The sequence below is a fragment of the Dryobates pubescens genome, chromosome 19, assembly GCF_014839835.1.
Source record: "Dryobates pubescens isolate bDryPub1 chromosome 19, bDryPub1.pri, whole genome shotgun sequence".
Classification (NCBI taxonomy): Eukaryota; Metazoa; Chordata; class Aves; order Piciformes; family Picidae; genus Dryobates; species Dryobates pubescens.
The window spans coordinates 17870296-18014474 of record NC_071630.1 but is presented as its reverse complement, the minus strand read 5'-3'; the positions used below and the strand labels follow the sequence as shown (position 1 = coordinate 18014474).

General features: G+C 39.1%; 3 protein-coding genes across 6 annotated transcripts; 2 read left to right on the top strand and 1 right to left on the bottom strand.

The window, feature by feature from the left end:
- Positions 1 to 14286: 14286 nt before the first annotated feature.
- On the top strand, positions 14287 to 28985 carry N4BP1 (NEDD4 binding protein 1). Its single transcript, XM_054170153.1, has 7 exons — positions 14287 to 14609; positions 17588 to 19311; positions 23028 to 23158; positions 23597 to 23693; positions 25061 to 25168; positions 26649 to 26756; positions 28455 to 28985. The coding sequence occupies exons 1-7, from the start codon at positions 14376 to 14378 to the stop codon at positions 28789 to 28791; spliced, it is 2739 nt and encodes a 912-aa protein (XP_054026128.1). The 5' UTR covers positions 14287 to 14375; the 3' UTR covers positions 28792 to 28985.
- A 51145-nt stretch (positions 28986 to 80130) lies between these two features.
- SIAH1 (siah E3 ubiquitin protein ligase 1) lies at positions 80131 to 99840 on the top strand. Of its 4 annotated transcripts, none has more exons than XM_054170171.1 (2): positions 80131 to 80244; positions 98026 to 99840. In XM_054170171.1, the coding sequence occupies exon 2, from the start codon at positions 98028 to 98030 to the stop codon at positions 98874 to 98876; it is 849 nt and encodes a 282-aa protein (XP_054026146.1). In that variant the 5' UTR covers positions 80131 to 80244; positions 98026 to 98027; the 3' UTR covers positions 98877 to 99840. The 4 variants fall into 4 exon arrangements, with proteins under 4 accessions (XP_054026146.1, XP_054026144.1, XP_009904984.1 ...); XM_054170169.1 differs by lacking the exon at positions 80131 to 80244 and adding an exon at positions 80444 to 80674; XM_009906682.2 differs by lacking the exon at positions 80131 to 80244 and adding an exon at positions 94806 to 94975.
- A 4009-nt stretch (positions 99841 to 103849) lies between these two features.
- LONP2 (lon peptidase 2, peroxisomal) lies at positions 103850 to 142053 on the bottom strand. Its single transcript, XM_009906683.2, has 15 exons — positions 141770 to 142053; positions 140519 to 140753; positions 139563 to 139694; positions 138162 to 138284; positions 137328 to 137491; positions 136861 to 136955; positions 136476 to 136734; positions 130201 to 130342; positions 124317 to 124467; positions 123714 to 123840; positions 122455 to 122588; positions 114355 to 114497; positions 107413 to 107620; positions 105981 to 106171; positions 103850 to 104293 (listed from the first exon to the last, which is right to left on the bottom strand). Exons 1-15 carry the CDS (start codon positions 142000 to 142002, stop codon positions 104072 to 104074), a joined length of 2559 nt encoding a protein of 852 aa, XP_009904985.1. The 5' UTR covers positions 142003 to 142053; the 3' UTR covers positions 103850 to 104071.
- Between the last annotated feature and the right edge of the window lie 2126 nt (positions 142054 to 144179).

Here is a 144179-nt window from a genome sequence, read left to right as displayed (position 1 = left end):
TAACAACCTATCAGAAAATATCACCTGAAGTGATCTCAGCATTTCTAAAAATGTTCAACTGTCATTTTGAAGCGATACTTCAAGTATTTAAACTCAGAAAAAAAAAATCTTGACAGAAAATACAAGGGGAAAAGCATGTTACTGGAAGAGAAGCTGCCTTAATTGGGTCATTAAGAGTATTTGATAGGATTATAAAAAGGCAGAACTGTCAGAGTGCAATTCTTCCCCTGGCCACTGGCCAAAGTAGTGCAGATTTTAGAGGACAGAATAAACCACCACAAGTCCTACAGCATCTTCCATAGAAGATAATTTCAAAACAATTCTTGGCATTTCACTTTCATTTGCATGAGAGGTAACTTTTACTTATTTTATAATTTCCCACTGAATTCCTTCATCATTTAAGTCTTTGCCTATAAAAGGGAACATGCCCCAGTGAAAAGCCACTTATAGCCAGCAGCACTAACACATTTCTAGTATGGACAAACAAATAACCTAATTTCATCTGAAAATTGCATTCTTATTTTAATCATTCAACACATGCAAAGTATCTGTACCAGAAGCGGCATCAGTTTAGGGTACAATGACTCAGCTGCAGTTGGAGCAAATGTCCACCACAAAAACCCTTTGGAATGATTAGAGGTAACAAGGCAGCAGCAGCTCCCCGCTGTGAAACTTTTATTCATCTTCAGCTACCAAAGTGCTTCTCTTCTCCACATGAGCCACAACTTTCTTTTTCCTCCAAATTTTAACCCACAATTTTTAAAGGCTAACCATTCTTCTGACCTAAAAAAACCTGCTATACGTGAGAAGAAACTCTCCAGGAAAGGGAGGTAGAATAAAGATCCTAATAGCTGTTCAACACTCCTGAGACTGGGTTTATTTTCAAGGAAAGAAAAAAAAACCCCAGCAAAACAAACAAAAACTCCACACACACATTACTTGATCTAAACCCTGCAAAGCTGTCAGAAATGCTCTCTACCCAGTGGAAAGAGGACATTTCCACTTAATAAAACAAAAAGTCTCATGAAAGACCTGCATGTCTCCTGTCTCTGAGAAGTAAGGAAGCTGATTTTTTTTACCCCGTGTAGATGGCAAACTTATTTCTAAGTGTTTTGTGATAACAATTTTTTTATCAAAAGGGCACAAAGAGAAGACGCAGGAAAAACAAGGTTGTATATTCATACATCAAGGCTGAGAGAGAGATTTCACTCGACCTTAGCCTTTACATTGGCACCAACAGTTTGTTAATTTGTTGGTTTATATTTATATAACTAAACTTCATGTTCTGCATGTCTTACACATGTATAAGTGTTATCCACAGTCTTTTATGCAGACAGATTTCTTATTTTTCTCTCTTTTTTTTTCCTCTTGATCAAAGGAAAAAATTACTTTAAGAAACAGGCTTCAGAAATACATATTTTTATGGCATCTGCCATTCATTACAATCCAAGACATTCTGACAAAGGACACGAAGGGTGAAAGTCCAGCATTGAACATGTAGAACTAACATCTTCAGATCAGTATTCCTTTTGCCATTCCCTTTCCTCCCACTACCAGTATCTATCTATTGCCTTTCTCAATCAGCATGGGCATGATACTTATCACAGCCAAAAAACAAAAACCAAGCAACTGTTAGCAGCAGTTCTGCTGGGTCCACAGGGACACACAGAGGAAATAGTGGGCATTCCCATATTTTGCTTGATCTTTGTCAACAAGGCAGCACACCTTTAGTAAAAGGAGGCATCCAAGACAGACATCTCAGAAGAAATATTATCTGTCTTGTGAAAAGTCCTAGGATTTTGTCCTACCTTGTTTTATCATAACTGCACATTAAATATTTATACCTGCAAATGTGACAGACGAAAAAAAAAGCCTCGACTTATCCTGAGGATGGTTGCAAAGCAGGAACCATGGCATTTTGCAGAGTACACCTCTCATCTGTACCTCGTCTGTAAACTGATGTAGCATCTCTGCACTTTTTGTCCCTTATTGGAGACTTCCCATTTCCCGATTGGAATTTCCAAATGCAACAGTTCTGGTAACATTATCAGATATCAGGAATTCTGGGAAAAGTAGCTGCTGCACCAAAGAAAAAAAAAATAAATATATATATATATGTGGATAATCTTTGTACTGAATGTTCATGAATCAAAAACACATGCTCACAGCATGCAAAAGTATTCCTGTCTTTTCAAATTCCAAATTGTCACAGGAATTCTAACAACTGATTGATGAACTGGTCAGTTTATTATCATTAGCTGCAGAATTTTCCTTTGGCTCAAGTGGAAGCTAACATCCCTTGACACTCCAGCATTGTGAGAGGATTACAGTTCTTAGGATTTGGTAGCTATTGCAAACATTTAATTTGATATGGCATGTTAACAGTATGAATAACAGCTTAATACAATACAATCTTTTTGGTTTACAAACAACCCACACACACTCCCATTTTTCACACAGCTCTTCCATTCTCAAATGTAGCAGCACAGCCTATTAAAAACAGATTAATCCTTTTTAATGTCACAGGTGTGACATTTTTAAAAATCAGTACTTTCTTTCTTCTTTCCCAAAGTATCGCTGGAATAATTTCTTCCCCCTTAACTCCTATTTATGCACATTCGTCTCAACATAGCTGTAGTGTAGGAAGCTAGCACAAACAATGGTATTTTCAATTCTTACTACTACATCTTCATTATCTAAAATAATTCAGACTTAGGGGAAATTACAAAGTGTATCTATGAAACAGCGCAGGAAGATCTTCAAAATTATCCTTCTAAGATTGTAAGGAATCCAATTACTCTGACAATCAATCATTGTCTATTGTGAGTCATGAGAGACAGCTGGTACTTCTGGATTCATAATATTCTACCCATCTCCTACCTGTTACTAGCCAGCAAGGGCTAAGGTAATCCACTAACAGCTTTTTTATTCTGAGCAAGCTCAGCCAAAAGACAACTTGAAGTAAATGAACTAGTGAAGATTCAAATATCAGCACATATTACAGACACTGGCAGCCTCTGCAGTTCTTAAACAATTACTCTAAAATTAGAAGCAGGGCAGAAGCTATCATCAAGTAGCCCTTAGTGCTACGACAAGCAAATGCAGCGATCATGCGTAGTCCTGTCACGCAAATTACGTAATTACAAATGCATTTTCTATGCAAGCTGTAAATGGATTGAGTTCCTACAGCTGCATTTTTTTCCTTCCAAAACATAAAATCCAGGCTGAACCTATATTCTAGAATTTTACCAAACATTAGTACACTTTCAAAGCCTACTTTATTTCTATTCAAAATTTTCCACCTTTTAACATACTTCAAAAAAGCTAACAAATAGTTTGACATCACCACGGCTATGATAAAAGCAATGCCACATATGAAAAAATAATAAAGCCTGGGATGAGGGAAAGAGAGATTCAGCGTTCTGAGGGTCATGAGCCTGAATTATTCTACCTGAATACACCCACCCAAACATATTTGATACACCAGCACTTCCTCACCATGGAGAAAAACGTGAAGTACTCACGGTACACACAATTAAACTATATATTCTTTGCTTGAAGAGCATGGGGAGTAACAAACTTGCTATAAATCTGTTATTTAATTACAAACCAGAAGGCAACATAATAATTTAATATAAATTAGAAACCACTGCTTTAAAATAATGTTTTAAAAAGTTAAAAGTGTTTCATATACAATTAAAAAATAATGAGGTTTACAAAATAGCAGAGATACATATAGTTATATATAAGTGAATTGCAATGGCAACAAAAGCAATTTATTTACGTGCTGCTAGTTGTTTAACTACCTTTAAACTGTCATTGAATTTTAATTTTTAAATTATTCCCTGATCACAGTTAATTAGCAAGAAAATATTATGAATATCCACATTTCATAAAGTTTCTATGCATTCAGACATTCCAGGATTTACATTTTGTGGCTTGAAGAATTGAACATTCTATGAATTACAAAAATGGGCTAACACATCAAACAAACAAAGAAACTAGAAGTTTGTATTGTTTAAAAGGTGTGATCAGAGGTTAAAGAACTAAGCTCAGACAAGTAAATTAGATTTATGTTTTGCATGTAAAGATCATTGATATCAAGTACTCACTTGTCTCACTTTATCTTAAGCAGAAGTGAGGGTAATGGTGCTTACTATAGAGTCCAGAAATGATAAAGTACATCTTATTGTAGGAAGTCAAAGGTTAAACTTATTATTGCTCACCATAGGCCAATCTTAACCCGAGGATTAATGCCATAAACAAAACAAGAGAATTCCGATCGTACATATAATGCACTGGGATAATGTCTCTGAAGAATTACAAAAGTGAAATAATGCCCCCTACTGCTTTCAGAAAATGTTTCTGCATAAATAAGGTCTTTTGGTTCAAAGGGAAATTATCATGTAAAACCAATGAACATGTATTTTCAAACTAACCAGTGCTCATTAGCATGACATATGCCAAGGACAATTTATTTCTTCTCTGGCTTTTAATTAAAATATATGAAGAACCTTGTCTTGCAGAAGAAATTTTCAGGAACATAAACAGCTAGAGCCAATATATAATCTAAGTTTTATCAGAAGTTATCTATTTGGGTAAATAAAGTATGAAGATTTAATTCAATATTTTTCTTTGTATTTTCCTGAATACATAAAATGTCAAATAATAGATTTTATCTAGTAATGATATTTTTCAAATAGTAAAGTTGATCGGATTGATTTTGCTGTCAGCCAGCAAGTTGGCTCAATTCATTAACAGCTAACAGAGCCCACACAGTGACTTTGAGTTGTGGAAGACCACAATTCAATTCCCAACTCTCTTGTTTAGTTCTGGTATCACAGCTAATGCTGTAATGAATCTCTTGATAGGCAGGTAAAAACAACAGGGTTACTGTTTGAAATAGTTACCAGGGAAAAGGGAGGGCTCAAATACTGAAGTGTAATTAACAAAGTCTCTTTTACTTGTTCTGCTTTTAAGGCACAATAGACAAAATATTATTAACCCCTAATTTCCACCACTGTCAGTGGAAAACAACTCCCAAATTCTTAAAGGTATCTGAACAGATTGACCTTCTCTACTTCAAAGTAAACTAGTTACAAATATATGTATTTGCTACATGATTGCCTTTGATGATCTAATCTTCAGCACTCTTGAGACAATTGTTGAAAATATCAAATCTGAAAATAGCTTCTAAGTCTTTGTTCAAGGCCAGTGGAGTGAAATGGCTGGAATTCACAAGTGTTTATAGCACAAAAATATAACAGATGAGTTTTTTTAGACAACACTACCATGAACTATGCTGGTCATTTCCAACTCAACAAACACTTGTAAAAGAGCACTGGATGTTATCTGATTATTACTTGGATGTTCCTGCAGTAGCATGTGAGAAACAAAAATATTTTCTTATTCAGAGCAAAAGAAACTGAAATTGCACGACCTGTATTTTAGAAAACATTTGGACAGAACCATTTTTGCTGATTTATGGGAACTTTACAAACCATCAGCAACAGGGGGAAAAAATAATTCACAATGGTGTACCCTTTAAACATTAACCAGACTCACGACTGGCTCAGTGATTAATTCAATTCAAAACATGAAATCTACTCAGACTTGAAAGATTGTATAAATATTATGTTTCTTCAAGAGTGTATTTACTAAATTTTGTCCCAGCTCAATGTTTCTTTTTCTGTTGACAGTTTCCAGCAAAAAGTTTGGTCCTCAGTGCTAGCTGAATAACACTCCCTCAAGACATTGCAATGTAACTATCTTCTTCCAATCCTCACCTAATATATACAACTAGGTGTATCAATATCTGAGATTTAAATAAATATAAAATGTTTCAAGTCATAGGAGATGATGTTGAACCCCACTTGGAGTACTGCATCCAGTTCTGGAGCCCCTATTACAAGAGGGATATGGATGTGCTGGAACATGTCCAGAGAAGGGCCATGAGTATGATCAGAGGGCTGGAGCACCTCTCCTGTGAGGACAGACTGAAGGAGCTGGGGCTGCTCAGTCTGGAGAAGAGAAGGCTCCGAGGGGACCTCATTGTGGCCTTCCAGTATCTGAAGGGGGGCTACAAGAAGGCTGGGGAGGGACTGCTCAGGATATCAGGTAGTGATAGGACTAGGGGGAATGGAATGAAGCTGGAGGTGGGAAGATTCAGGCTGGATGTGAGGAGGAAGTTCTTCACGAGAGTGGTGAAGTCCTGGAATGGGTTGTCCAGGGAGGTGGTTGGGGCCCCGTCCCTGAAGGTGTTTAAGAGCAGGCTGGATGACACTCTGGCCAGCCTGATCTAGTGTGGGGTGTCCCTGCTCATGGCAGGGGGGTTGGAACTAGATGATCCTTGTGCTCCCTTCCAACCCTGACTGAGACTATGATACTATGAAACTCATGAGTTGATATTAACCAGGCAGGGAATTATAACAATTACATTTTATTTCCATGGCAAAATTGCATTTAACCATGCTTAAATATAGATCAAATGCACCTGTATATAGTCCTGACTTACATGTATTTCTACATGTACGATAGAAGCGTGTTGGTTTAGGATTCAGCAGTCTGAACTGGACTGACAGGACATCTGTATGAAAAAGTGGATAACATTTCATCTGTTGTATACAGCAAATTACTTCCAAGTTATTTTTCCCATATTTTGATATAGGAGTATTTATCACAGAATAAAACTGAAAGCCGATTGCTATTATTTCTAGTGGAATAAGATGAAATGGGATGGTACCTTTCTGAAACTGTTTTACTATTTTCCTACCACTGTGAAAGCAAGCACATAAAAGGCGGCATCTCATTTCTCCAGATACAATCTTTCTAAATGTTAAAGGGTTAAGACAATTTCCAGAGGTCTCTGTCTAGAAAAAGCCCACCACTGATATTTGATTGAACTGCCCTTGCTCTCAGGTATGTAGTAAGATACACCGGAATCAACTGTCCTATAGTTAAGGAAAGTCAGCTTTATTTGCCTTTTTCACCACTATTACAGAAGCCAAGCATGCCCAACTGGTGTAAGTAAAATTCAGTTGAAATGGATGTAAATCTTCTGATTTATTAAGGCTGATGATTAATCCCACTGATTTTGCATCACTCTCATGAGACCATGTTCTCACAGAAAGTTTGTGAGCCTGATCCATGTCTGCAGTACTTTCATACAGAGAGGATCAGTTACAATGTAAATATTTTAGAAGCATTTTCATAGACTTGTAGAATCAATAAGGTTGGAAAAGACCTCAAAGATCGAGTCCAACCTATTACCCAACACCTAACTAAACCATGGCTCCAAGTGCCACATCCAATCCATTTTCAAATACCTCCAGAGACTGTGACTCCACCACGTCCCTGGGCAGCAGATTCCAATGGCCAGTGACTCTTTCTGTGAAGAACTTTCTCCTCACCTCAAGCCTAAACTTCCCCTGGCACAGTTTGAGACTGTGTCCTCTTCTTCTGGTGCTGGTTGCCTGGGAGAAGACATCAACCCCGACCTGGCTACATCCTCCCTTCAGGTAGTTATACACAGCAATAAGGTCTCCCCTGAGCCTCCTCTTCTCCAGGCTAAACAATCCCAGCTCCCTCAGCCTCTCCTCACAGGGCTTGTGCTCAAGAACTCTCACCAGCCTCATTGCCCTTCTCTGGGCATGCTCAAGAGTCTCAATATCCTTCTTAAATTGAGGGGCCCAGAACTGGACACAGGACTCAAGGTGTGGCCTGACCAGTGCTGCGTACAAGGGCAGAATGACTTCCTTGCTCCTGCTGGCCACACTATTTCTGATGCAGGCCAGGATGCCATTGGCCTTCTTGGCCACCTGGGCACACTGCTGGCTCATGTTCAGTACCCTTTCCATCTGGCTACTCTCCAGCCACTCTGACCCCAGCCTGTAGCACTGCATGGGGTTGGTTGTGACCAAAGTGCAGCAGGCGGCACTTGGACTTGTTGAATGCCACCATGTTGGACTCTGCTCATCTGTCCAGCCTGTCAAGGTCCCTCTGGAGAGCCCTTCTACCCTCTAACAGATCAACACCTGCTCCCAACTTGATGTCATCTGCAAATTTACTGATGACTGACTCAATCCCCTCCTCCAGATCATCAATAAAGATATTGAACAGGATGGGGCCCAGCACTGATCCCTGAGGGACACCACTAGTGACTGGCTGCCAGCTGGATGTGGCACCATTCACCACCACTCTCTGGGCTCAGCCCTCCAGCCAGTTCCTAACCCAGCACAGAGTGCTGCTGTCCAAGCCACGGGCTGACAGCTTGGCCAGGAGTTTGCTGTGGGGGACGGTGTCAAAGGCCTTGCTGAAGTCCAGATAGAATATATCCACAGCCTTCCCCACGTCCACCAGGTGGTCACCTGATCATAGAAGGAGATCAGGTTGGTCAGGCAGGACCTGCCCTTCCTAAATCCATGTTGGCTAGGCCTGATCCCTTGGCCATCCTTCAGGTGCGCAGTGATTGCCCCCAAGATTATCTGCTCCATAATTTTTCCTGACACTGAGGTCAGGCTGACAGGCCTGTAGTTTACAGATTCATCCATCTGCCCCTTCTTGTGGATGGGCATCACATTGGCCAGGGCATCACATTCCATTCATCTGGGACCTCTCCAGTGAGCCAGGACTGGTGGAAAATGATGGAGTGGCTTGGCCAGCTCATCTGCCAGCTCTCTCAGCACCCTAGGACGGATCCCATCCGGTCCCATGGACTTGTGAGTACCCAAGTGGCTCAGCAAGTCCCTAACTACTTCCTCATGGATTTCAGGGGAATTATACTGCTCCTTGACCCTATGTACCAGTTTAGGAGGCCAGTTATCCTGAAGTCCTCCTGCCTTACTGTTGAAAATGGAGGGAAGGAAGGTATTCAGTACCTCAGCCTTTTCCTCATCTTTAGCTACAATGATCCCCCCCAGGTCCAATAAAGAGTGGAGGTTCTTCTTGCTCCTCTTTTTATTATTAATATATTTATAAAAATGCTTTTTATTATGCTTTACAGAAGTGGCCAGCTTGAGTTCTAACTGGGCTTTTGCCTCTCTAATTTTTCTCCTACATGATCTAACAACACACTTTGGCCAAGTAGAAGTCACAGTATAAAGTGAATTGTACTGAATGTCTGGCCCAGCCCACTGTCCATATGTAAAAGTTTAAAAAAATGTTGTGTTTTCAGTGAGGGAAACAAACTGCCTTCAATTGAAGAAAAAAGCAGTTCTGTACAAGCCAATTTAGGTCAAACATTACCATTCTTTTTTGGACATTAAAATAAAACTAAAATTTAGGACCAGATTCTGAAAAATCTTACCAAAGTAATTACGATCCATGCAAAAATCCAGCCAGTAAGAATTTTGCTCCCTTGAAGACTATATTGCATAGCCAGACTGGTATTTCTTTTCACATCTCTGACTTATGATACAATACTCTTCAATGACAATTTATTTTTCTCTGTTTTTCGTTTTTACCAGTCCACTTTTGCTATTCAATTTAAGTAGGAGTATTACGATTTTATGTGCTCCTATACATCTGATATGTCCCCAAAATACTATCTGATTTCACTGCTCTTCATTCATTCAGATGAAAAACATTTAGTCACTGTATCAGTCTTCACTTTGTACAGTTAGGCTTTGTGTAAGCTATCTGCAAATTTATATGCTTCAGGCATGAAAGTTTTTACACCTATTCTCTGCTTTGCAAATGTAAGTAGCAAAACAAAAACTGAATCACCTATAGTTATGTTTGCTCCATGCTGGATCTCTTAAAAGCATTAAAAAGCCACTGTAAGCACATTTTTCAAGCTTAATGCACTCTTTGTAAATTTCATCTATTGGTACCATTTTCCACCAACTCTTTTATACTTCACTGAACCTTCCAGATCAAGAAGAAAGCAATTATTTTACTCTATCAGCAAGCAGCTACGGTACATACTAGAAGGTTGCTCAGTTACTACAGCTAGTGCTTTACAAAAGGGACTGAAATTCCTGTAGTCAGATGAGGGGTAAAATGATTGTTTATGAAAATTGGGGGGGGAAGGCTGCAAAAGTCAGAAAAATTTAATGATACTCAAGAGTTGAAGCCTACCTTTGCATAAACTATTACAAAATTACTTGAAAGAGCTTTATAGAATCCCTAGTTACCAGATTAGCAAGATACTGCTTTAAAATTTGCAGTTGCAACTTCAAGCTGACTTACAGAGTGGCAGTTGAGCATGGCACACTTTTTGCACCATTTCAGCTGAAGGTGGGCTATCTATTATCAGAGACAGATGCATGAGAGTGACACCTCTTCAAATACCTCTTATTTCTGTAAGTAATGCAGTGGTATTCAGTCCTGTCTCACAATAGAGACTATACTCTCACGTTATCATTTGTTTTGTCAGCCGTTCAAGTGAAGTCGCAATGTTTACATCCACAGCAGGCACACAGTGTTTAGAACTTTTTAAGTGACTAGTATTTACATTAAAAAAGCCCCAGAAAACTGTCTTCTGGAACATTTCCCAGACTAAATAACAGCCTTTGCCAATACACCTGCAGCTTTTTGTGACTAATTAAGAAACTTCTGCAAACACCCTAAAAGCTTCAATATCCACGTGCAAACTCCATTAAATACAAATATTACCTACTCTCAACAAATGATGCATGTATAACTTCAGTGATTTTTGTCTTCTGTTCCTTATTCACAACAAATTCCTTTGAAATTAGTTTGGAATAAAGGAAAGTAATTAATCTAAAATTAAGGGGCAGAATAAGCTTCATTAATATTATACTATATATTGTGCTACTATTCATATGAATGAATTATTATATGACATACAGACTTGAAAGCTTTAGCTCTCAAGTTTTCTTTTCCTTTCTGAAATATATAAAATCTATTTGAGGCATCACTTTTGGAAAAAACATGCTACTATTTGTGTTATGACTACAAATTAAAGTCTCTGATATTCAAATTCATGCAGGATACTTTCTATACCTTAGCATTTTAGGTCCCCATCCTGCAAACAATTGAAGATGTATTTAAATTTATGCACATGAATACCTTCACTCACGACCATAATGAGGATCAGAGAACCATCTGCAAAGTGCATCATCATAGACTGCACAGCTCATTTAACTAACATGAAAGACAATTTAAAAATTCAGTTTCCAAGTTGTTTCAACTAGCACAGCTCCTTTTTCAAGCATGCAACTCAAGCCTCAGTGTTTTAGGAAGGTGCAGTTTCATAAAATCATTTATGTAGCCAATTTTCAATTGCAACAATTTTAGTAAGTAAGAATCTGCACAACGCAGCTGAAGCAAGGTATTTTAAACTATGAAAGGAAAAACCTACTTACACATTACAGTATTTTTCCAGCAGTAACAAAAATAAGGAACCTGGCAACAACTCACTCATTTTCAGGACACTGTAAAATGTCTTAGTGGTGTTCCAAATAGAAATGCAAGAGCAGCCTTTGGATGAAACCAGTTCCTTTGGCTGCTACCAGTTAACCACCCCACTTTCTCTTCCCTAAAATAAGATTAATAAGATGCAAGCAAAGACTTAGGAAAGTGAATTTTTCCCTCCAACTAAACAGGGCTAACCACTTTGGATAATGCACTGCAAAACCCCCGTAGGCTGAAAAAGTCTTTCTTTACAAATCCCCTCTGTAAGCAGCCTATTATAAAATGCAGGACACTTTATCATGTTTCCAACCTACCTCACAATTTGGTTTTCATACAGATTGTGTACTTGTGACAGGAAGCTTGCAATTTCTCCTAGGTATGGGGAAGATTGAGTCCAGGACAGTTTCAAATGACCACTGGAAAAAAAAATAATATTTTTTTTTAAATATGGCAGCGAGAAAATTGCAACTTGTTGACCCATCTTTGTAAACATAAGCAAATCTTTCTAACAGCATTGGTCTTTTCCACTTCAAAGGGGCTTTAGTTTGTCTTGAATGTTATGCAGTCATGTAATACCTAACCATGGCACACAGGGTCACGCTCTTACAGAACCATTTAAGCTCACAACCACCTCCCTGAGAGCAGTTTCAGACCATTATAATGCTGTAAATAACCTCCTAAGACACATATATAGAGAACACACATAGAATTATACAGATCACAATACATTCAGCACTGACACCAAGTTTTATAACATGCAGCATAGCAAAACAGACCACAAAAAAAGATACACAGCACCACGCATTATGCACTTTACTTAGAAACTAGAAAGCTTTGGGTTATCCTGACATATTCCAAAAGGCTGTGCTGACAAGGTAGACAGAAATAAGTGTCTTTCATCTTTTGCATACTTTAAGCCCTAAAACACTGGTTATTTAGTTTTTATTATAAAGCTCCTTGCAAATTCATTTGTAACTAATAGGACTACAACAAAACAATGGCTGTAGTGACTGCATTTTAACAGTTGATGGCACCAATTACCTCAAGAAATTGCCTAGTGAAATGTTAGCTTACTTCATACATGTGAATGTTGTGAACAAAATTTGACAGGAAAAGCAAAATGCAACTATCCAAGTAACAAAACCAGAACTATCTTATCTTTAGGGAAGTACAGCAGTTTTCCCAAATGTGACACTCATTGTTAGAACCCTATCCTGTTCAGTGTGTCTATGTGTGTGTACACAGATGCCATTTTTTTCCATTCTACCACACCACAGACAAAAATTATATTAGACTTCAGAGGTTTAACACTTTGAATCCAGATAGCAAAATGTATATGGCTGTACCTCGACATAAGCATTCAGTGTGATTTTCCAGTGTGCTAGTAACTGCAAACTGTCATTTGATTAGTTTCTACACAGGGATACACGTACCTTTGTAAAAATGATTTTATATTGGGTTTGTATATTATATCATGGTATAAGTAGATTAAAACAAAATATGCACATTCAGATATACAACAATAAAATACTCATTTTCCCTTAGGCAGCCTTATTTGATGAACAGCTACTAAAAATTAACTTCACAGTGATGCTTAAGGGATGGACAAAACAAGTGGGCTGAGAGAATTGCAGTTGTTTAGTCTGGAGGAGGGTGAAGGGAAACCTTATCGCTCTCTACAACTCCCTGAAAGGAGGTTGTATTGAGGTGGGTGTTGGTCTCTGTAAACAAATGATAGAATTAAAGGAAATGGCTTTTCAGTTGCACCGAGAGGTTATTAGAAGAAACTTCTTCACTGAAAGGGTTCACAACCACTGGAACAGGTTCCTCAAGGAGGTGACTGAATCCCCAGCCCAGGAGGTGTTTAAAAGAAGCAGAGATGTAGTGCCAAGGAGCACGGTTTAAGACCAGACTTGGCAGAATTAGATGATGATTGGACTCAATGCTCCTAAATGTGGTTTTTTTTTCAACCAAAGGCATTCTATGATTTTATGAGCCCAATAGTCTAGGGCGAACTTCAAAGATATTTTCCCGAGTCTAGGATGTGAGAAGACAGAACAAAGATGCTTATTCCTTCGAACAACAGTTGCTCAGTATTGCTAACTCCAGGCATTTAAAAGCTAAGTGTAGTCCCAGAGCTACTTTTTAGGAATTCATCTTATACTTCACATTTCAAAATACTGGGGTTAAAAAAAATAATAATAATTAAAAAAAAAACAAAAACAAACAAACAAACAAACAAACCACCACCAAAAAACACCACTTTAAAAGTGTCTTCGTTTGCCAAGCTATCAGACCTGGCAGTGGGTCTACACTTCAGTCCCCTGTGACCGCGAGGAATTAAACTAAAAAAAAAAAGAAAAAAAAAGTCCAAGACGACGGTACCAAAACATGGCTTGCCTTGTACCTTAAAACAAAACTTCCAGGCCGTGAAATCGCGAGAGGATGGTTTCCCTCCCATGCAGCGGGCTCCTCCTGGCTGCCAGGCAGGGGAGACTGTACTATGCCAACTGTGCCCGGCGCTAACGCTCGGAGGTGGCACGCGGTGGGCAGCCGCCTCAGAGCAGGGCACCTGAAATACGCCAACAAGCGCCCGCCGATGAGACTGGAGCCAGAGGGAAGAGGAAAGGGACGAGGGGGAAGGAAAACCAGAGAGGCAGCCCCAAGCACCTCGCCAACGTCTGCCTTAAGCTGCCCCTCCCTCAAAAAAGCCTGGCCCTGGCAGGAGAACTTCGACTGCCCTCGCTAAAGATGGCGCCACAGCGGCCGAGACCGCACCCCGCCTTCTGGCGTAAGGTGGTGACGCCGTCGTCGCGGGCCGCTGACGGCACGGCTGTGGAGAGCACTCCCCGCCTCCTGCGCGAGGTCGCGGCGCCGTTGTCGTCGCGAGCTGATGACGTTGGCGGGTGGTGTGGAGGGAGTTTGGGGATTCCCCGTGTTGTTGTCCTGGGGCCCCGCGGGATGGGAGCCCGCAGCGCGGGGCGGCGCGGCCGGTGCTGATGGCGGCTTGCTGGGCAGCCCGCGGCTCCGAGCCGGCGGTGGATGAGTTCACCGTTCCTGCGGAAAAGAGTCGTCTCCTGGAGGGGAGTCGGGACCGCATCGAGGGCTTGTTCGAGGTGCGGCTGGCCGTTCTGGAGGCTCAGGGGGACTGGCGGCCAGTAATTGCGCCTCCCGCCCCCTCCAGGATCTGGGTGCAGCTGAAGGGCTGTGGGAAGGCTGTGCGCAGTGCCAAGGTATGGGGGACCAGGGGTGTTGTGGGGGGTTTGGTCACCCAGGCAGAGACTACATCTGTGCTTGTGTAAGGAACGGCTCCTCTAGCCCAGGGCGCGGCTCGGGGCTGCTACGAGGGGGTAAAAGGAAGAAGGAGTAGGAAAATGCTTCACGAGGAAACAAAAACGGCCCTGCCCTGGCAAATAGTTGTGTTCCAGGTAACAGGGTGTCTCCGGTTGTATTGACAAAAGCCTAGAGAAGAAAACGAAACTATTCGGTTGAGAAGTGCAAAGTTCATCGGTTTTGCAGGGCACGTTAGGGTCACCACGTTGTTAAACCTTCCTGCTGTCTGTAGCTGCGTCAGGGGTTTTAACAACGATGAGAATAGCTAAGTTGTACTTCGAATCGCGATTAAAATATATTGTTCTCCTCTTTTTTACTCGAAGTCAAGAAGTTTGTCGGAGTGGGTTGGATATTTTCAGGTTTCACCTTTGCTTTACAGACTTAACTTATTCTGGAGCATTTGGAAGCTTATTAGCAAAGCTCTCACTAGTAACTTAACAACTAATACTCCGTTTGAGTAAAAGTCGGCAGGCCCAAACTGCTTCACCAATGGTTTTGCTCGTGCAAATCGCTGCCTTTTTTTTTTTACCCTAACACGTTGAAGGAAAGAGCTGCCCCGGCTGTTCATTTTGCTGAGTGTGATGCTAGTTGCTCTGAAGTAACTTCACAAAATTGTTTTGTTAAATCTGTACAGCCAGCCTGGGAGGGTTGGCAGTACTGGTGAAGCTGGTGTTACTCACAGTGGGCCTGGCAGCTATAGCTGTTAGAATCACGTGATGGGAATGGTAGTGTGAGCGCTAGCTAGGCTGAAGGTAGCTTTCAAACCCAAACTCTCGGTTTGTGGCATTTGCATCTGTTTAAATACACATCTACTTTAGTGGGGACCCGTAGCAAGTACTTTGTGACTAATTCACAGTCGTGGTGCCACGCCCCGATTGCCAAGCTGCCTTGGGCACCGCTGAGGCTTTGTGCCAGATTTCAGAATTCCCAGGGAGTAAATTGAGGTGAACAAACATCAACATGCTGATTGGTTAAATTTGTTTGACTCAAGGAGGATCATGTGAAAGCTTTTGGTCTCTTGTCCCCTAAGGATAAAATTGTAGAAAGGAGAGGGAAAAGAGAGGTATCACCACCCTTTGTTTCTGATTGGTGTCTCGACACCAAGGCAGATCTTGAGGTAGTTCTTCGGTGATGGATGTGGATCCAGCAAGGTCTTCCGTGATGGATTCACACCAATCAATATACTATTACCCTTTTTATACACTTGGAATGTGGAGTGCACATGGTAAGAAATTAACTCAGGAAGAGACACCCTCCTTCACAGAACTTACCTTTTCCTATAGTTAACTTCCTTAATAAGCAGGCCTGGCCTGCAGGGTCGTTGCTGTGTTCCACACCTCGGGTTACAATGTAATCATCATACAGTTTGAGGCATGTAGTCCTTTTAGCAGGAGTCAGGCTCCTGAACATGGCAGTCCACTTTGAAAAACTCGATTCCTTAACTATGCAAAACATAAGACTAATAAAATATTTATGAGTGTTGAGCTGGAGTTTTTTATTTATTATTTGGTTCTGAAATTTGCTCCAATTTGCTTGTATAATTTGCCACAGAGACTCCAGAAGGCTTTACAGGTAGCATAAACAGAGATTCTTCTGCAAGCAGCTGCAGTGCACCTTCATTTCCCCCAGAAGATTAAAGCCTGAATCAAACAGCACACATTTTCTGTTTTCTGATTCCTGCATACAGAATCTTTTCTACTGCAAATACTTTAAAGGTTATGGGAGACTTAACTTCTCTTATGTGTAGAGCTGCTTCCAGACTATCTGGAAGGATAACTGACTAGGTAATACAAACAATTGTTCATCTTTAGTTGCTCCCTTTAAAAGATTGGTGACAACAGTTTGTGCTTTAATTCATTAGTCATACATGATGTGTTTGTTTTTCAGTATTTATTAGAAACAAAGTTCTCAGATTTTGCATATCTTTTCTTCTAATTATATTATTGTCTTGCTGCACTACAAAAGCAGTCCTGTGATGACTGAAGCATGAAAAGTAATCCTGTGGATTTTGTTTCAGAAGCAGTTTGTGCTGATACGGTCTTGAAGCAGCCTACCTTGATACCTGTGATGATGCAACTCAAGAGATGATAGGAAGTGGTGTTATCTCATTCATTACCAGTTCCATTTAGAAGTTTAATTTCCAAGAGTAAACACACACCAAATTTTATTATCTACTTGGTAATCTGCAAATGCAAGGACTACAGTTAAAAAACTGGTGTCACAACATGACAGAATTTGAAGCACAGAGGGAAACAGTTGGGGGAAAAGTAGTGTTATCTGAAAGAAGAAATGGTGTACTGTGTTGACAAACTTCAGAACTCTGATCTTTTTTACAAATTGATGTCCTTGATTCATGACTCTTTTACAAGTGTAGAAGAAAAATGCATAATAACAGTTTTAGAATATAGGGTATCTGCTGCTGTGTTGGGCATCTGGAAATTTTCTATAGAAATAATGTTTAGAAATTCAATTTTGTGGACTAGGTAAAATTCCCTAGGGCAAGGCATTTGTTCATGAAGTGGATTTTCTCTTTGACCAAAGAACAGGAATGGGAAAATAAATCTCTTTTGACTTGACTTCTAAAGTGTTTGAAGACACACCTTAAATATTCCTCTACTATCAGTTTCAAGTAAATTTATTCAGAACCAATAGGATATAAAAGAAAGTTAGCCTTCTGTGAAATCTGTTTAAGAATAATTTCTGATACCTGCATTGCTAATTATTACCCAGTCTACTAACAGTGTGTACTTTCTATATATTTCTGTCCTATGCTGCTTTGTTTTTTCATGTACTTGTCCCTTACTGACCTTACCAAAGCTAGCCTTAATATATTTAGTTTTTCATCAATATTCACTCTGGTGTCTTTTATTTCTTCTAGGAGTACGTTAAGGGACTCTGTGAACCTGAACTAGAAGAAAAGGAATACTACCCAAAGGACATGCACTGCATCTTTGTTGGGGCACAGAGCCTGTTTCTCAACAGTCTTATTCAGGATACCTGTGCTGATATAACAGTGATGGAAATAGGGTTGCTTAGTATTAAGGGGGGTGCAGAAGCTGTTGTTATGGCTCAAAGTCACATTCAGCAGTTTGTGAAGCTTTTTGAGAACAACGAAAGCTTGTTAAATGACAACGAATCAGAGATTAAAAGGCATTTCAGACAATTTGTGGAAGCACATGCAGATAAATATACAATGGATTTACTGATTTTGCCTAGCTCGCTAAAAAGAGAGCTGCTAGCTCTCACACAAACTGAATGTTGTGAAGCGGAGAGCAATACCATAGATCTTACAGGCTCTGAAAGCCCAACTGAGTTTTCAAAAAATAAAGCCTCCAAAGCAATCACTACAAAGAGAGATGGAAAAGCAGCTGGTGAAGCAAGAAGCAATGCTGGGACACCTGTAACTGAGCTTACAAAGCAAATGGACACTGTGTTTTCTGATGCTTCTGAAACAAGGTTTGTTCCCATAAGTTTGCCTGCGATAGAGGCAGTGGTGTCTAAAGAAAGGCAATCTTGTAAAAGAAGGTCTTCTGATGAGGAGGAAAGGCTCTCTAAAAAGCAGTTTTCTTTGGAAAATAATCAGGAAGCGAAATCTGCTTCATGCTGTAATCCTTCAAACAGTGATGCAGTTATTGATTTGGTTTCGGATAGCTGCAGTGATTCAGGTGATGATATCAGTGAAGAAATGGAATATAAGATTCTTGTTAACTTTTTCAGAACAATGGGATATTCCCAAAGTATTGTAGAAAAAGTTATTGGTATCCTAGGACAATCTGTGGAACCATTAATATTGCTAGAAGAAATTGAAAAGGAACATTTAAAAATTCAAAAAGAACATGAGCAGTCGTCTCAAAAACCTGGAACTGTCAATCCTGATTTAGGCAGTAGTGCAAATAATTCACAAATGCTAGGAGACAAAGGTATTTCTCTACAAAAAAGTCCACTTCAATCTAGTTGTGCTTCAAAAGAGGTAAAAAATGAGTGTAATAGAGCTTCATCAAGCATGCAAGCTGATACAGAAGATAAAATGTTGGTATGCAAATCTGCTTCTCCTTCTGGAAAAAAATCAGCTGTATGCTATAAACAAAAAGACACTAACTGCCCTTGTAAGAATCACAGTGCAAGGTCAGGTGATACAGAAACTGATGGTGACATAACCATTGTTTCTATGCAAGCTGGAGCTCCAAAAGATACTGATTTTGTGGCCAGAGGGAGCTCTGATGTGTGTATCTCAACTAATACTAAAACTGCAGTTCAGCACAAATCCACAAGGCCCTCAACTGTACAAAATAGTTGTCCTGGTTTTGAGGACCAGCTGGGACACTGCAGCTCTTCTCAAGTGAGATCTCTCAACCAACATCTTTCCCAAACGTCAAATACTGAAAATCCTGTTGCAGACCAGGTATTCTCTTCAAAGATAAGTCCTTCAAATCCTGATAGCAAGAATGTGGGGCCACACAAAAGTCATCGTGATCCTTCAGTTACTGGAGTTCAAAGATTTTTGGATTCTCTGAAAAAGCCATACAAACTGGAGTTGAAAAATGAACCTGGGAATCCATATTTAAAACACATCATTATCGATGGAAGCAATGTTGCAATTTCGTAAGTACTGTTCTTTTTGGCTATCTCCATGTTAAAAGTTCAGTGAACTTTGAAATAATGACTGTGGCACGCGTTTGCTAGCTAGCTTTTCGGTAACCAATAGTCTGTGTACACGGCATGTTTTTTCAGCCACTGGTAATGGCTATATTCCTAAGTTATGGTAAAGCTTGATAACGAAGAATTGGGTGAGGTTGACAGAAGTCATTTTTATTTCCAACACATAGCAATTCTGATAGTTGTTATTTTCCATTTAGTCACGGTGAGTGCCTTTTTTGAAGTTATTCTTTCTTGAGGTACTGTGTGTAAGTTTTTAGCAGGTGTCACTATGTGACGCTTACTTCAGTACACAAATCCAGTTACAACAGCGTGGTTTCTGGGATATTCTATCAAGAAACAATGCTCGTGGAATTTACTTCTGGCTTGAAAAAAATCACATTGTCTGAAATTGAACAAATGGAATAACTGGTTAAAATAGAATAAGGAAAATCCTTGGGTTTGACTTAAAATTGCTTGGTAATTGCAATACTCTGGAAAATGTTTTCTGTAAAGCTTTTTAAGACTCTTTCTTTTTTTTCCTCAAGAAGTGCAGTCCTAATCCTAGGTTTGCTGAAGCAGAATACCAGCGGGATCAACTTGAGCTGGGTGCCTCCTGAGAGTTGTTTCCCTGCACTTTTTAAAGCCTCACAATCTATTACATAGGCTGTTCCTGTGGCAAGTGTGTGTCTTTTGTCCCATCAAGCATTACTTGTCCTCTTCCATTAGTGAAGTTTTGATGTGGGTGACTTTACCTGACTACATGGTTTCATAATCTTTTTGTTCCACCTGCACCTGGAACTCATGTGTCTGCTGCTGCCTGCATCTAGAATAGAATGGTCTCCTTCTTCATTTCCTTGAATTATAGTTCCTTTTCCTTTGATCATAACAGCCACTCTAATTCATATCGCTAAGCACACAATCTTCTTTACCATTAGTGATAGTGTTGGCTCAGCTACATTGTATCAGAGTTGTGTGGAAGTTACATGGACATTCTTTTTGTGTCTCTTTTAGAAAGAGTTCTGCCTTAGTTCATTAAGCTTTAGGTTACAGCTTGTGCCATTTCAAAGCAATCCTCTTTGAACTATCAGTGCTCCAGCTCAATGTAACACTTCAGTCAGAAGTAATTTCAGAGATCTCTGCTCTGCAAACAATTTCATGCGTGAAACTTGTTTTTCTTGTTTTGCTTTTCACACCTCTAACAAAGAAGTTGAGTTACCATCAATTTAAGAATCAAGTCTTTCACTTCTTTATTAGTAATTTTCAAGTGGAAGTTCTTACACAGTAGTGACCTATTTGTTCTTTAACAGTATGAATCACAGCACTTGTGTCCTGTTGGTTTTCGTGAATCTAGGCAAGCAACAAAAATACTCCCCTCCATAAAACTCGGAAGACAGGGCACCATGCGTATGCACACCTCATTTTCTTTTATTCCTTCTGATACTTGAAAGAAACTATGCAAACAGTAGTAGACAATAACAGGGCTGTTGGATAATTCTAATAGCTTGGCTGACAAGGCACTATGCAAACAAGCCCAATGAAATGGGCACAGTTAGTACTGAGAAGGTAAGAAATCCCTTTCAGTGACTATGATGTAAGAGTTTTCTGTTACTGTAAACATATTTGGATTCCTTACTAATTTATAGTATTATTTTCTGGCAATTTAAGTTTCTTTATCTAGAGCAGCAAAAAGCAGAACCCATATATTTAAATTTTTTTTTTTTTTTATTCACTTGGTTCATTTCAATATTTGTCTCATCAAAACTATCCTTTCATTGATTGCTCTTCTGTAGCAACTTGGGAAGCAACCTGGATTTTTTCTTTGTATACTAAGTCATTTTGGCTGGCACACATGCCAAAAGGTTTTGTCAGTGTTCGCTGTGGGGCTTTTTTGTAGTTTTGGAGTATGGAAGAGAGCAATGACAAATGCTTTCTTGACAAGCACTAATAGTAATGTTAGTATTAGTTTAGCAAATTGGGGAATCAATTTTAACTTCTTCCTGTTATGTACAGCCCTAGCCTTATGCTTGCTTTCTGATATTGTGGTGTTTGGTCATAACTTACATAAACTACCAGATGTTATCATGAAATTTCTAGGTGCATAGTTCATGGAGAACTGTTTCTACTGATGCTTTTGCCACATGTATTTGCACTTGTTCCGGCTAGATCAGTATTTTTCCCCTTTCAGAACAAAACATGTTTTTAAAGATGAGCTTCAAATGCAATGTAATGTAGTAATTCAGAAATGTTTGCATTTAGTCTCTATAGCTAGCATAAAAGAGGCATCAAAAGTAAATCATCACTGAATCATCTTAGAATGGGTTGGATGGGAAGGGACCTTAAAGATGGCAGCACCTGTACCAAGGGTAGGAATACCTCAAAGTAGACCAGGTTGCTCAAGGCTCTATCCAACCTAGTTTTGAATACTTCAAAGTTGAGGCCTCCACAATTTGTCTAGGCAACCTGTTCTGGTGCCTCACCACCCTCATGGTTAAGAATTTCTTCCTAATGTCAAATCTAAATTTAGCTTCTTCCAGTTTGAAGCCCTTATTGCTACATGTCTTCATAAGAAGTCCCCCTCCAGCTATCTTGTAGGTCCCCTTCAAATATTGGAAGGCTGCTAAATCTAAGGAACTTCTAACATACCTTCTCATAAAGAGAAGTTAATGTGTAACTTAATGTGTAACCTTTCCTCTCAAGTGATCATTATTTGAAGATGGCAATCGTCCTTATAAATTGATTTCCCCAGTACACCTTGTCCCTTATGACTTACTGTTGTGAGAAGCACACCCAGAAGACATAACATCTAACTCAAAATACAGAATATGTACTGCTTTGTACAAAATGCTTTGCCTGTTCTTGCTATCTGGATCAGCGTGTCTTTTCTGACTCTATTTTGTCTCTATTTCTGATCTCTATTTTGTCTAAGTGTAGCCTCTACTCTGTAGTACTGTGAAGAATAAAGCTTCAGAATGAAAACTGGATTTAGTGTTAACAGTACCCAGAATCTAGTTACTTAATTGCTGAAGGAAGACTTCTGACATGACTTAAAGGGGCGTATGGGATCATTGGGGCAATTCAGATAGGGAAAGAGCTCACTAGGTCATCAACTCTGTGTAATTAGTCAATTAGTGAATTTTCTGAAAAGTCACTGAACTGCACAAGCACGTAATGAACAGCAGTTCTATTTTAGTGGGAAAAAATTGCCATTAAAATACAAGGGGTTTAAAATCTTTCTTTAAAGAAGTTTCATTATTTTGCTTGGACATGGTAGCTCAGATAGTTGAAGTGAGGGGGAACCAGATGAGCCAAAGGTGATGTAATTTTGAGTGAGACTGTATTTGGAGCTACCACAATAGTCAATTATGTTCCTTTCCAACTATGCTCACTAGATTTCAGAAGCCATCACCATTGGCTTGAACCCCAGTTCATATACTCATTATTGCTGTGCCCACAAGACTGAAAGGAGACTGAGCTATAGAGTTGCAGTGTGATACTTCTTTTTCGTTTGCTATCGATTTGTTTCTATTTATGATATTCCTCATCTGTAACATCCATTTACCTTTTAATTTGGTGAAGCTGTATGTGTAACTTCAAGCTTCACTGCAATGTTTTGTTTAGTTTCTTTCTCTTCACAGTAGTAAAATGTGATGTTAATCTCCCTTGTCTGTCTTTCACCCTAGTCATGGTCTTCGGAAGTTCTTCTCCTGTCGAGGAATTGCAATAGCTGTTGACTACTTTTGGAAACGTGGCCACAGGAATATTACTGTATTTGTTCCACAGTGGAGAACAAGACGTGATCCTTACATTACAGGTGAGGGAAAGAGTAACATCACGGGGTTTTTATTAAACTGCAATGTAACTATTTCTGTGGCTACTTTGTGAGGAGTGTGTGAAGAAGGAATACTTCATAAAACCTTGAGCATGAGCAGTTTGACTGCTCAGCATCTGTAAATGGGTTTCCACATAGAGTGTGAGACACTCTGAAATGCTGTTTAGGTTAACCAGAGTGCCTGAAGTGAAGGCATTTTGTTTGGGTTTTGCTTGCATTTTAATTTGCAGTTTCAACTTCTTCCTCCCCATCTTTACAGTATTTATCAATCCTTTAGCTATCAACATGTCATTTCTGTAATTAATAGGTACAAAAATACCCCATCTTCTCTGCTAATTATGTCTCAGAATAATTATCAAATCTATAAATAGCCCAGAAAAAAAATTTGCTTTTAAGAACACTTGTTTTATGTTTTAACAGAGCAGGATTTCCTAACACAGCTCCAAGATGTTGGAATACTGTCTTTAACTCCTGCAAGGATGGTTTTAGGAGCAAGAATTGCTGCTCATGATGACAGGTGTGGAATACACATAGTTTTAAAGCCTTTTTAAACATTGCATTTATGGTTGCAAAAGCTTGGTACTTCATGAGCAGTTGTTTGCTGATTCTTCAGTCTGTCTAGACAGAGAGCTATGCATCCAACCCCCCACTCCGGGGGTTCCTAGTGTTTACGTTGCTATTGTTAATTTTTACCATTTGTGAGACAGTTAAAAGTGCATGTTTAATTTTTTTTTTTCTATAGCTTGCTGTCCTAGTTCTGCATGGATGAGTAGTATGTAGCTTTAAAATAGTTTTGCAGCTAGCTGCAATTAGCTGGATTTCAGTTTTTTCCTTCCGGCTAATAAATATTGATACTTTATTTTTCTGACTGCAACATTAACTAGCCTTTGCATCATGGGCATGCCTATTTTTGTGCATGTTGCAAAACTAATATGCAAAAGATATATTAAGTAGAGTGCAGTTAGCTTCCTTGTTAAAATGTTGCAACTCTGATCTCTTAATGCAGCCAAAAAAAAAAAAGTACAAGGAAGCCAAGTTGGAGTTGTTTACACATTAGGTACACCCAGCGTTTCATCTCAAATGCTATGTATGTGTAGTACTTACTGTTGAGATTACCACAATACTCATTTCCACAGTAACTTATTTGTAATTTCATCAGAAGTGTGTGCTTTTCTTTAAGAGAGCATCATCCATTATCTCATTGCTAACATAGTTTTCAATGGCAGAGCTTGTTTTCAGTCGGGTAGGAGAAAAAAAACAACACACCCAAAACCACCAGCAAACCAAAAAATCCCAAAGCCAAACACAATTGAAAAATAACCAGCAGCTAATAACAAACATAAGAAAAACAAACAAACATGGGATTTTCTTAATAAATCAATATTTTTGTCATAATTTAGCAACAAAATGGTAGTATCCTTCTTAGCAAATGTTGACAGCAAACAACTAACTTGCATAAGGCTTACCTTGCAGAATATGGACAGTAAGGCTAAGCAAGAAAGTATATAGGAACAAGTTTGTGTTAGCATGCATAATAAATGCTGTACTCTTTGGTAAAGCAAACCATTCACAAACGTTTTGAATCTGACAATCCCTTGAGGTTTAGAGGATTTAGCTTTCATACACACAAAACCCCAAAACCAACCAAACAAAAAAGAACAACAAAACACAAACCTCCCATGAAGACTATGCTGCACTAAATAAATGTCTGCTACCTAAAACACTGTGTAAAGTTATACGATGAGCTAAACCACAGTAATTTCCTGGTAATCAAAGTGCTTGTTGTCATTCAAGTTGATTACTCTTGCTTTTGTAGATCTTTGGAATCTGGACAATTTCCAGCAAAGCAGACTCTCTTAATGGTCTTTGAAATAAATTTTACAGGTTTTTGCTACATCTTGCTGATAAAACTGGAGGTGTTATTGTGACTAATGATAACTTCAGAGAATTTGTGTCAGAATCACTTGCCTGGAGAGATATTATTCAAAAAAGGTAATTACTCAATTTCTGTGAAAGCTGAAAAGGATGGCTGTCCTTACAGTCATAGGCACTCTAGCACTCTACCCCTGTATGGGATTTTTTATTTTGATTAATCTGTCATGCTATTCTGGTAGAGCCCAACCAAGTACTGTCCGCGTGTCACCACTTTGATTCATGTCTAACATCCCTATTATTCATATATTCTCTAATGTTCTTCTGTCAGTTGATGTAGTAGTCAAACTATGTCACTTCTGAAGCTCAGTGTTAGATCCTGTTAAGAGTACATGCTTGGTGGTTCATTCTCACAGGCTTTCTTGTTTTGCATTTCTTCAAGGGGATATCATAGCTGATGCAGACGTGAAGTATCACGTTCAAGGTTTCAGAATCAACCACTCTTTACTGTAGTACAAATTGGCATACCTAAACAAAATAAACACATGCAACAAACTCTTCTAGCCAACCTGCAATTGTTGATTGTCCTTTGTGTTTAGATGCTTCAACTTGACCTTGCTTCCATTTGTGGATTCTCTGTAAATTACAGGTTTTCTTGTGCATCTCATGTGGGGTTTTGGCTCATTTGGCCTTTTTTTTTTTTTTGGTTTTGCCCTGTTCAGTTAAATCAGGTCACTTTACTATTAGTGTATAGTCTTCTGTTGCCCAAATTTCCCACTAATCCCTCAGAGGATCCCTGATATATTCTGACATACCTGCAGTGACTGGAGTTCATGTAGGTATAATTAAAGAAATAATTGGAAACTGGCTTCTCACAACATAGTTCGTAGAACATGTAATTGATGTTGGCTAATCATGTGGGATTTACATTTTCTTGAGTAAATTCTATCCCAGTCAGGTTTTGTTCTACAGAACTTGAGCAAGGATATTTACCATATCATTTAGAGACTGTGGTTTTCTGAGAGCTTGTGTTAACATCTGCTAATAGTTTTACTTCTGGGGAAATTCCACTATACCAAATTTCCTCCTCACAGACAAAATTTAGTTCAATTGTTTTCCTTCAATGCAAATTTCCCCCTGTCCAAAAATGATTCCAGAAAAAAGCCTTTGTGTCTTAACTATTAACAGCTAGTGCTTATGTTTGCTAGTTGTTTGGCTTTCTGATAACATACACACTTTAGCTATGCAGTTGAAGGTCCTTACAACGATTTAGAGTTTGTCTTCTGTAATCACCTAGAAAGTTCCCCTCTGGTCTCTTTGCATAAATTTGTAGTCATCCAACTCTTATTGTCAAAAAAACCCCCAACCCAGCCACTTCAGTGTTTTGCAGTGTAATGGCAACCATTCACTTGAGCTCCTGTAAAATTATTTTGCCAGTGAATGTTGGTTGTGGCTAAAATGGATCGCTGGTTGAATTTCATTGGCTCCCGGTGTGGTGTGAAATGTCTGCTGAAAGGCAACTTGTCCTGTGCTACAGAGGTGAAAGCAGTGATGGTGTAATACATTGTTAGTAAATAATATTGAACTGACTCTCTTGTAGATTGCTGCAGTACACTTTTGCTGGTGACATATTTATGGTTCCCGATGATCCCTTGGGAAGAAACGGACCTAGATTAGATGACTTCCTTCGCAATGAAGGCGGTTACAGGTACAAGCCCTCTTTGCACTTTTGAGAAAGTTAGGATTTCACGCTTGACACTAACTCTTTTCCTGCTTCACTTGAACTATCTATCTAGTAAAGGTACAGTAAAATTCAGCAAGAAGGGTGCAGTAATTTGCTTCTAATCCAGATCTCTCTCAGAAGTAAGATATGTAAGACACAAACTTTGTTTGAGATTTGATTATGGTGGCTTTCATACAAAGGTGGTCCAAACTGTGTTAATATCACACAACTCTGCTTGTGGTTTGGGTATGTGGTAGCCTGGTATCCAGTTAATTACAGTGACATTTTTTAAAACATTAACTGTCAAGACCTGAGAATGAGGTTGCTCTTTTGCACAAGAAAATAAGCTGCTCTTTACTCTTCTTTCACCATTTTAGGAAATAGAAATACTAACAGTAAGGAGTATTGAGAGCTCTTAGAAACAAGTGGGGTAATTAAAAACCAGGAATGGAAAAAGCAAACTATATTGAAGGATCAATACAAAGAGTAAGCAGGAATCTTAGATGTTGCTAAAAACTGAAGAACACTTGACATGTATGTACCAGTAGGTCACAGGTTGATTTGAAAACGAACATGTAATGTTGACATGAAAAAAACAAGGTCAGTTCTAGAACGGCAGTAGAAAATGCTAAGAAAGGCTTCAAGCTCTAATGCAAAACTATTATGAGACGTCATTTTGAAGACTGTTTTAACAGCCTGTGTCCAAGAAAACTGAAGTGAAAACACTATGTCCTGAGAGGTGACTGTGATTGTAGAAATGGAAAGAGACTCTTGAGAAGACTCTGAAAGTGCTTGGTTTCCTGTCTGTAAACTTGAATCTGGAACTAGGGTTTGGGTTTGGAGGATGTGTGGAGAAGAGGTACCAGTGAGAATAATTAATTCTGTTCCTTCTCTGAGAGTGTTCTACTTGAGGTAAATGATGCAGAAATGGCACCAGGAATAAGATCAGAAACTTGAAGAATCTCAAGCAATTAGAGAGCCTTTCTAAATTCAGTAACACAAAACCTCAGAACCTAAATGCTTATAAAATAGAGCTCTGTAATTTAGATACTGTTTCTCTGGGTGCTAGGAAGCTAGACTCTTAACATGAGTTCCTGCTGACATTTCTGTGTTACCTGGTGCCACCTGAAGTAGACTTGGCCCTCCGTTTTGTAGTGCTAGTAGCTTAGAGTAGCAACAACTTTGAAGTCTGAAATGAAATCTCAGTGAAGGAAGAATATTCATATTTTGAAACTGCTGAAAAACTTCATTGCCCCTGCTCTAGACAGCTCACAGTCATGAGCAAAAATAAATTATGAGGAAGTCTGGTGGAGCACCTGGAAGCCCCTTTGGTCTGTCAGTACTTTCACAGATTCTGAATCAGTGTACATGTCTTCAAAATACCTTCTGTATCCATTTAACTCGGTAATACTTACATAAAATAAGCTTTGACTGTTACTATGTTCTGTCGAGTGAAGTACTTGCAGTATATTGGAGTGAGTCCTAGAGAAGTTGTGCCAGGTTCAAATTGAAAACTGTTAGACCTTCTGTTCTGTTTCACTTTGAAAAGCTACTTATCATTTGATTCCAATCACTAATTATTAGCTGAGCAGTGGTGAAGTATAGGAGTTAAATGCATTTTTCTGTGTTTGTATAGAAACAAGTAGCATCTCCTTTAATCAAAATCTTTATTTTGTTCCCTAGAGGTTTTCATTCAGCCCAGAATGTTTTTCAGAGCAGTGGACAGTATTCTTCTGAGACACCTTTCTTCAAACCAGGCCCCAATCCAACCAGTAGCAGTCGACAGCCTCAAAACAGAGTGTATGGTGATCATGCATCAACATGGCTTCCAGTGGAAACAAACATAAACTCTTGTCTAGCAGTTCCACCACAGAGATCTGCCTCAGAAACAGTACAACTAAGAGAAGCCTTGATAAAAATTTTTCCTGACTATGAGCAAAGACAGAAGATTGATCAAATACTAGCTGATCATCCATTCATGAGAGATCTTAATGCACTTTCTGCCATGGTGCTTGACTGAACATTATGAAGGGTTTTTATACTACCACTCATCAGACTAACTTTGAATATCAATGTGAAGAAAATTTTGCTCTGCATTACTTTGTGAATATTCAAAACCTAATTTTATTTGTATAAACAAAGATATTTTTTTTCTGTATGTTCTGTTGCTAATAGATGCCAGGGTTTGGTTAATTAAAAACTGCTGCTACTACAGATTTGTAGTAATATTTTTCTATGAAAAAAAAAAAAACAAACCCCATACAAGTCTTTTGTTTCACTTGAATTGCAATAGCAGTTCTAAGGAACTGTTACCACTTTAAATAGTATGCTAGCACTTTTAAAAAACTCCTTGTCTCTTAAAAGTGACTCCTTCAGCCTCAGATGTATTCTCCAGATACACATGTAACATACTATAACATAAGCCATGATCTGTCAGCTATCTATTGTTGGTATTTGTTATCTACAGTAGAGAGATTCTTAGGAGACCTGTTTTACTAGTACCTCCTTCACTTATGGACTTTATTTCTCCATGGAAATAAAACAGACCCTTTGAAGATTTTCAGATCTAAAGAATTCTGCGTAGTTTATATGTGAATCTGCTTTTTTTTTTTTTTAGCCTGCATCCTGGACTTTTAAAACAGGCTAGGCTCCTAAAGGTTTTACTGAGAGTGGTTTGAAAGTCGCTGTGGGAGCTGTCCCGTGTATTGTTGCAGTACTGCCACACGGTGGCGCTGTGTTTCTGTTGGTTTGTTACGGTCAACAGTAAAGTTTCTGATGTATTCTGAAATGCTCATTCTTACTTAAAGTACATCATTCCTGTATAAAGAAGATTAAATGCAAGATGAATAACAATAATAGTAAGAGTTTTAGGGAGAAAATTGTATATTATATGAATAACTTACAGATACTAAGCAGCCTTCTAGTATTGTGGGTAGTTAAGAAGCTTGTATGAATGCATAAAATCTGAGTGCCTGTGCAGTGAAAACCAAGAAAATACATTTGCTTATTTATCAGGGATGAGAGATACTATGGTAGAATAGTTAGGAGAAGGGAAGTTTCAGTAGTGTAAATTCCCAACACCTTAATAGAAAATATTTGTCATGCTTTAAAAGACCTGTGGTAAAATCCTATCCATCTGTGATAGATGCCTACACTGAGTTTTAAGTTGGAAATTCCTTTGATTGTCAGTACACTTATAGAATAATTTTAGTATCCTTAGCAGTCTGCACTGTTACTTGTTTGTCTAGCCTGTTAAAAATGTGAATGCTGTGATAAACTTCTAATGGAATGTGATGTTATTTATGTGGAAATGGCATGCTGTCTGGTGCCAAGCTTATACACCTCAGTAAAGTCAGTTCCACCCCTTCAAATCTCTTCTGGGATCTATCCCAAAAGCATTGTATCAAAAAAGGAACATGATTTACAAAAGCTGACCAGTAGTAGCACTTTCAAGACCAGGGGCAAAGTGAAGATTACTGTGTATCTGTGTCTCTCTACATGCTTAAGCCTGTTACACCTTTTAAACATCTTCTGGTTCTCTTTACATTAGTAAAATCAAATCAGGCTGTACAGAAAATGTGAGCTACAGACACTACAATGTCTGAATTTCTAAGGCAGTGAGTCTTACACCAAAGAATAAGCGTAGTGGCTTCCTTTTCAGTTCCTAGAGTTCTGAAATCACTCTTTCCTTAAATGCAAAAGAGATGAAATACACTGAGGAAATCAGTGTTCAAAGTCTGGTGTCTTGCCTGGCCCTTTCGTGTGTATTGTGAAGTTGGAAGGCAAAATTTTATTCTTCCCTTAATAGGAGTAAACTGACAGATGATTGTAGCAAGAACAAAAGAAAAACATTAGGAACTGTTATTACAGCACCTCAAAAAATACAATTAAGGATGACAAAAGAGTTTGTTTCTACACACAAACAGACAAATCCAATTCATTTTTTTCTCTGTATGAATGAGTGTGCAATTCATTAGGTGGTGGTGTGGCCAGCTGCACTTACCTACTTAGTTCTATGTTATCACCAAGTTGTCCCCATAAAAACTTAGGCAGGTTCCTGAAGCCTGTTGTCACTGATGGTGGAGAATAAATTATGACTACTAAAGGGCTTTTCCTTAACAGGGGTAGGGTCCCAAGGAGAACAGTGGTGGTGAATTCAACAGTTCTTAGTTCTACATCAGAATAAGGCACGGGAACTTTGGATCAGCTTTTTCATTTCTAAACAAGCTCTTCCTCTTTAAGAGGAATATAGCATGAAGTGTTGAGCAAATTACTTCTGCATGACAGAGGAAGCCTAGCTGTAATCCTGAACTTTCTCTCAAATAGAGGTCAGACTTGGCAACTTATTTTGATGGCAGAAACTTATTGCTGGACATAAAATCAAGCTATCACAATTCACATAAAATGATTTCAAGTGAGGCCTAAGGTTCTTTGCCTGGGTTTTTTTGTGTTTCATTTTGGTTTGTTTTTTGTTTGTTTTAATATTGCCCCTTCAGCTTTGTGTTCGAAACACTGAATCCCTGTTAAGGGGGAAAATGTCCTTACTGTCATGTAACAAAATGTTACCAACATAACCAGTATGGGCTGAAGTTTTCCTTGAGGGAAATGGGTGGAGCTGTTGCAATACTATGCCATATGGAAGGAACAACCTTGGTGGCATCTTGACTGTGCTTAGAGCAAAACCATCAATGTCACTCAAGTTTTTTGTTTGTTTTTAGTCTCCTGTTAGCCTATTCACTGTAAGCGTGGCTGGTCATAAAATTGACAAGCAGCCTCTCAGTGCACAACAAAACTAGCACTGCATGAAACAACCACGAAAGCTTTCTTGCATCTGACAGAACAATTTTGATTGTTTTTTAATAGCAAAGAAGATACACTCTTTTATGCAACAAAGTTGATCTGTGATTCTCTCTCACCAATTGTACAAAGTGCTCAGTGTTGAATGAGCAGATGAAAAGGTCAAGTCTAAGTCCGAATAGAGCCAGAATGTTCCTGATCCCCAGAATAATTTTCTGTGAGATTGTATATATTGCTAACACAGCTTTCAGTTTCTTGGTATTTACACTGAAATAGGAAGATGAAGGAATATTTCTTTGACCTTGCTCAGAACCTCCCTGTTGTCTAGGATAAGATACTCCTATTTCCAGGTAGATAAAACTGCTCTTACCTGAACAGAACAGCCCTGGATTTACCTGTGGTAGTAACAAAGTGCCAAGATCCAGCGATAGGAAAGGAAAGAAAACAAACAACATAAAAAAACCCCAACACAAAATCTTGTATCATCTTCTACCTCCACAGTAAGACAATAAGATACTATATTATCACCTGAGTGCATTCAAGTAGTGGTGTCCATGGTTAGTAATGTCTAACTGTGGATTAGTTCTGCTGTGATCCTTGTGTATAGCAAGCAGTGCAGTTCAGATACCCAAGGTACTCAGGATTTCTTGGTTTGGGTCCAGCAAAATTCAGCTTTAAGCAATGATCTTGGAGTTACCCTAGTCTGCTTCCTGCAATTGCTCCTGGTCCCAGACAGCTCACACTTCAGTTCTGAGCTGGCAAATGATGCATACTGTGAGTGGCATGGTTTTGCAAGCAAGTTCTGCACTGATTATGAGCCTAACTTGTCATTCCTGCTGGACCTGAGCTAATGCCATGAAGTGTCCATATTGTCTCCCCGTGTGTCTTATGGTGTGGTATTTGGGCTTGCTTTTCCTACCAGTGACCTTGTGTGTTCCAGGCACCTTTCCTATCATCTTGGAAGACAGTTGACTGAACCTAGGCGTTCAAAAATATGGAATATGCTGTAGTAATGCACTGTATTATTGCAAAATGCTATTTCCTAAGGCTAATTAGTACCAAAAAAAAAAAGGGAAAATTACCAGAATACTGTGATATGTGGGAAAGCTGTTGTTCTTCATTGAAAAGAAGTTCAGGTGAAAACCTGGATATGAGTAGGTAAAAATTTCTAAGAAGAGACTTTCACAGAACTGAACAGGTTTTTTCCACAAAGTCACAGAGGGGTGTTACAGAGGTCCACTCACAAGTTTGCTGAGGCCAAGAAAGTGCTTATTGGCAGCATGTAACCTGCTGGGTTATGGCAAGTGCCCAGGTGTTCTTTTTGTCTGTGAAAAAATGCTAATTAATTAAGGATAATCTAACAACATAATTGTAAATCATCTTTTGTTTATCACAGAGAATGAGCATGCAGAGGGGTTTGTTTTGTAGTGTGAATATTACTACATAATTCCCATTCTTTCTGTAGATAGATCTGAGACAATGCTAAGACTTTAATGAGTGGAAAACATAGGGGGGGAAAGTGCTTCTAGAGGAGGAACTACAGAATTGCCAAGGAGTGTATTTGATGAGTATTTTTTTTCTTGTCAATCAAAACATTCCACAGAGATGGCCACCATAATCATTCCCATTTTTTAAACAAAGACTGAGGCATAAGAACAAACCAAGTTGCCTAAAATTGCTCAACATGGCACACCGAATGGCTCCTAAGACTCACTGCAGCAATGAGCTCCTTAAATCCTATCTCACCCCACCACAACATCTATCCTGGTTATGCAGAAGTCCAGGGCAGACATGAAGATTATTCTCAATGTGCTCCAGCATCATCCAGCCCGCAGCCAGCACTACAACAGCCCTGCAGCTGTGGAAAATGAGGCTTCTGGGGACATGCATCCTCAGGTGAGCTGTGGCAGGGAGGGAGGGAAAAGGGGCTTGAGGAAACGTGAAGACTGGGGGGTGATTGGCACAGTGCTGAAGGGAAGTTCGTTGTGAGCTTCTGTGGTAGCCTGGCCAGCACCTTTTGTGCCTTGGCCTGATTTTGCCACTGAAGCAGGCAGGTTGAGAGCAAATGAATATGAGACACTGAGGGGAGAGTGGCTGGTGGGGAAGCAATAGGGTTGGGGGAGCACAAGTTTAAGCCTCTGCTCAGTAGCAGAACATGGTAACAGCAAAATGCTTACCTGGGTTCAGGTATAAGTTTTACGTGAGCTTTAATGTCACTGCTCCACCTGCATTACTAGGCATGACTAAATACAGTCATGTCAGTGTTAAACCAAGATGGCAAACTGCAGGTTTGCTGAAGGGCCTACATACAAATTGAGGGGTGTCAGAGAGGTCAGAACTGTACTTCTGTTCTTAAATAATTGCCAAAAGAAACAATCAAATACGTTTCCTGCTAGGGCTCTGATTTAATGATGTACATACTGTAGCAGAGGGGATGGGAATCAGTCTTTTTACCTCAGTATATAGCGAGGTTTCTGTTCACATAATTGTTAACCACAGCTGATGGCAGAGGGTTTTGGGGGTTGTTTTTCTTGTCCTGAAGGATTGCACTATGCCTGAAAAATGTTAAGTATTTTGTTCTTATGCCAAAATAAATATTCATGCTTAGACTTAATCAAGAATACATAAATCACTTGAAAGTGATACAATTATTTAATCAAGCAAAGACATAACTCCAGTATGATTTTTGGGCTGTGTTTGTTCATTTTTGGTTTTAAAGGAAAATGGCATGTTCTCTTTGCACTCAGTCTGATATTACCTATAGGCTTCCTTAAACTGCCTGGATCGTGTGACATGTGTGAACATGCTTCTGTAAAAACTTGTATCCTAGTTGTGTACATACTAATTTTTTAGGTGCTGGTGTGATGATGTACAGATGGACTTTAAGTATGTGCTTTCTTTACTTGTGTGTATATGCATTTATGTTGTATTTTTTATTTCCTTCCCTAGAATCTGTTCCTGAAGTATGCTTCATGCCATTCAACCTTTAGTTGCTGAAAAAAACCCCACAACTAGAAGAAGTATTTTGAGTGGAAAATAATAGGGTTATGACTTGTGTAGCCTTCCCCTCTCCCTCCCTTTAACATTTTATAGAATGTCTGTCTCCAGAATGAAGTCCTCAGGCTTTGAACACAGATTCTTGGTGTGAAGATGAATACAAGATTTTTGTGATAAATTCAATGGTTTAATGTGGAAAGGTTGTTTTTTTTTCTCTAGGTTTGACAGCAGTCATTATGTAATGTAAATAATTTTATTCTGGTTGCAAACAGGCAAAGCTACAAATGAGTCCTAGTATTCAGTGCTACTGCTGCTATTTTCTCTTTCTCTTTCAGTGCCATATTAGGGTTGTTTGTGGTTTGGAAGAGCATTTCTGAACTGCTTTTTGCAACAGCAAAAAGAGTGCCTGAGAAAGTTCCATGCAAACCACTGAATTATACAATGTCTTTCTAACACTGATTGTTTCCTTCTGGTTTACAAGCTTGCAGACTGTTGGATATGAATGCCTTTCTTGCTGGTATTTTCTTGTAGTTGCATCCAATGCTATTTTTAGATCTGGGCCTGATTTACATTCTGGATGTCTCTGCTTTGTTAGGAAGGTTGCTACTCTGCTATAATTCTTGTTAAAGACCTGTTGTTTTCACAAACACAGTTTAAAATAGTGAACACTTTGCAGATCCAAAGACTACCTAATCTACTGAGGAAAGTGGTATCAATTATGTGTAGGGTATGCCAGCATTTGAAGGGGTCTGTTTGCAAAACTAGGTGTGCCTCTGATTGTGTTCAGTTTGTCTCTTTTACCACAGAATGTAAACCCAAAGGTCTTAAAGCAGTCCAACTAATCCTGTTCAAAGTAATTTTGCCCCTGACTGCTACTCTGTGTTGAATTTTGTACATATCTGTTGGTGTATAACTCTATGCATACAGGGGAGATACTGCAGTGCTCCAGTAAAAGGCATAGACAGCTGATGATTTTTTTTTAAAACAAATGGATTTTAAATAAGTACTTTTGTGTGTGTGTATATGCAGTCCTGTGTAGTGTGTGATTCCATTGTACTACTGAAACTCTGCAGCTGTGTATGACAAATCAACTTTTGGTGTCTGTGATTCAAATGTGAAGTCATGTAGCATTTTTCTCCCTAGCTGTTGGATGAGTATGTAATATTGGAAGTACTGAGTAATCATAAGAGAAAATTTTGCTGAGCAAAATATTATTCAGAGGCTATCAGAAAAAAACTAAAAAGCTGCCATGTGTGTATTTTGGTATAGAAACACACACCCTCCCTTTTCAAAAACAGTGGTGAAGATTAATACAAACTATGAGCGTTTCAGTCCTCAAATACTATGTGTAATGGTTTTGAAGGACGCAAAACACTTTAAAGCAGTTTCTGGAACGAAATACCAGCACTGACATTCTCGCAGCAGCAGAGGGAGCCACCTGTTAAGGCTTCAGTTTAAAGGTAAGCCGTTCTATGCTTGACGTCATGGAGAATGTTAGGAGATGGAGTACCAATTTAACAAGCGTTTGTACAATTACCCTGATTTAGTGCAGAAGATCACTTTTATGTCTTGTTGTATCAGTTTAGACTTTTATGGGTATCCTTACCGTGCCATATGTTAGGGTTTATTTGCTTCTTGGCTCAGGGATTGTACTTTTCTTCTCTTTGCTAAGAGTTTAGGTTTGAGATGCAAATTAAGTTGGTAGCAGCATACTTACCTTTGATGTGAGTTCTTTGAATTCAAGATTGAAACCATAAATCTGCTGTTTGGACATTTCTGATTGGCAGAAGTTAAGACAGCAGTGCATGAGTGTATTTGGTTTGGCTGAGCTGGAGTTAATTCTCCCGAGAGCATCTTTCTAGTGCTGTGTTTTGCAGTGCTGTAGCTGGGTGTTGGTAACACACCAGTGTTTTGGCTACTGCTGAACCAGGCACCAAGCCTGTGCTTTTCCAGCATTCCTCATCCTAAGAGTATGCTGAGGGATGGGCAAGACCTTGGGAGGGGACACAGCCAGGCCAGCTGACCAAAACTGAGCAAAGGAGTATTCCATGCGATATGGCATAAGCTCAGGTATATAAGCTAAGTAAAAGAAGAAGGTGTGAGGCCATTCATGGATGGTGCCTGTCCTCTGGAGAAGCCACTACACGTATTGAAGCCCTGCTTCCCAGGAGTGACCAAAACATTGTCTGTCTTGATGGAAAGTAGAGAATAACATCTTTGTTTGCTTTTGCTTCACATTATTAAAATTGCTTCTATCTTATTACAGGCCTTTGGTTATATTTTCCCATCTCCCCTGTCCATCTAAGAAGGGGAGTGATAGAAAAACTTTGGTGGGCATTTGGCCTCTCACCAGGGACAAACCACCACAATGAGAAATTATATTTAAAAACCAAACAAAAACCCTAAGAAAAAAAAAAAAATCAGAGGGATTGTATTAGAAAGATATCAGAGAAGATATCACAGAGACTTGAATAGCAAGAAAGAAACAAAGCTGGCTGGTGAACAGTAAAGGAGGTGTTTAACAGACTAGATGGGGCGCTTGGTGTCATGGTTTGGTTGATTAGATGGTGTTGGGCGATAGGTTGGACTTGATGATCTCGAAGGTCTTTTCCAACCTGGTTAATTCTATTCTATTCTATTCTATTCTATTCTATTCTATTCAAAAGCAGAGGCAGGAACATGACAGCCCTTTCCCTGGGATAGTGACTTATGAGCATACAGGACTGAGAGCTACTGAAGCCAGTCAGAGTCTGAGTCCTTAATGTAAGGAGCATTTCTTCACCTCGAATCCAAATGAACCTAAATCAGTTGTGTGTGTTTTGCAACGACAGAAGAAAACTGGGAGTATCTAAGAGGCAGAGTCATAAAGGTCTAGCATTATTTTCTGAGCAGAGATACATTGTGATTTATAAATATATTTCTGTGGGAGATCTTTGCAGCAGAGAGGCTTGGATTAAAAAGAGCCCGTTGGAGTCCTTTGCCAGATCTCCTGCTGGCAGAACGCCAAGAATAAGGACATTCTTGACATTCTGGAGTGAAGAGGCATTAAAATAGTAGTATTTTATATTCACTGGCAACAAATGAATTCTTTGTGTTGCATGTGTAGCTGCCAAGGATCCTTTACATTAGGGAAATATAATTTGTTATATTTTAACTTTCAGCCAAATTTTTATTCTCTTGGCATGTGTGGCTGGTAGGTCCTAATCTAAAGAGAAATTTCCATGGCTGAATGTGACTTAGTGTGAAACATATAACATCACCACTCAGCTTCTCAGTGTTCAAACTTGTTTCCCTTTAAGGTTTGAGTCAGAAACTGACCTCTAAGTAAATTAATAAGGAGATAGCACTAAATTTTAAATTATTTAAGACAATGCTAGTGTGATCAGGAAATTAATTTTCAGGGTCTCTACTGATTTGGTGTGTGCATGCAATTATTTTGGGCTTAAATGATTCAATATATTAGTGTGGGCTGAAAACCATTTAGGCCTTTGATTCATAAGCAGTATGTGTTGTAGCAGCCTGAAATGTTATTGGTGTTATTTGCAGAGGATTCATTTCAGATGGCCTTGCTACTGCAGGACTACTGTGTGTTGGTTTCTCAGTTGTCACATCTGGCATATTGGTTTAAACTGCTTCAGGTCATGAGTCAGAGCCCTCAGTTCTCTGCTGTCAACAAAAATGCAAAGATAGAGTAGCTAGATGGTTATCCTTTGGTTTATAGCATCCATCAAAGCCCTACTTTATAAATGGAAATCAAATTAAGCTTTCCAGAATTACAGCAGCTATGAGTCTTCCAAATTATGATGGATTGAAATAATTCATGCAAAAGCCCAAGATATCTCATCTATCCCATCTGGTGGGTTTATTCTCAAGCCCTTTCAGGGACATTATTCAAATGTTTCTGGTACGAGATGAATGTAATTGCTGCTAGAGGAGCTATTTGGGAGGGGAGGTTATGATTTCTTTTAATATGATATTTAATTATGTACAAATAATAAAGCAGCTTAAATAAGTTTGTAATGTTCCTATAAAAATGTTATGGCCTTTTATTTCTTTGCTCAGTGATAGGCTTTGCTTGTCTTTTGTTGGTATCATAATGCACTAATGGTAAGTGATGCATAGTAAGCAGGAAATAATGGGAGTCTGCCTTAAATTTCTTCTGTCTAGAAAGGCCTTTCCAGTACAAAGGATGACATCCCTACACCATAAAATGAATAGTTTGATACTCTGCTATAAAACCATTTTTAAAATGAGTATGAAAATTTGATGTTCTGGAGGTTTCTTCCCAGTTTCTTGCTGGGTCAAGAAACAAGAACAAAGTCTGTCTGTTAGAAACTTGTTTAAGGCTATCTTGTGGTTAGAGAATGCAGACATGGAGCAGAAGGTCTGATCAGATATCAGTGTGTAGAAGGGTGGGAAATACGATAAGCAGTGTTCAGCAGAAGTCTCTGAAACACACAGTAGGTATGTGGTGGGTTGAAAATTCCCTCCCCCCTCCCCCAACATTAAATTTGCCAGACCAGCTCGGTTGGAAGTGAATGAAAGCTGTATTTACAAGCAAAACTACAATCTACAATGAAATGCAATGAGTATGTACAAAAGGTACAGTATATACAATATGTACAGGTATTACTTAATAAAGAGCACAAGAACACCCCTGGCCAAGGACCAGGTGAAGCTACTAGCTTCTCCCTCCCTGCCTCCCCCTTGCCCCCTTGCACATAAAAGGGACAAGAGACAGAGCTAAGAAGTTAATACCAGTCACAATAAAAGCAATGCAGCCAAGGTCATTAAAGCCAATTAGTATCTCCCAGTCCAAAGAAGAGAGAAGAGAGAGAAATTGGTTACATTACTAGCTTAAGTCTGTTATCTTTCCAATGGGATTGTTTAGAACTATCATTATTTTCCTTTTCACACCCAAGAGTGATTTATTTACATTTTACTACTTTCTGTTCAAGATCTGTGTAAAATTTTAAAGGCATAGCCTGAAACTACCACAAGGTATTTGGAGCAAGCTGTATTTCCTGAGTAAAAATTTGAGAGTATATTTAACAGGTGTGTTTATATTTCAGGACAGATTGTGTCTGTGAGTCGTAACAACTTACCAAACTAGCACAGAAAATGCTCTTCTCTTACCCTCTACAAACCACAATGGTGGAAGGAGCTAAGTCTCAAATCATATCCTACTGTGCAATACGTATTTAACAGGCTTAAAACTCAACTCTTTCTGTACATTTGAGCTGAGTTAATTACCTTTATGAGAACTGTGTATTCTACTAATTGCTTTGTCACTATGCTGCTGAGCAGTGTCTGAAATAAGTGCACATTTTCTGCTGTGCATATTTCAGAAGGAAAAATGGCACAAATACTGTATGCTTCTTAAGCAACAATTGGGTTTAGAATGTGTGAAGGTCTCTATCGGGACCTATCATTATGCTGCTCGTCAGGGCAAGATTTGAAATCCCTCCACTTGCAAAACATAAAGCTACTTTCAAGACTTTCCTGATAAGCCAGAAAAAAGAACAAGAGGGATTTCACCCTCTCTTAGCAGAGTTGTGAGGGAGAAAATATGGCACACACTGTGACAAGGTGCAACCTTCTCTGTGTTTCCTCTTCAACCAGGTTGTTCCCTGAAGCTTTCTGCAATCATTAAAGACATCTATGACACCCCACTCTCCCTTGACTTCTAAACCTTGACTTCTACAGCAAGGTAATTTACCTCACAGGTGAACATATGTATTGGAATGATTGGCAATTGGTGTTAATGGAAAATCCTGACAGACCCAGCTGCTATGCCACATGAGCTGCAGTAGAAGGTAGGCCATGTCTTGAAAACTGCATTCTGAAATGAAAATTTAAAGAACTGAGAGAGTGCTGCAGGTGTATAAAGTGTGGTAACTGTTTCTTTCATGTAAGGTTTAAGGGGTTTTCTCTCTAACTTCCTAGTCCTGTTGTAGTTTTGGTGGTTGTTTTTCATCAGTTTCTTGTTATTTTAGCAGTTTATGTAGATTATTGCTTTCATATAAGCCTATGGTGTTTCATACTTGATTCTAATGCAAGGAGAAATCATAAAAAAATGCATTAAAGAAATCAAACCAGCTGAGATCAGTTTTCTTACCCTTCTCTTCCTGCATTTCAATAGGTATAATATTCATCTATGTAGCAGTCATGGGGACTTTTGGGTTTTTTTCCAGTTCATTTTTTGAATCTAGAATGATTTTGTGGACATCATGAAGATACTAGGAAATATCTGCTTTCTGCCATCTCATCCAGTTGTTTCAGAAGGTACTCAGGAGCTTTAAAGGCCAATTAGGGATCTAAAGATACAGACAGGAGCTCTACAGAATTTTCCTAAGTGTTACAGGTACATATATACCTCTGAAAGACTGTGGTGCTTTGTGTACTTCAAAAAGTATGGGTTTAGCACCTAAGCATTTATATTTTTGAGGATCCCATCTTTTTGCATTCATATAGTATCACCAAAATGTGACTGCCTCTGGAAAGGAAGATCAGATGTGGATTTACAGTGGAAGGTAAATGTACTTTAGGTCCTGCACCATTAGCACCATCTAGAGCATCGTATCATATACCACAACTGCAGCCACATGGCTGTGTGTTATTGCCATGTAAACTGCCCCAAATGTGGCTACAGGTTGTTGTAAGATCCACTCTAGTTTGAGAGCAGAAAATGAAGAGTCACTTCACAGCAATTAAACCATGGACTTACTAAATTTACTGGATGTATTTCCAGTTCTGATTATTATTAAGCTTGCTTTTATGAAGATGAAAGGGATCTAAGAGTAGGGATAAAGCTGGAGGTACAAACATGAAGCAAATTGCACTCCAGCAGCTGCACAGAATCAAGCAGTTTGGAGACTGGAGTATGTGGGGAACATCCTGTTGGTACAGGACTAGTTTTAAACAATCATGTGTTTGGTGCCTAAAACAAATTAGCCCATAAGAAAGTTATAAGCTTTCATAGAAGCTTCAGTGTACTTTATGGTGTCTTCCACAGTAGAAAGAGCATTTCCACTATGAAATATGCCACAGGGCCATTCTGAATCTGTCACATTAAGTGTACTGATGCTTTAATCTTAGGCCTGAAAGTACTACTTGACAAACTCCATGTCTCCGTGAGCTTTTGTTTTGGTGGTGGTTTCCAGGCCCTTATTTCAGCCTCTGCCATAACTCCTTTTGTGACTGCTGCTGAGGATAAAAGTAGTCATAAATGTTTACTTGAAACTTTGGTACACAAATGTTTTTCTGTTGTTGTTTTAAATAAACTGTTGTGGTCTTAAATTACAAAAGTAGCAACTAACAGAATGCTTGCATCAAAGTGAAGCACCAGTCATGGTGATTTGGTGTGACTGACAATGCTGTTAATCTGCCTAGCCTGACAGTTGGGAGGTAAGCTTCTTATAAGTGTTTGTCTCCTTAGGAATTCCCCTCTGCTTAACCCCAGTGATAAAGAGATGATGGTCCTTTAACCATAAAGGCTTCTCTACCAGCTGCCTCTGTATTTATTAGCACAGTTCCTATTACACAAAAATAATCTACAGTACAATGGCCAATCTGATTACAGAACTGTTTTGTGCTATTTTCTGTTTCCTGTGAATTGTTTAATATGAAGCAACCATGCAGAAACATTTGGATGTGTAAAGATAGTGAGACATTCAATTAAGCTGCAAGAGCCAATGCACTTGCAATTGGAATATTGAACATGCCACTAATAAGTGGTATGTTTCATTCATGAAACAAAACCAGCTGTGGATTTAAAGAAGAAAAAGCTTGCAGAAGAGTATGTCCTTTTAAGTTCTGGAGGCATCATAACTAGTCTACAGTCTGGGTTTAATTGGGAAGTGTCCTCATTTGGGTTTTTATGTTTTAACTAGTTAATAATGCAAATTATTTTAGTATTTCTATCCTCAATTCTGTTTCACCTGGACCAAAAAAAAGATCTCCATAAAGAAAGTCTGTAAGACATTTTACAAAGAGAAAAAATGTTTTATGTGGATGGTTTTTGTTTGTTGTTGGATTGGGGTTGTTGGATTGGTGTCATTTTTTTGATGGGAGGTGCATTTTGAAGGGGGTAGGTTTGTTGAGTTTTTAGAGGTTTGTCTTTTGGGGAGTGGGGAGAGAGGATGTTGAGAGAGAAAGGGGGTTTGTGAGTTATTCCTATGGCCGGCGAAGGTGCCGTGTATGGGTTTTGAGTGCACGCAAACTGGGTTAATCTGGGACTGCCACAAAGGGCATATGGGCTTGGAAGGAGCATAAGGCATGAAAAAGGGTGCTCACTGTAGTGCTGCAGAACCTTCCCAGCTAGTTTATCTATGGGATAAATGTAAGAGTCCACAGGGGAAAACTGCTTGGGGAGTGAGGGTAAGAGTTCCTTATTTGAGCTGGGATGCTCAGCTGCCATGGTAATCTAGTTAATGGATTTAAAAAAAAAAATAAATTAAAAAAATAATAATAAAAGAAAATCCTTGGCCACAAAGGCAATCTTTGTAAATAATCTACATGACAGTGAAAATGCTATTTGGAAAGCTTATAGCCTTGTGAATTTCATTAACAAGGTTTATATGAAACCCTAAAATTTGACTTTAATATCAGCTGCCCAGTCCTGCAGCTCTTTCTCAGCTGACCTTACTGGGACTACATCCTTGTCTGGGTTGCTTTATGTTTGGAAAAACATGCCCCAGTGACTCAACTTTTTTCATTAAATGTGTTATTGGAAATGCTGATGTTGTTTGTGATGATTCTGTACATTAGTTCTGCCTACACAGTGGCAAACATAACGTCTTGAATAAGAAAACAAGAAAGAATGTAATTTAATTTATAGAATCAGAGATCCATGGTTGTTCACTACTTGTAAAGCTCTAAGCATTAAAACAAAAATTACTCTTTGATAAGTTGGTTGTTGGGGTTTTTTTTACCTTATCATAACTTATTTAACTCAACATACTTTTGTAGAGTGCTTAAATATTCATGTGTCAAGTAAAACACAGTGTAGCTTTAGGGATCCTTCTTAGATTTTACAACTGTATAAATGCAAATTAGGATTCAAGATTCCTCATAAACAGTAGCTGCAAAATCTTTCTGTTACTGAAGCAAAAACAAGGCTCCAATCTTGTATCTCAGACCCAAGATGATTTTGCAGAACCTCTTTTTGGTGAAGAAGATAGGAGAAAGAATTCCTCATGTATAAATACAAGACCTTTGATATGGAAATTCTTGTTTCCATGAATATCACAATATCATGTCTATACAGCTCCTCTTCAAAGTAGCTAAGCTAGCATCTAATATGCTTATTCCTCTTTTATTATTTTTTTTTAATAAAGAAAATATTCATGCCTTTAAATTTACTCTGGCTTTATCAGTCCTCATGTTCCTGTTTTGTGAACTCTAAGTATGTTTGGGGTTCTCCTTGCTGATGAGATTTTTGGTTGACAGTTAGTGCAAGATAAAACCCAGTTTTGTCTTAAAAACCTGCAAGAACTGAGACAAGGCAATTTGTTCCACTGCTTGACTCTCCTCATCTTCAAAAGACTTTTTTTTTTCCTCCCTTCTATCCATCTAACCTTCTCTTGATTGAATTTGTCATTTATCTCATCTCTCTACCATACATTACTGTGAGGAGCCTGCTTCTGTTGCTTTGATAGCAGCCCTCTAGTAGCTACAAGGAAGTTATCAGGTCTCCCCCAAAGCCTTCCCTCCTCCAGGCTGTAATCAGTGCTTTTTCTTCTGCCTCTCCTCATAGGGTAAGTAGTGCTCTGATCATCTTAGTGGTCCTCTTTTGAACTTTCTCTCTTCAGTTTACCAATATCTTGCTTGACTGGAAAACCTAAAATGGGTCATGGTATTTTGGATGCAGCCTAATGTGCACAACATACAGAAGAGATGATTGCTTCCTTTAGTCTATGGGACTGTTTCTGTTAATACAACTCGGGATACTTTTGGCTGTCTTGGCTGCTAGAGCACACTGTGGGCTTATGTTTAATTTGCTTTTAACCAGCATCCTCAACTCCAACAGCTGCTCACAGACAGACAGTCCTCACACTGTACTCTTGCACAGGGTTGTTACATACCACATATAAGACCCTGCACTTGTCCTTGTTGAATTTCATGAGGTTCCTGCTGATCCAAACCTCCAGCCTAAGTTCCTCTGAATGGGAGTCTTACCCTCAAGCCTGCTGAATGGCTTTCCCAATTTAAAGACACCAATCAAGCTGCAAATTTTGTGGGGGTTCAAGCTGAAATTTTTTAAACAAAGCTTACAATGAAGTTGAAAATACTGAAGGGCTATCTCATTTTGACTTTAGTCTATGAAACTACATAATTGGATATGATTGTGGAAATTTTTTCTGAAACTCTTCAAGGAAGTTTGCTCTTGTGGAGCAAAACTTAGGTTGGGAAGCATGACTTCTTTCTGTCCAGAAACAATTAAAACACCAATTTTTTTCTTATTAGGATAATTCTAATGCATATATGTTAGTCAGTAGGCACGGTTGCAGACACAACAAATCTGTCATATATTTTATGGAAAGGAAATCATCTTCTGCAGCATTCCAATTTAATTTGGCGCTTTCAGAACAGCCAGGATATGTAACAGAGAGATCACACACAGAGAAAAACTGCATGCTGATGTAAAAGCCTCAAAATTGCAGTCCTTTGGCAACAGAAAATCCTGCCAATGAAAACTAGCTAGATACCTAAGCAGAACAAAACAACAGGAAGTAGCCCATGGAAAAGTTTCCAAGACAAAGCCATTGGTTTTTTTTAGCACAGTGAGTATAAATTGCTCAGATTATATGCTTGTTTAGTCATTAAGGTAAATCTGAAGAAGATCAGATCTGCTTAGAGCTAACATAATTAGCAAATGGTATGGAATTGATCAGTGTTCCATGTATTACCATTTTGCTTTTAAGTCTGACTTTTTGAGACATTCTTCGCCTGCCTAATGTGCTGTTTGTTAGTTAACTCCATCTGCTGAAAGTCTGGTCTGTCAGTTTAATGATATAACAAGTTACTTTATTAAAAAATTGTGCCTCCCAGTGCTACTGTTGGTGGTAACAAAGAGAATTTAAGGTAAATACATCTTCGAAATACCCTTATTTTGCTGGTGATGTCACTAAATCTTAAACTATTAGAGCTCTAGTCCTCCACATTTGTATCTTCCAGGAAATGGTTTGTCATGGATTTCACTATGCAAGATATTATGTTCAACAATCTGTTGAATTCAGGGTATATGTTGCTATTGTCTGTATGAATACGCACTACCGTTTGGCATATGTCCTGAGGTAAAATGATACCTTGGTATAACCATTATTCTTACTGAATCCCAAGCAAATTTCTGGCTTGCTTTTTAACTCTAGCTTCTCCATTATGTGCAGTAATTTGTAATTAAGTAATATATTTTTAAATACTTCCTGTTTGCTATTCAAGGAACTGCTATGCCTGGTTCTCCAGAAGCCACTAGCATTCTGATGTGTTCATAATTAGTCTGAATGCTATTATGTAGTTAGTAAAGATAATTATATTGTACTTTCATAGCGTTTATAGCCAAAGAGCCAGTAGATTATGTAGATGACAGGCAATTATAGTTCACCTGATATTTTGGATGGTTGCTCTAGGGTCTATCTTTTTGCATTCTGAGAGATTAAATGCTGCAAGCAGAGAACGAGAAGAGAGTATGCCATTAAGATTCATCTATTGATAAGTAATTGGCTAAGTGCCAATTACTGCCACCTACTCTGATAAAAAAGTTCATGAAAAATAGTGGAACCTTACTGGTAGGAAATACTAAAACAAAACAAGTAGTAGTTGGTGAGAAGCTCACATAATGCCCTCCCTCACAAATTCTTCCTCTTATCTACTCTTAGATTATAGATTAATTATAGGTACAGGGTCCTAGCTCAAACTGCTTCTTCATTGCTTCCTTCCTTATGATTATACTTCAGCTTAAAATATCTGATAATAAAATAAACCTTGAGAAGTTGACCTGGAGTATAACCATTAAACAAATCCTGTCTGCAAGTAGATTCAGCTGTAATTTCTTGCATTTCACTGAAATTGCCTGAGTGAAAACTGAAAACATGACAACTATAAAAGTAAAAACTGCTGACTGTGGGGAGGTGGCACTAGATCACCTTTGGAGGTCCCTTCCAGCCTGGACCACACTATGATTCTATGATTAAACTTGGCATCTGTAATGGAGTTTCTGGAGGCAATTAGATAGAAAATTATATTGCAGATTAAAAATAAGGGCCATAGGTTGCATTCATGAGATAGCCTGACTGTATCTGTAGATATCTGTCCTGATGTCTGTTATATTGAAATATAATACTTTATATTAAAAAGTTGAGTAATTTATGATAGAATCTCTATTGACTTCTTTTAAATTATACATAGAATACATAGAATAAACCAGGTTGGAAGAGACCTTCAAGATCATCATGTCCAACCCATCAACCAATCCAACACCACCCAAACAACTAACCCATGGCACCAAGCACCCCATCAAGTCTTCTCCTGAAAACCTCCAATGATGGCGACTCCACCACCTCCCCAGGCAGCCCATTCCAATGGGCAATCACTCTCTCTGTATAGAACTTTTTCCTAACATCTAGCCTGAACCTCCCCTGGTGCAGCCTGAGACTGTGTCCTCTACAAATAGATCTGGATATGCTTTGCTTCAGAAGATTCACATCTCTTCTTAGAGTATAATCCATATAATTAGTTACCACAATGGATTGTAAATAAGCAACTTATCCAGACCTCTACAGTTCATTGAAACTTTGGCCTATAATAGTACTTTTGGTAAACAGATATTCAGATAGACACCTAATAGAATATTCAGAACTGCCTAATTGACTCCTTCCCATTGATTTCAATGGAAAGTAAGTGCTTTTGGGACACAACCCTTCTGCCAACATTTGTTTGCTGGTTTAGTTTGTTTTAAATTGAAAACAGGCCAGGTTTTTATATTATGAACACATTCTACTTCAGTTGCAGACAAGTGTCTCCATAATGTCAAGGCAATATTTTTCTGTTAAAAGGAATTGCACAACTTGACTAATTTATGAACTGGAGTTTTAATGGATGTTCAGCTAAAGGTGTGTTGTTGGGCAGTGATTCAGACATAGTAACTAATTAGAAACCCAAGTGAGGGCTAAGGTGATGGCTGAAAAGGCAAGGCCTTTGTTTGCTACACTCTGTTCAAACCATCGTGTTACTTAATTTTGTTAGTGTTTAAGGCAACTTTTAGGATGCTACAGGAATGTGTATGGCCAAAAATGGTCCTCTAGAGGGATTTTAACATCTTAAAGCAAAGCAGCTAGATTTTTAAGCAATTGGAAATAAATGAGAGTAGTCAACTTAATAAAGCAGCAAAAGGGAAAATATTTTACATGTTTGTGATTTATCAGCAATTTAAGATATACACAGATTTGATAATGACAAGATTCACACTAACTTACTGTAAGGGATCCTAAATTGTATATATGTGAATATACATAGATATAACAACCATACAAACTCACAGACTTATCTGGATCCAGTGGAACATATAAACACCTAACTCATGAAAGCAACTGTGTGTATTTAAACACATAGATGGGCAGAGAGGTGGATCAAAGAAAGGCTAGCCGATAGTTAAAACTTTCTCCTCCTCTAAGCTCAAGTAGTTTAATTGTGAAAGGAAGAAAGTTATCTCCTCAGTAATGACATTGATAGTTCTTCTAACTAGTTTGTGACATGCATTATCCTGTGGAGCAATGCTTCTGTTAATAGATCTCACATTATAATTTTTATCTTTGCAACAGTGCAGCATCCTGCATGTTAAATCAGTTCATAGGCCATTAGAGAACAATATGCATCAGAAGAATAATATTAATGCTGATCCATACTCAGGTATACATGGGAAATGAAAGTTGTGTTGTTATTTTCGGCTATATTTCTCTGCAACATTTTTACCTGTACAAACCAGGTAAAACAGTTTGGCATGCCATGTAATGGAACTGAGAGCTACAATACAGAAAGAATTGTACAGCAGAGCTATGGTAACTGACTGGTTAAGGTGTCTCTTGATAACGCAGTGAAGGATGACATTTTGGTAATCTCTATATAAATCAGGGGTTTTTTTTGGTAGTGGTTTCAGTTAAGGATGAGATCAGTTGGTATTGTCCTACACCAGAAGTTGAAATATTTGGTTTTCTTTAGTGCATTCCATTGCAGAGCATCTTGTTTTGGTTTGGCCTCTCCCACTTCCTTTCAAAATTGTACTAGCAGCCTACAGGCTTGTTCAGCATTTCAAAGGGGCAATATGATTCCCAGATCGGAGTGGTGTCAACAGGAGGGAGTCTGCCTAGTGTAGTGTTTTTTGTAAGTTGTTTCTTTGTTTACCCTGTGAAATGAAAAGGAGGGAAAAAACCAAATTGTGCACAGTTGGCTCCAGTAAATACCAAATGACAGTAAATGCCTTGTTTATAGGGAAGACTAGTAGCTTCCTGAATTTCCATGGAGGCTCCTCCATAAAGGAACAGAGCTCAGATCTCCCTTGGAGCTGGTTATGCAATTGATGGGGCAGGGTTTTGGCTTCTGGAGCAGGAGGCTTGCATAACATGGTTTATAACTCAGTACATCTTTCCCAGCCTGTAAGGATCTTTTTCATAAGGCATTTTCTAGAACTAAAACTGCTTCCAGTTTCCTACACAATTCCTGAAATAATAGTACCTAACTCTGTTATGAATAAATAAATAAAGCCTATACAAGAGATTCTTGACCTGATCTTTCTGTACATGGGGCACCTGTAGTTTTCTGGTGGGGCTTGTTTGTTTGGGGGGCTCCCCCCACCCCCAAAATAATGAACCATTAATAAGATTTCTTTTTTCCCTTTCATACCACAAAAGCAACATTTTCTGTTATTAGCAGAATTATTGTTGAAACAAAAGTGAAAAAAATTAATTATGGCAACTAGGCATTTCTTGGAGGCCTTAATGTAAATAAACTGGTTTCTGAGAGTTTAATTTTTGTGATTTGATCTATATATGAAAGCACAGGTGACCAAACCTGCAGCTAGAAGCTTTAGTCTGTGTACTTAGGAAAGGAAAGCCTGAATAATAGCATGATATTAATGCCACAAAGACGTTGTCCGTGGAGATGGCTGCAGTGGTTACTTAAGGACAATGGGAACTGGGATGTCTTCTTCCTTATTGCAGCCTAGAGGCATGCATTCTTCTTGCTTTAACATGAAACTTCCATCTATTATTCCTCATCTCCTTTCAGAAAATACGCTACTCATCTCCAGATGCTTTATTACTTTGTGCATGTTTCTGTCCTTACAGAAATGTGTCTCCCTCTTAGCTTGGTCAAAAATTCCAGAGCAGCCAATGAGTGGTATTGTTGTGTTGCAGTCCAGATCCTACACTGTTTTGTGGTCTGTGAATATATATATTAAAATATATCTATTTAAATATTAGGGTCCTCAAGGTCAATATGAGGGCTCATGCATCACAAGGTGGCTTATATGTTGATATTACTATTATGTCTTCTAGTTGATAGAACAAAAGACAGAAGTGTAAGAAACCCTGTAGATGAGGTCTCCTTGGGAATTGGAAGGGGTAATCTAATATTTATGTCCTGTCCCTGAACTGCCCGGCTGAAATTTCGCACCCAGAAAGAAGAATGTTTGCAGCTTGTTACAAACACAGGGGTTTTCTGGATATCCATCAGTTAGGAGATGGTGATTTGGAAAGAGCTAAAGTTACATGTGTGTCTCCCACCATTGTCAGCTGTAACTGCACAGGATTGGCCTTTCTGAAAATAACTGGTGGTAAAGAAGGCAGCAATCAGAATAACTTATGCGAGATCACATGAAACTATTGTGATGTCTGTAGCACTTGTTACTTGCTTTCCATTCATGAGAGCAGATAGAAAAGGTGAAACAAAGAAATGTATTTATTAAATATTACTTCTTTAAATTGTTGGAGAAAATAACTAAGAATTTGAAATGTGATTGCCAAAGTCATTCTCATTCACAGAAGAGCAGTACTGGAAGCTTCCTAACTACTGCATATATGAGTTGTCCTATATTTATGCATTGTTAACCCACTGTCTTCAAGAATTGGGCTCTGTGCCAGCAATATTAACAAGGAAATGTTTCCACCAGAAAGTGCTCACTATAGGAAAATTCCTTCTCAGGTCTTACTCTCTTCATTGTTTTTCTGATTCTACTAGGATTGTCATCATCACCCCCGCTGTTTTGTTACACAAACCATGAATCACTTTTTGACTCCTTTCCTAGTATCTAGGTTGTGCCCAGATCTTGAATATTATACTAATTTAATTTACTTCCTTCAGATTCAGTAAGTGCTTATGTTTGGTTTGGATTTGAATGACCAGAATATGAAAGTCTGTCTTAATCGATTTTGTCAACTCCTTAAGGGACTGACAAAAATTACTCTAGACCTCTGGCAGAAATGGTTCAGATTCACATTCTGAAAGGTCAATAGTTTGGTTGCAGCAAACAAAATCTGAGATGTGGGATCAGCAAATTGTAGTAGATCCTCAGATTATTTTGAATATTCATAGTGAAAATCAAATTTTTAGTATCAGCTGAATCAGGAAGTAAATTTAATGTTACAGTAGTTAAATCTTTTATGAGAAACTGTACATTGTTGACTTGTGGTCACCTAAAAGGCAAAATAGGTAGTCTGGCTAATCTCCACTAAGCAGCCCAAGTGTTTCACCTATGAGAAACTGGAACCCAATCAAACATTCTGTTTATGCAATCTATGTTATTTAATGAGCTACTAACTCTAGGGCTATTTGATCTTTGACAGTTTGGGGGCAGGGATAGGAGGTAAAGTTGCACCCTTACTGGCAAAATCCTTTTTAACTGAAAGAAGTTTACAGTCAAGTCTGTTGTACACTGATGTATTGTACACTAAATTGTGTATGATTGCTATTCCAGTCTTAAAACCTATTTTAAACAAAGTTACATCAATTCAATTTTAAATGCAGTCTTTAATGTTTGGAAAGAGTCTGGAATGACTCATAATGAAACCAAAATCTAAATCTGAAATTTTGAATTGCCAAATAAGTTTCCATGGACTCGCTGGACAACAGAACTCTAACCTTTACAACCCCTCCCCTCTGTTTGACCAGCTCTTTAAGCTCCTTGAAACTGTTCCACTGAGCTCAGGAGCAAGTCCAGGATGGCACAGAATGTGTATAGCTCCAGGATTATCTAAAGTCATGACTTGAATTAGTAGCATGTTATTGATATAAGAATGTTTATATGCTCTACTAGCATTTTTAATAAACTGTAGTATTGACAACTGCAAAGTTTGGATTTTTTTCCTTAGATACAGAGAAAAAGTCTTCATATAAACCAAGTAAATGTATCTGTAAGAGTAAAGTTAATTTAGAACTACCCTGCACAATGAGCTTGCATCAATGTGTCCCTAAATGTATTTAAAAAGTCATCATATCCTCACTTTACATTCATCCTCCTTTGAATGGAGGCTGTTTGAAACAAACAAAATTTGGTTTATCACATTATCCAGTTATGTAGCTATCTGGGATAACTCATTGCAAGCAGGAAAGCCACATAATGGCTTATATGACGGGGAGAAGTTTTCTGTTTATTGAAAAAAAAAAATCAAATTAGCAGCTTCAGAAACAGCCCTGAGTCAGACAGCTAGCTCTATTACTAAGTTACTTGTAAGCTAATATATTATGAACAAGTGCCAAATATTTCTGTGTAATGCACAGCAGATTAAATGGAAGCTTCTATTTTTGAGATCCACTTTGTAGTATACGTGTAATCAACAGAAAGACCTAGATAACAAGTAGCACACAGACAGTCCTGCTATTTAGGAATAGAATGTAAATTATTATAGTCATTGTGCTTATCTAAGGGATTAAGAATACACACAAATTAATATAAAAGTGTTGAAAATTAACTTTCAAAATGTTATATGTTTATTTTTAGATAATGGTGTGGGAGTGCAACTCAGCTACGTAGCTTTGTTTAAAGTCACATTCCTAGCACAAGGAAGGAGAAAACACCCTGACAGGACTCAGCTGCATTAAGTAGACCAGGTCTGGAATCTGGTCAAGTAACTTGCACAGAACTCAGCTGTCAAAGATGGCACAGATTATGAGTTCATGTGCAATTCTTGGCTAGTTCAGTATGGTTTTATACTTCTAGTATTCTTTCTTTAATGGAAAAATCAGCATTGTAGAGCTGGACATGATAAGAGTAGTTTTTTCCTGTTCATATATTGCAGTGGCAGCTCCATAACTATTGTTCATGCAAATATTCTCATTTCTGAGACAAATGCCAAAACTGATTTCAAAGATGTCTGTGTTCTAAGGAAAATCCAGATCTAGTTAGCATTATGTATAGCATTGTCAGTGTATGTATTTAGACTGGTTTGCTTTATTTTGAAATGGCATTTGGTATGCACTTCTACTGTTTAGAAATGTTCAGGAGTTCACATAATTATCTAGGATAAATTTAACAGGAATGGGCTTATTTTAAATATTGTCATCTAAAGCAAGTAGAAGTCCTAGTTTTGATTGAGACAAAGCTGCAGCAAGACTTGACTCACTCAAAATTGGTCTGGTGTCTTTCTAACTCTGTTCTTGTGGGGCCAGGGAATAGAAGAGATCAAGGAATGTTCTAGGATGGATTCACAGGCTCTGCATGTATTTGTGTTTTCTGAGTAGTTATTGTTTAGTTTGGGGTATGTGAAAATGTTGCTGAATTTACAGGTGATTTTTAAAGTTTTTGTGGATAACAGTACTTGCTAGTTTTAAAGTGCCCGTTGAAGGCTTCAAAGAACTTGCTTAACTAAATGTTAGCATTCTAGTTCCATGTGGCACTTTCTATAAAAGAGCATCCCACTCAGCAACAGTCTTTAATGAAAATCAGAATGGATTATTGTGTCCACTGGAGGAAGCAATAATTAAGGCACTAGGAGAAGGAAGGGTACACTTCACAGCTATCTGGCAGAGCAGCGTGTTAGCACACTGATGATTTGAAGAGAACTCTGAAGGCAATTACTGATGCTTCATTAAAGGCATTAAAAACACCTTCTCTATTACTTAGAAACTTTTCTATGTTGGCTCTGCAGACTTTCTGAATGTAGCTGAACAAGAAAGCAAGTTTTGGTTTGGTTTGCTTTTGTTAGAGTACCGTTTAAAAAGAACACAAACCCAACAAAACCCACACCCTACTTCTAAATCAGAAACAAGGTGTCTTTTCAATAGGTATTTGTTGCTAATTCTTAAGCTACACTTACAGAAATACTTTGTTCCTATTGGCTTTCAAATGTTTATGTGCTATTTTAAAAACTACTTGTGTGCCTAAGAAAATTTGGTTAGAGAGCCTTTGAAAGAAGTTCCCTAAGAAGTATTTAATTTACTGTGATTTTTTTCCCTCCTATTGCTATTTCTAAACATGTTTATTTTTGAAGATGAACGTTTCAGAGTTTCTTCTTCTACCACATAATCTTCATATTAGATACCAGTTTTCCCTCAATATGCATTTACCTGGTTGTCTTTAAGCAGTACTCATTTGAGTAATCACTAGCTTATTTGAATGATGCATAAGAACTGCATAATTCTCTATGAAATTTTGCAAAGACCAATTCATATGAATTTGGGTCTAAAATTCTTACCAGCTGGTCAGATAAAGCTGATATTTATTACCAGTCTCTTCATGGCTAGGGAATGCTCACGTGAGCACTGTATGGTGAGATTCTGGTGCCAGAATTTAACCGTAGCATCCTGCTGGGAGGTAGGTAAGAGCATAATATGCCTTAGAGGAGCTTATGAGTTAGCATGAAATTAATGCAATGAAAAATGGTAACAGTCAGAATATGAGGATCTGAGGCAAGTCAAAGATCACAGAAATTAAAAATTAATGCTAAGGAACCTTTATGTGCCCATTTCAAGTGCTTTGTTTTGGCCAGTAAGGTATTATTTAGGAGGATATGAGTTCAGGAGGATTTTTGCTTCCTCTCTGAACGTAGCAGCTCTAGAGTGCATTTCGCATTCCAAGTCTTTGTTTCTGATTATGAGACCTTATTTGAAAAGGACCACTAATAAAGATGCATATTCTGAAAATAAGGCTTCTCCTGCAACCACCTCTTACTCATTTGTTTGGGGTTCTGGGAGGTGCTCCATTTCCTATGTCTCCCAGGAAGCCCCTACACTCCCAGCCCATCTGCAAAAGGGTGTGCAGATATTTTTTAGACACTGATAATATCTGACATTTAACTGGCTCATTGAAATTCCCCAGGGAATTTCCAAATGGCAATATACTCCCTTAGCTGCCTAATTATCTTAACACAGTGACTGAGTTTTATCACTCCTGTCATGGAGGCAGCTACTGTGGTGTCAAGCCAAGAAGGACCATCTGGGATAACTTTGCAGATAAGTTCCAGTGATTTGCTTAGAGACTTGTATTGACCTTAAAGCAGTATTATTTGTTTAGGCTGTGAAGGACTGTGTAGAGATACTTACATCTGAACTTGCTTTTTTCCTCTTCTTTTTTAACATACTTTATTATTTTAAGTTCAAACTGCTGGTGACATTGATTCCTTCCTTGTGACAGCTATATATTGTTACAAACAGCAAGTTTGTCTCTTGTGTGGTTCCTATTTACCACCATCATTTCCTTCTCAAGAGAACTGAATGTACTAAACACATTCTCTAGATGTGTCTCCTGTCATCAGTCCTGTGCTTGAGTTATTCATTATCCTGTCTCTAATTCTTGTCTGATATGGTGGTGTTCAGATTATTACTAACCAAAGTTCAGGACATCATGTCTTGTGGCAGCCACACTTAGTGTGAATGGATCTCTCCAGTGATAATGTTTGGCTAAATAAAGCTGCTGCTGCATGAATTAAATCTACATAACATGTTCTCTTCCAAGGTTTTTTCATTAATTTGGTGACAAGACACTGTAGTTAATAGATCACAGCTACACTGAAGGTGGAATTTCAGTTTCAGAAATAGCTTAGAACCATGCTTCCAAGGCAGATTAAACCCAGGCACTGAACATATTTGTGAACTTCTGCACAATACTCTTCATGGAAAAAGTCTTCTTACAACTGAAAGGACATGTAAAATCTGGATACCCAGGCAACCCCACTCTGATCAGGAGAGGAACAAATGAAAAAATCAAACATTTGGCTTCACAAGAAAGAGACATGACAAAGATTTTATAAAATATGCTTTGGACTTTACTAATTCATATATAGAAAATTATCCAAACACTATAAAGATAGGTGAAAGCACAAGCAGATACACTGATATCTCCTAAGCAAATTGTAGTTGTTCAGTTACACTGCTAGATGGTCCAACCTCCAGATATTTTTCCTTAGTGACAGATGGAAAATATGCTATCCAACAAGTACTAGGCAAAACAATAACTGCAAAAGAGCTCCAGCTAAAGGAATGTAGATATTTACAGCTACAAAAACGTTTTCAAACACAGTCTAAGTAGGAGATTTCCAACTGTTGCTTTTTGAGTGTTGCTAACTTTTCCCAGGCATTTCACAGAAGTAAAATTCCATTGCAGGAGGAGGATGACTGAACTGACTGCAAATTTCCTAAAATATGTGAAGGAAAAGAATTGTTCTCTAGTCTGTACTAGATAGACTAGGGCATGGATTCATGTGCTGGCCTTCAATCATTTATGCTGTTGAATTGTTAGCATGCTCGCTGAGTCAGTTCTGGCCTGCCAGTGAGCACTCCCCTAAACAGTTTAAGGGCATGGCTGGGAGAGTAGCCCAGGGCTGGACTGGACTTGGTGGGGGGAGGTGTGCAAAAGATGGGAGTTCAGCTCTCCCAGATGAAGGCTGGGCTGTGGATTGCTTGCCCTCAGGGTCAGAAACCAGGTTCTGACCTATTTGCTTGTATAATTGTAGCCACAGAGCCTAAGAAGGGAAGAAAGGATTATGAGGATCTGTAATGAGAAATAAAAGGAAGCTAGAGAGAGAAGAAAGGTAAGAACCTTCAGAGGGACCAAGAATCTCTGATGTGGTTAAGTTTTTTTCCTGTTAGATTAACTTGAAATAACTTGATCATTTGTTGTGCTTGTTTTGTTTGAGGACTTTGAGTGCTTGCTTATACTGAAATCATGAGCTCTTTTTGCTTGGCTCCCTCAAGATTAAAGGTATCATGAATTATATGACAGGATGAGATCTTTTGGCCTAAAAAGATTAAGCTCTTTTTCCTACCAAAGCACCTGCATAAATATAGACCAATCCAGAATCAACAGAAGAAATAAATGTTGTATGACATGACTCAGCAAAACCACAGATGTCAGATCATCAGTATTTTAATTTCAACTACTTTTTGTCTTTCACATAGATATGTGCCATTACTAACAAACTCAGAAATTGCCTGCCTTCCCCTTCTTATTATTTATTCTAGATTTCAGTTTATTTCTGAGTAGGTGCAAAAAGTTTTCAGATGTGAAATTTCAAGTATGTTTATGTTACAACCCTGTTACTTTTATTCTGTAGCAACTCTCCTTCACAACTCTCCTTCACAACTCTCAGCCCACTATCTTAAGTTCCAAAGTGAAACATTTCAAAGTTACTGTAAATAATTTTCTGGAACTAACTATGAATGAAGATTAATTAAACACCAAGGCTTGGCATGGACACCTTATTGTCTAAGCACCCCTATTTTGATTGTGTTACAAAGTGAAACTGTAAAGAACAAAAAACAGTAGGACAGATCCTGATACTTTTTATAAAAGATGTGGCACTGGAAACAAGATTTGATAATTGGGAAGCAGCAAATAGCTGCAATTTAAAAAAGAGTGGTCCCTGACTACAGTTTTGCAGCAGGTCTAAAAGTACTAGGAAACTCCCCATGGACATACATTGGAAGGAGAAGGGCCTGGAAGAAATGAACTGTAATCCAATATTTATAGATGTGTGTACTACAGTCATTACTGTAGTGTCTGAGTACATTCATGGGAGCCACTGCTTTTCTGTCAGCTAGTATCAGGAGGCGATCTTCAAAATAAAATGTATGCCTAAATCTTGTTCTTCAAATGGTGTATATATATGAAATATTTTCAGCAGCACCACCCAGTCTATGTAAGGAGGGAAGAATTCACTCTGTGACTTCTCTTCTATGTGTCAGTACAATGCTGAACTTCTCTTTATTTTTATTGGCATGCCTGGTATCTCATTTCAGTAACTGATATGAAATTCAAGTAAAGTAGAAGAGAAAGTAATAGCCATGCATATATCTGTGGGCAAGCAGATTTGTCAGCCTGATGGCCTGGTACAGTTCTGAAAGAAGTCCTTGGTAACAAACCAAAAAGCAAGACCAGAAAATCTACTTGCATCATTGTCTGTTTTAGAAGGCTTAACTGTTGTTGCAAAGCAGATCGAGGAATCTGGATTCCTTGCATGCTTTTAAGTTGCAAAATCCATCTGATACCTTCTCCCGCCTTTGACACTGGATAGGGTCTGGAAAGGGCTTCACCATCTGTGTTTGTGTTGGCTTGATCTTTGCAAGTTGAGTGGGTAAGTCCCGCAAGTATTTCTCTGTGAATAGTACTTAAAGAGTCTTAGCTGATACATTTTCGCATGTTTCATTGCCTCTTCACCTGATAAATGCACTGAAAGCTTTTAACATGTTCTAGATATTTCTATTTCTTGTTTTAGGGAAGTATAAAAGGGTGGTTAAACTCTCCAGTGTATCTGATGTTGTTGAGCATTCTTTGAACTTAATTGTAATTCCTTACCACATTTATATATAAAGGTGCTCTAGAAATGTCTGTCTTATGTAAAATTCCAGCTTTTCTATCCACAGATTGCATTTTAACAGACATGCAACTTAAACAGTTTTCCTGGTCACAAAAATACTTTCTCTTGAATTGTCTGCAACATGTTCCTACTCATGATGCGCCACATTTTACCACTCTGACGTGGTAAATGTGTCTGGTAAATTGGAAGGGTAGTAATTCCTTGCATGCAAAATGGTTGCAACAGCTGAGAGAGGGAAGGGGAATAAGCTTTATCAGAGAGTAGTTTGAAATTTGTTCTTGGAGAGTCTTAGTAATAAAGGAGTTCTGACTAAACACTTAGTGGCACTTCAGGAGCAGACTTCTGCATACGAGAGGCATGGGCATCCTTAATCTTCAAGGACAGAAACCTGGCTTGTATTTGGACCAAGAGAGTACAAGTTGGTAAGCACATTTAAGACAGTGAAAGAAAAATTTATTTTAAAAACATACAAAAATAGAGTATACATTTTAAAATATCAAACCACTTTTTAGTACTAAAATGGACCATAACTTTAATTCTTGCCTATTTCAAGATCCTAATAAAGCAGATTAAGCCAAACTCCTCAAGAAAGAAGTTGAAATGTAAACGAGACTCTTGCACTACCTTGCTGGATGCTTCAACATACTGAAAACTATTATTAGTTTCTTGACATGCTATTGAGTCTTTACAGGTCAACTTCATGCTGACCTCCAGGAAAGCTAGAATTTAGATCTGTATGCGTACAAGCTGCAGACACAAATAAACTAGATGTTTATCCAGACAGTGTCAAGTAATTTTCCCAAGAATTGTGAAGATGAAATGTCTTTCCAGGAAATTCCTGTTAAATATTAGCCTCTCTACACATTTCATCTTCAAGAACTGGACTATGGTTGAATAATACTATATTGTTATAGGGACAAAATGGGGGGCTATTGAAGTAGTAAATACAGCTTTTCTTTTATGTCTAGGTCTCACCCTCAAAGATATCTGATTTGTGTCACAAAAAATAAAGCTGCAAGTATCTTATGTTTATAGAAGGAAACCAAAACCAAAAAATAATTGGAACCATATGTTTAGAACTAATTTATTACTTCTTTCACAAATGGTTTGCTGTACAGTTTTCTCAGAATTATCCCAGATAAGTATTTTGTTGATGACAAGCTGAGATTAAATTAGGATAATACACTCTGCATTACTGAAAAGATGAAATAAAATAAACAGAAGTTTCTTTCTGACTAAAGGCTACTTGTCACCTCTAAGAATTTTTGGGTTAGGATATTAAAGCACTAGGTAATGACTGTCTGCCCTTGGGAGACATTTGTTAATATTTTATTCCATGTAAACATCTGGATTCAATTTAGTCAAAGAACATTGTAAATGAAAACTGGCCTCTTTCCAATGCACTGCAATAGGTGTCTGGAGGTTTGAATACTTCATTTGCACTACTCATTCTGAGATAAAATTTGCCATCAATCCAACTAACTGCCCTTTAATACTAAGAATATTAAGAAAAAAATCTAAAATTAAATGAGTGTACTGTGGTATAATAATCATAGGATTTGTGATAGAGGTGTACAAAACTATTTCAGGAATTATTTTGCAATGGTACAGTAGCAAAATAATTTCTCATCCTGGGTAGTGGAAGTTTTTGCTCTAAATTGATTTTGTTGTTTGCCATTTGGTGTCATGACAAAAATATGATAAGCTGTTTTGCTAGCCTCTGGCAAACTTGCAATTTATTTCCTCCAAGAGTCAATGGATTTGGACCTTTCTGACCAAATCAGAGAAGTACCAAGCATCTCCCTTTTGAGGTACTGAAATGTTACACAAAACAGCAACACTGCCGTGAATCCATGAAGAAAACATACCTGAATGATCACAATATTTATGGTTTTGTCTGTGACCATTAGTAACCATGAAGAACATCAATATTGTTGATTGGTTGGTGACCAAATTTAATTCCCTAAATGTAGCTGTGACTTCAAAGTGATAGGCCTTCTTGATTGAATGCAAGTTGCATGGTCAAGTTGGGTTCATTTTACAGTTTATAAAGAACTTGAGATGCCATTCCCGTATGTAACAAAACCCTTTTGCTGGGTTAGGAGATGGGGAGAGGTCTAGGTAAACATATGCACTCCAACCTGTATTAAGCTTCTCTGGCTTTGAGCATAAACTATCATAGCCAATTGCTACTCCTTGCCATTTTGTAGTCCTTTGTGTCAAGGAACTAAAATAATTACATTTCATTTGTAAAATGATGACATGCCAATATCTTAGAGCTTATAAAGATTAATTTTGTAAAGTTGTCCACTTGTGGAAAGTGTTACTAAGGCTTAACTTAACCCTGGTACATCCTTATACTGTGTGCAGTTAGTATTATGTAGCTGCTTAGACTTAAGAAGCAGATTCACAAATTCTGTTCTACTTCCCCTAGTTTAAGGGACTTCATTTTGGAGGCATGATTCTGTGATTTGCCAAAATTTGAATGTCCATTGACATCGTGATGACCTAAGACAAACTTCAGCCCTGGCTGCCCATTCATAGGGGAACAGATATCCTTTATGTTCTTCATTATATCTAAATACATTTAAAAAAAAAATATTTAAAACAGTATATGTTTCACAATCATTCTAAAAGTTACATTATACAGGTGTAAGACCCTATGCTGTAACCATCCCAAAAGGCCAGAGGGATTCTTCAGAGCCAGCTGGTGAATCAGGCCAGCTTCTGACATATTTGCTCAGATGGACTGTCTCACTTTCACTGAAAACATTCCAGTGTTAGAGGAAACTACAATATTTACTATCTGCCAGGGAAGAGAAAGTATAAAAATAATAATGCTGAGAAATCAAATAGCAAATATTTATGTAAAGGACTCCATACTCTTTGTTTTTTTACAGTATCTTTAAAAATAGTATGGTATAGCAGTATGTGTGTGCAGAATAGGTACCAGATCCATTCCATGTGTATCAGCTCTGTGAATGCCACTTGTCATGGATCTGGTGGCAGTTTTTCTTTGGGATTTTGTTTACAGAAATAATCAGTCTGGACTTTTGAAGCACACATTCACTCTTTGAGTGTCCCTCTGCAATTTTGCTTGGCACGACAGAAAACATAGCCATCAAAGGCCAGTGAAAAGGTTGTTCTTGGCATCTTTCCCGGTTTGTAGTAGGTAAAGTTTTACGTGACATTGATATCCAGATCCCTGTAGAGGGATGTGGGTGCATACATGGACTATGTAAACCATAATAAATCACTTGTTTCAAATACAGTTGATCCTTTTCCTTGGCATCTAAATAATTGAGATTGTGCTGTATTTACTTTGTCTAAATGAAAAGGAACAGATTCTTCCTCCTATGAGTCTTTTGAATTCATTTCAGTATTTTTATTTCTAAGCCTTTTTGAGGTTATTCAGAGGTACAACGGACTAATGTTCCAACGTGGTGTAGTGAGCTGGGCAACAGTGCTGTGTTTAAGGCAGATACCTGTGCACCCCTGAGATGTTCAGTTGAAAAATAAGGACAGGACAGTTCAAAATGGTGTGTTCTTTCTCTATTGGTAGCTTTAAACAAATTAAAATTAACCCCCCCCACCTCCTTCCTGTGTTCTCATTATGCTTGTTTTCACTAGCTGGGTCATTATGGAGTTTAAGGTTTCACACTGTCCTTCAGAAAACTGTTAGTAATATTGGCACTGGCAATATTTCTGCTTTTATGCATAGATTGTTTGGGTTTTTTTCTCCTACTGGATTGTGGAGTGTTGTGTTTATCTTTCAAGATAATGTTTAAAATGTTTCAGATGAAAGCCCTTTTTTCCAACCATTTTCCCAGGATTATATTATATAAGAGCTCCCCTACCGATCAGCATCCACAGCAAAAGGCTGAAATACTCCACATGCCACTAACATGTGATTTCCCAAAGCTTAAGGGTAGAAAATGAGGCTGCAAGTAAGCACCAAATTTGAACTGAAGATACCAAAACCAACTGCTACAACAAGTGAAGTTGCAATGTGACCAGCTGACTGGAAATACCATGGGCAAAAAAAAAAGAATAAATTAAGGAAAATCCTCTTTTAGCATGAAAGAAAATCTTAAGAGCTGGTTGATGTTCTTGAACACGTAACATGTAACAGTGGAAAAGACAGCCTTTATGATTATTTCCTTAAGTATAAATGAAAGTAGAATAAATGGACAGAGATTTTTTGCAAGTCAAGTAATTTGCAGCTATAGTCTTGCATCCCTGTATTTTGTAAGGATACTTGAATTCATCTGTTCAGGGATTGCCCTAGTTATGCAAGTACTTGTTTTGGAAAGGCAACACTTCTGTTTACACTGGTATGACTTCCAGTGAAGGTCAGTTTTTCCATGCAAGCTGTAGCTTTTTATGGAAAGAGTCTGCAGGAAGTCTCCAACTCTTTGCCACTGTTAACGATCAGCCTTCACTATCTGCCAGGGGCTAAAAACCTTACCCATTTGGGCTTAAACTTTTCGGAGAATCATGCAAAACAAACAGAATTTTGTTGCCTGTAGACAGACTAAAGAGCTAGCTAGATTAGTTCTCACTTCCTTCTCACTACACAAGCCATTGTCCTTTTCAGCTTTTACAGTGAATAAAACAGTATTTAGCACATGATGCTGAATACCTCATTGTCTAATTTTGAATGCTTCTGCCATCTTTGTATCATCTTTTTTCCCCAGTAGCTTAAATGAGATCAAGTTTTTGTGCCTATAAGGCAGACTGATGTATCTGAATAATCTAGCCCACCATTTAATATGGGATTTAGGAGCCTTTGATCCCCATTTTACTTCCAGGTGTCCCCTGGTTTTAAAAAAACCTCCAAAGCTCTTTGAAAGCTATATTATTGGCTGAGGGCATATTTTAGCAGACTCCTATGTTATTTATTTATTGTATGTGACCTGGCCATCCATTGGAGCTGTGGAGATCCTCCAAGTGCTTCAGGAAACCAATGGGAGAAAACATGAGGCATTTTGCTAGTACTAAAGAGATGCAGTGTTATGCAGGAATTTGTGCAGTGTTTTCTTTGAAGGAAGCAGAATTTGCTCCAGCACACTAGCCCATGTGAGGCTGTTGCCTTGCCTCTGCTCCCTCCCTTTGCACAAGCTCCATTGGAGCCGTGCTTTGTGAGGTACAGTGTGAGCAAGAGAAAGTATATTTCATTTGGCTTCTGTCAATATTAACCAAGAGAAGGCTGATGTCTGCACCACCTTTCTTTTTGAAGAACAGTATTCTCTTCCATCTTTTTGAAGTGATGTAATCCTTGTGTTGTTATTTTTCTATACATGAATAGCACTTGAGAGAAAAGAAAACAAGTTTCTAAAAAGTAGGATGTTGCTTTAAGATCTTTGCCAGATCTATTTGGAGGTTTAAATATAGAAATGTGTGCTGTCATTTAGAAAAAAAAAAAAATTGCTTTTCATCTGCTTTCCCTCTGGTTCCCAGGAGTCAGTCTCAATGTAGCAGACACCGCATTGCTATTTCCTTTCTAAATCTAGGACAGCAAAGCTATGACACTTTTCAAAGTCCTGGTGTCCTTGTTAATATTTCTCTCCACTGTGAGCGAAGGTAAAGCTTACGTGGGAAGTGTCCTAGTTTCCAGTTCCTAATTCCAGCAGAAAAACTTTAGAAAACAGAAGTTTGGCAGCTTCTTGTACTGATACATATCGTAGTATGTAAAAGCTTTCTGCAAGATGGAGGTGCTAAAATGCAAAATTATGACAGTGTATGATCAACTTTTAAAATATTTTACTGCTAATTTTGAAAGAATTTTGAACCTTTCACAGTCATTTAACTGAGATGCATCTGCATGGTATGTGAGCACCTAGAAACCTCTCAATGGCTCTCCAGTACCAGAAAGATACTAACATATTTGGATTAATTCAGCAAAAGACCACTAAGATAACCAGGGGGTTGAAGTACATGATACACAAGGAGAGGCTGAGAGAACCAAGTTCTTTGAACCTAAAGAAGAGAAGGTGAAGGGGAAACTATTACTCTCTGCAATGACTTAATGGGATGGTACAGAAAAAGACAGTGACTCTTCCTCTGGAGTGTACAGCTATAGGATGAGATACAATGGATGCAAATTTGAACACAGGAAATTACAATTACATATGAAGAGAAATGTTCTCAGTATGAAGGTGATCAAACATTGGAACAGATGGCCAGAGAAGTTATGCATCCTTTGTCCTTGGAGAACTGGACAGGGCAAAGTCCTGTTCTACCAGATCTACTTGTATCTGTGTTGAGCAAAGGATTGGACCTAAGTCCTCCTGTGTTTCTATGACTGAGCAAAGCTACTATATTTCATGCTAGTTTTGCCCCAAGGATAGAGCAGTATGTCTTTTATATGAAAAGACTAATTCTTTTTATAGTTTCACTGAAAATGGGGAACTCCAAATGTACCAGATTAGGTCACACTTCCTGTGCTCTCCTTTCTTCCCTGTACTTACGCAGCATTAATAAAAGTTGGACAAATATAAAGGAAAACAAAAGAAAAGGTGGACAAATTATTATAATGCTTTTGCAAACAGTTTGACCTGGCCAGCAGAGCATGTTAAAATCTGGTTTGTGTGAGACTTCTGGTCCATAGTGAGGAAGAGTGGGGTCATCAATGGTGGTGTTTTGAATTCAGGAGAGTAAAGTTCCAATAAGATTTGAGGTTTTGGCCACTGATGGTTGGAATGTGTGCCTCACACATAAATTCCTACTTTCAGCTGTTTCATATTACCCAACAAAAATGTCTCACAAATACAAATATGCACACACATTTTTTTTCCCCTCAACAATGCTTTGAGGAGGTGCTGCTGCAGTCTTAATTCAAAAAAATGAAAGTGATACAAAGTAAACAGATTTTTACATTCTGATCCCTGTGCTTCTAGGTGTTTTTTCTAGTCTTCAGTCAAAATCAGTAAGTCCCACTAATTCTGTGAGTAGCAAACCTGGGACAACGGTAGTCCTTTCCTGTTCACTGCAGTTCCCAGTGTGCTCACAACTCATACTAGAGGGGAAAAGTTTTGCAGGAGTCTATACCATTACAGCTATTGCCTTCTGAAATGGAAGATTAATGGCTCTTACTTTCTGCTTATAAATCACTCCTTTTTACTTTTTTCCGCTATAAGAATTTTCTTCACACTTTCTACCACTTGGCAGTATGGAAAGTTTCTCACAGTATCTGCAAGCCTTCTGTTGAATCAGCAGATCCTACAAAAATACTTTTACTGGCAACAAAGTATAAGGTGTTCAGTGAGCTTCTAAGGATTATCCACAAAAACATGCACATGATTGCCACGTATCAAAAAATGCCAACCAAAAGAGAAAAAGAAGGTAGCATTGTAATAAATATTGGTGCTACATTTATAGAGGGGAAGTTCCAACTCAAAAAGTTGATTAATTTCTTAGAGTGGGATAAAATTTGTAAAGCTGTTTCACTAACACAGGATACTCAGTCTGGAAATAGGAGCTAACTAATTGGCAGCCTAAATTTTGTGAAAGAAAACTGAGTGTCTCTGGGAAGAAAGTTTGTGGGGACATTTTTATGGGACAAATGTCTCTTCTCCCAGGCAACCAGTACCAGAACAAGAGGACACAGTCTCAGGCTGCATCAGGGGAAGTTTAGGCTGGAGGTTAGGAGGAAGCTTTACACAGAGAGAGTGATTGCCCACTGGAATGGGCTGCCTGAGGAGGTGGTGGGGTCGCCGTTGCTGGGGGTGTTCAGGGCGAGGCTTGATAGGATGCTTGGTTGCATGGTTTAGTTGATTAGGTGGTGTTGGATGATAGGTTGGACATGATGATCTTGAAGGTCTCTTCCAACCTGGTTTGTTCTATTCTATTTTATTCTATTCTGTTTTCCTACATGTTCACAGACCTTGGTGGGACAGCAAGGGTGCTACCACATTCCTCTGCAGATGATTTTACTGATTTATTGATGGTATCCATAAATGCTGTATATATAAAAGGTTAGATTCTAATGTCTGTACATTGATTACACTCTGTCCTTATCTGTATGTTAGAAAGTCATTATAGGGTTAGAAACAGGAGGAGGAAAGGGTTACTGTTTCAGAGTCCAGCAGGCATTTAGAAGATGTCAATAGTATTAAAAATGAGAGCATTTAAAAACATCTTTCAGAGTACTAGCAGTCGGGGGGGGCAGAAAGAAGATTTAAAAAAAAGAGAGAGAGAAATTGAGCTAATCAGGCAGTCTGGGGGCATTTGTCTTTCTCCAGTACACTTCCAAAACAGAGGTGAAAGCTTGCAGAGTTTCACAAACCTATACTCAATCCCACTAAATCATCAGAATTGCATCATGATCTAGTTATCCTTGCAATTTGGGCTACATAACACTGAGTTCAAAGTGCTCGTATATCAGGGGAATAGATATGTCACCCTTGGAAGATACTGGCATGTCAGCTAGTTTGCTTCAGGCTCACATGGAACTCTACTTGGAAGCCCTTTGGGAAACTCCCTCCTAAGCATGGGTGTCCAAGAGGAAATATTAATGAATGCCTATACTGGACAAGGTAAGACATACTCTGCTGTTCTGCAAAATGAGAAATATAGGAAGCTTGATCAATTGCTGAGAATATGTTTTGGGAGACTTCCCTTTCGATGTTTTTACTTCTGCACATACTAAGATACAAAGATTAAGTCTAGATACCTGGTTGAAACAAGCTTTACCAAACACTACTACAGAGGCTAATCATAGCATATAACTCTATGGAATGTTATGTACCACTTATTAGGCATCCTGTAAGTGACCTTTCTTTTAAGTAAACATTACTGATACTCTTTAGAACATATGCTGTGGAGAAAGCGTGAAATAACAAATTCAAGGTTCTGGAGGTAAAATGTATAGAGTTGGATCTGTTTAGATAAGATGGTTAGTGGGATGGACATATGTTTTGCTGTGTGACTTGGGACAGAATTTAGCTTAAAGCAGCATGTATGCAGCCATGCTCACTTGAGAGTGATACCAATGCCCAGATTATCTCTGTTACTACACTGCTACTCTTGAAAGCAAAGTAGATATGGTCCTCCCATCTTTTAATCAGTTTATTTCTTAGGATCAGCCAATCCAGGGGCAGGGACTTCTACTGTATGAGATCTTTCTTTGATACATAAAGGGGAATTGCAACTTCCTGTGCACCTATGTAGCAAGGCTGGCTGTGTCAATGGGCTTTGACCCACCCATACTCTGCATACTGACCTTTTTCACAAGATGACTATAAAGCAATTAAAATAGCCAGTGTATTCAGTTCTTCTGGCCCCTTGTATGGGTCAAGATAAGTTTAACGGCTGCAGCATGCTAAGCTCAAGTTCTGCAAAGGGAATGTAATGATAGCAGGGGAAGAATGGTGGAAAACATTTAGCAGCAATTGAAGCACAGTTGGCTTATGTGTTTCAAGATAAAGGTGTTTTGACAGCATTTGGAGGTCCTCTTAGGAGCTCTGAGAGTCTCTGAACAATAATTATAAGTAAATTCTAGGATTTAAGATTTCTCTGCAGTGGACTGTACAAGCATAGTGTGTTAACGATAGCAGGCATTTTCATAGGTACTTCTTACTTTTATCCTTTGTGTATCACATTATACAGCTGTCTGCAGCTGGTAACATGAGCAGAATATAGTGAGTATATCAAGTAGCATTTTATGTTAACATACCCTATCTTATCACTAAGTTTTAATTGACATTGTTTTCATACATGCTAGAAAGCATTTAATCTTAATTCAATAAGCAGATTTCTAAATATCATTGCTCTTATTAAATCTTGGTTCATGCTACAATATTTTGATGGTGTAATAATATAGATTAGAACCTGTATTTACTTTCCTTGGCTTTCCAGTTAAATGAGTTTTATAAGATTCTGCCTTCTTTCAGCTGCTTGTCAAGTTGTCGGCTTTCACACCACCGTGCAGTTTTTACCCAAGTGATGAATGTAGGGGGGTTTTTTTCTTATTGTACTTGTGACAGTAAGTGATCAAGTGCAACAAGTGTTCAAATTCCAAACAAGTCCAGAGGCTGGACTCGGCTCACAGAGTGCGTGTTTGTTAGTAATTATGTTTTCTTCTTACACCAACAAAATATCTGATATAAACACAGAGGTATGAAGCATGGACATATAGCTAATGTAACCTGCAAAATCACTCAGCCTTTCTTTCTAACAGACCAAGATTTGCCAGGACTAAATTTGTACTGATGACATAATCTTTGCTAATGAGGCTTCAAAAATATCTAGACAAATATTGCAAGATATTACATGAATAAAAGTGAATAATCTGAGGTAGCTAACAGTTCATTATAGTGTGGCAGAAGCTTGACGGAGTGCTGACAAATGGGTAGCAAAAAGAGATGGACGATGTTTCCAGAAAATGTGAAGTGGTGACATTGTTTTCTATTGTGGATTTGACTCAGAAGATTGGAACTTGACTTCTGGCCTTCGTATCCAACACTTGTTGGCAGCATATCATTGTGTAAATAAATCCATTTAGTTCTTTTATTCTGGTTACTTTCCCAGATCATGTCAAAGTACATAAAATACATGTTAAAAAGGAAAATACCTTTTATCTTAATAATAACAATAAAAAGTGCTTTAAATATTCTTCAGTTTGACATACATTAAATGAAGAAATATGCATTTGGTATGGTTACATTAGTCTAAACAAACACTAGTAGTTTCTGTGGGAAATAATGGGAAAGGTTATCTGTATCACAACACAGCTGAATATTTCTGCTTTGTATGATACTGTGAGATTAGGTGTTCTTGCATGGCATACTTGAATCTATCCTGGCTTATGTTCTGAACCCCTGACATCTCTTTCCCCTTGTAAAAAAGAATGTTGGGAAAATGCAGAAGAAATTCAAGTTGTATTTTGGAGGAAAAACAGAATTATAAGATGTGACTCAGATTTTGAGAGCAGATAAAGTTCATTGTAGGCATTTTCTTGAACTATAAATTGTAATCTAAACATTAGCAATCTCCTAATTTTCCACTCATGATTTTCCACTATGCAGTAATTACAGAATATGAGCATGTTCACTTGTAAACTGACTGATGACACAGGGAGAAGGATGATGATGATGATAAAACATAAACACAGAGAGTTAAAATAAGATGATAGCAAGTAATGTAATGATCACAAAGTCTTTGTCTTGATGGATACTGCCTCCATGTTCCCTTTCATTCCTGTACATTCAAACTGTGATTTACATTTGCATTATGGCCATCCTATGTGGGAGGAAGGTACTAGTATGACAGACATACTATTTGAAACATCACTGAGTTGTTACCTAAAAAGTTACTGATTTGTATTGTGAGCTGTTCAATTTGTAGGGGCTGTAAGCACAATGTAGCCAGGAAGCTGTAGAGAACATTACTGAATAGAGTGGGAAGTGATTGCATTTATCATAATCTCATCTTCCTGTGTGAGGTATATGAAAACATTCCCTCCATCCTTCATGATTAATTTACAGATGTGCAGTATATTTTACCTCTCTAGTAATGAAATTATTTCAGATCTTACCATGAATGAAATTAGATTGTGGGCACTGGAAAGAAGACTGCATCCAGGTTATATGAAGTACAAAACCCTTATTATTTAATAATTTCTAAGTTCTTCAAGTGTGTTTTTAAAAACACCATTACATTCCTATTTAAATTATGCTCCAGGCAAGAGGTGCAGATACTAATACTGTTCTCTGTTTCTCAAGTGAAAAACCTAATGCAGATTTGCACCTCTTTGTACACAGGTCTTAGAACAGAGACAGAGCATATATGGTCTGTCCTTTACAGCTCTAAGCTCTAGCTTAGCAAGACCCCTCTCACTGTGCAGACTCTTGCATGTTATTCTCCAAATTGGAACTTGCCTATAAAGTCCCCATACAATGGTTAGTAAAGTGAAATCCTGGATGTTGACAATGATTTTAATTTCCTGCTGTGCATATACAGATGTACATGGCACTGGACCTTTCTATTTCTTCACAAGTTGTCCTTGTTTTCCTTTCATCTAGTCAGGCTTTTCAGCAATATGTAAAGGAAGTGAAACAAAATGTGATGAAGTATGTAGTAACTGAGGGAGTTAATTCATAACCATCTAAATGTATGGCTTGAAGATATATTATTTCTCTTCTTATCCTTCACTTGCAGAGAATTAAGGGTATGTGCACAGTTAAATTACAGGTAGGAATCCCTTTCCAGTTGAGAGATTCAGTTGAGAAACTAAAAAACTCGAGAAACTCAAAGACTTGAGCAATTAGTCTGCCTGTTAGGCTCAATCACTAAAGCTGTGGAGATTGTAACACAGATTTTGTTATAAATTCTCCTGAAAAAGGTAAAGGTTTAAAGCAGATTTCTTGCCTGTGATTCAATATAACACAATATAACAGATCTTTTCCTGAGGACTATCAAAAAGTACCAGGAAAGCTCCCTGAAAATCTGATGCCTTCCTTACACTGCATCTGTGTTGACTGAGATCAAAAAGGGTTAATGCCCAAAACTACCAATGAAAATTGTAAAATAACACCTTCAGCCTACTAATTATTGGAATCCATGGGAGATTTTCCATGAATTATATCCCAGAATGTTGGCAGATATGTACAAAAGAATTATGACAGCAATTTTCATTCTCTCCATGCAACTGGTATCCGTACAGCCTCTTCTTCACCACTGCACCATTATCAGAGGGATAGAAATATTAATTTTAAAAGCAATGTATGAATTAGCCTGGGAGAGCCATTTGGCAATAGCTCAGCTATTCATGCTTGGCCCTCAAATCTTTCTGTGCATCTGCAGTGTAGACAGTAATGGGCTATGAATGTTTCCTGCCATTCATGAAATTCTAATATTGTGGGAACTTCAAGGCCTTTTATAAGCTGGAATCAGTCCTGGGTAAGTTCATATATGTACCTCTATTTTTATATAAGCATAATCATATGAAGATCTGCTGCTCTGGAAGATGAAACTCAGGCTAGTCTTTCAGCAAGTGGGGAAGGCCTAACAGTTTTTTCATGAGACCAGAGATGTAACAGAAGAAATAACCCAATCTTTTCCCAAACCATACAGAGATCTGGCTAAAATGGATCTTTCCTAATGAAGGTCTTGCACACACCAAGCATGAAAATTACTCCTAACAGCCAGCAGAGGAATACAATGAAAGGCAGCAGATGCTTTTCTCTGCCTCGGGATATAAAGTAACAAAGGAAATGGTAGGCCCTAGTGGAAGCAGAGCCTCCTGCTACTGAAAAACAGTGGAGAAAAATCACTAAGGCTTCTCTACATGTTATATGGCTGATGTGGGCACCTCATGAAGAATGGAGTATCTGTAAGCGAACCTGTGTGGCCAGTAGCGGTGCCAGGGGATTCTCCTGTTTAAATGTGTAACTGACGGATGTGACATGCTTTCCAAAACCACGTTGCAAGGATTGACTCTCAGTACCATAACTCACTACTTCTCAACAGATATACCATGTCAGCCAGGAAGAAGAAAAAAAATAATAAAAAAATTAACCCCTCCTGTGTTTCTAAGATTCTGTACTTGTGCTTCATATGAAATGAATGCATTCTGGTACTTCTCTCTGCTGATGTCTATCTTGCTAAAACATTGTTTTCTTCTAGACAGTGACTTTGATAATATGATCCCTTCCTGGGATCATATGTTACTGGTTTGCATACTGCATCAAGCAAGCAAACTATCCTCCTTCTTAGGTCCATTCACAGCCTCTTTGTTACTGTCTGTCACCTTTCAATGGTACTGAATGGTTAAATCCTTCCTACAATAACCTCAACACAGTAGACTTTGTCTTTTTAGTTAATTACCCAATTCAATTATTCACGTTATTCTGTGTCACTTGTCATGCTTCTGAAGAGGATTTTGGACACCTGCAGAACTGTTACAATCTTAATTCAAATAGCAGTAAACTTCCCCTCCCCACCCACTGTGGGTGTGGGGGTTTTTTTGGTGGGGGTTTTTTTTTGGGGTGGGTGGGTGGATTGTTTGTGGGTTTTGGTTGGAGTTTTTGTTTGTTTGATTGTTTGTTTGGTCATGCCTACAAAACAGAGAATAAATATCAGGATGTCAACATACTGTAACTACTTCCTATATTGCTAGCTTTTATTGTCTTGCCACTTTCTTTTGTCCATACTCTCTTTTCTCACTCCTGTCTGATACAAAATCTCTGCGGGGCAGGAAGTGTCCTAACTTTATGTTCATGGAACAACTGCCATACTGCAGCCTTATCATATGATTAGGATTTATAGGTATGGGTTCATTAATTAAAAGAAGCATTACATGTGTGACTTATCCTGGTGCAAAACTGGACTTGATTCTATTAAAGCATGTGGAGTGATGTATAAGCCTTGTAACTTTTTTGTATGGGTAACTGAATGTAGTTACAGCACTTAGTTAAGCTAATCTCTGATGGTGCACCAAAAAGCAAAACAAAGCAAAATAAAACAAAAAGTATGCAGCAACAGAACTGAAAGGTGGAGAAACCAGCCAGTCTAGTGGCTGAAATTAATTCTATAGTGTTTTAACATTCTTAAGGCAGATCACAATATTTTATATCTTGGTATCATTGCAACTGCAATTCAAAACTCAAGGTAAAAACATCATAAACTGGGAATGGTTAGAAAAGCACCTCACTTGGACCAAGAACTTTATGGGCAAGATTCACTTTTGGGGGTTGTTTGTTTTTTTTTTACTTCATTGGCACAAGAAGATTGCAATTTATAACTTCCCTGCTTAATTTGTATTGATAGTCTGTAGCGATTTATCTTCTTTCTAGGATATGGTCTTTTCATCATTCTCTTTGGGGTATGCAGGTTTTGGGGACACACATATATATATACACACACATATATATACAAGCAAGCTTAGGCCAGGGAGACCACATATTTAGCAGTACTGAACATAAACAGGTATCTTCCCACCACCCAACTCGTGTTTGCTGTCAGTTTGTACTGTGTGAAATCCTGTTGAGAAAAGTTTTGCATAGTAGAAAGATTTTCTTTCATTAAGCACCATATTATAACAAAGTTACAAAACTAGTAAGCTACAAAGATAAACGGAGGATTTCTGGTGTGTTACATACTTCAGAAGGCCTCTGACACTAATAAGCCCCAGCGTCTATCCTCTAACTTGATTAAGTTCATTTCCATTAGAATTCAGCAGATGCAGCAGCCAGGGTTTGTTTTTCAGTCCCCAGGGGTACTTTCTCCTTGATAGAAACTCCTGATGCCCCTTTGCTTTTCAATGACTAACTGTTAGACAGCAATCGGGAGGGTGACAATGACACCAGGAACTTATGGTAACCACCAGTTTAAAAAGGGGGAAAAAAGTTGAAGTGGCCATGACTTAGTTTCTTAATGCACTTCCTAAGGAGAAAAAGGGAAATGTACACTGTGTTTTTCAGGGTTGCATAATCTGAAAAAGTTGAACCTGAATAGTGGAATAACACTTTTTAAGAGTGAGCAGTCATTGTTAAAGGAAGATAAATTGTTAAAATGAAATTGGAAATGAGGCTGGGTGGCAGATTCAGCAGGTCATTCCTGTTTCCCAGGAATCTCTACCTCATAAAACCCCACCACAACAAAAAGTAAAACTTTGGATGCAACACCCTAGAACTCTACAGTCAACAATAAGGAGAATTTTGATAGGGTATATTAATTGGTGTGTTTGGAGCTTTTTTTGTTGGTTTGGGGGGGGGGGGGGTGTTGGTTGGTTGGTTTTTTGTTTGTTTGTTGTTGTTTTATGAACTCTATTCCTTGCTAAAAGCAGTTTCCCAGATGCTTTGATGTGTGGCTGGGGAAGATTCTACTTTGGTTAGTTACTAGGATAGACCACATTCCAAGGCTTCCCTTTGTGGTATACTTTTAAAGACTACGTATTGGAAGCTCATGGATGAAATGTATTGATTGTGAAAATTGTCTGTAATGTGACCACTAAAGAGACAGGCATGTTTGTTGAATCTCTTGGAGTCAATTTATTTAAAATTGGTGCCTGAGTAGTGTAGTTTAGGATACATACAGAGAGGACTGATTTTACTCCTATGGCAGTAGCTTTCCCCACCACCTGTCCAAACTTCCTAAATGTGTAGGATGTCCAACAGCAAGAACAATTCTGCAGCAAAAAATCCCTGTGTTCTAGAGCTTATGTTCTTCTGAAGAAAGCAGAGGGGTTTTTTTCCATTAGCATTTCCATTTTTCTCCATTCTAAGGAAGAATGTTACAACAATATAGTAAGAAATAACAAGACTGAGAGTGTGGCAGACTTTTGCTTGCTATGATGTATTTTCAACTGTATATTATTTAAAATAAGAAGATGTGATATTGTAGGTTTCCCTAATACTGTATATAAGGCCAAGCAGGCAGATAGGGTTTACAGTATTTTATCATGTCTTCAAGTGCCTTTCTGGGGTGTGCCTGTCGGAATCCAATCCTGTCTGCAGGATCCCTGTGGTAACGGATGCATTATACAGTGCTTCACCTTATCCCCCTTGGGCCAGCCAGGGCAGGATTTGCCCCATAATTATGAAAAAGGATGAGTATTTCAGTGTGCAGATGTTCAAATTATGTGCTTGCTTGCTTTCCTTTAGAGAGAAAGGGGTTTTGGGGTTTTTTTTTTTGCAGTATCACAGTGAACACAGACACAGCTTGCAAAGGATTTCTGTTTAACATCTTATTGAATGTTGTTACCATGTCACCCAAAAATACTTTGGAAGATGATATCTTTATGCAGCTGACAAGCTATAAATTTCCTCTCAGGCAGCTCAGTAAATGTGTGATCTTCCCTAGAGCTTTACATTTTAAGGAAACGTGCAAAATAATCAAAACAAGTATGAATTTATTTATAGCTACCCAAGAGATTTTTGCTTTTAATTTTGGGCTTACTTTGGTGTAAATGCTTAATCTTTAATGAATCAAGTCTAATAATTCTTAAAAAGACAGTCTTTCACTTTAGCCAGGGAGCTGTCCTCTCCACACAACTGACAAAACAAAAGCAAAACTGGACAAGCAAAAAAACACCCCAACAAACCAACAACTAAACAACAACAAACCCAAACTATCAGCAATAACAGGAATTAAGAACTCAACATATTTAGTAAGGAAAATTATGGTGACATTAATGATGGTCAGTGTCACCACGCTGACTGGGATTCTGAACCTATTACCATCATATATCACTTGAATTACCCTATTACAAACAAGGCTGGGTTTTAATTTATCTTTTTTCTCTTGAAACCAGGGGTAACACTGCTACAGTGACCTCACTGAACAAAAGGAAACCTGTGACTCAAAAGCTTTGCTGTGCAGCACCAGCAATCTAAGGGAGGGCTGGAATCAAGAGGTGCTACAATAGTAAATGATATTACACTAGGAAGGAAATAAAATGTGTGTAGTATGAAATACTCTTGTATCAAATAACATTATAATGCCTCAAGCTTTCTCTGTACTCAGGTATGAAAAAGAAAATGTTGTCTTTTGTAGTTTTCCCTTTTCTCTGGTAAACCAGAAGTGTCAGGGATAATGCCTGTAATCAGATTTCCTTGTGGCCAACACCTTCTTCAGTGAGGCACCCTCTCCAATTTTTATAATCCTCATTACACTCTGTGGTGTCTGCTCAGACTAACTCCCACAAAATTAACAAGAAGGTTGCATGACAAAGGATACCTGATAATAAATATCCTCACTTTGTACTATTTTTAGAACACCCACCGTAAGGTAGTTATATTTAAACGGTACGTGACTTGCTGATGTATTTCTGGTGGCAAGGATTTGTTGAGAGTTATAATGATTTTTAAATGCATTTTAAACATAAATAGGAATGTGGATAAGGTGGACCCTTACTGTACTGTATGACCTTGCTCTACTTATGTCTGGGTGATCACCAGACCTCTGCTGAAAAATTACTAACAAGGAAAAATCCAGACTCCTCAATCATCCTTCATTTGAAGCTGAATGCAAACCTTGCTGCTTTGTTCAAGCTTCCCCACAGTAGTGCTCTCATTCTTACTGAATCATGCAGAAAATGAAAACCAGGAGACTTTTTGTCCTTGTTTGTATGGATAGAGGAAGAAGACAGGGCAGAAAATGGGTGGAAGCATGACCATTTTCTTTGGAGGTGTTCTCAAAATGCTCTTTTTCTGGCACAGGTTTGTGACTGCTCAGTCATGGGCCTGAATAGTCAGTAAGTAAAGGCTAAACAATGAAACATTTGTATGTACTGAAAGAGCTAGAACATTAGGAGCTGGTAGACATGGCAGGATCTGAGCAAGGTGTTAATCATGTGTCTCAGGAGATTGGTTGCAAGCATAAAAATAGGGATTAGTCTGTGTTTTCTCATCACAAAACTTGAAGAGCATTCATGAGCCTCTGTCAGAGGTATTTCACAAAAGCAAGGATTTGTAAGCAAGAAATGCGATGCCATTCTCCTTTTCCCTCCAGTATGTTCAAGGCAACTATTTCATAAATAAATAATAAATATGCTTATGCCAAAGACATAACTAAATTCTACAGAGGCCTCCTCTTGATTGAAACATATTAGGAAGACTTAAAATATTGGCTATTTTCCTGAACTACAAATAACAATATAATGGAACAAATTGTAAGAATTTAGATAGGAACTACCTATAATGTGCTTGGTATAGAACTATGTGTGTATACCTCTTGGAAAACAAACTCAGTTGTGCTAGATAAGGTGTTTGCATATACTGATATGTTTTTAGGTTTGGGTTGGTTTTGGTTTTGTTTTTCTGTATTACACTACAGATGTGTAGAGTTTGGTTCAGAACTTTCGTGGTGGTGAAGTTCCAACCCCTTGGGCCACACTGAGATGTTGGTGCTAGCCACTATGTTCCTGTTTAATCACAAAATACAGTGGGCTAGGACAACTTGTTACTTTATGATATTGTCTAAAGAGGCAGTGAGTTGAAGCAATCTGGTACCTTCCAGTCTTGGGTACAAGTACAGTGAGCTGGAATGAATGGGCACTCCCTAACTGCACCTGAAATTCCTGTTACCTGGGAAACGTACCTATAACTCCTGCCTGGATCATAGCCCGCTTAAAAGAGTGCCAAGATTACTTGGCACAAACAATGGCCACAAAGAAAAGGTATTGACCTCTGTCAATTACTTTGTGACCCTATAAATGCTGATCCTAAGCGAAGCCCCTTGGAGCTCTCCAGGATTGCAGCAGGCTGTGTCTTGGCATCTCCCTGTTAGCTGGGATGCCTCTCAGGCCAGACTCTGATTGTTTGCTGGTAAAGCCAAGGAAAGGAAAGACTGTCCTATCCACCCACAAAGTTAGATGAAAGGAAAGACCATCTGCTTGTGAAAGCCAACAAAGCCAACAAAGGGAGATGTGAGTAATTCACTATAGCTCAACTTTGGAAAATCCTTGGATACCAAAATTTACTCGAATCTGTAGAAAATAAACCATCTTAATCATAGGTTAACTTCTCTATCTGTATATAAAAGTGTGTGTGATTTGCTCAGAGAACTTCGTCACATCCTTATCTAAATTACCATATTGATTATAACTGATGATTGATTAAGCATTACCATATAATCTTACCTCTTGTTATGCTGATCTTTTGATTCACCAAAAAAGTGTGAATGAATTTTAAGTTGCTGTTACCATGAAGTTATATAGGACCCACAATGCCATGTTACATCACTGCCACTAAACTGGGACATCATACATATTTCAGAGAATCTCGTTTCTTTCTTACAAACTAGGTTTAGTTCAACAGTTTTAGGAGAGTGGCTGAGCTATTCTTTTACTTTCTTGATGTCAGAAAGTCCCTAAATAAACTGGTTGGAATGTGTATCAGCCTAGGCAGCAAAGAATATAACTTAGAGAAAAACAAACTCACCCTACTGCAAGGTAAAGAGATTACTCAGTAGAGAGCAGCAGCTGATCTTCCATCTTCATCAATACTCTTGTCTTTGACAGCCCTCCTGGATGTTTGAGACAAATGTAGGAAGTTTGTCATCTTCCTTTCTGTGATTCTGGGAAATTGTGGACAGCAAAAAATCATTAGTAATTCATCCAAAGTGCTAATACTTACAGGGAAGGTTAAAAATAGTTGGGACTTTTTTTTTTTTTAATGGACTGTCTAATTTTGCATGTGAAGATTAGCCTTCTGCTTGTAAAGTCATACTGTATTCAGTATTTGGAGGAATTATTAGATGCCATTTGGTAACTTGTGTAATCACTAATCTGTAAATGGTGTACTATGTTAACTTCAGGTACTTAATTTACACAAGTCTCAAAATTTAAGAGTGTTTTGTTGGACACCATGTACTCAAATTTTCTTAAGGACTTAACGTTCTCATTTTGATACAAAAATGTAGTTAACACAGTATACCAAAACTGGGTATTCAGTGAAAGGTAAAAGCCTAGCAATAGTGATCAACTAGCAATGCACTGATCTGATACAGCACTGTGAGACTCTGTCATCTTGCCCTTTTTTAAGCAAAAAGTTTGTGTTTGCAGGATCAGAGCCTTAACCAGAGAGATACTTTCTATGCAACCAGACAGACTACTGAAACTGATAGGCATTCTTGTTCTCATATTTAAAAATACTCTGCTACTATTATAGACATTTTTTTCCCTTTTTGTCTATAGAATACTCCTTTTTTTCCCCCTGAAGTTTCTGGTACTGAATAGACTTACATATGTTTAAATACACATCCAATGATTTGCCATATTTAATTTCCACCCAATACCAAAGGTGGAAAAACACCCTAATACTGTTAACATGTTGTTTCATGAATGTGTCCCTCCTAGGCATAATACTTTAATAGATCATAATATATTTATTTATTTATTCAAGAAGTCAACTCTATGGGTCAGCAGGAGCTGCCATGTCTATCACTCTTCGTGAATACTTAAAAAAATTACACCACTGCATAGCTACAAATCACACAGGGAAAAAAATACATGCACAGAAGTTACACTCCTGTAAGTTGACATCCCCCTCCTATAGCTGGCATCCTTTGACAATGATAGATATTAAGTGTACTTGGGAAATTTGGTACATATTACACTGCATCACTACAGTGATGTTATTTTTGAGAAGCTGCCTTAAAAGTGATCCCAAAAATCCCAGAGTAAGAGTAGACTTGGCCGATTCAACATAAATTATGTACTCCCCCAAAAGTGCTTTCTGGTCATCAAAAGGAATGAGGAGGATATTGAGAGCCATCTGGATAAACAAACTAGCCAAGAAAATGTTTCAGTAATTCAAACGCTGAAATAAGATAGCCAATATGTATTTTTAAAGTATTTTACTGAAAATTAATAGTGGCTCTTCTCTGGAAAACCTCTGAAATAGCTTCTATTGATGGGAGCAAGATCCTAATCCAACAAAACATATGTAAGCACACTAGTAATTACATCAACTTCGTCCAGTTCGTGTGCTGAAAGTTAGGTATGTATTTAGGCTTATGAGATGGGGGCCTAACCTGAGTTATGCATAGTCTTTGAGGAGGAAGAGACTGGAGAAAGGGTTTCTTATTAGCAGTGCCTTAAGTTCGCCAGAATACTCCTGTGCAGAACGTTGCCAGCCTGTTATGAGAAGGCCACTTTCGAGGGCTCTCTCATTGTTAAAAATATAAATAGCCCTTGTAACAGACCCGAGCTGGGCCTTTGAGGCCTTGACGCGTGCCAAAAACTCGCTTTCAGTGCAGGAGTGCTGTCACTGCCCGAGAAGGGCCCGCCACCACGACCCACCAGGCGCATGAGACTGAGGGCCAGGCCTGCGGCCTCCTCACTACCTCAGAACGCGGCGACAGCGCGGCTCGTTCGCTGTCGGGGCCGCGGTGAAACCGGGTGACACTGGCAGGGCTCGGCGCTGGCACAGGTAAGAGGTGGCACCTTTCCGGACCCGGTAAACGGATGAAAGCAGGGGGAAGCCTAAAGGCCATGGGCAAACTCCCCACGGAGAGGAACGGAAGGCGAGTGGCCTTTGTTCCCCGGCGCCGCCGGCCCGCGCGAGGAGTACAGCAGCCAGGCCCGCGCGCCGCTGCCGGCTGCGCGTGCGCGGAGGCACTGCCGCCTGCTCGCCTCGGGAGCGCGCCTAGCAGGCAGGAGGACTCCACCGCAGCTGGCGCGCCCCCGTGGCGGTATCTCTTCGGCCGGCAGCTAGAGCGAGGGAGCGCGCGGTCGGTTCAGGTGGTCGGCTCGGGCACCAAGCGTCTCGGCGACAGCGGCGCAGCTAGTCGCCCCGCAGCCCTCACGATCGGGGGAGCCAGGCCGCCTCAACGGGGTCCCGCCCAGCTCAGCGCCCACAGGTGAGCGCGCCGCGGAGGGGAGGCCGAGCGGCCTCGGAGGGCCGAGAGCGTCTCGCCTGACGCCCCCACCCTCCCCTGCCCGGCCCTTGCGTGGGGCTGCTGCCCGCGGAAGAGGCCCCCTGCGCGGTCTCAGGGCCGGCGCGGCAGCTGCAGAGGAGAGTCGGTGCAAGGCCCCGGTGCGGCCTAATCGCAGCCCGGGCGTCCGGTTTCCTGTTGGTGGCCGGGTCCCGCACCGCCGCCCGCGACGGGGTGCTGAGGGAGTCCACCCCGAGGGAGCGAGGCGCGACGGGCCTTTCTCCTCCCAGGCCGGCCTGTGGGTGTCGGGGGGAGGAGGGAAGCAGCCCGCGACAGCAGGCGGCTCTGAGACCTGCTGGGCTATTGTGCGCCAGGCTGAGGCGGCGGCCCGGCCCGGCTGCTGCGGAGGGCCCGGCGCGCGAGGGCCTGGGCCCCAGGGCTGTCCCTTTGTGGGCTCGGCCGTGCTGCGCCGTGTGCTTTGTGCTCGCGGGAGTGGAGCGGGGCCCGGCGCCGGCGGCAGGCGCGGCGAAGGTCAGCTGGGCCGCGGCCACGGAGGGAGGCGGGGGCGGCCTAAGCTCCTGGCCCTCAGCGACGCCCCTGTTTTCCTCCGTCCCGGCGGGCCCAGCCGCCGCGGGAAACAGGTTGCCTCCGAGTGTTCCACTGTGACATTTCCTGGGAAGGCTGCTGTCTCGCTCGTCTCTGATCTGGTGAGAAAGAGGAGAGGGGGAAGATTCTTGCTCATTCCGCGGCTTCCCCCATGAAATTATAAAGGCTGGGGACCTATCCACGGTTTTGTAAGGGCAGGAAACAATAGCTTTTATAGTAAAAGGCAAAACATCCTAAGTGCTTCTGAGAAGAACCAAGTTTCTCTTCCGGTGGTTGAGTGGTGGTGCTTTTGTTATAAACTCACGTTTTATTTGTAATTGTAAACATAGGGTATTTCTCCAGTATCCTCTTTTCAGTCTCTGTTTCAGCTAGTCTGGGTGAATACTACCTTTCGTCTCTAATAAGCCGTTTACTCATACACTAAATAAGTAAAGTGACTTGTTTCACGTGGCAGTTGAGTGGATCTTCGAAAGCTCATAGCTGGGTCGTGGACTGGGCCACGAAGGATATGGGATGTTCTGCAGGTTGGAAATAGTTTCAGTTCTCTTTTTATCCCTTTTCTAAACACTGAGGCTAGCAAGGTGCATTCCAGAGAGCGAGTGCTCAACCCTGAATTACTCAAGCTGGTCTTCATGAAGATTTGAGGTATTGGAATACAGATAGAGTGATCTAGAGGTTTTTAGGATAAAACTCATCTCTGGACTAGTCATCTACTGCAGAAAATAACTAAAGAATAAATCCATGAGTTCTACTTTTACCATTTGTCCTACACTGCAACATTGATGTGGAAGTGAGTGATAGAAATTATAATTACATGAGGTGAAAACTGGTGTTTTCAAATAGCTTTATCACTTTTCATAGCATTGAAAGCTCAAGGGTAAAATTCATTAGTGATACAGTTTTAGGAATTTACTGTGATCCAAGAATTCTGAAACTGAGAGGTGTTTTGATTCTGAAAATCCATGTCATGACAAAGTATCCTGTTCATGAATCCATCTTTTCTGTTGATAAGGTTTTAATGTTATAGTCTAATTAGATTGTGTTACACAGATCACAGGATGTTAGGGGTTGGAAGGGACCTCTGGAGATCATCAAGTTCAAGCCCCCTGCCAGAGCAGGACCATAGAATCTAGCGTAGGTTGCACAGGAACGCACTCAGATGGGTCTTGAAAGTCTTCAGAGAAGGAGACTCTACTTAAGAGTTAGCACAGAAATTCAGTGACTCCAGTTAAGTAGGTGTGAACTAAGGAAGGTAAATATTTTAAATAATACATGTGCTTTCCATACTTACATCTGATTTGAGTATGGTTGCTGCTGTCTGCTTAGTGGGAATTGAAAAGGAGATTCTGCTCAGATATTAAAGACGCTCCCCTGTAATGCAGAAGAGGGTGGAGCATGACCATGTTCACCTAAGGAACAACTAGTTTTGTTCTGAAAAGTGAAAGAAATAATTTTATGGGCTCTAATTTTCACTTGAAACTTTCTGGAAGATTATACACGTAACTCCTATGAGAAATGTGGTGTTCTTAATATTAAGTTAGAATTGCTTTACTTTGTTTTTCTGCTTGTAATAGTGTTTGTAGATTTGTAGCTGTTGGCTTTGAAAGCTGGACTGAGTTTAGTCACCTAGAGTATCAGTATGTGTTCTGCTTTAATGGTTGCCTCATTTTCAGAAGTGGGGATGAACCAGAGTCGTGAAGGTACATCAGTGGTATCTGAAATTCTGGACACATATAAGGAACTTAGTACTACAGCTGCAATGCATGTACCCAGTCTGTAGGAAGCCAAGGTAAAAATGGTGTTTCCAGCTCTAGAAACTGTCGTTCCCTGGTTGGTACTTCCAAGTCCTGCCTGCTGTAGAGAACAATAGCTGTGAAGTAAGGATGCTGGCAAGCTGTAGTTCGTCTTAATCATAACTGAGGTTAAACATCATGAATATTGTAGGTACTGGATAACAGTGGATTTTTTTCTTTCTTGTTACATTATTTTTTGAAGGAAAAATCAGCATTAAGAAAAGTGAAAACTAGTTGTAATTAAAAAAGAGTAGTAAGAAATACTTGGTTTTACTCTAACAGAAATACACAACAGGTGGAGGTATCTATCTTAAAACGTTTTGTGTCATTGATTAGAATATCTGTTGTAAGCAATTTGCTCTTTTCGAAGTTTGCATACCATTCATGTCTTAAATGCACCATAAAAATTGCCATCATGGGCTAGCAGTGGAGAGGAGGTGTAAATGCTGTCGTCAGTGTAAGATGTTACTGCAGCTGCTTCTTTTTCCTATTGGCGCTTAATTGTACGTAGCAAAAATCCTCCCGAGTCACCAACATAGGGTGGTTTTATGCTGTGGTGTATAGTATTTAGCTGTTAATTACACTAGTCAAAGAATGAAGACAAAATGTGGCATTACCTCCTCATTAATAGTTTTATGTGTTACGTCACACTTCATATATGTATACATTTTTCTAGTTCTAATCCAGACCACTTACTATGTTTCCATATTGCCCAGGACAACTGTTAGAAATATATGGCTGGCTGAGTTAATCTATAACATGGTGATTCTTTGTGTTATCACAGGAATACTGGGAAATTGGGTTACTAATTCCACTGTATTTAAATGGGATAAAGTGCTAGATAATTACAGTTAACGCAATGGTGCGCTTCTGATTTTGACTTGTTTCTCTTGTAGAAACTGAATATGGAAGCTGAGGTTAGCTGTGTTTTCAGTGGGGAAGTGAAATATGTGGATACTGAGGACTGTATGTGTCTTTTTGCATTTGGAAATGCATTTTAAAAACTCACTGTGAATATATTCCTACAGAGAAATTGATGTAGAAAGAGCAGCACATTAATCTACAGACAATTGTTGACCATTTTCTTTTTTGTTTGCCTTATCTAGAAACAGATTTTTGTCTTCTCTTATAACAATTGATGATCTTGCTGAGACATGAAGAAAAACAAGGAGAGTGTAGTAATAACTTCTGCTGCTTGAAGAATTAGCCATTGGCTCCTTTAAAGTGAAATGGCAATTGTTTGAGCTTTGGTTTGTGTGGTATAAAGTCTTGAGCTAATATTTTAAAGTTCTTTCCTCCAGTTCTTTGCTGAAGGGAGCAAAAGTTGATTTAGTGTTTGATAGAAGACCACAGTGGCTTTTCAGTGTTTGGGGTTTTTTTGAATGCTGTCAGGGAGGAACATTTAGAATGACACGATTTTAAAGTTACTTTCAAATATGTGTTCAGGTAAAATACGTCAAAGGAGAACTATACATGAAGGAAAATTGTATGCTAAATTTCACTAATGTACAGATTGACAAAAAGTTGAAAGGTTTTAACTGGAGTAAGAATATTTTAAAGAATTCAGTGTGAAATTTTAAAACCATTTAGTGTGAAATTAGAGGAGCGAAAGCTTGAAAATGAATTCCTTTACATGATGAACTAGCTAGAACTAGTGTCTAACTTAGAAGTGTAGGTGCATTAAAAGGGTTATTTGTTGTTTGTTTACTCTGTATTAGATTTTTCATGAGTGAATGTTTTATATCTTCTATATTATGTAGGGGGATGACAACTGAAATACCAGGTTTCTAAGTTCTGTTTTGTAAATTTTAGTACATATTGCTTTATGCTGAAATGTGATGTAGGTACTAGTTTGAAGAGTTAGCTTTTCCTGAGTCATGTTCTTAACAGTCAGTTACCATTATTTCTAAAATGTGGTTAGTTGCTGTTAGCACATCAGTGTTAAGAAAGAAGAAATAATAGAAGTAGCACTGCACAAGCTGTAGCACATCCAGGGTACAGTTCTGTAGTAATCTAAGACAGTTTCTGTTCAGGCTGCCTGTGATAACTTGCAGTATTGTTCTCACCAATGTGAAATGGGCCAATCGTAGTCCCAAGAGTTGAAAACTAATAGCCTGTGAGGAGTGGGTAACTATTACCTGGTTCACTTCCCAAAGCAGCTTGCATGGTAACGTAAGAGCCAGTACTGCTGCAAGAGATACCATCCTCTGTCATTGTACGTGTTCTTGGCATTAGTGTAAGTGCGAGTTTACAGCTAAGAGAGAATGGTCTCGCCCTCCATTGCTGGTTTGGTTTTGGTGTTTTTCTAGTGTGCTGGTGTAAGCACTCTTGTGGTTGTGCAAGACTGATCCTTCTGAATGTGTTACCTTAAAGCGAAACAAAACTGATGGGTAAAGGACAAGCAGCACAACCATTCATTTTGGTGGCAGCTTGCTTTTATTTGTTGTAGAAAGGGTGAAGTTGCACTCTGACATTGTGTGTGTGTGTGTCTTGAGTTGTGGAGCCTGTATTAAGTGGATTGTTCTTTGTGCTATTAGATGACCAATTTTCTTTGGTTGTTTGTAATGGTATCTCAGAGCTTCTAAGAAATCCTGCAACTGAGCAGTTCTCAAAAGTGCTCTTAAATATACAAGAGCCTGTGAAACATGTAACTTTTCTACTTTATCTTTGAAAGATGACTGTAACTCTGTGCATCAGTCTAGAAACAAGACCTTAATCCCGTTCTTGGATCTCTGAAACGAATTTTATTTTACTATCTCTTGTAATTTTTTGGCAAGACATAAAACTTGGAATTTGCTGTAGTCTTATGACCAGATATTTTAAGCTTCATGTATTACCTAATGTAGTTTTGGAAGTCATATTGAAACATATTTTTGTATTCTTGTGTTTACACATACATAATCCCACTTCAAATTTTACAAGATAAACCTCTTCTGTTTAGTTTTTTAATTCCTGTAAACTTGTTCACTTTTGCCTATATGAGCCTCAAGTCTTGTTCCTTTCCTTCTTATCTGCAGTTGTGCTCTTGTAAAAGCTGTAAAAATGCTCTGCTCAACTAATCTTTCATTTTCTGAATGCTTATTTTTCAGTACATGTACATGTGTAATTACATATAGATAAAAAAGTTATTAGAATCACAAAACTACTTTCATTCACAGGAATTCTTTCCCCTCCTATGCATGAAGGTGCAGTGCAGTTGTGAGTTAATTTGGGTCAGTTTCTTCTCTACATGGCTGATATCTGTGTGATTATGCAAGTACATTAAGGATGACATTTGAAGACTGGTTGCGCAGGTGTGACTGGGGAATAATTTGGTGAGCAGATGTTGATGGTGCACTACAAAATTTTGTGCTAGGTCAAGTATAATCATTAGAAAGGAAATGTTACAAATACAAAGTATATATTCCATAACAGAAGTAGTGACATTCTTTTAAAACAGCACCTGTAAAGCAGTAGTTTAAAGAGCTTTCTATAAAAATGTCAATGTGGAGTTGATATCTCCGAAGGCCTTCAGATTAGATGCAATAGAATGAGTGAGAAGGGTGTTGCCAGTGTCTCCCTTGATTTGTCTCATTGATGTATAAACTGTTGGAGTGAATAGAGGGCAGTTATCTTTATGTGAGTGGGAGCTGGAAGGTAAACAGTGATTGAAGTTTGACTGTGTCTGACTGTAAAAACTGAAATGTTAAATAATTTAACATGGTGTCCTTTAGTATATAATGAAATTTAGTTATTACTAACCTGAATTAAATTTGAAATAGGGTTTACTGAGTTCATTTAGTATACTAACCAAGTTAGTTCATTCCCTTTTGCATTGGTGTTCAAGTCTAGCAGCTACTTAAGGTATTTCCAAATCTGTAAAAAAGCAGGGGAGTACTTGCCTGTGGTGACTCAGAAACTTGTGACAGAGCTAAACCCAGGTCTCCCATGCCACTGACTACTGCTCTAGTACCACTAATGCTTTACTACTGCAATTATTTTGTTCTTGTTTCATTTAAGTTTCAAGGAATGTTCAATCATTACATGTAACAGGGTGGTCTGTGCAGTCAGCAGTTCAACCCATTTCTGTTTGCTGTGCCTCAGGCTGATAACGTTTCCTGGACAAGTGGTCTTATTTGTGAGATAAAGTCACATTCTATATTCGATATTTTGATGAAAAGCAGTAGAGCTCTGATGTTGTACAGGAGTGTGGCCATGGTAGACTTGTCAATAGCCAAGTCTGAGAATTCATATAACATTTTAATAACAATTAAAAAATACTTTTAATAGTGGCAGTTGAATATTTATCCAACAACCCTACAGAAACAGTTGATTCAGAACTGATGAGCAGGGAAAACTTAAGTCTCTTAAGTAAACTGTATTGGTCTTAATGGAGGCTTATTTACTTTAAAGAATGGATGCTAGAAACAAGATGTGAAAGATGACAGTTTAAAGAAATTAAGTACTGAGAAGTTTGGAACCACCAGACATGTGAAAGTGCCACTGTGCTTTTGCACTTGTTTTACTAAGGTCTTATATTTGTTACAGTGTAAATAACGTCAGCACGCTTTTCATTTTTTACCCACGCTATATCAACAAAACGGAAAAACCTGTGTCCCATCTTAGATTTCTATAGCTTTTCATTTTGAGTTAGGTATTCACAGTAGGAAAAATGTTACTTCCAAAATGTAAAAATTGCCCATTTAAAAAATACGGGCTTGACCCACCCTGTATACTTAAAATCTCTGGGGAGATCTTACGGCAGCTTTCCAGTACTTAAGGGAGGCCTGCTGAAAAGGTGTGGGGGAGGGACTCTTTATCAGGGAATGCAGTGACAGGAGGAGTGGTAACAGTTTCAAAATAAAAGAGGTTAGGTTTAGATTAGATATTAGGAAGAAGTTCTTTACCATGAGGGTGGTGAAACACTAGGAACAAACTACCCAGAGATGGAAGTGTTCAAGGTAAGGTTGGATGGGGCTTAGAGCAAACTGTTCTGGTGGAAGGTGTCCCTGCCCATGGTGGGAGTTTGGAAGTAGATCATGAAATCAACCAGGTTGGAAAAGACCTCAGAGACCATCGAGTCCAACCTATCACCCAATACCTAACGCCTCATGTCTAAATAAACCATGGCTCCAAGTGCCACATCCAGTCCTTTTTTGAACACTTCAGTGATGGTGACTCCACCACCTCCCTGGGCAGCACATCCTGATGGCCAATTATTCTTTCTGAGACGAACTTTCTCCTCACTTCCAGCCTAAACTTCCCCTGATGCAGCTTGAGTCTTCGTCCTCTTGTTCTGTTGCTGGTTGCCTGAGAGAAGAGACCAGCCCCCACCTGGCTACAACCTCCTTGCTGTAGAAAGCAATAAGGTCTCCCCTGAGCCTCCTCTTCTCCAGGCTAAATACCCCCAGCTCCCTCAGCCTCTCCTCGCAGGCTTGTGCTCCAGACCCCTCGCCAGCCTTGTTGCCCTTCTCTGGACAGGTTCAAGTATCTTAAGGTCCCTTCCAACCCCAACCATTCCATGAAAATGTTGTGACTTTTTTTCTTCCCTGTGCATTGTATGTGTGATAAAATAAAGACATTATCTTCGTCTGACATTCTTCTAAATGTTAGTGCTTTAGAACATTAAATATCTGGATATAAAAAAACCCAAAAAACCCCACACTAAAAAATCAAATCCAAAAAGCAAAAAAATCCCCAAACCCTAAAAAACCAACACCCTAACTTGTAAAAAAATCTTCACCAAAATGATGAGACAGTCTGTGTAGGTTAGTAATAAAAGTTCTGAAAAAGGGGTAATTTCAGATGAGTTAAAAGCCTTCCAGTATCGCTGCTCTGTGATGAATTTATGTGTTGATGTCATGTTTGACATACTTTGGGGCACCAGGACTATACTCTGGAATCGTCATTTCAGTGCTCCAAGCTCTCCCCTGCCTGTTGGCTCTTGACAGGTTAGATTGCCATTCTTCACAGGGCTCCAGGACTGTATACAGGAATGCAGAACAAATTAAGGATTGCAAGAATAAACCATTATTTAAGATGGAAATAAGTGTGAGCTCAAGCAGTGCACAAGATGGAGAGATCTTTACAAAAACATATGTAATCCTGTCCTGACTCCTACAGAGTGGCTTTCTGTGGCCTGATCAATCTGTTTTATAGGCCAGGTCCTCCTTCATCAGGTCTGGTTATTTTGGTGGGCTGCTCCCTATTGTTATTTAGTCTTTCAGGAAAAACTGAGCATAAAATAGATCTTGAGTTTGAATTGGAATAGTTATCACAGAAAGACATGAAGACACATCAAAGTGCAGGTACCTCTTGTAGTTTAGGCTTATTGAATTAAGGTAGGTATTTCCATGCCACACCCTCTTCCCTGTGTCTGCCACAGACACAGAAATGGTGATGCAATATTGCATAGCAGTTACAGTATGCAGTGAAGAAGTTTCTGCAAAATCAGACTGAGGAAAGAAACACAGTCCCTAAACTGTCACATAGGGTAGGATCTGCTGTTCACATTTATCAGAGAGGGATTTTTTTTAATCATTTAGTTTTTGCTAATAGAGTGTGATTGTATACAGACCCCATCTAATACCTTCTAGAGCAGAATTAAGTGCTTCCTGCTTCGGATGCTTCTGAGTGGTAGTATATATTACAGCATGAAAACATGACTTGCATTTCTGTGTGGTAGCTGATCTTCCTGTATGCCTGCCTTGCTTTTTATTGCAAAATTCTATGTCTGGAACTTCTTAAGAGGTAACTGTCTACCTGTGTTTACAGAAATTACTGGGCTAAATTACTGCTGGAAGATGATCCTGATGCAACTCAGTTCAGTGTGTTCTGTGTACAGTGAAATTAGATATTACTAAAAAATAAAAATTGATAAAGTTGTCTGTATTTTCATATGAAGTTTTTCTTTTTGTTAGATTCTGTGGGTTTTGCCATCCTTATTTTGAAACCTGTACTGATTTACCTCAACTTTACTGCACTCAAACTGTGGCAGGCTGCAGAAAGGCATGTTTAGTTTGGTATCTGAGAAGGTTAGTATGGGACAGCTGCTGTTCATGCCACAGATTATCATGCTATAGGTTCCATTTGTAGACATGCTGGAGGTTCAGGTGTCCTATGCCAAGGAAGGCTCTGACCATTGGCTGACTGCTGATAGTGGCATTGAGCTTTCAGAGCTACTGAACAGAAAAGAGGTAGCTTTTATCACAGACCACTTCAGACACAGTGAGATTTGACAGTGTCAGCGAGGTAAGTTAATTGCTTGCTTTTAAAAAGGAGAAGTACAGTTAAGTCCACTTTGGAAGTAGTCCATGATCTTTTTAATGCAAGTGTTTGGTTTTGATTTGCATGCAAAGAATGACTGTTTTTCTCTGTTATTACAGTAGATTATAAAATGCTAGTTTTTGCTGTTGTTGGTGATTCCAGTTTGAGTGTATTACTGCATTTTCTCTTTCTAGTGGTGGCGCTTGAGAAATTTGGTTTAGTGTAGCTTTAGTTTTTGGGAAGGCCCTTTATACTTTCCCTAGCTTTGCTGTCCTATTTCCTCTCCTTTCAAGCTCAAGAGATAGAGGAGATAAACATCCTATTTTGCTTTATAATTTGTTGATGATCTGAATTTACAAAGAAACCTATTTTCTTATTGAATGCTACAAGTAATTGTAAGACAGGAAAGCTGGGATGCTCTCTGCTTATATAATACAGAGTGGTCCAAACTCTGATTTTTTTTTGCTGGTGATCAGAAATGTATGATTTTCATTCTAGAATAAGATGTGCAGGTTTATGAGTAAGCTGTTTGTCTTTGAACTTTTTCCCTCAGCTTGTTTTACTTTGCAAGGCTGGAGTATCATAGCAGTACATTCCAGTATTCCATGATAATTTGGATCTTGATTCTTTCGAATATAGAAAATTCTGGTTGGCTGGAATATGGGTTATTCACGTCTTTAAATTGGTGATGGATTTTGTTTCTTTTAAAAATGAATGCTACAGTCATGTTAGTAGTTGCTTGCCAATATGGGGGTTTCTTTGTGTGGTTGTTGTCTGTCTTCTATAGGACTATTCCTTCTTAATTTAACATTATAAAGTTGTTGGAATGAAAATCTTCGATAGCTAGGAAAACCAAAACAACAAAAAATGAAACAAAACAGCTCCTGGGCAGGAGAAGTAGTTAATAGTGATGAAATGGAAGACAGACAGCACTAGCCAGGGCTCCAGCTTTTGTATTGGATTAGAAACAGGTCACTGTAATTTGATGGGCGTAATAATACTGTTTGTGTTTACACAGTGCTGTCTGTATCTGCCACACAGCATGTGTGGGGTTCTGAGGAGATCTGGACTGCTCGCTAGCAATGGTGACCATATCGTGTAAAAGAGAACATATTTGGTAGCATCAGAAACATTGAATGTTAAGGTCTGTCAGTTTGCTGCAGAGGTAGCCATAAAAAGGATGACTGATTCCATGATAATGTAAATCCATTGGGATTTCCTTTGCTGATGGTTGGAAAGAGGGGTTGGTAGGGCATGTCCTGAGGTGGTAAGAAAAAAATTCCCTGCAATTTCAGGCAGGCTGGGTCACTACAGGGTAGTGGAAATTTAGAATTTTTTTTGTGAAAACAAGATGAACTGAACAGATAATGTCTTGGAAAAGGAAATAATAGCAAGATTTGCCTCAATTTTATAACTTACTCTTGTATTACAATACACTCTTACATTGTATTGCTCTGGCTTTTGCCTAGTATGCAGGAAAAGAGAAGCCCTGAGGTGTCTAAAATAACAATTAGAATGCAAACTAAAGAAAACAGTGTCTGGAAGGGTTGAAAAAAATGCATATATAGAGACTAAATTGTGTTATTGCTTCTCAGTTATGTAGTCAATTAATAATTTATATCATGAAGTGTCATCTAAAAGTTTTGAGGTAAGCCAGTAGGTACAGAGACTGCAGATAAGCAGGGACATACATTTCTGCATCAAACTTTGTTGAATTTGCAGAAGCAGGCATGCATTTGGTATTAACTATTCCAGGCCTTTGTGATGCAACATCTCCCAAGAGCTGTGAGAAATAGACTGATAGTTCAAAATGGAAAAACCTTTTACAGTTTAAGTAGAAATTAAGAATATTACTATTTAAAATGGTAAGAATTCACAAGCTGTTCTCTGAGCCACTTGTGCATAATACATTAAATGTTACACGTGTTTGCTGAAGTGTGGGGTTGGTGGTGGTGAGGCAATATATATTCATTAGAGCCTGCTAAAACCTTTCTCCCATCTGTTTTGCTGTGTGTTGATGATTGAGTGCAAGACAGGACAGAGGAAAGGTAGATACCTTGGCAAATTAATTTCAGAAGTAGTAAATACATGTAGTTGAAAAGCTGGCTTTTCTATAGTGCTATGGGTGTTGTCCTTAGCAGTTTATGACTTCTCATAAATTGGGCAGCTATGGTACAGAAATAAGGTGTTCTAAAGGAGCTTTTAATATAAAACTAGTCTAATGCCACTTTAAAAATTGGAAGAAGATTCCCTACTTAAAGTACACTGGTGCTACTTTTTAATTGGGACAAACTGTGCTTTTTAATTACCTTCATTCTCCAGGTAATATTCACATGGCACTTCTGTATCTGTGACACCTCCCGGTTTTTGGCCATGATATTATGTACTTCATGTATTACCATGTGCAAACATCCCCAAACCAATCTGTCCTTGTCTCACTCCTTCATGCTGTATAATGAGATCTTTCCCTCTTCCAGCTATAAAAATGATTATACAGAAGTTTTTGGGGCTTTTTGTTGGTTTGGGGGGGAGTTTGTTTGGATTTTTGTGGGTTTGGTTTTGGGTGGGGTTTTTTGTTTTGTTTTCGTGGGTGTGTGTGTTTTTTTCTTCCCCCCCCCCCCCCGAAAGTAACATTCAGTTGCTCTCTCAAAAGTGAATTAAAATGTCAAACCCAAATCTAATCTGTTTGATAGAGGATTTTGGAAAAGTGGATGGTGTTAACTTGGATTTGTCAAAGGTGCCCCGTATTTCAGTGAAACGTAGGAGATGTGACTTCAGGAATGATATCTGAAGCTAACACATTTGAAAGATGAAATGCTAAAAGGGTTTCAATCTATTTCTATCTGCTGCTGTTAATTCAGTGGCATCTGAGGTACATCAGCTTTTTGAACTTATCTTGAAACTGCTTACCTTATGTCTGCACCTCAGCTGAGCTGTTTTAAACAGTGAATTCATTGCGTGTCTGCTTCTCACTGTTCTATTACCCATCTGGGGTTTCAAAGACATTGTACATTGTATCACAGCATAGCAAAGACCATGTTCAACATTGGCTTACCTGTCTGGAGGCTTCTGATTTGCCTTGGGGGACAGCTGTTTAGCTGCAGAAGAGAAAGCCTAGGGCATGTGTCAGACACTTCAGAGCATGTTTCAGTTTCTCGAAAGACATTTTTGTGCTGGTTTTCTTCAGCTTCTGTTTTATTGCAAAACTGCATGGACTTTTAACTGATGGGGATGTGATATGTTACATGTTTTGGGGTGAAGCTGAAGCATACCTTGTACTGAGTTAGTAGATTTTTGTTAGTGGTAGTTGGGTGTTACATGTTATAGTGCCTGATACAAGCTTCCAGAGTCTTCCTTGAAACAGGACTTGAATTTCAAATTATAGGAGAGCATTTTTAAAGATAATTTTCTTCACCCAGATACTGTAGCCTTGCTTTTTATGCAACCAGAACAATTTACTGCAGCATGTTCTTATGTTTCCTCTATTGAAATTTGTACTTCCATGATACTATGATCATTCTATAATGCCTAAGCTGTTCTGAGCCAGGCATGTGCATCATGCAAGGACATTGACTTGATTTCCAATTCCTTTATCCTTAAATTCTTCTCATTTTTTTTAGTCCATGTGGATATTCAAATATGGCACATCGTGCCAAATCTGTTGGTCTTTTCCTTGATATTATTACAGTTTTGCTTAACAATAATCTTTATACAAATGGAGAAAATTCCTGTTGCACAGGTACTTTGGCATTTTCCACTGTGGGTCTCTAATTTGAACAGTATGCTTGTAAAAGCAGGAGCAGGAAGTGAAACTCATGGTTCATGTATTGGAAGACTTCTGAGTAGAATCTATAGCTTTTGAAACTGGATACTTGAGGAAGATGATCAGGTCTGTCAGCCTGTGAGTATCCGAACAAGAAGGGGCTGTGACACGTGTGAAGCACGTACTGCTGGTGTTTCACATGACGCTGGGCTGACGCGTGAAGAGAGGTGTGCACAGGCAAGCTTCCCTCTTAGCCTGCGGGAAATGGAGGAGACGTGGTGTTTGAAGGCCGGAAGGCGCTGTTCGGGGGCCGAGGCGTTGTCTGTCAGAGGGAGAGGATCAGTTCCCCGGGGCCGCGGCTGGGCCCTCCCGCCAGTGCGGATGGCCGCCTGGGGCCGCCCGCGCTGCGCCCAAGCCCGGCCGCTGCGCCCTCTCCTGCGCGGCCTGGGGCCGCGGCGGGGCGGGGCCCGCTGCGGGCAGCCAATGGCTCGGGCCGCGTCGCGGGCCGCGGGGCAGCGCGACGGGGAAGTTGAGGAACCATTTTGGGGCGCCGGGCCGGAGCACGGATGTGGCTGGTGGATGCGGAGCGGCCGCGGCCGTAAATGGGGGGTTTTGAGCCCGAAGCGGTGACAGCAACGTGCGGCGCAGGGTCCCTCGCGGGATCGCTGGGGCATTCACCGGGGGCAGCGCCCCCCGGCCGCCCCGCGCTCTCCGGGCTGCTCGCAGCCGGGAGGGGCCGCTGCCCCGAGCTCTTCTGCGCGGAAACGCGATGAGCCGCTTCACTCCCCATGACGGGGAGATCTGCCTCCAGCTTTCTGTATGCGTGGAAGGGAGTCTTGTGTGCCTGCTTGCCGGGAAGTGAAACCTGCAAGGGGAAAGGTAGTGAACTGCATTATGCCAAGTTCTCCAAGCTGCTTTAGCAGGAGCTGTGAATTGCGTCCCTCGGGAGATGTGCATTTCACACTTGCCCAGAAGTTGTAGAGAATAGTTTCATCAACAGGTCGGTGCCTGCCGATGTCATTAAGGGCGGAGTTTTTCTTGATTTAGACCTGGGAAATCTTAAAATAAGCTTTTTCCTCTTCACTCTTCATTAAGGTTATGCTTTCTCAAATTTGTGTAGTCTTTGAATAGCTGGTAGGAACTAATGCTTCTGAAGATGACAGAGAGTACAGTACCATAGTTTGTCGCTGTTGCTTAGAGACTTACTCTCCGTGTGTGTAAACAAAGATAACATAATAGCAAACATTGCATGAAATGAGCTTTCATACCTGAAAATAGCTTTAAACTTTATTTCCAGTTCTTTAGTTGTTTTACAGTGTATTGCACGGCATTACTTGACGCTGTGTCCCACTGGTAGCTTTTTTGTGTGTGATTAACTTAGTTTTTAAGGTAACTATAAAAAATTAACTACTTTGACTTTTCTGTCATGATTCATATTTACCTTCATGCTAACAAGAGTGATGAAAACTTAGTCTTTGGGCAGGTTTAGGCTTGGTAAATTACAGTTGATAGCTTTATCCAGTTTCTTCCTTATGTGCTAATCTCCATGGTATGGTTCACAGATTCATGCTTGTTTTCATTCTAATTTGGATGGTACTCAGTTGTGAAAGGTGTGTGCAAAAGCTGGTACATGCAGAAACAGCTAAAACAGGGCTGCGTGGTTCTCGTCTCTAGTGCTTAGAAAGCTTAGGTGAGAAATACATCTGTGTATAAAGTGTTCTGCAGAGTTTGTAGGTTGCTTCATTTAGCTCTTGAATGGGCTCAGAGGGCTGTAATTAATGAAACCAGAGCTCACTCAGCTTGTCAGACTGCCTAGGGAACTGGTCTAACACAGTAGTTTCATCAGAGTTATCTGTGGGTTACAGGGAATCCCTGGATCTGGATGTATAGGCTCAGGTAAGATGAAGTACACACAAACTTTCCTGAATTGTGTGTTTACAGTATTTGAAGAGAATTTTATATGAACCTCTGTGTGTTTTCTTTCCAAGCAATCAGTATGACCAGAATGTGCTCCCCAGTGCACATTATCCTCTGTGTATCGTTTGTTCTAGGGCACAGAACTGTGGTGTGCCATCATAAGCATCCCACCTACAGGAGCTGAGGAAGACAAGCAGCAGTGCTTAGTTGTCACAGAGGCCTGATCATTTGAACCGCCTCATGACAAGCTGGTGTGGCATCACTTCCCAAGAACATAGATTTGATTTATCACACGTATATTAAAGTTAACGTGTAATGTGGGAGCCTTACAGCATGAAAATGAGCCCAAAAGATACTAACATTCCTGTCTCTGCAGTATCAGTGAAGGCCCAGTATTGAAAACCACGGTCTGGCTTTGTTTTGTGTTGTTTTTCCAAAGATGGAACTGGGTATTTCTAGTCCAACAAGCCTGAGATATGAAGGAAGATTATTTTGGAGGAGTGAGATGATGCTGTTACTGGGCATGCAAGACTCAAAATCAGTGTCTGGATACTGAATGTTAGACGCTCATGTTTTTCTGGCTCTGGACTGGGGAAAGGTGCTTCCCTCTATGCTGCTGAACTTTCCTGTCTACAATTGCTTTCTGAATGTTAAAGGATAAATTATTTTGTATGTTGGAATGTCTCAATTCCTTCATTTCATGCCCTGAACAGTGCATGTCTTGGAAAAGCATGCACAGTATGCTGCTTTGAGACATCTAGTCCAAGTGTGAGTAAGTTTGTGGGTGAGATGATGCTAAATATGGGAAGCTTGCCTATTGCCTAATATTCCCATGTCAAATAGCAAGGAGATTAAAGATGAGGTTTATTTTGAGAGCTGTGTGCTTACATGATGGATACAGAGCTGTTGTACTTGCAACGAAGCACTTAAGGTGGTTGTGCATTTCACTGTGTAACAGAAGCCAGTTTTGGATGGCATTTTACTTTACTTTCCTTAACCTATGAAGGGACAGTAGACTACCGCCTCCCCCAATGAAGTGTTTATTTTTTCTGGTAGTGCTAATAATTCCTGTGGCCTGAGAAGGAAGAGAGTTAGGGGGTGCAGGAGAAAGCGTAGCATCCGTAACATGTTATGAAATACACTGCTTGTACAGCATGTGTGGAATGCTTGAGCAAGCTGTTTGGTTGGACAGCTGTTAACTCTTACCTGGGGATGTTGTAAACTCCACTGAATGTAGAACTTGAATAATGCATTTTCAAGTTACTGGAAATGTTTGAGTACTTGTCTTAAAATTCTCAAATTCAATCTCTTGAATGTGGGCAATTTCTTATTTGGGAAATTCAAGAAAATAATTGAAATAATTGCTGCCTCCTCCTCCCCCCCCCCCCTTTCCCTGGTGTCCTCACAAGTGATTAGAAACACTGGGTCTTAGTGACAGTAATGACAAAGAAGGGTTACTTTGCTATCCTAGATGAAAAGCAATGTAGTAGTTAACTGCCTTAGCTATATTTTCACTTGCTACTCTTTTTCAATTTTTAAAAGAAATTACACAGTAAACTGTGTTACTGAGGTTATAGCTAGAACTTCATTTTGTTTAAAATGGCTAGTTTCTTCTCTCACTAAATGCACAGCAACTTGAAATTTCAGCCTTAGAATTGTTCCATAATGCTCCAAGTTGCTACACACAAGTGATCTGAGTGGAGTTGATTAAAAAAATGAACTCAGCAACAAACTTTTGTGAGGATTTCGGTTATGTTCTTAGTATACCTTTGCTCACCCCTTGCAGCTTCCAATAGGTAAATTGTCTTCAGCATAACTAGCAGAACTTCTTCGCTTGTTAAATTTGCATGTCATACAAGTGTCGTATTGCACGCAGCACAGTTGATAGCTACATGTAAGGTCTTCAGAGTCTGCATTACATGGGTTCTTTGCTTTTGTTTCCTTTTGAAGCTTCTTTGCAAAACAGAGGAAAATGTGTAGGTACTCATTCTTTTTTCTCTCTTGTGTTACAGAAATGAGCCGTCAGACTGCTACAGCACTACCTACAGGTACTTCAAAGTGTACGCCATCACAGAGGGTGCCCGCACTGACTGGCACTACAGCTTCCAATAATGACTTGGCTAGTCTCTTTGAGTGTCCTGTGTGTTTTGACTATGTGCTGCCACCGATTCTTCAGTGTCAGAGTGGCCACCTTGTTTGCAGCAACTGTCGCCCCAAACTTACGTGCTGTCCAACTTGCCGAGGCCCACTGGGCTCCATTCGTAACCTGGCTATGGAGAAAGTTGCCAATTCTGTACTATTCCCATGTAAATATGCCTCTTCCGGATGCGAGATAACTTTGCCACACACAGAAAAAGCAGACCATGAGGAGCTATGTGAGTTCAGGCCTTATTCCTGTCCGTGTCCCGGTGCTTCATGTAAATGGCAAGGTTCTCTGGATGCTGTAATGCCACATCTGATGCATCAACATAAGTCAATTACAACACTTCAGGGAGAAGATATAGTGTTTCTTGCTACAGACATTAATCTTCCTGGTGCTGTTGACTGGGTTATGATGCAGTCTTGTTTTGGCTTTCATTTCATGTTAGTATTGGAGAAACAGGAAAAATATGATGGTCACCAGCAGTTCTTTGCAATTGTACAGCTGATAGGAACACGCAAGCAAGCTGAAAACTTTGCTTATCGACTCGAGTTAAACGGTCATAGGCGGCGATTGACTTGGGAAGCAACTCCTCGATCTATTCATGAGGGAATTGCAACAGCCATTATGAATAGTGACTGCCTAGTCTTTGACACCAGCATCGCACAGCTCTTTGCAGAAAATGGCAATTTAGGCATCAACGTAACTATATCCATGTGTTGAAATGGCAATCAAACCTCTTCAGGCCAGTGTTGAAACCCTTGCATTTAATTTAGCAGAAAGTAGGGTAACCATCTTTGACTGTCAGACAAATTATTTGGTAGACAGAGGGTAGACATATGAAGGTAAATAAAAGGAAAGGCTGTTAAATTACAGGAAGCAGTTGCATGTAGTAACACTAATATATTTAAAAAGTCAACAGTAAACCACTGAAAATATATATACACCCAAACTGGGCATCTTTTGTATTAAGAATTGATTCTACAGGAAACGTTGTAAAATAATTCTAAAAACTTGTTTGTAGATTGATTGTACTGTTGAAAAGGATACTGTTTCGTGTTTTTGTTTGTGTTTTTTTTTCCCCCCTTCCCCTCTTGACTGACAAGCCATGTTGAGCGGTCTGGTCTCTGGCCACTGCTTCCCCTCCTCCCCCTCCCCATTCCCCCTTTGTAAGTCACTACATAGTATTGCTGCTGTTTGTGTATATTTTTTGTGTATTTGCTAATTTTTATTAACTTCTAGTTTTTCATTAAATAAATATGACTTTCTTTTCTGTAATTCAGGTTTTTCTCTTTTTTGTATCTTTTTAAAGTTCATTACAGGTTGTCATCTTTTGATATGCTATGGTAAATCTTCTATTTCTGTATGTTTGGTAAATTGTCTCTTTCCAGTAGTCAATTCATTGGTGATACTGTTCTTAATTGAGCTATTTTGTGAATGTACTGAACTCAAAAGGAGCATTTATGTTCAAAGATCTATTGGGAAAGAAAGCTCTTTTCACAACAGGTCTAGATGTTGTTGTACTTCGAGTTATCTTTGAACAAAACCGAAAAACTACTAAGCATTTTCTGAGATTAAGAAAATACTTAACGTTTCAAATTCAGAGATGCTTAGAAACTTGATCGCATCCTTGTATTTGTTGGTTTTGCAGTACAAAGAAGCTGTTGTCTTACACACAATTTGTAATTCTTAACACCAGGCTTTTTTTTTTTTTTTAAAGAAGGCAGTCAGAATGTTTTCACATTTTTTTTTTTTTTTTTGACCTGTCATTAAAAGAATACCTGGCAAATTAAACCAAACCCACAACTCTGGCTTTTTGCTTTAGCTCAGAGTTTGACATGTTGCTATTCTTGCTCAGTTTGTCTTTATGTCTTTTGGTTGCTACTGAAGTAACTGTCCCGAACACATTCTTGTATATCGTTTTAGTGACATGATACATGCTACAATGCAAATAACCTCTTCAAGGTGTGACTCAGCAGCAGCTGTGGAAGGATACTGGGCTTTCTGCAGCTTGCATCTATGTGAAAACTTCAGCCATGAGTCTATCTGATGTTTGTGTTACAAAACAGACATAGAGACAAAAAAAAACAGTAAAGTGAAAAGCTGTTTCATCTCAAGCTATTGGAAAGAAATCTGTCAAACATAGTAATGACATGTCTGGGGAGGTAGTCTGGCTATTAACTATGCTTGTAACACATTAAAATATGGTTTATCTACTGTGCACCATCTTACCTTTCTTGCCAGAAGTTGAGCTATTAAGACAAATTACTATTTTGATGCATGATGAGGTAAGTAGTTCTACAGGTAAGGAACAAAAGATCCAACATGTTGGATTAATAAAATGCTACAGCAATAGTTGTCTTCAACTAAAAGTTCATTTAAAACTTGGTATTTAGGCTGTTGGAACTGTGCACAGATTTCAATTAGAAGATGTCGCAGTACCTTGTGACAGTAGATAAATGCTCCAAAAATCCTGCACTCCAGCATTTTGTCCGTAGGAATACACGACTAATTGTTCGCAGTCTTCTAAAACTCGGTAATTATTCTCACCTAATGAAGCTTGTCTACACTTACCTCAGGTTTGTCTTCTGATCTTTGACAGAAACATGGATAAAAGCTTAAAATATTTTGAGAGGACTGCACCGACTTGCCATGTCACTTGTGAGTGGCTGAACTGCCTGCCTAGATTAGTTGATTTTTCAGCTCTCCAGTTTTAAAACAATCTAGCTAAAAACCTGTTGAACGCTTTGCCGTCTGAAACTCACAATTAGAGTAACAGGCCTGCATAAGCACACAAGTTGTGTAAGACTGTTCTCTGCTGCTGTGTGTACTTTGGTTCAGATTGTGTCGTCTCCAAAAGACCTGTGAATCTTCAAACCTCATTGCACTGGTTGCAGTGTTTTTACTGAGGTTAGAATGAGAGGAAGATGAAGAATGTATTTTTGAAAGGGACTTTAAAAATTGCATTTGTAATGAGCTTTAGAAGCCAACTGGTACGGTTGAATGGGCACTATTGTTTTTCCTGTTGCCAAATGCTATAGCATAACTAATGTATGCTGACTTACTGTAATGTGAACTGGTATGGACTCCACTTGGTGTTTAAAAAAAAAATCTGTATAAAGTATCTGACATTTAACCATTCAGATGGAATGATTAAGCAAATTACACTTAGCCCCAGATCTCCAGAATTATTAGAAGCTTAATTCAGTGGATCTCCTCTAAAGAGTTTGAGGGTCTGGTAAGTCAACTACACTCTGTTATATATGGAAAAAAACCCCAACCAAACCATAATGGCAATCTGTAGTTTACTACCTTATATAAAATAAATGGTGTATTGAAGCCTGCCACTGTCTTAATATCAGCTGTTTATTTAAGAAAATACTGTTTTACTTTGCTGTATTGGGAAAGTTTCAGTTTTGTCCTTAGTAGATTAAATGAAGTAGGTCTTGCACTTACCTGCTAGCACTACATTGATTTGTTTTCCTTGCCCCTTTTTTTTTTTTAGATTAAAAAAAGGAAAATGACAAATGTGGGTGTTAATACTTGGCTTTGGTTTTGCTGTTTCTTGCTAGTTCTTGTTTGCAGCAGTGCTTTAAAATTAAAGCAGGTGAACTGATTCATATTGCTGCCTAAACTGTTGTTTTCAAAGCTGTTTAAAGCATGAATCGCACTAGAGGGATCTGTAGCAATTCAGTGTGGCTAGAGGAAGGGAGCTAGCACTGCTCACTTTTTACCTTGAATAAGCTTTACCTGTCTGAAGGTATATTATATGCTGGGGACACGTGTTTAATAACTCTATTGAACTGTCACTTGCAAAGGAGAATAATCCCTAGTTTATTGAAATGACTTTTAAAGTTCTTTACTGCTCCAGCTTGCTGCTGCAGATTGTTACTCTTTGTGACAGTGTTCAGTGATAGTAAAAGAAAAGGCACTGAAGTGTGTCTGTATTAGCTGGTACAATGGGTAATGCTGAAGTTTTAGTTAAGTGATCTCAATAAAGTTCACATGAACAAGTCAGCTCTGCAAGCAGGAACATGACCAGCTGTAAGTAAATGCCTGTTAATATTTTCACAGTGGTATTAAAACCATTGCCTTCCAGGTGAGAGTCCACGTGGGCTAGCCTTGTGCACTGGAGTGGTGTGGCAGGCGGAACTCCTTGCTTAGCTTTTCTTGGGGTAACTCCCTGCTGTGGAGGGAGACTGCTTGCAGAAATGTCTTTTTGCAGTCCTTGCTCTCTTGCACACAAACGCAGTTTTTTCTACGGTGTACTAGAACTCTGTGCATGGCTGTCTTCTCGCTAGTGCAAAGCAGTATTGTCACTTGATCCGCATTGTTTGGTGAAGAGTTCCCTTCCCCACCACCACTTTGATTAAAAGCAAAGTAGCACGTCAATTACATTACCAGTACCTTTCTGGTGTTTTATTGTCTTATTTTCCTCATGGGTTTTATGTTCCAAGTATTTTGTGAGTATTCTGAGACTGTTTGTTGAACTGGGATAGTGAATGACTAAGAGTAGAACTCTAAAAACAGTGAAAAATTGGTTATTTTTATCATTTTATTAGATGAAGTCTTCTGCCAAAGTTGTAAAATCTGTTGTAAATCAGGTGCAGAAATACCCACTAAATTTATTACTATTGGTGCTATTATGTTTTAGGTAAATCAGCTTTTTATCTATAGAGATGAAAGCAACCCAAACTATTACATTTGATTTATGAGCTGCTACTATAATAGGCTCTTGTCACCAATACAATCTGCATTTCATAAGCACACTTGAGTTTGTTTCTGAATGAGCAAGAAGAGAATGTCACATACTGTTTTCTCTTGTGGTTGACCTTGGCATAGAACACTGAAAGACTGAAGGACCTTACATTACCTAAGTTTAAATTTGTATCTTCACTAACATTCAAGAAGATGAGATAAAGCTATCAACTGAGATGGGATATCATCAATTACTTGCAGTACGCAGTACCTATTACAATGTAACGATCCAGCATTTTAATGATCTTGTTTGAATGGATTTAAGTTTTGTAGGCTAAACTCTGAATATAGGCATCCCAGAATCAAGTTGATTTGTCAGGTAAGAATAAGGACAGGTGCTTGGTCCCTCCAAAACAGTACCAGGCTTTTGCATAAAATGTGCTCCACCTACTTCTGGTGCGGTGCGTACAACTCTGCATATGTGAACTCGAGTGCATGATCTCCCTCCCTGTGCAAGAATTGGTGCATTTCAGTTCTTCTGGAGTTACTGCCTGTAGTAATGTTTGAAAAACGATGCCTGTGTTGACCTTGCTGCAAACTGCAACTGAGTGCTGAAAGGATTTGCTAATTTAGTTTAGACTATATTGCTTCTCTTTCAATCCCTGAAGAATATTTTTCTTAGATTTCAAAACTTTTCCTGTGATGTGGTTTCTTAGCATACTGAATGTTACTTCCTACTGAAATAAACTTTTGCAGTAAATCAGCTTGTTTTCCAGTAGCACTCCCACCTTTTAGTCTTGCTGTGCTGCACTTGCTGCAGTTTGTGCTCTCTGATAGCCTGGTTGCAGATTATTCCCTCCTTGGGGGTGTGTTCTCTTCAAAAATGCAATGAGCTGCTGACATTTATATACATATGTGCCAGATAAGCTAAGGAATTCCTCCTCAAGAGCTTCAGCTTTCTCATGTTCAAATCCATGAGGAAATTAGTTGTTTGTTGGCTTTTTTTTTTTTTAGATTCTTTGCTGATGGTAGTAAAATGCAGTAAATGCTGGCAAAGGTGCTTTCAGGCTGGTAACTGCTGAAGTAGTCTTTCAGTTTGATTGCGTTTACACCCACATTTAAACAATCAAGTTTAGCTCATAGTTATACTTGATTCATGCAGAGCTGATAGTTACAGATCTCTGTTAAATGTGATACAGAACTGGTCTCAGCCTGTCTGCTTAAAGTTTACTGTTCAAACGCTCAACTCTGGGCTTAACTGCAAATCCCCCATCAAAAGCAGCATTAAGAACTTCATCTAGACAGCTTGCCATGACAAAAGTCAAATCTTGCCGTATGTTGGCTGCAATTTCTTCAAGATCTTTTTCATTTCTTTGAGGAATGATAACTCTCTTCAGCCCAGCTCTGTGTGCTGCCAGGACTTTGTCTTTAATTCCCCCAACCTAATGGGAAGAAGAAATAACCAGTTAAAGAAATCCACAACACTAATCGAATAAAGTACGCACTGTAACAAACCGCATCAGGAGTTACATTTCAATGGGAGGTTTGCCCTCCCCCAGTCATTTAGGAAAGCAATTAAAAATGCAGCAGCAGTTTTAGCTCATTATATGGTTAATGAGGGAAGTATGGTAATATGCTACAATACCCTTTGATAACAGTTCACAAGAGGGGGAAAAAAATCTAGGAATGCAAGTGCAAGAGTATGGCTTTTCAAGAAGTTTTTTTCCTGAAGGAAGATGGCCTCCATGGTTTCAGATACTCTGCTGAAATCCTGCAGCTACACTACAACAGGACATTTTTCAAGCTCAAGGTAGTACTAGGTTCAAAGGCTACAGTGCCACACAGTAAACAAACCATTTGTACAACAGTAAAGACACACAGAAGAGGAAAGCTGTGCTCCAAAGATGCCTTTGTGCTGAACAGGCATCATTTCAATAAACCACCAGAGTTTGTAATGAGGTGCAGAACAGGTATTAAGTTAGTTTTTTGTTTAGTCACAGCTGTAGCTTCTTGGAACTCTTCTAATGGTATTTAAAGACCATATTGCAGAATAAAGTAGTGAAATTACGATGCTTTAGAGCAAAGGATAGCTTTGTATTGCGGTCCATAGGGAAACATTTATGCTGCTCTCACACCATGTGGCAGTGAAGCCCAAGTCCTCATGATGTTCCCTCTTATCTGGGCAAAGCTACACGCTTGGCACATAGCTTGCTTTCAGGCAGCAGCTGCAGTTAATTGACACGCTCATGAATTAAGTTACTAAGATTCTGGACAAGATTTAGAAGACAAACCTGGTTTAATATTTACAGATACATGATTTTTGCACCCAACTTAAACAGTAGGCAAAATTTGGTCACTGGTGCAATAAAGACAATTCAATTGAAAAGCTAAGGAAGCTTAATGCAGTGTTTATTCTTTGCATCAGGCACTCTTGTCAGTCTAACCACCAGAATGCTATTTCAGAGATCCTTCTACATACACCACCTAACTGTCATCTCTGATTTACTACACTGCGTGAAACAAAATAGTTTTCCAACTTACTCCTGTGACCATCATTCAGGCGAAGATGGTATCTCCTGTACTGGCTCAGTCACACCAGGCTTCATTTGATACTTAAACTCTGTTTGAAAACTTTCCCTTGCCCTCGTACTTTGAGACAGCTTTATAGGGACACCATTCAGCTGAGCTATACGGAAGGCACAAAATTGAAGAACCTAAAAATCTATGTATAGAGGCAGTTAAAAAGTAACCCATGTGCAATTAATTAAAGAGCTTTAAGAAGCAACTTTTCAAAGAGATCAGAGATGCTTCTGTACTAATAGTTTGAGGGAGCTTGTTTTGAATTTGCAACATACTTTGGAGCCATCTAGTTTTCATTTAGAACTGGACATCTGACATCTGAGAACAGCAGCAAGGCTAGCTGGAGTGTGAACTGCAAAGCAGACAGCAGCCCTACAGTACTAGAGGAGCGTGGTCCAGCACCCTCTTAGAACTGCACCAGAAGAGACCTGGGTTGCTGCTAAGGAAGGATCCAGCAAGGCTTTCCCTTTCCAAATGGCTATAAACAGGTTTTATATGCAGAACAGGGAGGATTAATACAACTTAGCTTTTTAAGCAGACAATGCTTACTGGAAGAACAAGGCCTCGCAGTGTAATTTCTCCTGTCATGGCTACATCTGAACACACCAGCCGCCCACTGAAGAGTGAAGCAAGACAGGTTACTATGGTAACACCAGCAGATGGTCCATCTTTTGTGACAGCTCCAGCTGGGAAGTGCAGATGGATGTCGGTGTTGTCAAGGAGATCAAAACTTCCAGAAGCTTAAGGGGAAAAAAAGAATGGTTTGAATGTGAAAAATCTAAACCTATTTTGTTCTTAATCTTTATTCTAAAAGCCCATCAGGGAATTAAAAGTCGTAGCATTATTTTTTTAACAGTAAGCTGAAAAAACAACACTGTACTGCAGAGCGCCGAGGGGAAAACCAAAAAGCAAGCCCCCAAGCTTTCCTAGACCCTGAGCCCTAGACAAACCATACCAGTCACCCAAGAAGCCTGGCAGCTGCATGTGTTGGGCAATTCAGAGTGCGGATTAATGTAAAACCCAAGGAATTCCTATGCAGAATTTTTAAAGGGTTTTATGTCATTTTTCAGAGAACACACTAGAAAAATAGCATGCCACAGAAACTCAGCACTAACCAGCAGGATAAGGAAAATCTCCCATTTATGTATTTTTTTACTTGACCTGTAACAGTGTCAAGGAGGTAAACATGGACAATTAATGCCATCAGCATTTCATACATAAATTCAACCTATTTTTTCAACCTGGCTAAACTTCCATAAATACTGACAGATACTGAAATATTATCTGACTAATCAGAAGATTGTCAAACTAGAAGGCACTCTCAGGATTTCCTGGACTCTCAGGAGACTTGAACAAAACCCAAAGAGAAGTTTCTTGGCTGAAGTCCCATTGCAGTGCAGCTCAGCAGCCACCATACCATCCCAACTAATTCTCAAATTATTAAAACTTAGACTACAAAAACCTACTTTGAACAGAAACTCTTCATCTTGGAGGAAAACTACAGTATTTTGTATCTATTTCTAGATCACAAAAGCACTGCTGGGAAGTCAAGAAGCACCTTGGCACAGGCTGCCCACAGCCTTCCAGGTTGCTTGCCGGGAGGGACTGACCAGGGTGGGAAAATCTGCAGTGGCAACTCATGTTCTGCCTACACTGATCTGTTTGCCAGGCCACTAACACCTCAGCTTGGCAGGAATCATGAAAAGGACTACAAAAAGGAACCTTAGAGCTGATCTCATCTTCAGTGTAATGCTAATTGCTGTAAACCCCTGTCTCATTGCCACAAGGAGTATGAGTAAGTCCCACCATTACTCAGAAATGTTACAAGCTGCTGAATTACTGAAAAATACCAAGGTTTAGGACATTTAATTTCCATACACCGTTAATACTTCCCTGTCTGCATCCCTGCAGTAACAGGCCAACGGATGCATTCAGTCTCCAGGATGCACTAGAGCTTGGCACTGTCCCTGTCCCAACCTACCGTTGGTCAGCTGGTATCTCTTCGCGTTGCTGCGCAACCAGCTAATTGCAAGATGCGCTGACTCCTTCATGACGTCTCCCAGCTGGCCAGTCAGCGTGAGCTGACCTTCTCCATCCATGCGACTGGCTTCTACAAACATGATCTCTCCCCCTAAGGGAGTCCAAGCCAGGCCTATGGCTACTCCCGGCTGACTTAAGCGTTCAGACACCTGAAGGAAAACAACAGAGGAAGCAGTTCAGGAAACAGTGACAAAACTCTTGTGAAAACAGTTGGACAGCTGCCTTCAAAACAGCACTGAAACATGGACGTTAAGCCCAAGTGTCTGCCCTCCTTTTATTTATTTACTTACTATTACAACGTAGCAGTAGTTCTGCCTTACATATAAACATCAATTACAGACTAAGAGCTGTATGTGGCTGCTCAGCAATGACAAACATTTGGGTATATCATTCTTGAAAGCTTCCCCACTCCCAAAAGTTCAATGAGAACACTTTTCTTCCAGTGACTTAAACATTTAGTTAATAGTGGCTGGACACTTACTAATCCATCTCCTAGAGATGGATTTGCCCTATTTGTTAATACATGAAAGTGCCACTTTGCTCCCAGTTGTTACCTGACAGACTTTTCAGAGGTGAATTACTGTTGGACACACACTGACTCTGTTCATTGCAGACATTTTTAAGTAACTGTCAATGATGTAAACATGAGTCTACTGGCAGGCTGAACATCAAAGAGGATGGGAAATCTAACTGACACACATCAGCAATTACAAGGAGTTAAACAAGTTCTACCCCACATGAGACTACGATCTTCTTCTCTAAAAGCCTGCCTATGCCTAGTTACTGAGAGTAATGGAAGTCTCTGAATTCCAGTCTCCTGTATTAAGGGAAGGAAGAAGCAGCAGGATGTTTTCCATGAAAGGAAACCTGGAAAGGTTTTGAATTTTTTTTCCCTTTGTCTGAGATACTCTTTTAGAATATACAGAAAGTCCTTTTGCTTTCCTGAGTTTTAACAAGATGAAGAAACCCCGATTAAAGATCATACAGCTATTCAGCACGTTCTGAACTACTGAAAGTTACGCATTTATTACAAGGCAGAAAAGAAACTGGATGAGTTTTTACTGTGTCAGGCAGCAATGAGAGCAAAAGACAAATGCTACTTTGTAAAATAAAGCAATAGGCTCATTTAAAAATAATTCCATCTCTTGCTGAAATCAGAATTGAAAGTTAATTTGAGTCATTCCTGGAAAGGATGAATTCTTCACTAAATTGTTTAAAGAATTCAAAGTAATGTTTCATTTCTTGGATAGAAAGCAAGTTGAAGGAGCCACACAACAGAACCAGAGTAAAAGAATGCCAGTTTTGAAATCTGTATTTCTAGTTACAAATTCTTGCAGTACGTTTGTCCCTTCTGAGCATATTTAACATTCCGCTCTGTACTTTCAAATCCAGAGCAGCAGGCTCAAGCATCAACCCATTCTGCACTGCACAACTTAAAATAAGCTTTTGGTTCCTTCCAGAAGTTAGCAGAGAAGTAAACTAAACAGACTTTGTACAGACCTTTAAAAAGAAAAGCACTGTATACAGAAAAGCTGAGTTGCTTTTAACCATCAGCCCAGCTGCGAGCCTGGACAGAAGTGTGTCCAGCTGCATGCCTTGGGTCCAGAGGCAGAAACACTTGTTCAGCCCTGTTGTGGGGCTGGCTCGATTACAAACACTTCCAGTTGTGAGTTATGAAGTACTACTGACATCCCCTCTGTAAGCCCACTAGAAATGCTACTGCAAGCCCCCAAGTCATATATGGGCCTGGAGTTTTCCAAGTCCAACAGCAGCAGTGGATTACCCAAGCAGAACAATACAGCCTTCCACGAGATTATCAGAACAAGAACAGGAGCCCAATGTAGACAGTTCAGTATTGGGCTTAAATCCATCCCCGTCATAAAAAAAGAATCAAAATCAAGACCACGAAGCTCTCAGTTCTCCATTTCTCTTTCCTGTTTCACAAACAGAAAAGAGTAAGTAAGAGTGAACAGCTATTCACTCTGCAGCTGGTACCTCTGGTTACTGGACAAAAAGAAATGCACATTTGAAAAAAAAAAAGACACAAGTTGTACCTGGATCTGTAGGCAACTCAGATATGTAACAGGAACAACCTTCTCATGCAAGAGAATGGGCAAAGGAGAAAAAAAATAGAAGGAGGCAGCAAGCATTTAAAGTTCTACAAAATTAAACACAACTGCTTCTTACAATTTCTGATTTTGTCTGGCATGCTCTGCCACATGCTGTATGGAGCTATCAAGCACTGTTGTCTTCTAAGTTTGACTAAGATTTGAAATGTGACCCTTGCTCAACCATCACTGATGGTGGGAGGGCAATTAGCACACTGCAGTAGTGCCAACTCTGACTGCAGCAAAGCTGTGCCAACACAGGAGCTCCGGGCACAAACAGGACTCCAGCCATCAGGAGTGTGGTGGTGCAGACCCCTCCCTGAGCCACCTGTGAAACTGCCACCAGCAGCTGTGGTTTTGTTAACTGCAAAATGTAGGTGGCTGGGACAATTTGGTAGCTGTAATCTGAGTAGCTGAGCATATATATTGTCAGACACATTTTAGCTGCTCAGACACTGCAAAACTGAAGTCCTAACATTTAGTGCAGTTGTTTAAAAAAATAAAATCAAAACACTTAAGGTTATTCCAAGACAAAGCAAAGAGATCTCATCCACAAGTCTGCAGTTCTGGAGTGACTTCTCACGTCAGCGTAACTGACAGAAACCTATTTCATCATGGGAAGATGAGAACCAGTCCAAAGTTACTTGCTCGCCTCCCAGCCTGACTGTCCAAACCTTTCTTGTAGTCTGCCCTTCTGATTCATTCTCTAACAAACCGCTGCAGGCAAAGTTTTGTAACAGCAGCTTCCCTTTAAGGAAGGAGGATTTCCCAGAAATATTACCACCAGACTAGGAATTCTTAGATAAAAAGAGCTATCTGAACCTGTGCTTTGTACAGGCTTTGCTTCTAAAGGATAACCTGACTTGTTCCTTAATGAGAACTGTGTCTGTCCCATGAAACAGAGGTATTCTTGTATGGCATCTGCACTTTCACTTCATAGAACAGGTGACTTCACTGACCTAGAGCTTCTATCACTTCAACTTCACTCACATTATGAGGATACAGACTAAGTCAGAAGTGCCTTCCTGTACTGATAATGATGTTTTGCTAACTGTGCAGAATTAAGAGCTGAAAGAAAGGAGAAAAAACCCCAAACAAAACCCCAGCCACAATCCAAGTCACAAGAGAAACTCTCTGGATATGGTATGAGCCATTTCCCCAGAGTGTGCTGTGCTGAAACCTTTCATTAGTCTTTTAAACTTGAAGCTGCTGTCAAGATTATTCTTCAAAGGCCTTACTGTGTGATTTTTCCAACATTTGTCTGTAGGGTGACACATAATATTATTTATTTGTGATAAATTAATTAATTCTACAAGTATAAACTGAGCATTCTGGCAGGCCTTTGTGCTGGGAGACCTCTACAGAAAACACACAAGCAATGCACTGGAAAGGTGAAAGATGAATCACTTAAGGTATTCCCTGAAGGACAACAGATCAATTAAGTCATGTCATGTTTTCAGGTCTATTTGCTCAACCTCATCCAAGTATGGGAGTAGTGTCTGCCTCCACGTATCTTTTATTTCAATTCAATAAATGGCAAAATGCAAGTCAGAGGTGAAGCTCTGATGGCTAGATAAGGAAAGAAGAGAGACACACTGCAGACTACAAAACCTGAAAACACACCAGTAGCTAATCTGAAATGTCTGTCATTGAGACAAAAGCTATACTCTTAACTCTCAAAAAGTCTTGGGGGAACTTAAGAACATTCAGAGGAGTAATAGGTTAGTTGTACTAATTCATTAAAACAGGAGTTATGGCTGAGCACTACTTGTGTTTCTCAGAAAGAAGAGGAATTGTAGGTGATCCCCTTGTGAGAGGCACAAAAAAGGCTGACAGAATCAACCCCAAAGGAAGTCTCCTGTCCCTGGGGCCCGGGTCAGACATGTTAATAAGAAACTCCGTAGTCTGGTTTGGCCCTCTGATTATTATCCATTACTAGTCATACAGGTTGGAAGTGATGCAAAAGAGATTAAAAAGCACTTCAAGGCACTGGTGTGACTGGTTCAAGGACTGGAAGCACAGGTAGTGTTTTCTTCGATATCTTCAGTGGCAGAGAAGACTGCACTGATCTCTGTGGTTTAGACTGGACATTAGGTAAAGCTTCTTTACTGAGAGAGTGGTGAGGCATTGGAAGAGGCTGCCCAGGGAGGTGGAGGAGTCACCATCCTTGGAGGTGTGTGGATGTGCCGCTTCAGGATATGGTTTAGCGGCCATGGTAGTTGGGTTGCAGTTGGACTCAATGATCTTAAAGGTCCTTTCCAGCCTTAATGATTCTATGATTCAAATTTATGCTGAAAAAAATCATAAAAGTGTGCTAAAAAAATATATATTTATTCATTAACAAATAAAGCAAATAGGGCACAAAAATAAATGCTGAGCTGCTCAGGGAATTGATCTTGTGTAGATTCATCTCTAGTGCTGTCTACAAACTACTTAATTTTCCTGCTAGATATGGAAATGCTTATAAACCACTTGATAAAGAGGTCAAAAGCTTCAGTCCTATTTCAGCTTATACAGTCCAGCAGATAAACAAAGTGCTAATATTACTATTTGTGGCATCTGTTAACGATGAAAACCCCAACCTAGCATGTTTGTATATTAGGATTAAGAATCACACACACACACACACGCAATATCTTACTTGCACTACTTATTCCTGCAGAAAAATAAAATAGCAGAAATTATTTGCCAACACAACCACACTTCCAAGTGTAAATAAATTATCAACTCCAGAAGTTGTTCAAAACTAGGTGGAACATCTAAGGAAAGGTGCATACTAGAGTATGTCTTGGTGTACAATGTAGTTTCTAAGAAGTGTGATGAGATCTTACTTAATTCTGTTCTTGATTGGGAACTGGTGGGAACTAGGAGCACAGCTGTCACCAGAACTTCTGGACAAATTTACACAATTCTATTTTAGAATCATTATAGAATCATAGAATCAGTCAGGGTTGGAAGGGACCACAAGGATCATCTAGTTCCAACCCCCCTGCCATGGGCAGGGACACCCCACACTAGATCAGGCTGGCCAGAGCCTTATGCAGCCTGGTCTTAAACACCTCCAGGGATGGAGGGTCAACCCACCTCCCTGGACAACCCATTCCAGGCCTTCACCACTCTCATGGTGAAGAACTTCCTCCTCACATCCAGCCTGAATCTCCCCACCTCCAGCTTCATTCCATTCCCCCTATCACTACCCGATATCCTGAGAAGTCCCTTCCCAGCCCTCTTGTATGAAACTAATAAACACCATTTGTAAAAATCAGTGTACTGGCTTGAATATTAAGTTCAATTTACTACAATGGCTTTGTGTGCATCTGCAATTCAAACACTAAAAAGCCAGATGATCCTGCAGTGCTTTAGCTCCAAAGACCAGCTGTCCGAAGTATATAACAGAAGGAAAATTCAGATAGAATGTTACTCCTCTGAAAAAGAAACACAACCCATGTGCTGTTTCCAGTAATTGATTCTAAAGGTCAAGTAGTGAGGAAAAAAGACAGACTAGTCAAAATTTCCACAGGCATATGACAAATGGTCTGATAGCTACAGCCATTCCAAATGAAGCTACAGTATATCCACACACCCTTTGTAGTTAAAACAGCCCTTGCACTGTCCTGTGTAATTCTACAATTTCCTATAGCAGCTTCTGAGGGGAGAAAAGAAATAATGCAGGTTGCTTACAATCAAGTAATTTGCCTAAAGAGCAATCTCTTCTAATTTCTGAAAGTAAAAATAAGTATATCAGACCACAAATTACCAATGTGAAAAAACTCATCCAATAGATGAGTTTAAAAGGTCTATTGATCACCCGATCTTCCTTGCCTTCTGTTCCCCCCAGCTTCCACTGCTACCATCATCATCAATAGTGCTGTATTCTTTCAATTTGTTTCCTCATTTCTGTTTGGTTATCTCATCTAGGAGTGAAGAATTCTCACAGGAAAGTTCTTAAAAGTTTTAGTTTTGTCTCTTCTGGAAGTTTTTCCTTCATTTCCATTTTCTCCATAACTTCCTGGTTTACTGGCCTTTTCTCTGGGATAAAGACAGAAAAACTGAGCATTCCATCAGCAGCTGGGTTCCTGTCATAGTGTTATACACACTACTTACACTTGTCAGTTCACTGACCTGAAGTAAAGCAGCGAATAACTGCAACATTTGTGATGAAAAGAGAATCCCAAACAAACAAACAACTTTTATGGATGCCATGTGCATAGGATGTAGCAAATCTAGGTGGCAGAAACGAAAAATTCTGCAATATACCTACTGAGGAACTGAGCTGGTCCTAGGAAGCTAGAGGTGCCTGACTGATCATAAATCATTGTTAATAGCTGAGAGTCACATTAATCTAAAGAATGTCTGAGAACTGGTGGAAACTGAAGTGGTTTTAATACTCCAAAATGCTTACTGGCTTTAAGGAGGTATGTGGGACAGTCCTTCACACAGCTGCCTCAGACACAGAATTCTTTCCCAAGACCACCAAATATCCCCCAAACAAACCACCATTGTTATAAACAAAAAAACCCAAATCTCCACCAAATCCTTAAGCATCTTTGCTAACAGAAAGTCACATCACTGTGTTATTTATGTATCCTGAGTTAACACAAAACAAAAAATTCTTTAGGTGAAAAAACACCTGGTGGAACACAAAGCCACAGTTCTGTTACTAATACACTTTTAAAAACACTAATATTGCATAAACTCATTCAGTAGCGATAAAACAGACAAGTAGTCAGACCAGACAGAAACAGCAGCCAAACAGAAAGCAATGGGGATGTTACCTCTGTTTCATACATGGGTGGCCCCAGGATATCTTTTAAAGCATGGAAATCAATTAAAATCGGCATTTCAGGTGGCAGAGCCAAGTCAGCTGTGTCGCTGATGGATTCTGGTTTTGCATCTTCTGTGATGTGCTCTTTGCAATCTACGAGAAGAAAATCTTTTAGGATTTGTAGCAGCCTTTCTTGACACAGGGACTTATAAAAAATGACAGAGGAATAAATAGTCAGAGAAAAGCTCAGAAAGTTCATGAAAGTGTACCAAAATCTTGTCAAATTAAAGAGAATATTGCATCAAATTTACTTCTTAAGACTAAACATGTTCTTACTGTTCAGGAAAGACAATATTAATCTAGAGGACTGACGGAGACACAACTTGCTTCTATGCATTTTGAACTAGGTCAAACAGCAAAGTATTTTAAGTTCCTTTAGGACTTTGCACTTTCCATCAGATTTGAGCACAAACCCAGTATTTGTAGGAGGTGATCACATCCAATGAAGTGTCACAGAGCTGGACATGTAAATACCGAAACTGCAGCAGCTACTGATCTTTTTGCATACAACTGTGCTCTCCATGGTCTCTTTCTGCAGAAATTTTAAATGCTTAACACTAATAATTAAGTTCTGTCAAACAAAGTGGGTGCATTTTGGCCACATTTACATACCTTGCTTTGCCACACAGCTGCATTACCTATACGTGGCCTGCATTATACACAATTACACCTCAGTTCCCACTATCCAATGAGGACAGCGTAACTTCCTGTCTCCTTTTCTTCCCACCCCAATCCTCACACACATACCCTGAACAGCAGCTGACTGGGTGCAGGAGAAGATGCCATATGTAGATCACACAGCAACCAGCTCCACTGGAAGCCTAACTCATTCACCTTGGTGTGTTGCCTCCCTCCAGGCTGTCAGATGGCACCACTACTCCAGTATAGCACAGTCCACCGTTACGGCAGCCTATTGCAGCATATCTTCTGATATTACACTTTTTCACTTTGATTTTTGTCTCTTATGACTATTATGGCTTTACTCAATCAAAGAATCATAGAAAGGTTTGGGTTGGAAGGGACCTCTAAAAATCATCTAGTCCAACCCCTTGCCAAGGGCAGGGACACCTTCCACTAAATCAGGATGCTTAACTCACATAATTGACATCTCTTGTTTGTTCAACAGCTACTCCAGAACACAGCACGTACAGTCCTCGCTCCGGGGAAAAATCTCAACTTCAGCACAAGTTCATCTATGGCTTTTTTCTTGAAACACACTTACACATGGCTCTGCTCTCTTCATTGTTGGATGAGACATTTCTAAGGTGTCTTGACCATTAACCACTATCATCAAAGAATTCTTCAAACTAGGCACTTTCAGAAATGCCTACCGGTGTGATGTGCTCTTCAGGAAAGGCTATAAAACCCAATTAGCCCAACACTTTTGAATGCAATATACTCAAGCATCATCAGGAAGGGACCACATACTTAATGCAATAATTGTGGACTCAAAAGTGTGCGCTTTCCTTTCTCCATTTATATGTCTGAATTTCTTACCTATACAGCTGGTTCCTTAGCAGAATGTCCTTAAAATGTCTCTTTTCTGCACAAAGGCATTGTTTATACAAAACTGAACTGTAAGGGGGACCATATAAATATCAAGGCTCACAACTGTTCTAAACCAGATCACACAGCCTGTTGTTTGCATGAGTAAGTTGAGGAACTTACACATCGTTTGTACTCAGGCCTACACTGTTTAAGTGACTGTGTACAGAAGGACAATATAAGCAGGCAGTCATTTCCCCAGAGAATTTGATCCAGATGCAAAAGACTCATTACCATTTTTCTCAAGAGCCCTAAGCAATATTTTAGTGAAACATATCAGAGAAATGAAAAATACTTGAATGATCCAGATGTTTCTATGGCTCTGTGGTAGCTTTATGGCAATGGTTCCCTGACCTGAGGCTGCCATTAAGAAATACATTGTACACATACATACAGTGAAGCTATTTCTTCTCACTCCAAAAATAAAACACATTTCAAGCGATAGTCTGTATTATGCAGGAAGCTTCAAGTCTTCTGCACTATATTCTGGAAAACACCTACTGTTGCCTCCTTTCTTTGAACTGTTTTCTACTGCCAATGAAGAAGCTGTCTTCATTTGCATTTTAAGGCATGCACAGTAATTGAAGATCCAGGAATTTAAACAATTGTAGACCAACACAAACCACTGATTGATTCTATTTAAATATAGCATTAAGAGGTATTCTGTGCTGCAAAAGTAATTCTCAGAATGGAGCATCTCCTTTCACAAGATGCAAACTCTCATTTTATTAATCCTGATATATAAAGGCCTTTTACCAGTTAATTTTGCTGCAGTGCAATTCTCTCTGATGCATTCACACAGTATCAAGGAAAATACATCACTATCACTATTATAATACCAACTCAGCTTTCATTCAGAACTCAAACCTAACAGTCATCATTCAACAACCACTAATCTTTCCATTGTACAACTCATTGCTCCATGCAAAAATCCCACTCCTTTACTGCAAACACTTTTGTTCTATACCAAGGTTTTGTTGCCTAACAAACACAATTTTCCATTCCAACTGCTCTGATTTCAGCTACATCCACAATTGAAGGAGACAAGACTTCTTGTAAGCAAATCAGTAGGTAATTTTTGAAGCCACCTGCCCTGTTAAAGAATCAGCTGCTCTAGACCTCATTTTATGATCTGTAAAAAAACCACCAAACTCCAGATTTTTTCTGAAAATATTAATTGAAATTCTTACATTATCTGATTTTCTATAAAACCATATAGCCATAATTAATTACAAATACTTAATAACAATAATTAATTACAAATACTATCTTTGTTTCTGAAGGCAAAAAAAATTTCCCCCCATTTTTACAGACATGCTGACTATGAAGAATCTATAAAGATGTAATAAAGATGTCCCTTAATGATGACAAATACATGTTCTCTACCTATTCCAGATGAATAGCCATAAACCATAGTGCAAGTGAAATTACACAAGACAGTTAAATTCAAGATTCCAGAAACAGAAGTTTTGCTTAGGACAACTGCTTGATCACCTCACATTGTGAGTTAAGTTGGAGAAATAAGCTAAAAAGTGCCCTTGTTGACAAGCCCACATTCAAAGCCAGGCATAACATGAAAGTACATCTTAAAAGTGGCTTTCCATTGTCCAACTTAAATCTCACATATCACATCCTTGGGAAGTATTACTTCCAAAGTATTATCTTTTGGGGAAAGAACTCCTTCTGGCAACCCCAATCCTACTAACATTTACTTGTAGAGTTCAGTCTAATGCTATCTACATTTTTCCCCCCAGAACATCAGAGAATTTATCTTTTCACAATATAATTACATTCCAACAGGTCTGATCTAGAAAAACAATGTGGACTTGAAGCACTTGAATTTGAGGTTTCCGTGCAGAAATATTTAGATACATTCACATGGTAAAAATGCTCTGTATATAAACCTAACTTTTTCATAACAGTTATGCCTCTTGGGCCTAAACCAGAAAAGACATTCCAAGCAATTTTTAGAATGACCCACATATCGCAGTCTGCAGAGTTGATAAGTACACTAACATCAGCACAGCTGAGCTCAAACTTGAGCGCCTGCAGTCATACCACTGGGGGATTTATGCTGATCAGATTGCATAAACTTATTTCCCAGTGCTGTGGGAGATCTGTGCTGCTGGAAGTGCTGAGTTTTGGCTAGATCACAGGAAAGGTAGGTCATGTTTTACAAGAGCAGTGATGTTAACTCAGCTGTATGAAGGCCTCCATGTATACTAAAATCAAGTAAAACCCCCCACAGTCACACATAATACTGTGTTGTGAACCAACCACATTATGCTCAAGTTGAAGAAGGGAGAGAAAGGCTACATGTTTCAGCATTTATACTCAAAATCAAGTGTTGTTTCAACTAAAAGGAGCAGAACAAACTGTATTGTATTTAGTGGGTTATGAAAATATTTAAGTAATTTCAAAGCCTTGGTTTCAACACATAGAACCCACTTTTAGGTACTGAATATTACATGTCCCTTTCAAGTCTGAATTCACTTTCTGTTATAGGTTTCAACTGCTGTATCAGGGCATGTTGCCTTAGTGCTGCACTGCACTCTCAAGGCAGCTGCACTAAAATAGGAAAGAGTTTCATGTATTTTTGTGTCTCCTAGAATTTCTCCCAGTGCCAAAGAGTAGCCAAGTGTGTTTTCAGTAAAATATCAGTGTTAATGTGCACACAGATGACTCCCTGGAGAGGTCTGAAAAATTTGCTCCACTTGGTTTTGATAAAGTTCACTGTAAACATTCAATGATTGATGCAAACTAACACTCCTCCACTTGCCAACTTCATCATAAAGCTCAGAAGTCAAAGCCAATACAAAGCCACAAGCCTCTTTCAGTCACGCATTTCTGTGAAGTGCTGAACACAGCATAGCAGTTTACATCCTAGCTTCAGTTCTGCTATCTACTGTTTTTAGACCCTCCTATCAAACAGTGTCAAAAGCCTGATGTTTACAAAGCCTTGATTTGTTCTACTTGGATGCTCTACTTGGAGTTAATAATTTGCTTTAATCAATATCATGATGGAAATTTTGTGGTCTTATCACCTAATATCTTTCAATGTTACTACAGACCCACAAGCCAGAAGGCGCTCAGCTGAGTAAACAAACAATAGGCACCACCTTAACTGTTCTGCTATGCTATGAATCTGTCATAGGCTGAGTTTTAGTCTGCTGCTATTCATACCAGCCTGCCTCATGACAGCTTCAAAATGAAGTGCTGGCTGGAGCAAGGTATTATGGGGCTTGAGGTTCAGATTGTAACATGGGAGGCTTCGTGTTCGGGTTGCTGTTTCCGGGTTTCAGGTTTTTGGGTGCTGGCTCCTTTCCACAGGCATGGCAGTGAGATGGGTAGGAGCTGGGTAGTATGCTGGGTGTTTTTTGTGGGGGGTTTCTATCTCATGTTGGTTTTTATCCTTTCCCACATTTCACTGTGCTTTTCTGCAAGTAGGCTAAGTTAAAATAGGTGTGATGTAATGTCATGTTAATTTTTTTTCCAAGTAAGCTAATTATAATTGTTACATTATATTAAACTCTTCTTTCTTTAACAGTTTTTGTGTATTACTTTTCCCTCACTTCTGTGTTGGGTTCATCCCTTGGTTTTGCTTTAAACCTTTGCAGAATCATATGCAAATTATGCTTTAGCAAGTTTGAATCTACAAGGCAAGCCTGTAGCTTGCTCCTTCATGATCACCATTCACAACATATGAATGCACTAACTGTAGAGTCTCAGTCCTGCATCAGTAACTGGCAAATCTGTAAAGCAAAAATTAATTACAGTTCTTTATATATAGATACAGGGGGAAAAATGGCAATAACTAATTGTATGAAACTTGATTATCTGTTCTTCCAAAATACATATTTAGGCTACAAATCCCATTATTTGCATCAATTTGCAAGTATTTGGGGGCTGAGTTTTGTTTTAAATACTTGGTTGCTTCCAAGAAACTGAATGAAAACTATACCAAAATATTTTTAAGAAGTGTCCTACTCTCATATACTCCTAACAAGTGACATACTCTGCTAAAAATACAGCAGGGTATAAGCAGGTTATTTGTTCAACATAAAACACATCTTGCAGACTGCACCACATCCTTGTAATAACAAAGTTTAACTACAGAACCACCTGTTCCTTGGACTCCCTTTTATTAATACAGCTTTTTCTTATGGACAGTTTCAATTCCAGAAGTACAAAGGCAACTGTTCACAGCCCATTTCCTCTGGGCTTACTCCAAATTATGTGTCAACCAAAAATGCTTTTTGCCCTCTTTTGAAGATTGCTGTTTTCACTTTGCTTTGGTAAGTCACGAGTCCGCTACTAATTTTGACAGTGTATAATTTTAACAGTGTAAATATTGAAGTTACAAGTCCAGTGCAAATCTTAACATTGTAAATACCTTTCTCACCAGACTGAGCTGTCTAATACAGTTTCTTTTTATTCTTTGCTTTAATAGTAAAATATTTCTTCTTATAAGATCAGGAGTTGTGCTCTGAACCTGCTTTTCACTTATTTTATCAGAAGGCTTAAATAGCAGAATGACACTTTTTATTCAGCAATCACATCCTGCCTGACCACCACAGCCCCTGGGCTCAGCATTCTGGTTCAAGAGCAAGTACAGGTATCTCAGAAATATCAACAAACTCTGTCTGACTTCAGAAAATCCAGCACAGAGGAGAGAAGGCAGACAAGGTGCATGCAACATAATGAAAAGCATTAGTGAATATGCCTTAAACCCCCTTACTTTTAAGGTAGATGGGACAATTTAAACTGCACAGTCATTCGCACATGCACTGAAAGTTCACTTTCTTTAAACCAAACATCCAAAGAAAACAGAGCCAAATCCATTTAAGCTGACACTGATCTGTAGACCAAATTAAATCTGATATCACAGTGTCCACAGACATTATGATGGCCTTGGAAAACTCAATAAGGTAAAAGATTTGATTTTCAGAAAGGAAATAATGAGCGGGGGGGGAAGCCAAATACTGCAAATAAACACATTTCCAGAGACAAATAACAGAAGTTTTGCTATGAGTAAAATTCTTCATATACTCTTTTAATTAATACTCCTGTTTGTACAGATATCAGTTATATTTCCTCCCCTGGGATTTAGTCTCTGAAAGGGCAGGGGGCACCATTCAGACTTACAAACTGCCTTATTTTGTAAGGAACAGAGCCTCCTTATTTGTCCTCCTCTAAGCCAGTCCAGCACTAGTCTAGCTGTACAGATGCTAACACTTGTTTTCCACATCGGTTTAGTTGTGGAATTTTTTTTCATAACAGCAAATCAACAGGAGTCTGTTTAGTGCTTTAAGCTTGTGAGTATTCTGGAGCAAAAGTAAGCAGCCATTCTGCAATTTTTGTTTCCCAGTGTCCTCTGGCACAGTTTTCTCTCTGACAGACTGGCAGTATTTCTTGTCAGGGAGTGTCAGCTGGACTCATTGCAGTCTTTAAAAAACAAACTAAACACCTGACACCTTGCTTGCTAGATCTTATTAAGAACTACCCACTTCAGGTTCAGATGCTGTCCTTTCACATTTCCCATCCACCTTGAACTGAAGACTCCTGCAGGCATCTAGTGCTGCAAGTGAGCAGCACTCTTTAAGCTTGCAACTTCAACTGATCAATACAGCAAAATGTTCCATCAGCAACCGGCTGGCAAAGAAGCACAACCACCTATGCTCTACACTGTCTGTTTAATCAAACATGGTATGGATGTTCACTTTTTAAAGAGAACATTAATTTGGGGATGAAAACGGGAGCAGTCACCAGTTGCAAGTTGCACATGAATTGGGATTATGGGCCTGACTTCTTCCTTCCATTTCAAGGCTAGAAAGAGGTACTTTTACTGGTGAAGCAATTCCCCAAGTATTTTTGCTGTGTCAGAATTTTATGTTGTGCTTTCATTTAGTCTGTTGGATGACTAGGAATGATAAATCACTGGTCTGTACACATGGGAATAAGAACAGACTTCCTGGAGTTGACAAGTTACCAAAGCTCCAAGAAACTCAGAGTAAGCAGAGTCTTAAAAATACACTGAAAAACCACCCCTAAACCTTTCTAATTTCAAAGCTCTTCAAGCAGACACTTATTTTAGAGTACAACAAAATAACCAGGACTGATTCTGAGGTGGTAGAGCAGGCACACCACAGTTAAGGAACCTCTTTAAATACAGTAAGTTAATAAAATGCTAAGCATAGCTTTAAGAAAAAAAAAAAAAAAAAAAGTCAAAGATTTGTGTAAAAAAACCTAGAAAGCCATAAAATCATAACTGCATATGCAAGATATAAACCAGATCCATTGTATTTCTCAATTATTGCACTGCCAGGTTGAAACTGTTCTAATTATGTCCCAAGCCATAATTCAGCATTACTTGATATATACACAGTAAAATGTCACACTGTCTACAAAACTTACAAAACCAGAGCCCACAGAAGCAGCATAAAAAAGGAGGGGAGGCTGGTAAGTCAGCTCTTCCTTTTTAATACAACATGCAAAAGATACACACCTTCTATGTCACCCACTTCAGCACGATCTGGCTTTGTTTCTTTGTGCTGTCCTTCTGCCACTTTCACTGCCACTGCTCTGCAAATAGCTCCCAGCTTCCGATCCAGAGAGCGGACTCCTGCCTCTCTAGTGTATCTAGCACAGAGACAAGCGTTTTACTGGTGGAGATTCTCTGTAAGATTCCTTTTGATGTAAACACACTATTTTTAAAAATACATTCAAATAAAATGAGATGTGAAAGGTACTGAGACTTTGGGCTACTCTAATAAACTGGAGACAAATGTCCCATGCGTTTATCAAAATAATTGTGGTTTGCTGTTAAAATTGTAAAGGAAGACACACTCCTGAGTGGGAAGAGGACATGACTAACAGCCAGTGTCACACCTTAGTGAAATGCCAAGCAATGCTTCAATCCCACCAAGCTCTTCTCAGATGCATGAAAATTTAAAAGAAAAACTATGTTTAAATTCAAAATGTAGTTCACTTAAAGTTGAGGAACTGACTATAAAAGAGTATTTTCTTTATGAATTAAAAAGAAACACCAGAGAGTAACACCAAATACCAGAATGCTGTTTCTGGTCGTAAAATACTTCAGTTCGTGGAATGAAAACACACTTTTTCCATTGAAAATGAGCTAGTTTCCAGTCAAAAGATATTCTGATCAATGTCTTTACCGTCATGCCCAATGAAAAAAAATACTTCTAATTAATACAATCCCCACACATTTTAATGTTTTTAACTTAATTCAATTTTTTAGACAACTGGGGCCATCAAGTCCCCACAGCAATTCCACTATTTCCATTAGTTTCCTAGGGAAATGACACAATAAAATTAGCTTCATGTTTCTGGTTGTTCATAGAGCCTTGCCAATTGTATTGACACAACTGATTGTGAGCCACGCACCACGAGTCAGAGCAATGAGACTTCTGGAGAATGAAGGATGATTTGGTTTAGACAGCAGAGCTCAGGAACAAGCAACTCCACAGATTACCAAGAGTACAACTGAAACTCTTAAGGACAACAGATCTTAAGGAATCAGTGGCTCAGTTGGTAGCACATAAGACCTTTAATGGGGAAGGTCGAGAGTTCAAGCCTGCAGTGGGCACTAGTGTCCTCCCTACTCTAGTCATGAGGTCTGTGGTGACAGGTTGGACTCGATGATCTTTGAGGTCTCTTCCAACCTTAGTGATACTGAATATTAAGAAGTGTTCTCTGTTACTAGATGAAGAGGCTGCTTAAAGCAATGAATAATGGATTTACCTGGTAATTATGTCCAAAGTGGTTACTTGTGGAATCTGTATTTGCTGTGGAGTCAGGCCATGTTGTTCAAGTTGTTTAGGAATCAGGTGTCTATGGGCAATTTCTATTTTTTCTTCCTGTGTGTATCCTTCAAAAGAAATGCTTATGCTTAGTCATCTTTCTGCTTGTACACTACAGTAACATTTCTTATCATTTATAATTGTACCTGACTAACACCCACCCCCCACTATAATTTATTCATCATTTCATGCAACAAGAACAGAATGTTAGTGTTTCAAAGATCCCTTTCTTCACTAGAATCTAAAAGAGATGCATCAGCCAACAACCAGTCAGAATACAAACACATAAATTACTGAAAATATTGTTACAGGATGTATCTCCACAAACTCAGAACTGAGTCTTCCTTAATGCAATGCTAAATTTCATGTTGATGACACAGGACTTAATGAAGGCATCCCAACTGACTCCTTGAACAATTCCAGCCACTCAGTCTCAATTTCTGGCAGGTTTACCTTAAGGAACTGCTTTTCATTTCAGGAGAAATGCTCCAACATTGTTTAAGGATTTACCACAGCTGCTTTAATGAAAACACTGCAGCATTACCTGGAACTTGAATAATTTCCATTCTGTCCAGCAGAGCAGGTGGGATAGTAGCTGTAGTGTTGGCTGTAGCTATAAAGAGGACTTGGGATAGATCAAAAGCTACATTTAAGTAGTGATCGGTGAAACTGTGATTTTGTTCTGGATCCAAGACCTTAACAAGAGGGAACACAAAAATTAATGCAGTTGCTCAATGAGAGGTAAATAAAATATGCACATTTTTATTACATTTCATTTGGATCTGTCAATTCTGATTTTACATTCATAAAATGTCATGAATATTACTAAACATTGAACCTCGGTATCCTGCCTCACCCTGGTTACTCTGTAATGACGTTACACACCACAGCTAAGAAGTTGTTCTTTCCCCATCAGTTTTTTTTATCCTTTCATAAAGGTGGCTGCAGCATTGCTCCAGCCATGCAATACCTCCTGTAAGCTATATCCATGATCCTTCACAGATGGTAGAGAGCAGCCTCTCAAGGACTCAGCACTCTTGGAAAAGCAGCCCATGCAGTCCATGCACTTGCATGAATAGAAATCTCAAAAGTAACCCCTGACTCCAGTCCTCATCTGCTGCTGCTGTTCTTTCTCTATGCACACCAACCTGAGCAATTTCACTGTGAAGACCAAGGTGAAGAACTGATTATTTAACTTTATCTGCTGTCAATAAGTCACCTGCCCCACCCATTTAGCTTTGTCTATCCTTTCATTACTAGTGAAGCTGTAGAACACCTTCTTATTGCCCATGGCATCTCACGCAAGGCTTGATTCTAGGTGAGCCCTAGCTTTCCTAACACAATCCTTGGACTGTTGTTTCTTTTGTTGGGGGTGGGGTGGGGTGGGGGGTGTCCCATATTTTGTGATTAAAAAAAAAAGGGGGGGGACAAAAAGAAACAAGCATTCAAGTCTGACCAATCGCAACAATTCACCATATAAGTAGAACTATGGCTGAAAACAGTGTTGTCTTCCTATTGCTTTTAGTACTGTTTCTGTGTGCTAAAGCAACACTTGCATATCTTTTAAGCCATTACCCAGATAAGCTGTTTTTTTGCATTAGGTGATAAAGATTCTGTGTATGTGGATCATAAGCATACTAAGGTGCTATCTTATAATCTTTGAGCAGTGTTGAAAATTAGCCATTTACTGCACTTGGGCTTCTGTATCACCACCAGAGAAGCACCCTCATTTCAGCCCCCCTTAAAGTACTGCCACTTTTCCTTCCCAAATGATGAATTTTCAATGCTACATCAACATGAATAATTCTCATGTAACAAATAATGGGACCTGTGCATCTCCTAAGAAACAGCACACTGCTGTCAAAGAAATTTATCTGCCTATATGCAAATGAATGCACTCCTTGTCTTAGCAACTTGAATTACAGCCAAAACCAGTGCTGATAATTCTAAGAAAACTGAATCTGAGTGCTTAACTGATTATGAAAGAAACAGTCTAAATTTTCATTACTTTTGAACTGCATGCAGTCTTTGCAAAGTTAAAAATCTTAAGAACAGATATTGTTTATGATCACAACAAACCAGTACAATACTTTTTTTCAACAGAATGCCAAAAAAGCAGTAAGATGTTTTTTAAAACCCAACTCCTGACCTTATTTTGAAGTGCTACACAGATTTAAGACTAATATTTGGAATTGTGTCATGACTGCAATAAAATACAAGTTACACACTCCCCTTAATAGCAAAATCTTAAAACACACTGAAGTATATGCCTAAATTCTGAAACTAAGGTTGGAACTCAGTGAATGCTATTGTTCACTGGCCATAAGCTATTTAAAAGCCTCTTTTCTTACCCTCTTCAGCAGGCAGCGGCTATCATTTACTCCCTTCTTTACTGATGAAAGCAAAGGCCTTGAAGTATCCTTACTAGTCAATTACACCGTTGCATAATTTAATCAGCATTATGGGTGTCTCTTACCTCAACTGGTCCTACAATTTAGCCCTAAAATGCATGGGGACACAACAACAGGCAGCGTATTCAGGCACAACATCTACAAACTGTCTTCAAAGAAAGCAGATCTATACCAAATATTGGTCTCCCATTCAAGTCTGCTGTTGCAGAGTTTTCAAACATTATTAAAACCAGCAAATCTTACTTGTGCTTACCTTTATTTATTTTTTTCACAAGGATAACACTGTTTCAAAAAATTCCAGTCTATTAGCTGAAGCATTTGCAACCACTTCCACACATGCTGAAAACTAATGTATTGTGACAGACCAAGCTGGTTTATCAGAAAGTTTATCTACATGCACGTCTTATCTCTCTCTCCTTCTAGTCTGTGAGTAGATATCTATGCAAATCCTACTTCAGTGCTAAGATGGTGATTGTAACACCACTTACAAAGCTACACAAACTGTTGCTGCTGTACTCATGGGTAAACATATAAACCAATTAACATAAAGGGAACTGTAATCAAAACCAATTTGAATTATATCTAAAAATATGAATTATTTGAGATCCTCTACAAGGGCTAGAAGTTTCCCCAGACTAGTAATTCTTTGTCTTTCTCAGAACAGGACATGGAACACTATCACACCTGTGCATTTAAAACAGATTTTCCAAAGCAAGAACTGCTCTTTAGCTAGGTATCTGTGCTAAAGTTGAAGTTCTTAAGTTTTCAAATACATACAATACAAAAATATGAAGTACAAAAGGAACATTCAGTGAACAAAACATCTTGGTTAATTTATAGCCCACAGCTCACATGCATACAAAGGATTCTCTGTTCCAGCTTTTTATTAACATGAAATCCAGAAAAAGTTCCATGAGCATTTAATTGCCTGGTAATGCTCCTGGTCTCATTTCTCTGCATACAAATACTGACTGTCAGGCACTTGCATCCATTTCTGTGTTCTTCTGTTTTAAACAGAGGTCATCTAAATTTAGACCAAAACATTCCCTTGTTGATGAACAGTGACTGGAAATAGGAAGACTTTCTGTTTTGTCTAAGCAAAAACTCCACAAAAGCACTAGAACTAAACACATACCCAGCACTTATAAAACATCCAAGCTTTTCTTCCAAGCTTATAGGGTGTGGCCATTTTCTTCTTGAATATATCCCATTGTAGACAGTCAGTGAGAATTTATGGGCCTACACATTAAGAAAAGAAAGGATGTGCCTTTTATACTTAATGATGGCACTTACCAAGCAAGATGCAGCAGTCTGAAAAGCAAATTTACCAGTTTGGTGTCCACTTGCTATTGTTTATCCTCCTACATGACAGCCCTTTTTGCTAATTCTAGATGGACTTTGCAACAATGTAAGCCACAAAAAGCAGGTAAAAATTAGGCTCTTATGTCCAGGCATGAGTTCCATCAGAAGAGGTAAAGCACCTGCTTCAGGATGTTTAGACAGCAGGGATATACAGATGTCACATGGGAGCAGCCCAGACATGGCCAACAGAGCAATTACTTCTCCGAATGCAACTAATGGTCAACGAGCAGTGACTTACAGAAAGACTACAGCCCAAGCAGACAGCTGGAAGCTAACCTGAGAGTCTCAGCTGCGACAATCCATGGCAGGAGCTGAGTTGGGTATCATTGAGAATATGGTTTTAAAAAACCCAGAAAACAGAATAATCCCAAAGCAGCAGCTAAGCATCAAAAATGCAAACACAAATAATTAAAAAAAAAAAATTCATTTCATTTGCCCTCACACAATTGACATGGCAGACAAACAATAGAAATGCTCATTCTCCACTGCAGACAGGGAATGAAAAACAAGCAGCAAAGGTTAAATGAAATTAACAACATTAATGTACAGATCTGGATTAACGATGGGAACACTTCCCAAAAAAGGTCATTCCAAGAAATGCCAAATCATTATTACTTCATGACAAAATTTTTACTGTTTAGCAAACAAAACACCTAGAAATTTCTGCATGCTAACACATTTGAGTTTCAGTTATTTTTTTATTCATTCATTAACTAGATGTAGGCCAGCTTAGTTCAGTGTCTGAAGAAGAAATAACGTACGTATCAGTCAGCTCAGGACACAGAGCTCATAACCAGTAACAGCAAAGAGTAAATAAAATCCTACATAGGAAAAGTACAAAGAAAATGCATTTGAGTATATATTATGCTTCCCTGCTTTACTTTTTTCCAGAGACTTCTAGAAATGTGTACTATGCACTTAAGAAATACACAGGTGAAGAACCACAACTGCCATTTTTAAAAGCTAAAAATATTAAGCCATGATATCCTCTACCACATTTAAATTATCACTCATGTTAACATGCAAAGATCAAAACAGCTCTCAAACCATAGCCTGCTCATGCACTGCAGAACTAGTTAGCCTTGTCAAAACAGTAATTTTACACCATCCAGCAGGAATAAAATAATGACATTTGTAGAACATCAACTGACATTTCATTTGCAGAAAGTCATGCAGCATACAGATGAGCTCATGTCATCTTAATTTAGGCAGTATTTTTCATATTAAAATCACTGTATTAAGCACTGTCAGTCAAGAACAGTCATTAGAATGACTCTGTAGGCAAATACTACCAGAACCACTTTCATCTCCAACTATAACTGCCTAGCTACAGATGTTACTACACCTTAAGTCTGACAACTGAGGTGCTTCTAAGGATTATGCCCTAAATCACTTCAGTGAAAGTGAGCCAGGCTAGCTAAAAAAAAAAAATCCAGATAAACATGTTTTACTGAACTAACCCATTAAGTGTACTAGTGCTCATCTGCTCTGGAGAGCCTCAAGTCTTTCAGTCTAGCCCAGCCTGGCTGTGCCACTACCTTTCCTCACCATCACTGCTAGCACAGGACAACGTACAAAGCCTTCTGCACTAATCATGGTGCAAGGTTCTGCGTCTCTTCCCCACACCTGAGGAGATACTCCTTCCTCTCCTCAGCAAAGTGCTAAAACAAAACAGCTGAACCTGCAAGTTATTGGAAAGAATTGTATTTGGATATCATTATGTATCATACTCCAGGGAAAAAAAAAGGCAGAAAGAATATTCTGGCAACTCATCACTGCTCTGCTACAGACTTGTCCGACACATGAAGATCACAAGACATCAGTCTCATTTCACGTTCCTCATAATCACTCACTTTCACAACTAACCTAATTAATAACATCTCAACAGTTGGTGGAATTAGAAATTATTTCAACAGGGTCTCATTCACCAAAGTCCTTAACTTGTATCTTCTAAACTTTAATGTGTCTTTAGCAAGTCAAGTTTTAACATCTCTAAACTTTTTGGTCTAAGTGCCAGAATTTCAGGAAAAAAACAAACATTTCATAGCTGAGACTAATGGAAAAGAAAACACTCACCATAGAATAATCAGTCAAGGAATGGGAATCTGTGACTTAAATGAAAAACCTCACTTCAGAAAGTTTATGACAGTACTATAGATATGCTGCTGGAAGAACACTTAAGTAGTCCACATTACATACTAGGTAAAATGCTTAGCTCCAAGATAAGCTTGTATCATCAAAAGCTTCAAAAATACATTAAAATCATTCCAAGAAATAAAGGGAAAACTTGAAAAAATCCAGTTACCATCTGTCTGCTCTACAGTTTTCTTACAGCTAAGAGCATTTAGCCATTAAAAATCAATGTCTTGAAGTCCCTGAAGTAAGTAATGCTTAAGGCCTGAACAGTCTTTACATCTACGAAACAGCACAAAATACATCTGCCTGTTTTAAGTACAGATCACTGAGATAAAAGACACCTTATTCAGCATGCTATGTAACACCATTTGCACTGTGCACAAGTAATTGAGGGAAATCCAACAGTGTCATCCAACACAGTAGTTGGATAAGAATAAAAAAGCTGACACTGCTATGCAATCTTTTGTCCAGTGAATCTTCCTTTGTGAGTCCAGTATTTTGTAATTTCCCACCTCTTACCTCAAGCAAGGCTGCTGCAGGATCTCCCTGCAAGCTCTTCCCCAGTTTATCAACCTCATCTAACAGGAATACTGGGTTGTTAACCCCAACAGTCTTCAGTCCATTGATTATTCTGCCAGGCATACTGCCAACATAGGTGCGCCTGTGAAAAATAAAACACGTATGGGGAAAGAGAAGCCAGGCACATACAACAGGAGTAGAAATCCAAAAACTCAAATGACAGTACAAGAATAAACAGCATTGTAACAACTCTTGCTGTTCTACAATCTTTTTGGAACTAGTTGATAAAAATATGAAATATACATCTGAGTTAGTATAAGTATCAGAAGGTGAAAATTCCAGTTCCACGGTTCACCAGTTGCTCTACATCAAAATATATCCAAACTTAATGGCTTGCAGACATTTTACATGATTGAGCACAAGCATCCCTGTACTGTAGGAACAAGCAGAAGCAGATTTGGGAACCACATTCACATTTTAATAATGATGGTACTGGGATTTTTTCCATCACTAAAGAGCTCAAACAGCATGTTACAAATTACAGCCAATATGATGAATTGTTGATGTCCCCTCTATAGACAGCATGCTTGTAAGAGTTTTGATATGCTGTATAGACAGCACGCTCAAGAAGATAACTGTATTCACTATGTCACTTCAACAAGAAAAAGCAAAACAGAACAACTCTGTAAGAGTGCAAAAGAACAAAAAAGTTATGAGCAAAAGTTTTGAGTTTAAATGTATTTATTTAGTAATACAATGAACATGTCAACTATACATATCCCTTCTTGGCTGATTTTATCACATCCTTTTCTGCCTGTGCCATAACTAAACAGAATACCACATTATGAAATGCTGGTCACTCAAGAAGAAAGGAGATACTTGAAGTGCTGAACTGCAGTACCCATCTCACAACGCTCACAAAGCAGATAGGCAAAACAGGTCTGCCTTGCCCTGTGATCTGTTCTAACACTGTCCAAAATAAACAGGATGACATTTAGGACTAAACAGAAAGTACCATGGGAGTAATTTCAAAAGATGCCAGAGAACACTTTAAATATAACCCCCCCCCAAACTCAAACCACACAGAAATGTGTTTAACCACTGAGGGGAACGAACAGCAGTTGCTGTACCTAATTCTAGATCTGAGAGAAAATAAAAAAATTTAAGATTCTCTAACTAGCCAGAGATGCAACAGAACTTCAGTCTGCCTATTACCAACTTCATGAGACAGCTGCTAAAGGCTGGAGCAGCCAGCATGCAGTAGTTTATCACCTCACTACTTCCGTGTGGAGTCTTACTCTGCAGCAAGTAGATTGATTCCCCTCCACTGAGGACTGCAGTTTATAACATTTATTACTGATCAAAAATCTGCATGGGGAAGCCATTATACTGGTGTGCCACTTCATTCTCCATCTGCACACAGTCAGCCTTGCCAAACAGATGAATTGCATTCTATAAAATGCAATCAGAAAAATAACGAGACTGAAGCAGAACTGAAGTTGACAGAACTGAATCATTTACCAGTGCAACTTAATTAATCCCTGCAGCAATCTGGGGGGTTCTTTGGCTTTTTGTTCTGCTTTGGTTGGCTGGTTGTTTTTTGCCAGTTTTGGTTGTATTTGTGGTTTGGGGGTTTGGTTGGCTGGTTAGTGGAAGTGGAGGTTTTGTTGTTGCTTTTGGGGATTTTTTAAAAAAGGTGCTTACTCTACTAGTAAAGAATTTTTTTATGCTTCAGAGACAATGCAGCCTGACTGGTGTTGATGTTCTGTTTATGTCAGTAATACTGTAACACAATTCAGTAAGTATTAAACATCCCTCTATTTTCTTCCACACATTATTCTTAAGCCTATGCTTAAAGCCATAACACATGCATGGTTTTTATATACATAATGTTTGATCAGATCCTTTTACATTCTATTAATCCATATATATATATTTATGTATATATGTATGTTCCACATACTTTTAAGAAACAGCCTTGTTTTATACACTAAATGAAAATAAACTAGGTTTCTCTAGACAAAGGAAAGCACTGTTGAATAATCACTCTTTCTTTCACTGCACCACCCAACAGCAACAATGCAGGTCAAAGCATATCAAGTGTTAGGTATCAAAACCTACCAGAATGTTTATACCCATGGACACATACATATACCACTTCAAAAAACCCTTTCTGGAGTTCTCCCATATAGAAGCACTTAAAAAAACCCAACCAACCAACACAAAGGAGAGACTTGTAGTCCCTGAGATACAGAAAAGCTCTGTATTTACCAACAACTACCTGAAGGGAGGTTGTAGCCAGGTGGGGGTTGGTCTCTTCTCCCAGGCAACCACCAACAGAACAAGAGGACAGTCTCAAGCTGCACCAGGGGAGGTTTAGGTTGAATGTCAGGAAAAAGTTCTTCACAGAGAGTAACTGGCCATTGGAATGGGCTGCCCAGGGAGGTGGTGGAGTCACCATCACCAGAGGTGTTTAAGAAGAGACTGGATGAAGCACTTGGTGCCAAAGTTAGTTGATTAGATAGTGTTGGGTGATAGGTTGGACGTGATGATCTCGAAGGTCTTTTCCAACCTGGTTAATTCTATTCTACTAGATCAATTCTTTTTCCCTCTCAAGCAGCCCTGAAAACAGACTTCAAGATACAGTCATTTCAGTTTCAAGTAGATTTGGGTATTTAATGATAGATTTGTGAAATATTCTCCCAGATACAGATCTTTCAGTAAGACTTAATTGCTGTACAAAATCAAGTTTCTTCCTGTACTTTGCATTACACTGTACACCAAGCTGAAGCACAATGTATCAAGAGCTGTGGTGAAGAAAAAGCAGAAAAAAAGGCAACTTATGACAAGTGAGATTAGTATCTTGGAGAAATAAAAGCAGACATTTGTCTATCTGGGCATTAACCTTTGTCTTTTAATTTGTGAACCTGAATACTTCAGTTTGTTAAGAGTAGCCCCTGAATATGATGCTATTTTTTTGTTTTCATTATTTTAGCTGGGGATGAAAGAAGGCAAAACAATATTCTACATTAACATTTTTGATGACATAATGTGACTTCAGTCATTTTTTGATGTACTGTTTCGATCCATCCATTAAAGCTAGAAAGTCAGCTGCCTTCCATTAAAAACAGGAAATATAGATCAAGTTTCCTGGTTATCTCCATGGCACAGTACTAACAAAACCAAAACCCCTTTAAGAGCTCATGCCACAGAAGGTCTACAATGCAGTAATCTTTTTATTTATTCCTAAATCAGTGAAAAAGTAGCTTTAAAGAAAAAACACTGGAGTTCCATGAAGAAATGCAAGAAAGATGGCTGGAAAATCTAACCTTGTCAACTCTCCCAAGGTAAACTGAAAATGTGCATGAATTGGAGCCTTTAAAGCTGTACTAGCACATTGATAAAAACATGACTCACTTTCTTCATACTGTTCTAAAGACAAAAAGTTTTAGTCTGTTTTTAACTACAGTTATTTTCAAACTGCAGAGGTAGGAAAAGATAAAAGTTAATGCCACCAAAGAAGCTATTTCTGGAATGAGTTGCACAAGGTCACAGCTTTTTCAGCAGGGGCAGGGGTTGGGTCCCCTCAAGTGCTTTATTAATATATCTATGCTTTGTACTTGTATAACAAAGCTATTCCTTTCACAGGCCTAACTGGCTAAGGTTTGCTTTTACCTACTGCAGAGAGGCCTGTGCTAGCAAAGCTGTACTGGTGAGGAATCCCTTCTTTCCTCCCACAGATGCATCTAAAGAAGTCTTCAGCATAGGCCTAAGACAGAAGTAAGCTATCCAAACTTCTAAAAACTGAAAAGCAATGGTAATGTAAGAAACAGCACTTCACATAGAGGGGAGAAGAGAGAGCTTCACAGTGATCTCATCAGCACCACTATAAATAAAACTTACATTTTCCTTTTTAAAAATAGACAGTCACGTACACATGACAGAGAAGATCATATAGCTCCTGTATAAAACAAAAACTGAGGACATCTTAAATGCAGTGAGCATCTTGGAAAAAAGTTCCAAGTTGTCCTTCAGGGCGGTTCAGGTTTGTTTGGGTTGGGGGTTTTGGTTGAGCTTTTTGTTTTGCTTTTGATACAAGTTGAGGACAAATGTAAACAAGCAAACTTTAACATATGGTACAGATGAGTGGTAAATGCAAACAGCTGGAGGATGTCTGATGAATCAGTTCTGTTGTTGTACCAAGATGGTGATTTCATTTTGGGAATGAAAAACAGTAGCTGCTACTCTTTACCAAATCAAACACCAATCACAAACCCCAGCTGCAGGCACATGGCAAAAAAGTGGGCATTTCTGACTGCCCCAGTTATACATCACCTGGAACAGCACACTTACTGAAACACCACACTTACTGAAACACCACTCCCAGCTGCTGCTCCCTAATATATTTTAGTTTGCATGCTGAATTTATCAGTCTGCATCTTTCACCTACAACAGTAGTAAGCAGCCAAAGTGAATGCTATTTCAGGCAACATTTGCCTGCAAACAAAACCAAACCACAGTTTCTTTTTTAATGTTCTAGTACATTTAGTACATTTTAAAAAACATTTAGTACATTTGTAGATACATATCCCATCATATCATTCATCTGCAATGTTAATGGAATCCTTGAGACTTGAAGCCTAATAAGGAGCTTTAAGAAGAAAAGGAATGGGGCCTAAAATATAACAGCAGAAAGTCAGCTCACTAAACAGTGAAACTCAGAACAGAAACTTCTCTCTCCTCCACTTTTAGACCACCTCTATAATTCCTCTCTGCCAGAGACCACAACCAGATGCACAGTACAAATTCACTTCACTGGGAGTAGCTTGAAGGATTTGTTCATGCAAGAGAACATTAGAGAGACAGGTGTGGGGGAAAGCTGCAGTTTTGACTAAATCTTACTCTAAGAAGCAGAAAATCAGGAAAAAAAGGCAGGGGCTGGGGGTGGAAATAATCAATGGCATTAAAAACAATTTGGTTTGATTTTACCTATAGAAAAACTTGCAAAAGCACTCAGTTATAGGGAACTCCTTGGACTAACTACCCTAAAGTTTGTTTTTAAACTACAAACCTGTTTGTTGGAGACTATCATGTGGTTACTCTTGCTAATTCTAGACAGTATTTCCTTTGCTGATGAAAAATGAACTTACCTTGTCAAACACTTCCCATCAGCTCATTTCAAGTTATTTTTTTAATATGAAATTTGTAATGGCTAGCTTTTAACATGCATTAATAATTTAATAATGCCCTCACAAATACTGTAGTGATAGTCACAAACCCCTGAATGTAAAAGTTTTTAAAAGCCTCATGACTCTTTTTAAAAGCACATGACTCTAGCTGTCTTTAGTCTTGATTAGGCTTAAGCACAAGACAGAAAGTCAAACAAAATAAAACAAAAAGGAAAACAGTAAGAAACTACTGGCACTTGGGTAAAAGTTGATGATAGTTGTACCCTTATTTGTAAGGTCCATTTCACAGATTTGGCTTCCCTGTTACAGAGGCTTCAGCCCTGCTCTACCCTGGATAAGTTACTTGTATCTCTAATGGTTGGTATTCAACAGCCTCTAGCGGTTTCAGTTTGAATAGCAATACATTGTTGAACCCTTTTACGTTGTTTTTAGGATCCATGCCCTAAGTAAACAAAAAACCATCAGAAATCTTACTTTTAACCAGTGATTAAGATTATGGTTTATGAATTACAGGAATAATACACAGCGAAGGTGGGCGTTTTGTCTCTTTTTCCATTAGTGTGCAAGTAAATCGGTAAAAAAAAAGCACACTACCCAAGTTTATAAAACACATGCACAGAGTGCTGCTAAGCAGTAAAATCCAATGCCTTAAAACAGATATATCTACAAACTCCCAGTAGCTGCTGAGTATGTTGATCAACATACACTGAATAAAAACTTAACAGATGATTCTTTCAAGCTAAAAATTCTGCGTAAGCATCAAGCACTCTGGAAAGCAAAACTCCTGCTAATACACTACAGCAGAACGTGCACAGGAGAACACTCCTATAGCTCATTTTATCACACACACTGAACTGGAGGTTTATAAAACTATTCTCTAGTATTTTCATAAAGGGTAGCAGCAGAAGACTAAAGGCTGCATCTCAACAGTAAACAATCCATTCCCATTACGAAAATTCTCTCCTGCATTATACACTTGTTTGACAAAGCAAAATTTCTCTGTATTAGCTGAACAATGAAAACAATCAACACATTCTGTAACAGCAGAAAAAAAAAATTGCAATTAGGAAAGGAAGTAGTAGTTACCTGTGGCCTCTAATATCAGACTGATCACAGACTCCTCCTAAAGCAATTCTGTGGAATTCTCGACCCAAAGTCTTTGCAATCGATCTTCCAACACTAGTTTTACCAACACCTGGGGGCCCCACGAAGCAAAGGATGGGTCCCTTGAGGTTGTTTTTAAGCTGTCGGACAGCTAGGTACTCCAAAACTCTCTTCTTCAACTTCTCCATGGCATAATGATCATTATCCAAAAGAATTCGAGCTGCACGAATTTCAAGCCGATCTACCAGTCATTGAAAACAGAGAAGAGGTCAGCACATTTATCTACAAAAATGGAGACAACTGTTTACATGACAATTACTTGCTCTAAAATGTCTGTAAAAGAAACAACTGTAATAGAAAGGTTTACCTTTTGTACTCTTGTTCCATGGCAATTCTACCATCAGTTCTAAGTAATTCCTTGTCAAAGCATATTCTGGCATTGACTGAGGCATCTTCTTTAACCTGCAAATACGTACTCAGAATTCATAAGGCCAACCAAGAATTAACTGTGAAGTAAGACTCTCCTGTACAATACACATACGCAGCAAACCTAAGGTCATCAACACCCTCTTTTACTTTCTGACAATCATAATAATGAAAATGCAACTCACTACCCCATCACTCAGAAGACTGTCATTGCATAGTAACAGGTTATTTATAGGATACAAACAGATTTTAAAAGAGAGTCAGTTCTCTGTGCATACACAACTCACGCACCACCATATATGCTTCCTTACTGAAATGCAACCCAAATATATCACCAAATAAAATAAGGTTAATGTAAGGTTTAAAAAAATATTAAAAATTAAACCCCACCATTTGGAAGTTTCTTACCTCTTTATTTCCTTAAGACAAAGTTTAAGAGCTTGTTCTGACATATTCGATGCTCTTATCTTTTTTTCCAGCATTACAACATCATCATGATCTTCTTCCTCTTCCTCATCTTCTGCAGCGCTTGGAATATGATTGATTCTTCTATTAGGACGAATAGCTACAATCTACGAAATGGAAAACAGGGCCAGAGAATAGCATCAGGTTTTGTTTATAAATTAAGGTACTTAAGCTTTGAATGGAAAACATGACAAAAATATGGAAGGTGCTGAGAGAGCCTCTTTCATAAAAAAATTCAGAAGATTTTAATGCAAAAAGTAAGTGCTATTGGTACTACTTTACAAAGTTACAGTTCTTATATGACTCTGTGTATTCCAAAGTGCATTTATCATCTGCTCTGAACTAGCAGACAACACAAGAATAAAACTGAAAAGTGTTATTTGTGATTTTCTGGGCATTGCCACCCACCATATTAAGCAGAACAAGCCCAATCTTTACAAAACGGTAAATCTCTGCTCTCACCTTTTTTCACTGCTTAATTACTTATTGTGTAAGTATCGTTACATGTAGCGAAACTCTTAGCTGCCCTGGTTTAGCAAGCTACATTTTGCAATCAACATTGTGTGTACTTCAAAAGCTATCATTGATCTGCTATGCCATCAGTAAAAGGTACACATTCCACTGCACAGACCAAAACTCAAGCTTTCTCTGCAGCTCGACTGACCATGTAGTATCAGGGTTATAGATTAAAATCATGCACGTTCATTAGCCTACTTAAAAGTGCATCTGTACACTTATTTAGGATGTTTTAAGTATACCACATTTAAAGGTCCATACCCTCTTATCATCATCCTGTTTGGGCTTTCTTGTTTTCTGAAGCAGCTTCAGGCCTTCAATCTGTCTAACAAGCAATGGTATAGTCATCTTGAACCGTTCTTCCAGCCTGACGGCATCCAAAATCTAAAAGCAAGGAGTTACAAGCAGCCAAGTTCACACTAATGGATCAGCAGTTTCAAGGAGAGGAACATGGAGAGTACATGTCGCTGTCTTCTGATCATAGTTACAGAATAGGTAATTTAGGAAAAAAAGTAGAAGGAAAAAAACACAACCAAACTCCATAATACTCCAAAGCAGGAGAAGATTATTTATCCTGTCTTTTTGTAAAGTGCCTTAGTATTTCAGTTGCATTTTCTGTAGCGATTTATCAGCATTCTATTTTACCACTGCTGAGCCTCAGGAAAGAACTGTCCCTCCAAGAAAGTTACAGCATAATTTCCTTAGTTATCTCAGGCAAAAAAAAATCACCTCATGCCTTAAGTTTTTTGGTAGGTTGGGTTTTTTTAACCTTCGTTATCTTTGAAAGAGTTTAAACAGTGTTTTGTTCTTGTGTTTAAATGAAGTTGCTACATGGAAATAGTTAGAAGTTGGCTATTCTGGATTTTCAAAACTTCTACTGGCTGCTCTTTATCACTTCCAGTAAAAAAAAAATTTAAAAAAAATAAATAAAAATCTAAGTTTAATGACTAATGTACCTTCCCTTCAAGATATACAGCTACACTACACACCTTCACTTCAAAATTACTGCATTCATTTCTATTTGCTGTGCTTTGAAAGAACCTAACTTGTGCTTTCAATTCAAGCTTGAACGTGCTGCACTGGCAGTGACAAAAGGAACAAGAAAACTTCTGAATACAGTAAACAGATGTAGAAATCACACTAGCTGGCATCAAGCCATCAGCATCATTTTTACATAAAGTTATTTTGACATGTGACATAAGCTTAACTGGTTTCTCAGTATCTTAAAATCTCCGTGTTTCAAAAATAGTTAGAAACTTTGTTACAACAAATGATTCTGAAGCTGTTGATATTAAGAGATGATAACTGTGATAAGTAAGGAAGATTTTAACACACTGAATTAAGATTTATCATCTTTACCATGGGAAGGGGAAGTCAAAATTCTATTTATTTTTTTAATAAAACCAATGGCTCCCAATACTGACTATATTAACTTAACTAGTAGGTGAGTTCTGACATACAGATATACAAACACTTTAAAACAACAGCACTACAAGTATACATGTTTGTTTGCAATACGAATACCTTTGGTACAACATTAGCACTGTACAGTCTCAAGCTTAAGCAATTCCAAAGTTATCTAGAAATAACTAACTGTAAACAAAACTTTAAAAATAAATGCAAACTCCCTGAAAAAAAACAAGCAGCATAAGAACATAATACCTGAAGCTTCTCTTGGTTGGATGTACGGATGATAGAAGTCAGTATGTCTGGCAAAGCTTCTCTAGGTAGATTGTCCAAGAGACGTCTCAGCTTTGCGACTGCAGGAACAGACATATCCAGCATCTCCACCAACTGCAAGGAACACACAATAAAAAAATATTCATGGTTGCTAGGCTTCTTTTTAAATTATTTGAGTATCTGACCCATGAAGGACTGCAACTTTCAGTATGAAATGTGTTTTTGTACTCTGTCAAAAAGCTACTAAAATTAAACAAAAAAACCCAAACAAAAAAATCCACAAACAAACAAAAACCCCACCCCAACACCACAAAACAAAACAACCAAACCACAAAAGTGGTACTGACCCATCATAGGGCTATTAAGGCTTTGGGCTTTCAAGAGATTTAAAAAATACCATCATTGTTTACAGCATTTATTCAATACCCACATCTCTCACTTCCCTCTTACACCCTGACTGAAAACTTATCTGTTTCTATACATCCTTTAAACTCAACTTCATTTTACCTGGGGATGTGTTTACAGGCAAGGCTCCAGAGGTTGTGGGGTTTTTTAACTTGTAATAATTTTTTAAAAACAGCAAACCAACAACTCACAAACCCCAATGCATTATATATCTATTTTTATATATGTAATCTTGAGAAAAATATTTGCAAAGTACTCTTTTCACTAGAGCATATTTACAGTATTGCTACATATGGAGCAATGCCAACTAATCACTTATCTAACAGATGTAATTGGACCCATCCTGCAGTGAGCTGTACAGACACCCTGAAACTTAAAAAAGAAATCTTTATCTGTAACAAAAACTTTTATTTTGTAGCACAAGTACTGAAACTCTACTAGTTACTGAAATATCTAAGAACTATAGAGAAAAAACTAACAACCCCTCCAAATATACGTATAAATACATGCATATATGGCACGTAGTAATTTACCTGCACTGCATACTTGTAAAATTGTTCTGACAGCTCGCCAAGTTCCTCCTCAGATTTATGCTGATTAGTAAACTGCTCTAGTCGATCTAACTGTTCAACTTCAGCAACAGGATACGGCTTCTCTTTCAGCAGCTGCAGGATCTGGAATCGGCAGAGGCCCGTAACCAGCAACGTATAATGTGGCTTGGGCCAATTGCTACCAACCACTTGAACTGCCAAGGCAGCAGTGCCAATCCTAAAAACAGATCAAATCTCTGTGTTACTTATCACCTTCCACAGAACATTTTCTGTGCCTCTTACCAAGAAGCAACCGAGCAACAGATTGCAAGAACATTCTGGGTCACAATTCTTACCTGTGAAAGGCAGCCAAATTATACAACCTCCTTTGTAACACAGATAACAAAAACAAACCCTAAAATCTGAAAATTAAGGAGCTAACTGAAAAACAAGTCATACAATAGCTACCCCATTTAGAAACTTATGTAACTTTTTAATAAGTAATTTATTGGATCTTGCTGTGGACAGGAACACTGACATTTCTGCTTAGGGTGTACATACTAGAAAACTGAAGTTTACAGTTATTCAGTGAAACTGACAGTTTCACTCTGAACAAACACTTTAGATCACGTGTACCCATTCAAGCAGATTTAAAACAGAAACTGTTCTCTTATAAAGCCTTATTGAGTATACTGATGTGATCAAGTTTTCAGAGTAAGGATTACAGTATGTTAATTTGATTTATGCTTTGTCCCACCAAAATACCATTTGTCCTCATGTCATTCAGGCTGATACAGATATATGCTACTTACTAGGTTGCCAAAAAAAAAAGTTGTCTTGATAACTGGGACAGCCTTAATTACAGAAATATTTTGGTTGCTAAAGACCTCCAAAATCGTTAAGTCCAACCATCAACCTTAATGTTCCTGGCCTGGGTTCTTGGGTTGTATTTCCCTTTTCCACCTTGGTCTTCCTCATCGGAACCCTGTCCGGTACAGCCATATAAGTTTCTCCGAAAGAAAACCCGTCTTCTACACAGCAGCAGAGCAGAAAAGCCCTGTCCCTGCGGCTGGGCCCACCGTCGCAAGCCTACCACCCCCCGGAGTTGACTACACAGCCAGTGCGCCTTAGGGCAGCACTGTCCCAGCGGGACAGGGTCAGCGTACTACCGTACGGCGGCAGCTCGGACAAGGCCGCCAGGCCCCGGCGCCCAATGCCGCGAGGGACAGCCGGGCCCGGCCGGCCGGGTGGTACCTGTGCAGGGAGGGCAGGTCGTCGCAGTCGGAGGTGGGGTCGCTGGTGTTAGGGATGACGCCGATGATGGTGCTTCTCAGCGAGGTGCCCTTCAAGAGCCGGCTGCGCACCAGTTGCATGTTGCGCGGCGAGTCCACGCTCGTCCGCATGGTCGAGCCGGGCAGCAGAACGCCTTCATGAGTGAGCAGCAGCGGGAGGCGACTGGGGATCTGGATGGCGCTGCCCGCCGCCATGTCCGCTCGCACCGCTCCGCTGCGCCCCGTCCGCACACCGGCGCGTCCCGCCTACACACCGGCGCCACAGGACGGCCTCGGCACGCGGCACCGCCCTACTACGGGCGCTCCGAAGGGACAGTTCCTGCCGCGGGGCGGGAGGGACCGACTGCCAAAGGCACTCTGCCCCAGCGCGGCTTACGCCGGGGCAGACACACCTCCGCCCTTTGTCATGGCAGGGAGTTTCGGGTGCTTGGCCGCGCGGGCTTACGCTCCCCGCGCAGAAAAGTCACTCACTCCTCACTTTCCATCTCCTCCCAGGTTTTCTCTCTTGCAAGAGACAAAGGCCTCTGCGAGGCTCCCCAGAAGGCCGCTGAGGCTCGCTCAGCCAGCAGGTGTCGGGCTGGCAGGAAAGGTGCTATAGGGCCTGGCCTAAGAAGGAAAAAGAGCAACAAACTTCTGTTTTATAAAACGGCATGATTACTAAATTAAATATTTTTTTTGTTGTTGGTTGGTTTTACAATAACCTACTCTCCTGTATCTATGCTCAGAGCCAAAGGGCTCAGGACTGTGTTTCCTCAAGCACAGTTGCCTAGTCCTGCAAAAGCCTGTACAGGTGAAAGGGGTCTGAGCACTCAGACCCTATGGAGAATTTAGGCCAACAAGAAGGCTTTAGAAACCTTTTCCCCCTCATCAGTGAAAAACGGTGAAATATCAAAATTGCACAATGTAATGAACTCTGTTAGCCAATCTCTTGTTGCATAATACCTTGTGAACAAAGGTAATCCTGTACAGAGAGGAAATCTCAGTAGCAACAAACAATCTCAAACACACGTATATAGCTACAGTAAACAACTTGCTTAATCACGCAGCTGCTTAAGAGTTTGGTAGTCTAATGGAAAAGCAAGGTTAACAGGATATATGGAAATAATAACATATTTAAATGTAGGAAGTTATTGAAGCTGAGAAAAATATCTTTGACACAACCACCTCAGGTGCTTAAGAAAGAAGCTGGAATGAAGGCTTTATTTACATGAAAATAGTGTTTCCCAGAAGCTTATGATCTGAGAGCAGACTGAAGTGATCCTGTCTTTTTAAAACTTGGTAAAAGGGGTTCAAATAATTTTTGCAACTGCTAAACTACACATACTGAAGACACAAGCTCGAAACTTCTACTGAAACCCCCCAAGAAAGAAATGTAAGTTCTTTAGATGTTACTCCTAGCACCCATTTGAACATGTTCACAAAACCAAGGTGTAAACTAGGACAGCTTCATAGTGCCTACAGAGGGGAACATTTTGAATATGAAAAGCACTGTTCCTTCCAATAAAAACTCCCAATCTGATACTATTGCATCTACCTCTTGAAACTCAGTTCTGGCATGTGCATGCATTTCTCTTCTACCCCCTCACTCCCAAGTTCTGAAGCCCTCTCTCCACCTTCAATCTATCATCAAAGTTTTCCTTTGTCATACAGGTTCTATTTTACACTCACAGATTGTTTGATGCAATAGTGTTCTTTAGGAACTGCATCTCTCTAGCCTGTGTCTGTAAATGAAAGGGGAAACCAAGTTTGCATGTTTTCTTTTCAGTTCTCTACTGTGTGAAAATTTAAGATGAGCCTCTCTTAAACACATGTGGGTCCAAATCCAACAAAGCACTTATGTTTAAAGGTGCTATGAAGAGCTGGTTTGCATTGCTTCAAGGTGTATTTCTATGCACAATACATGTGATGCAGTCTTTTAAAGGGAGAAATTATATGAAGGTATGGTCAATGCCCTGTGCCCAAAACAGACTAAATTGTCTGCTCATTAGATTACTTTCCTCAGTAGTATTTCCACTTCCCTAAGCTTTGAATGTACTATGCTGCTTCCTGCCATCTTGGCACGTGTCACAAACACCTCAACAATGTTAAAAATACCATAAATAGGAAGTAAGTTTATGTAAAGCTGTTCAAAGGTATTATAATGTAACTGAACTGCATTTTAAAGCTCACTGGGACCTGGGGGTACTGGTTGATAGTAGGCTGAACATGAGCCAGCAGTGTGCCCAGGTGACCAAGAAGGCCAGTGGCATCCTGGCCTGTATCAGGAATAGTGTAGCCAGCAGGAGGAGGGAAGTCATCCTGCCCTGTACTCAGAACTGGTTAGGCAACACCTGTGTCCAGTTCTGGACCCCTCAGTTTAGGAAAGATGTTGA

What these genes read in the sequence shown, in the direction of transcription:
- N4BP1 (XM_054170153.1), top strand. Translation starts at nt 14,376, where the DNA reads ATGGCGGCTTGCTGGGCAGCCCGCGGCTCCGAGCCGGCGGTGGATGAG. An exon ending in GGAAGCAATGTTGCAATTTC is followed by an intron (nt 19,312 to 23,027) that starts GTAAGTACTGTT and finishes CTTTCACCCTAG; the next exon opens with TCATGGTCTTCGGAAGTTCT. An exon ending in CGCAATGAAGGCGGTTACAG is followed by an intron (nt 26,757 to 28,454) that starts GTACAAGCCCTC and finishes TTTGTTCCCTAG; the next exon opens with AGGTTTTCATTCAGCCCAGA.
- SIAH1 (XM_009906682.2), top strand. Translation starts at nt 94,885, where the DNA reads ATGACGGGGAGATCTGCCTCCAGCTTTCTGTATGCGTGGAAGGGAGTC. An exon ending in TGAAACCTGCAAGGGGAAAG is followed by an intron (nt 94,976 to 98,025) that starts GTAGTGAACTGC and finishes CTTGTGTTACAG; the next exon opens with AAATGAGCCGTCAGACTGCT.
- LONP2 (XM_009906683.2), bottom strand. Translation starts at nt 142,002, where the DNA reads ATGGCGGCGGGCAGCGCCATCCAGATCCCCAGTCGCCTCCCGCTGCTG. An exon ending in TTTACAAGTATGCAGTGCAG is followed by an intron (nt 139,695 to 140,518) that starts GTAAATTACTAC and finishes TGTTCCTTGCAG; the next exon opens with TTGGTGGAGATGCTGGATAT. An exon ending in TGCGAGGCCTTGTTCTTCCA is followed by an intron (nt 104,294 to 105,980) that starts GTAAGCATTGTC and finishes TCTTCCCATTAG; the next exon opens with GTTGGGGGAATTAAAGACAA.